At 28.2% G+C, this 144,179-nt stretch overlaps 6 protein-coding genes and 1 long non-coding RNA gene across 7 annotated transcripts; all 7 read left to right on the top strand.

The window, feature by feature from the left end:
- The first annotated feature begins 24,236 nt into the window (after window positions 1-24,236).
- On the top strand, window positions 24,237-25,972 carry LOC105845682 (potassium voltage-gated channel subfamily A member 6). The gene has a single exon (XM_065804794.1). The coding sequence runs from the start codon at window positions 24,433-24,435 to the stop codon at window positions 25,759-25,761; it is 1,329 nt and encodes a 442-aa protein (XP_065660866.1). The 5' UTR covers window positions 24,237-24,432; the 3' UTR covers window positions 25,762-25,972.
- A 13,054-nt stretch (window positions 25,973-39,026) lies between these two features.
- LOC136084582 (uncharacterized) lies at window positions 39,027-42,616 on the top strand. The gene is made up of 5 exons (XR_010640654.1): window positions 39,027-39,456; window positions 39,666-40,613; window positions 40,844-41,043; window positions 41,761-41,947; window positions 42,068-42,616. It is a non-coding gene; the product is annotated as an uncharacterized LOC136084582 (long non-coding RNA).
- Window positions 42,617-56,189: 13,573 nt separating this feature from the next.
- Window positions 56,190-56,753, top strand: LOC136085288 (uncharacterized). The gene has a single exon (XM_065806579.1). The coding sequence runs from the start codon at window positions 56,190-56,192 to the stop codon at window positions 56,751-56,753; it is 564 nt and encodes a 187-aa protein (XP_065662651.1).
- Window positions 56,754-75,422: 18,669 nt separating this feature from the next.
- On the top strand, window positions 75,423-105,484 carry LOC124811203 (high affinity cationic amino acid transporter 1). Its single transcript, XM_065804793.1, has 6 exons — window positions 75,423-75,517; window positions 83,337-84,168; window positions 84,278-84,381; window positions 88,182-88,383; window positions 100,567-101,208; window positions 104,850-105,484. The coding sequence occupies exons 2-6, from the start codon at window positions 83,352-83,354 to the stop codon at window positions 104,948-104,950; spliced, it is 1,866 nt and encodes a 621-aa protein (XP_065660865.1). The 5' UTR covers window positions 75,423-75,517; window positions 83,337-83,351; the 3' UTR covers window positions 104,951-105,484.
- Window positions 105,485-106,637: 1,153 nt separating this feature from the next.
- Window positions 106,638-118,788, top strand: LOC100209171 (metalloendopeptidase OMA1, mitochondrial). The gene is made up of 2 exons (XM_065804792.1): window positions 106,638-106,821; window positions 117,473-118,788. Exon 2 carries the CDS (start codon window positions 117,507-117,509, stop codon window positions 118,647-118,649), a length of 1,143 nt encoding a protein of 380 aa, XP_065660864.1. The 5' UTR covers window positions 106,638-106,821; window positions 117,473-117,506; the 3' UTR covers window positions 118,650-118,788.
- Window positions 118,789-134,089: 15,301 nt separating this feature from the next.
- Window positions 134,090-134,728, top strand: LOC136085287 (uncharacterized). The gene has a single exon (XM_065806578.1). It carries the CDS (start codon window positions 134,090-134,092, stop codon window positions 134,726-134,728), a length of 639 nt encoding a protein of 212 aa, XP_065662650.1.
- Window positions 134,729-137,489: 2,761 nt separating this feature from the next.
- On the top strand, window positions 137,490-138,098 carry LOC136085286 (uncharacterized). The gene has a single exon (XM_065806577.1). The coding sequence runs from the start codon at window positions 137,490-137,492 to the stop codon at window positions 138,096-138,098; it is 609 nt and encodes a 202-aa protein (XP_065662649.1).
- The last annotated feature ends 6,081 nt before the right edge of the window (window positions 138,099-144,179 follow it).

Genomic DNA, 144,179 nt, shown 5'->3' with positions numbered 1-144,179 from the left:
GTTAGATTTTGCATAAAAATTGTGTAAATCCAAACTATTGAAATTATTTTGATTTTTGAGGGCATCTGTTACCTTGAAATGAGATTTTTATCTTAGCTAAGTATTTTCAGCAGACAAATTATAGTTTCAGAATACTTTTCGTTCCGTATTTCCATTATTTGTTGTACCTAAACCGCTGCTTTTTGGTACATCTACAATTAAACCTAAGTGATCTTTCATCTTTTGTTAAACATTAATCTTTTTTTATATAACAATATCTTTAGCATTCTCTCCCCTAATTTCCCAATTTCCTAGTTAAATTCTATAACTTTTATGAAGGCAGCATTCATAGCACCTAATCCATGCATGTAATGTGCTCGATCCAAACTCAATGGGAATTGCAGATTTTTATGGTGATTTTATAGATGTATTAGAAACTTTTGAAAAAAAAACATTTAGACTGTTCATATTTGAACGGGTCAAATATAAGCAATCTAAAATAAGGGGTCCACAATGACCACTTATTTTTGATTGTTCCCTTTATTTTATTTCCCCTTATATTTGTGGAAGCCTTAGTTTAGATTCAAATATGAACAATCTAAAATCAGTGGTCCACAAATACAACATATTTAAAAAGAGTTTTTTTAAGTCGAAACTATACTAGCTACTTTTCCATCAATCATTGTGCATTCTAACTTATGTTTGATAAAAAAGGAATTAATGATTGTTCGTTTCAAGTTACTGTTCTTGAAGGAAATTTTTGTGAAATAACCTCAGCACTCTTTTTTCATATTGAAATCGTAGTCGACGGTAAATAAAGTGTAGAGGATGGCTTTTCATTTGTCTATGTGATTCGCCAGGTTCTTCAAACAATGCAAGATAGAAATAAGGAGTATTCCTCTACATAACTGATACCTATCTCGTTTTTTGTACTTTATTTGCATAATGATTTCTGGTTGAACCATCAAATCCTACTTTGTGTATAAAGACAAAAATCAATTTCTCAGGAGCCTTTATAGAGTCATTTTATAAGTATTTTTAAGAACATGTATGTAGTATAGTCAATAAGGCTCTGTAAATCAATTAAGGCTGAATAACCCGTAGTTTGTATTCCACAAAAAGATAAATCTTTTTCTTACCTTACTTCATTATAAGATGGATAAAATTTGTTTCCTTTAAAAACTGCTCAAATGCAAATTGTTTAAAAATTGGCTTTACTAAGTCAGCAGCCCAAAAACAAAGCTAATGCTTCCTCTCCAGTATACATTGTTGTTAAATTAGCTGCACTATATTTCTCTGATTGTGATATTTGTTTCACAACCTTAAGTGTAAAAATGTAAATTTGAAAAGTGAGATGAGTACAATCCACTAAGAAAATTTATAAGCCGTTGTATTTTGGAGATCTATATGTTTTAAAAATAAATTAGATAAATTGAAAATGACTATAGTATGATATTAATATACCTTAGCATCGCTGATCTTTTTTGTCTCTTTTCGTTTTCCCAGGACTCCTAAAACAAAAATGAAAATAATTAAACGACAGATTTTTTTATTGTGGAGTATTTACTTTTAAAATTAAAAAAAAAAAGTTTTCATAAAGACTCATTCTCTGGCCTTCTGTGTGAGGGAAACAAATTGCTAGGAGCATTAATATATTCAATATATTATTGCTCCTAGCGATTTGTTTCCCAGATAACATTTAATCATTCGTGCTAAAAGCACTCGTTTTCAAACTCGCTAAGCCATTATCAATCATATTTAAAATTTCATTCTGGAGTATTTTCGTTTCATTGAAGGTTCATGTGAACTAGTACCCACAGCATGGCTAAACGCTAGCGCAACACCGATATTTAAAAAAAGAAGCCCAACAAATCTGGAAATTATAGACCGACGTCATACTAAGAGCTAGACGTCGGTCTCATGCAAAATTATGGAAAAATAGTATGGAATGAACTAATCAACTACTTCACAAAAAACAACCTTTTTTTAGCGAACAACATGGTTTTGTTCCAAATAAATCATGTAAAACAAACCTTCTAGAAACTACGGACCAAAACCATGGCGACGAAAACACCACTAGATATCGGATTTCTCAACTTTTCGCATGCGTTTAATTTAGTACAACATGCAAGTCTTATTTTTAAAAAATAAGCAAATATGGGATAACAGGTCATCTAGTTGCTTGGATTCTCTCATTTTTAACAAGTCAACGAGAGCGAGTTGTTCTAGGCGACATATTATAAGTGTCTCTAGTGGTGTTATCCAAGGATCTGTGATAGAATTAACTCTATTTGTCCTCTTCATAAAATATTAAAATAATAATAAAAAGTCATTAAAATCATATTTACAATGTGATTGTATAAATGAAATTTAGAGTTTGAAGCATTAAATTTAGATTTGCTCCAAAGCCCCGAGCCAGTTTGGAGCGGCCCTCTTTTATGTATTTATGAAAATCATAAGCATTGAGTACACAAAGGAAAAAATAAATTAATGAAACAGATAATTAAAAGTTTAATTAGGTATAAAAATGTTTACATGCTTTGAATTAGATCAAACTTTAAGAGAGTGAACAAAAAAGTAGGCAATAGATGTAATAGTACACGCTATTGTTATTAAATAAACAAACAAAAATTAAAGTCTGAAAAGTTAGTTTGCATGAAAAGATATAAGAATTTTAAGATTTATACTTGACTAAACTGACTTTTAGTCCATTGGTAGAAAGTCCATAGTCGATTAAATCGACTTTTCGTTTTTTCAAAGTCGACTGATTCCGACTTTCAGCTAGTCGACTTTTCGTCGATTTAGTCGAAGTCAATAGCAACACTAGTACAAACCCCAGACAACACAACAAAGAACATTTCGTGAAAATTTCAAATCAAAATCTTAATTAGAAGTTGAGAAAACGCGTTTTATGCGTCGCAAAGTATTAAAAAATTAAACACAAGAAAAATGCTCTTAAAGATTTTAGTAATTAAAAAATAATAAATTTGTTATCATTCTAAAAATCACCAGCAGACTACGATGTTCCTTCTTCATTTTTTTTATTTATGAATCCTTATTTTATAGCTCTCTGCAACTTTCTTCTGCTGATATCTGCTGTTGAAGTCTTTTTGTCATATAACCTATTCGAGTTGAGTTATCTTTTATAGTCCCTATGTCCATAAATCGACCAGTTTTATCTGCAGTTTTTGAAAAACTTCATATATCTCACAAGTTCCATTATTAAACTCAAAAATTAAACAGATGATACAGCTATTTCAAGAATATTTTGACTTACATAAACATCTTAAGAATAAATTTTTCCAAATAAAATTGTCAATTGCTTCATTATTATTTTGTGTCTGTCTAAGCAAACATTTCGATAATAACTCATCTCTGCTCAATTCTTGAAAGATAGGTTTTAAAATTTTAATTTTTGCTAATGGAAGATTTAATTTTTCTTTTTAATTTGATTTACCTGTTAGTTTATTTGACTGCCACATGTACCATCTATTTATATTTCAAGGACAAAATTTATATCGTTCTGTTTCATCAAGGTTATTTGAATTACAGAAAAGTGTTGCCCAAATACTCTTTTTCATTTTATAAATGCTGTTAAGATTTGCCTAATGGCAGTACCATAGTATTTCTGCAAAGTATTTATAGCTTTATCAGTTTATTGTCCTTTACCCATAAATTTTCCCCATCAAACAATATATTTAGTTTCATTAGCGTAAGTTTGGCAGTTGTGTTCCCATACGCTTTTGAACATGTCCAAGACATTCTTTTTTATTAATAGTAACATTAGGTTCATATGGTTGAGACTTTTTAACATCATTGTATTAGGGTGTATCTCATTCTCCTATATAAGATGTATAACTTAGTTTACGCTTTTCCACAGATCGCCGAAACAGCACCCACAGATTCCATTGATTCTGAGGATTTTTTACGGTTAATGAGACAAATGCATTTATTATAACCATTTTCATTCTTTCTTTTTTTTTTCAATATTCACAGCCTTTGCATTGTTTTGATAAAACAAAATGGTCAACACATTTTTGATTATTTGTAGATATCAAAGTTACAACACTATTTATGGATGTGTGACCTCTTTTTTGCCATGTACCCTCAACAGAAACATGGCAATAAAAAATACTTGTATTATTACTGTTCACATCCATCAAAATAATAACTTAATATTTCGTTGCCATATTAATTATGCTAATACTGCATGAGGTGGAGTAAATAAAACTATACTAGAACTTCTTCATCGTCAACAGAAGCATATTGCACGTCTTATAAACTTTAAATACCGTTTTACTCATGCCAGGTCACTTTTACTTAAAATGAATATTCTTAATGTATATCAACTTAATATATATAATATTCTTTGCTTTATGTATAAATGTAAAACTAATTATGTATAGTGTATATATCCCTTTATCCTTTTTTAGAATTTATACTCGCATTAAAAAAAATAAGAAATACTATCTTCGAAATGAAAACTTTATCCAACAACCTTTTTCGCATACAAATTTCGGTAGATCCTGTATCTCTTATCGAAGAGCTTTTTTATGGAACATAATAGTTTTGAAATATTTTGATTTTACTCAAGAGTGGAATTACAACACACTCAAAAGAAAGCTAAGACAGATATTTTATCAATCGATAACATACTCTCACATTTTTAATTTTTATAAAGTAAAATTTTTAAAATTCAATTCTTAGTATTTACATATATGAATGTTATATATCTTTTATGTTTAATTATTTTTACTTTCAACACGAATATATATATTTAACACAATAAATGTAACGATGTAGTTGAAAAACTAAGCGGTTCTTGACGACAAGACCTCAAGGTCTTTTACGAGATCCCGCAATCTTCCTCTTACAAACTTTACTAATCTTGTAATCATTCTGTTATATTATTGAAATTATTACAACAATTTCAATAATATAATAGAATAAATACAATGACTAATATTGTAAAACATTTTAAGAAAGAACAAAAAAATTTAAAAAAATTCGTATAAACTTTTATTTACGTTTTCTAATTGTACTGCGAGCCATTTTTTGTTTAAATAATGCAAAACAATTGTAGTAAAAGTGCCTTTTAGAAGCATTCAATTGTAGGCAAAGTTGTGATTCTAATTTTTAATGTTCAATCTGTGGAGTTTATCCTAAAGTTGTTTTGAGCACCAGTAAAAACATTAGGCAAACAAGATTCTTTTAAGATTAAAGTTTGCTAAACCGGTTGCTATGGTGGGAACTAGGGAGGCCTGAAAAACTATGGTCCGCTAAAATATAATTATTTAAAAAACTAAATTGAAATATAAAAAATTGTTATTATATTAATAATCTCCGTTAGATTTTGCATAAAAATTGTGTAAATCCAAACTATTGAAATTATTTTGATTTTTGAGGGCATCTGTTACCTTGAAATGAGATTTTTATCTTAGCTAAGTATTTTCAGCAGACAAATTATAGTTTCAGAATACTTTTCGTTCCGTATTTCCATTATTTGTTGTACCTAAACCGCTGCTTTTTGGTACATCTACAATTAAACCTAAGTGATCTTTCATCTTTTGTTAAACATTAATCTTTTTTTATATAACAATATCTTTAGCATTCTCTCCCCTAATTTCCCAATTTCCTAGTTAAATTCTATAACTTTTATGAAGGCAGCATTCATAGCACCTAATCCATGCATGTAATGTGCTCGATCCAAACTCAATGGGAATTGCAGATTTTTATGGTGATTTTATAGATGTATTAGAAACTTTTGAAAAAAAAACATTTAGACTGTTCATATTTGAACGGGTCAAATATAAGCAATCTAAAATAAGGGGTCCACAATGACCACTTATTTTTGATTGTTCCCTTTATTTTATTTCCCCTTATATTTGTGGAAGCCTTAGTTTAGATTCAAATATGAACAATCTAAAATCAGTGGTCCACAAATACAACATATTTAAAAAGAGTTTTTTTAAGTCGAAACTATACTAGCTACTTTTCCATCAATCATTGTGCATTCTAACTTATGTTTGATAAAAAAGGAATTAATGATTGTTCGTTTCAAGTTACTGTTCTTGAAGGAAATTTTTGTGAAATAACCTCAGCACTCTTTTTTCATATTGAAATCGTAGTCGACGGTAAATAAAGTGTAGAGGATGGCTTTTCATTTGTCTATGTGATTCGCCAGGTTCTTCAAACAATGCAAGATAGAAATAAGGAGTATTCCTCTACATAACTGATACCTATCTCGTTTTTTGTACTTTATTTGCATAATGATTTCTGGTTGAACCATCAAATCCTACTTTGTGTATAAAGACAAAAATCAATTTCTCAGGAGCCTTTATAGAGTCATTTTATAAGTATTTTTAAGAACATGTATGTAGTATAGTCAATAAGGCTCTGTAAATCAATTAAGGCTGAATAACCCGTAGTTTGTATTCCACAAAAAGATAAATCTTTTTCTTACCTTACTTCATTATAAGATGGATAAAATTTGTTTCCTTTAAAAACTGCTCAAATGCAAATTGTTTAAAAATTGGCTTTACTAAGTCAGCAGCCCAAAAACAAAGCTAATGCTTCCTCTCCAGTATACATTGTTGTTAAATTAGCTGCACTATATTTCTCTGATTGTGATATTTGTTTCACAACCTTAAGTGTAAAAATGTAAATTTGAAAAGTGAGATGAGTACAATCCACTAAGAAAATTTATAAGCCGTTGTATTTTGGAGATCTATATGTTTTAAAAATAAATTAGATAAATTGAAAATGACTATAGTATGATATTAATATACCTTAGCATCGCTGATCTTTTTTGTCTCTTTTCGTTTTCCCAGGACTCCTAAAACAAAAATGAAAATAATTAAACGACAGATTTTTTTATTGTGGAGTATTTACTTTTAAAATTAAAAAAAAAAAGTTTTCATAAAGACTCATTCTCTGGCCTTCTGTGTGAGGGAAACAAATTGCTAGGAGCATTAATATATTCAATATATTATTGCTCCTAGCGATTTGTTTCCCAGATAACATTCAATCATTCGTGCTAAAAGCACTCGTTTTCAAACTCGCTAAGCCATTATCAATCATATTTAAAATTTCATTCTGGAGTATTTTCGTTTCATTGAAGGTTCATGTGAACTAGTACCCACAGCATGGCTAAACGCTAGCGCAACACCGATATTTAAAAAAAGAAGCCCAACAAATCTGGAAATTATAGACCGACGTCATACTAAGAGCTAGACGTCGGTCTCATGCAAAATTATGGAAAAATAGTATGGAATGAACTAATCAACTACTTCACAAAAAACAACCTTTTTTTAGCGAACAACATGGTTTTGTTCCAAATAAATCATGTAAAACAAACCTTCTAGAAACTACGGACCAAAACCATGGCGACGAAAACACCACTAGATATCGGATTTCTCAACTTTTCGCATGCGTTTAATTTAGTACAACATGCAAGTCTTATTTTTAAAAAATAAGCAAATATGGGATAACAGGTCATCTAGTTGCTTGGATTCTCTCATTTTTAACAAGTCAACGAGAGCGAGTTGTTCTAGGCGACATATTATAAGTGTCTCTAGTGGTGTTATCCAAGGATCTGTGATAGAATTAACTCTATTTGTCCTCTTTATAAAATATTTCATTGACAGCATTAACTCTTATTGCAAGATATTTGCGGACGATGCTAAACTAATAGCAACAATCGGGCCAAGAAATGAAGAACTTGAAACTTAAAGCTTTCACGACGACCTTGACAAGATAACTGATTAGTGTAACACTTGGCAAATGCAATTAAATTTAGCAAATCAAAAGTGATGCAAGTTGGATGAGAAAACAAATTAGCGACATATACTATTCTGGATCCAGTATCGGGAGCATAACGAGATCTGACAACAACAACAACAACAACATCATCAACAACAACAACAACAACAACAACAACAACAATAACAACAACAACAACAACAACAAAGAAGCAACCTCATTCAAGAACTTAAAGTCATAATAGAAATCAACAAAGTGAAATAATTTGTACTAACACTCACTAGAGAACTAAAACCTGGTCGTAGAAGACAACTTAGTAAAAAATTAGTCCGTAACTGCGCACTGCGAAGTAATTTCTTCTCTAATAGAATCGTGAAATGTTAGAACTTGCTATCTTCTGCTACTGTAGTGTTAAACTCCAATGACTTTTTTTAGTCATAACCGCAGCATCAAAAAATTGAACTAAAAAATGAATCAGAACTTGTATCTGAACTGAGTTCAATTATATAATTTTATTCCATTGATTGCACTCCCTTTGTTATATTTTTCTTTATGTAACTCTCTGCTGCCTTCAAGCATGAAAAAAGTTTTAATTGCAAATGAAGTAGTTAATAATAAAAATATCTTCTAAAATTTTTAGTTGTAAATTTTTATCTTTCTATTAAACTTAATATCCTCTGTCCAAAAAATAAACTTTCTTACTCCAACCAAGTCTTCCAAAACTCAAGCTTTTTTTCTGTTTTTTATGTTTTTCAAATCTGGTATGCTGATCCAGAAGACTACTTTTAAGGTTTTTTCTTTTTCTACCTTCACAGTATCGTCAAAAATTCCAACAGATGTGTATGCCATTATGGCTACGCTGACTCAAACTGAAAAATATCTACCAAATTTAGTCTCTTAGGTCGATGATTTTTTTTTCCTTTTGTTTAGTTTTAGCGACTTAACACAGAAGAAAGGATAAATGACTGGCTTTTACAGTCACTGCAGTACTTGTGTACTTGATTGTTTTTTTTTTTTTGTTTGTTTTTTTTGCCGTATATATTTAACTATAATATGACTTTAAAATAATATAAGTTTATTCAAGTCGTAAACCATAACATGAATACAAATAGCAGGGGCAAGAAGAAGGCATAATTGGTCTTATCACCAAGCCCCTTAGTCTATACCGTAAATATAATACAAAAATTAAAAAACGTAACACTATTTAATATAAAAAATTTTTCTTATGACTTTATAAAATAAAAATCATCGGTCCTACATTAACTTTTTGTTTTTGTTAAGAAAAATTTGAAAAAAAAAGAAAAAAAAAGTAATTAGTACAAAGAAACTATATTACTAAAAACCATGCAAGCAAATACGCATAATGCTGAAGCTTTCCTTTTACACTAGCATATACCTTGAAATATGTGAATAATTCTTATATCTTTTTTTACAAAAAAAAACAAAAAGAAAAAAAAACAATTTAAGTAATATCAAGCGGCACAATCTTTTTCTAAAATCGTCAACCGATTATGACAAACCTATAATTGTTGGGTAAGTTTAACAGTAGAAATCATTAAAACTTCAGAAAATGCTAAGCGCTACGTCGCTCATCAATATTTTTTATTTCAAATTGTTTTTAAACTCATTAAGCGTAGCAATTATTTTAAGTTCATTTTTTAATATTTTATTCCATAATTTTGGCCATCTAGTAGACATTTAAAGTCGCCGCAAAATAACTTATGGGTTGAATATAACTGTTATTTGAAAATCTGGTTAAATATCTATTCTGATTTATTTTGAATAGTATTTTGAATAATAGGGTAAAATATTTTAGGAGATATATTTTTATTAATTTTGTACATAAATATAAGTATTTGATAGACATTTAATTGGTAAAAGTACTCCAAGCAAATTATAATTGAATTTACAAATAATGCTTGGGAGTGTGTATAACGGCCCACATTGAAAATGATTCTGATAGCATGCTTTTGTTTATTAAATAATTTTTTTTTTTTTTTTTTTGTACTACACCAAGCAATGTTTGCGTAATTAAGATGGCAATGAATGAACTAGATATATAAAAGCTTTAAGCAAGTTGGATTTAAAAAAGGCCTTGCTCTGCAAAGGGGCATATGTTCCTTGAGATTGTATTTTCGAGATATTGTATGTGATCTCTCCACGTCATATTTTCTTCAAGAAGCACTCCGAGAAATTTTAAAGTGGTTTCACTTTTTATGTCCTGATTGGCAATACAAAGTTTTGGAAGTTTTAAAGGAATTTTATCTCGGTCATGTAAACAGTGGAAAAAAGTAAATTTGTTTTTGTTACATTTAGAGATAATTTTTTTGCATTAAACTATTCAGTAAGGTTTAATCGCTCTTTGTTTACTGACAGAATATTTATATCATTACGTGCATAAAATAGATTTGTGTCATCAGCAAATAAAATTGTATCACGTTCAGTACAAGCATTGCTTAAATTATTAATAAAAATGAGAAATAGAATTGATCCTAATTTAGATCCCTGAGGAACCCCATATGTTATGTTCATATTGGTTGTTATACGTTCATTATAAGAAATGTTTCACTTTCTGCCTTTTTCCCAAGTAGCTGGAGAATAACAAATTCTTTTTAGCATTTAAATGAAATCTTTAAAAATGTCACGGTTTTAACTATCTTTTCTATTTGCCATCTATTAGTACAGAGTTTAAAAAATCACTTATTGAGTGTTGATATTAAATGTCAGTTGCATATATTTTTGTAGCATATCAGTAGCATATATTTTTGTAGCATATCAGTAGCATATATTTTTGTAGCATATCAGTAGCATATATTTTTGTAGCATATCAGTAGCACATATTAAAAAGCAGTATTAAATTTTAAAACTGCCTTTAGTTAAAAACTTATTTTTTAAGTTGTCGGAAATATCATTTGGCTATAGTCACTTGAATAAAAATCGCTAATTAATGGAGAGTCTTTCTTGCATTCCTTATCATCAATATCAAGTTTTTTTTTTTTTTTTTTTTTTTTATATTTTGCCGCATAATACTATTTACAATGAGAAAAATCGTCTACATATATAATAAATGGCCGGAGCAAGAAGAAGACATACTGCCTTATCACCGAGCCCCGTTAACATTGAAGCCGTCAGTTAATATTACAATTTAAAAACTTTAAAGATAAAAGTATGTATATATATTTATATATTTCTAAAAAGATATTATAAAACTTATAATAAGATATTAACATAGCATAAGTTTTCAATAACAACATATTTAAATGAAAAATAAAAGTCATAAGATCAAAAAAAAATAAGTTATGACTTTTTCACAAAAAAAAAAAAAAAAAAAAAGTAGATGAAAAACCTATTCAGTTTATATATTTTTTTTATTATTTTATAATCAAATTTTAAAATAAATATTTTAGATCGAAATTTTTTCCTAATAAGAAACATTTACATACTATTTTGAATTGTTCAGAAGATATGTTTTGAAGAATGTTATTTTTATTAATTTTTTGAAAAAATTCATTCCATAGAAATGCTCCACGATATTGAATTTGGAATGAACTGAGTTTGAAATAGAATCTTGGAACTACAAAATTATCATTTGAAAAATTTGAGGGGTACTTATGAGAAATTTTAGTAAAGTAAGAGTGAAATATATTAGGCGACAAACCATGTTTAGATTTAAACATGAACAGCATAACTTGATATATATTAAGTTTATAAACATTGAGTACATTAAGTTCCATTAAGAAAGGCTCTCCATGAGCAGTTCTCTTAACACCAAAAATAATTTTGCATGCAATTTTTTGTTTACCATAAATTTTTTTAAGCTCTCCATAGTTGCTACTTCCCCATGCAATATTGCAATAGGATAGATAACTATGGATAAAAGAAAAATATATAATTTTTAAAGACTTGATATTAAGAAATGGTTTAACTCTATATAGAACAGAAATATTTTTGTAAATTTTATTTTCAATAGATTTAATATGAGATTTCCATGATATATTTTCATCTAATATTATTCCCAGGAAGTTTACATTTGATTCTCTTTTAATAACTGAATTATTCATAAAGAGATTGGGTAATTTTAGAGGGAGGTGATCACTCTTACTAGGTTTATGAAACAACAAAAATTTAGTTTTCAGTACATTTAATGAAAGTTTATTACAAATAATCCAATCATTAACTTTTATTAGTTCTTCATTAAATATTTTAAAAAGATCTTTTATATTTTTATTTGAGTAAAAAAGATTAGAGTCTTCAGCAAACAAAATAAGATTTAAAGTCTTTGAAGCTAAATATAAATCGTTAATGTACGACAAGAATAATAGTGGTCCTAGGATGGATCCCTGGGGAACACCACAAGTTATAACTTTGTTTCCTGTTTCATTTTCTTTATACACTATGTATTGTTTCCTGTTTGACAGGTAATTTTTAAACCAGAGTAGGTTATTGTTTAATACTCCATAGAGTTCTAGTTTTTCTATAAGTATGTCATGGTCAACTGTGTGAAATGCTTTTGACAGATCAATAAAAACTCCTAGTGTATAACAATCATTATTGAACCCATCGGATATATAATTTATTAAATCGATTACTGCATGATCCGTTGAATGTTTTTTTTTTAATCCAAATTGTTTATTTTACAGTATTTTGTTTTTGGTTAAATATTTATTAAGCCTATCATACATAATACGTTCTAACAATTTTGAAAAGCATGGTAAGACAGAAATAAGTCTAAATTTAACATAATTGTGTTATCGCCAGTTTTAAAAATAGGTGATATTTTAGCAATTTTTAATTTCTCCGGTACAATACCGGATTGTATTGAAAGGTTAAAAATATGAAACAAAGATGGTTCTACGATATCGAAGATTGCTTTAACTACGTTCACGCTAATTTGATCAATGCCAGCGGATTTATTATTTTTCAGACTATTGTACGCATTACGCACCTCAGTTATATTTAAACTAACTTCTTTCATAGATATATTGGTTGGTTTTATATAGGATTTGAAATTTGTGGTGTTTTTTGGGATTTTACTTGCTAAATTTGGGCCAACTTCAAGGAAATAGTCGTTGAGCTTTTCAACGATGGTTTCTTTATTACTGATCATTTCCCCATCAATTATGAGTGTTTGTGGCAAATTATTGTTAGAACATCTTTTGTTACCAATTATCTGGTTAATCACATTCCAAGTTTTTTGAGTGTTTCCTTGTGTTTTTTTTAGCATCTTAGCATAATAAATTCTTTTAGAGTGTTTCTTTGTTTTTTCAAATAAACTTTTATAATTTTTGTAATTTATTTCATTTGTGAATGATTTATGTTTTAGATATTTTTCATAAAGTTTTTGTTTTCTCTTAGATGATTTAAGTAAACCTTTGGTCATCCAAGGGCTTAAAAGTGATTTTGAATTTATAACTATTTTTTTTAGTGGAAATGCCAAATCGTAATATTTACAAAACTGCGCCAAAAAAAGATCATGCGCCTTATTTGCCTCTTGTGATTGTAATATAAGGTTCGGGATCTTTACTTTGCAATATGTTTAAGATGAAATTTTAATTGTTCTAGTGCTTGAAACTTTAATTGTTCTGTGCTTGAAGCATCAGGTGTGTAAACAGCAGAAAAGAGTGCATACAGGGTTGAAATTTTTTATTACTATTAATCTTTTTGTTTTTGTTGTTCTTTTTTTTTCTCTTTTTGATATTTTCTGGCTTATGATGGTATGAAATATTCTCTAAGTGTTTGAAATAATAATAACTTGTAAAGAATTACACTAACACAGCAGTATTGCTTTTTAAATAAAAACCAAAATTTCGAAGTTTATGGTAACAAAACTTAAATTTTCCAAACTAAAGTTTTAAAAATTTTATTTACATATATATGTAAGTATACTATATATATATTTACATATATATATATACATATATACGCTACAAATAATAGTGGTCATAGCATTGATCCTTGTGGTACTCCACTCACAACCTCTTCCCATTCTGATTTTTCATTTCTTATCATCACCCTTTGAAGTCTATTTTTTTTATAATCTCCGGTACAAGGCTAATAACTTTGATTTTAAAATAAGAGCATTCAATTATAACAACCTTTTGCGATCAACTGCATGAAACACTTCGGCTAATTCTTGATCATTTTATCGCTAATTATTCCTTTCATGATTTGACAAGCTACTTTTGTTAAAGATAACGATAGTGGTTTGGCTAAAGCGGATTCTTTTGCATTTCTTTACCCATTTGCAACTGTAATGGATAAAGTTTAAATAAACTTTATCCATTACAGTTTTCTTATTAATGTCCAACTTGCTTTAGTAGTCCTCTACAATAGAAGCATCAAAATTCGGATTTCTAAAGATTCTTTGTTTTTCTATTTTTATGATTAAAACAGATAAAGCTTGTGGTTTATTGAATACCGATGCAAAATATACAGTGCATTTGCTATTGCTTTTAAATCAGTTTTTGATGCTACCATTTTTAAGTTGGATTGCTTATATATTGTCTTAACTTTAGTTTTGTTATTTATTTATTTATTTAGTAATAGTAATATATTTAAATAAGTCCTCGTAGATAAAATAACAAATAATTAAAAAACAAACAAACAAAACCAACAAATTATACAAAAATTTATGGTTTGTGAAATATAAACTTTAAGTAAAAAAAAGCAATTGTTATTTGTAGCCAGTAAGTTGATATCAAAATTTTATTTTGATTTAAATTTATATGTTTTGCTATTTATACAAAATTAATAACAAAATTACAATGAAACTTTTATATAACGCAACGAGTATATATAAAAACAGACTCAAAGAAGAGGCTCAAACATGAGCTTAGAGACCACATGGCTTAAAATGCTACATTTTTTGTAAAAAGTACTACGTAAAGAATATACATTAAATACTCCGTTGCAATATAAATAATAATATATGCATAAACTTTCTTGGGGTTAAACTTATTGGGGTTAAAATCATATTCAAAATCCCTAATTCTTTGATGTATTTTTTTTTAATCTTGGTCAGCTCTTTGTAGTTCGCAAGTAAATTAATATCTCTGAATTTCTTCCTTCTATCATGAATTTTATTTTTTTTAAATTTCTTCTATTTTTCGTAACATTCGTTTATTTACAAACTTTTGAAGTCATCATCCTAGTTTAGAAGTTTAAAGTAACTAATTAACTCATCAAATTTCCATCAATTGTAATAAAACTTGTCTTATTCAAAGTTAGTTCAATTACATTTTGATGCATGAAGCATTTGTTTAAACATTCTAAAAAAAATTTGGTTGGGTTATAATATAATATAAACATAAATATATATGCTTTTCATCAAAATCATAAAGAAATAAATGGTTTTTAATGATTTTTTAATTTTGATTTCAACATATAAATTTCAAAAATAGCTTCCTTCACATGGTAAATAGGGGAACCTTAATGAATGGGACAATTTTCGTAAAATGCATTTTTTGAGGTTGATAAATTTGTTTAAAAATTGCTTTGAAAATAGTTTGATAACTGCTAACTCTCGTACTATGATAAACAAAAACAAAAAAATTGATTCCGCATATGGGTATTGGTAAAAAGAGAGTTTTATTGGACCATGGCATTTGTCCCATTCATTAAGAACTACTCATTGAATGGGACCAAAAAAATTATTGAATAGGACAAATCTAAAAAATTAATAAAAGAAGAGAGGTCCTAAGTAAGTTTCAAGGCAGTTAAGCAGTAAGGATAGTTTCTACCATTAGGGAACCCGAAAAAGCTATAAATATGGAAGAATGTCTGCATATATTGACAAACCTAAAATAATTTTATTAAAAAATATATGTATATTAAAATTAAATTAAAAATACGAATAATTGTTTTTAATAAAACAAAAAGCGTTGTTTAAATGCTTGGATATAATTCTCAATAATGACACATTTCCAATAGGGAAATCAGTCATTGCCTGCAGCATCCCTATGCTAAATTATAAATAAATAAACAACTTTATACCATATAAAGTATCTAGTTTATATTCAAAAAACTCAATAACAAAGCATCTTATTAGATATTTAAAAAATTCATTATATTTATGTTTAACCAAAATACAAAAATCAACAGATATTGCTTGTTGCAAAGAACATGAAATAAAAACCAATAAATCAAAGAAAGTGTAGAAGATATTAAAAGTCAACTTCACATAGTTCGCATTCATAATAATGCTTCTTGCTGTTATTATTACAATTACCACATATCCACCATTGACATGTAAAACACTAAATCCAAGCAGGCCCAAAGAAATTTTTACAGTTGCATTTGCATATTTTGCAAGTATTTTGTTGTTGTTGGTGTACGGGTGCATTTTTTACAGAAGACACAATTAAAAAGTTTTCTGTTTCTTTCACTCTTTTGAGGTCAATTTTTCTTTTTCGATTTTGTGTGTTAATTTTACCAGTTTCAAAAATTTTCCTCTTTTTTGTCTTTTCTGGAGTTTTAGTTAACATAGTACTTTTACCCTGCTGTCTTCTTTTTCTAGAATCTTTTCTTGGGGGTGCTTTAGCATACGGATGAATGGTTTCTGGACTAACTATTTTAACTGATGATTCTGAAGAATCAACTTGTTTATTTTTTTCATATGATTGTTGATTATCTGGTTGTTTATTTTCTGGTTGCTCGACAAGAAGAGGTCTGTCACTTACACTAGATGATATGAAATCACTTTCCCCAAATATTTGTCTATTAAGTGGATAGATCCCACATTTAGAAAACTCACTGCAAGCTTTTTTTATTGTGAACGACATATTATATGCTGTGCATGCTAGCTGAGGTAAATTATATATGTTAATAATTCTCCCTGGATTGGAGGCTAACCATTCATTCTGAGCCAATCTAAAATAAGATTTAAAAGGACCAAACACCGAAACATCCAAAGGCTGCAATCTATGACTGTTGCGTGGTGGAAATGTTAATAAAATCAAAGAGTTTTCTTTTGCATATGTTATTGTTTCAAATGAAATGTGGCTTTCGTGGTTGTCCATTAATAACAACACTGGATGATCCACAGATGGTTTAGCATGGGAAACAAAGTGCTTCATTGCAACTAAAAAGTTCTCACTTGTCATCCAACCACTTTTGTTACACAGCCCTAAATTTCCTGTTAGGGCTCCACTTATCATAAAATCCTTGTAGTTTACTCTCGGAAATATAAAGACAGGTGGAACTGTATTACCCATAGCATTCACAAAGGCTAACATTGTCACCAATGAACCTCTTTCTGCTGAAACAGCATGTGAAACCCTCTTAGTTCCATGAGTTGAAATAATCTTTGGAGGATCTGTTACTGTTAATAATACTGTCTCATCTGCATTAAAAATACATTCTGGTTTGAATTTATATTTCAATTGAACTCTAACAAGTTATCAAAAAACATTGACACCATATGTTCATTGAAGGCAGTTGCACGAGCAAGACTAACTCTTTCTGGCTTACGTAGTGATAATTTTGGATGTCGTATCAAAAAACTTTTCAACCATTGCTTTCCTGCCATTTTTTTTTGGTGCCATGACTCTGGAATACTGTTAGAATTTAATGCAATTCCGTACTTGTAGGCTAACTGCCTAACTTGTAATTTAGTTAAACCATAGCACATATTTGAAGATGTATGCAAATAATCTGCAATAGCACTTTCCTCTGACGCAAGAAATATTTTTTTATTTCCAATGTTTCTAATGTGTTTATAGTCTGGCAGCTTTTGACATCTTGCCATTTTAACAGCTCTACCTACTGCAGATTATGATAAACTATATATTTCAGCTGCATCTCATATGGACATACCCGTAAGAACACTTTTGACTGCATCTTCAACACCTAAAGAGTTTTTACGTATTAATTTTGTGTTTGGTTTCATTTAAAATAAAATTTGAAACTTCACAAAAAACCAAATACATGCAATATGCAAATATTTAAATACAAACATAAAATATATAATTAAAGTACACGAAGATATACACAAACATATATATGTATGTATATGTATGATACATATACATACATATAGTATATGATATACATACATATATGTGTGTGCGTGTGTGTGTGTGTGTGTGTATGTGTGTGTGTAAGTGTGCGTGTCTAAGTGTGTAAATAGATATACATAAATGTATATAAATACAATAAATAACTACGAAACAAGAATTAAAAGTATATAAAATATATATATATATATATATATATATATATATATATATATATATATATATATATATGTATATATATATATATATATATATATATATATATATATATATATATATATATATATATATATATATATATATATATGGATATATATATATATAAATATATATATATTCGCCATCCTTTTAATACTCTGTTATCAACAACATATCTAATTAAACATATATATATATATATATATATATATATATATATATATATATATATATATATATATATATATATATATATATATATATATATATATATATATATATATTCGCCATCCTTTTAATACCCTGTTATCAACAACATATCTAATTAAACATTTATACATATTTATACATATTATAAATATCATACATCAACATATCTAAGCAAATATTTAAAATTAATTTCATTTAATAAACTATTGATCGACTCAACTTTAAAGAATACTAAAGAAAAGATTTTAATAGAGCTTTAGTTCCCTCTTAAGCTTGGTTTCCAATAGTTGTAGAAATGTTGTGCAACAGTTGTGCGTTTTTGTTGTACAACAATTGTTGCCGAGATTGGTTTGATTCTATTTCCACAACCTTTGTTTTACAACATAAATTTTGTTGTACAACCGACGTTAAGTTGTGCAACTTACGCAAGAAAATGTTTCCATTATAAAACAACAGTCGTACGACATTTCTACAGCTATTAGAAACCAAGTCTTAAACTATGAACACAATATTGAACTTTAGCTAAAGCATTGGTCACACTTGTTTAGAACCACATTATAACATCAAATTAAAACGTAATTAAAGATACAGTTATGTGTGACCATAACTAAGTTGCCGAAATATATTTTTCTGCTTTTTTCACATCAGGCCGTTTGGAAAAGTCCCATTCAATAATCAATGCTTTGTCCCATTCGATAGGCTTTCCACTATATCCACAAATGACAGGACAGGCTAAAAAAAATTATACCTAACCGCAAATGCTTTACAAATTTAGAAAGTAGAGACACTTGGGGGTTTAAAAATGGAGTTTCATTTTCCATAACTGTAGTTTTTTCTCGTAATCAACAAATCAATAAACAGATAAATTAAATCAATAAACGATAATCTTTTCTCCTAAAACTCTCTTATTTACACATTTTTCCTCAATATATATACTCTATGCTTTTGCTAAAATATCCTTCAAAACACCGTCATAAATCACCGCAAAAACATACTTACAATTATTATTGGTAAAAACTATTAAAGTTATTAAATCTCTAACGTCATTAAATGTTCTAGAACTTTCCGGAATTACACTCCTCCTTGATCCTTACGGATCATCCAAATAGCAATCAAAGTATTTCGAAGGTATACGCCGTTCCCGACCACTCCGTCGCAAAAGCATGTCGATTTCTTGGGGTCTATCTTCAGCTTCGACATTTTCCTCGTTCGTCTCTAATACATCTTTAACTTGCTCTCCTTGATTTTTAGCATTCTCTAGACCAGATTCAGTATTCATCTCTATTTCCACATCAGGGATAATGCAGAACTGAGTATCATTTCGAGGTCTAACGTGTTTCACATAACGCGGAATGCCGTTCACTTCTACGATTTGTTTCGACGCATTCCGAGTTATCGTAGCTGGTTGCCACTTTGTATAGCACCTCGCATTTGGTGGTTTCAGCCAGACTTTATCGCCGATTCGAAACCTCTTGTTCGTGACATTTTGCGCAGGAAGATCCTCTTTTCCCAATCCTTTCACACCAATGGTATAACTGTATATTTTGTCCATCGGACTTGCACCATTTTTGTCGGCTGAGACATTGTACCAATATAGTGCTTCCGGTATCGACATTTTCGATCGTTCTGCTATTCTCTTGATAGTACGGTGGTTTCTTTCTACAATTCCATTTCCTTCAGGATAATAAGCGGCTCTAAATCTAATTTGTACTCCCCAACTATCAAGGAAACTCCTTATCTCTTTAGTTTTAAATGTCGACTCATTGTCAGTCAATAGTCAGAAACCTAGTGAAATACTGTCACGGAATCGGTAAAAACAGTCACTTTCTTCAGCTTTCACATCAGAGCCATATTCACTCCACGTATCACAGCGTCTAATTCTGCCATGTTTATATGAATATCAAACGTTTCTTTTCGCAGCCATGTTGCATCCTCGACAGTAGTTTCCCCAACTTGAATAAGAGCACCCATCGCTAAAGAACTGACATCAATTCACACTTTTCCCTCATCACCACACACAGCCCAATCACCACAAGAAGGCTCGCAACGTTCCACCTCAGCAAATACTTCTTTAAGCACCCACTTAACGTTCTCATCACAAATTTCATCGTTCCAACCCTTCGTCAGACTGACAGCTTTCCTCTTCAAGAGACTACAAATCACTCGTAGCCAACCACACACAGGTAAATGTCCTACCAACTGTCCACAGATTGAAAACACAACTCTTCTGGTTAACTTTTGCGAGATAGCATCAACTCGATTCCCTCTGGACCACATCAGTTTGTTACCAACCTTGCGCACACACAATCCTAACACACGAACTCCATCATTACCAATCTGCTCACCTTCTTTACTTTCTAAACCATATTTTAAAAAATGCCTCTTGACATAATCAAGACTTACCACACTTTCGTCTACGAAAATGTCGTCAACATAAGCGGACGTTCCACTCTTCACTAATTCGTCTTGATCAATGACGGCACTCACAACGGATTTCATGATCATTGGCGCAACGTTCAATCCGAAACCAAGTCGTGTCAAACAATACCTTTTATTTCGAAACACCACTGTTTGGAAGGGCCAAAGAGATTTATCAGTTTTTAGTTGAAGATAAGCCTTGCGTAAATCAATAATTGCTGGTTTGTTACCCATTCTTCTCCATTCTCTAAGCTTTTCGACACACACATCTGCATCTGAATGACAGCCATTAAAGGAATCTGCCCTTTGGGCGGCCCCAATTCATTTTCGTCATACTCTAACAGCCACTTCCGATCAATCCAATCCTGTAGTTCGTTTTCATAGTCTGCTCTAGCGTGTTGTGGAATTCCGTACTGTGCCACTTTATTACGCAATCGTCGGAGCTTTTTCCATCTCTCCATTTCCATTTGACTCTCCATTCAACACCATTAAAAACTGCTTCATGATTTTTCTTTTTTATTTCGATTTTCTTAACTTTGTCCTTGTTCAAAGCCGATGCTCCACAGTAACTCAATCCGAACTTCGCTTTTCCCAAAGGAGAAGTGGATACTCCTCCTAGTAATTTAATGGAACTCATTCCGAGCATCATATCAACTCCAAACGGTTGGAAGTCCACTAAAATAACTTCATCACGTGCTTTAATGCCATCAACCTCAAGAATCACGACCGCTGACCCAGTGCACTGATGAACTTTTCCTTCAAACGTTACTACCTTTTGAGAGTTTGAGTACCTACATTGGCTTTTGGGCAGGAATTTTTTATTCAAAATCGTCTTCGAACATCCTGTGTCCACTAAAGCTGTCGCAACCATACCGTTAACTTTTAAACGAATAACAGATAATGCGCTCATTCCACCGTTGTTCAGGAGCGAGGTAGCGCAGATTCCTTGCTCCTGCAATCGTTTCCCTGCAGCTTCCAGCATTTCGATGCAATGTGTCCTTCCTCACCACATTTAAAACATTTAACAGTCTTCGGTGACAAGTTCTTCGCAAGCAAACAATTCTTTGCAATGTGATTCAAACCTTTGCAGTTGTAACACACTAACGCGGTTTTTGTAGCATGGCGTCTAGATACAGCGCCAACAGCGTCACTGTCAATCACATTTCCACAGTTCAAAGCAGCTCTCACTCTAGGTAACATTATATCAATCGGGTCCATTACGGCTCGAAATCTTGATGATAAAACTTCTGGCAAACCCACAACAAACGCCAAACGCACAGACTCCTCTGATAATTTAGCAAGATAGGCTAATCGTCTTAAATCAGCCAAAAACACGTCGGCTTTTTCTCCGTCACATAATTTTCGTTTTGTAAACAGTTCATATGCAGTATAGGCATCTACAGAAAACGCCGCTAATAACACACGCTCGACTTCCACGACATCTTTTTTATCTTCGCGGTTAAAGCATCGTACACTGCATAAGCAGCTTCTCTGAGAAGAAAGTAGTTCAAGCTTTAAGTTCTGAATTTCAGCAATCACTTTCGTTCGTTGAATCCAAACAGCAGCATCCGAAGTGCCATCATACGTTTTAAACATATTAAATAATCTCATACTTGGTTCCATGCCCGGTTAGCTTGTAGTTTTTTCTCGTAATCAACAAATCAATAAACAGATAAATTAAATCAATAAACGATAATCTTTTCTCCTAAAACTCTCTTATTTACAAATTTTTCCTCAATATATATACTCTATGCTTTTCCTAAAATATCCTTCAAAACACCGTCGTAAATCACCGCAAAAACATATTTACAATTATTATTGGTAAAAACTATTAAAGTTATTAAGTCTCTAACGTCATTAAATGTTCTAGAACTTTCCGGAATTACAATAACTTTAGTAATCGCTGCAAAATCAGACACAGAAAATTGTTTTTAAAAATTACTTATTGTTCTTCAAAACACAATAACATCCAATGCCATTATGTTTAGACCATAATAGAAATAAAGATTTGGTCTGTTGAATGGTTGTGTCAAACACTTCTTACCACAGAAGTTTGGATAGCCAACCGTAGATGTTTCTATGCAAACTTGATTTTGTCTTATTCAATAATTGTCTCATTCATTAAGGTTCTCCCCTACTTAATTTACAGAGTTCTTGATGAAAAGCTATCACCTTTTGAATCTCTATTATTTCCAAGCATTTTTATTCTGTATGCCAACGTACTTTTAGGAAGCAAAAATACACCTAATGCTTCTCTTACTTGCATTGTTTTATCAAAACATTTTTTATTGTTATTTTTAAATTTTCTTTGTTCATAAATATCTCTTACGTTTCTTTTTACATTTTCGCGCCATTTTTTAATTAAGTTTAATTTTATTTGTCGATAAGTTTGTTATGAAGCGCGAGATACTTCCTAACGTGCCCCTTAAAAAATCCCAAAGCTGCTGCAACCTCAATCTCAGAATATGTTCCACAAAATTTTTTGATAATTTTATGTTTAATTATTTGATTTTTTTCATTAAAAATGTAATAAAAAAATTGCTCAGTGGAGTTATTTTCTCTGTAAACTCTTACGTTAAAGAATTAAAAAAAAATAGAAAAACGATTGAAAGTTATAAAATGTTTGTAGAAAAGCTACCTAATTGCTTTTGTGAAAAAAGACCATGAGTAAAATTATTTTCAATCGACTAATATACTTAACTTGGTTGATGAGTTTGTATTTTTTTAATATTTTCAATTGTCAAACTACACCTTCCCTAAACTGACTCATTTCATTTTTATTTTTTTTCCACGCTAAAACGATCCTCTATTTGAAACAGACCATAAAATTGCCAATTGTTAAGGTCCACTTTAAATAAACTTTGTCTAATTGCCAATACGCGTAGTAACACCATAAATAATTATTTATTGTAGGGCATCACACTTTTTATTATCTTATATAATCGTATGTTGTCGAGTATTTGTCGTGTGTACTGTATGTACACCGAGATTTAAAATTGTCAATGAAAATATGTTCAAAAAGTAGTTTTGAGTCGCTTTAGTTTGTAAAAAAACCAGCAACAAATTTTCATGTGTTTCAGAAGCAGATGCTAATTAGATAAATTAAACACGCATTTTTAAAAAGGTGGCACCAACATAAAATATGATAAAAGATCAGGAAACATTTATTTATAAAAAGGTAAAAAACAACTTGAAAAGAATTTTATTGGAACGCATGATTAAGCCGAGTTTTATACAAATCATTTATATAAATTTGCCTTTTCCAATAATAACAAAAAAAATTTTATCTGTACGCAAAACTATTAGCTCCCATAAAAAAAAAATTACCTTATACCCCCGGAAAATATTTCGATGCTCAAATAGCAAAATGTTCAGTATAACAAAAAAGAAGGAGGTTCACCAAATATATGCTATTTTTTTGAGACGAACAGTTTGTGAATAACATTTTTTAATAAATAACATTTATTTCTTAACTCCTTTAAAAGAATTATAAAAAATCAAAATTGAATTTCTTTTTGTTGTCTTTTCTTTTTTTTTATTATTTTTCTATTTTGTTCTACATCGATGATTTAATAGATTATCTCTGATTGAGAAAACACAAAGCTTGCGGTCATTAATTATTAAATTACAAGAAATTAATCAAAATGAAAATGATCAAGTTCTAAATTCTTTTGTAAATAGTTAATAACATGCAATTGGAAAGACAAGAGAAATACGACGTACCCTATCAAGGTCGAAAAATAGTATTATCAAAAAGAATTTTAACCTTAAGAGTTAAAAAGTTGATCGAGTGAACAAAAGCCATTTTTTTGCTCATTATTTTCCTTATTTAAAAAATAAAACAAAAGGTATTATGCTCGTACGGTGTGCGTCTGTAGCAGGTATGACATTAACGCCGCCTGTAAATCCAAACACGAAACATCCTTTGGGACCAAACCATTCGAAATTAAAACAACTTAATAGTATAGATCTATACGAGTGTAACACAGCCCTACATTTCCATGCACTTCAGTTAGGAAGCTTGGTACTAAATGAAAGAAGGATAAAAATATCGGTACGTGGAACAATATTTGAAACATTTGAAAGAACGTTAGAGACTTACCCTAATACCTTGCTTGGCAATATTTACAAAAGAGATCAATTTTTTGATAAAGGTCTTGGCATATACGTTCTTGATAGATGTGTGTATTCTTTTGATTCTGTTTTATTTTACTACCAATCAAAAGGGACGCTCGCAAAACCTCCTATAGTTCCCAGAGAGCAGTTTTATGAAGAGCTAAACTTTTATGAAATTGAGGGGTTTATAGATGAAAGACATATTGAAGATTTACAGTTTTTAAAACAAAACAATAAAAAAATAGGAGATTTACCAAACGGAAATTACCGTTCAAATATATGGAAGTTTGTAAACTATTTTAATGACTCCTTTTTTCAAATTATCTATACAAATATAAACTTAGCAGTTACAATATTATCAATTATAGCTTACTGCTTGGAAACTGTTCCGTCTTTAAAAAATAATAAAACTTGGATTCAAATAGAAATTATAACAGGAATACTTTTTAGTTTTGAGTTTATAATCACGGCATATTCTTCGCCGAACTTAAAGGAATTACGCTGCTCATTAAACATTATTTTGGATTTTATGTCTATTATTTTTTGCGTGCTGCACGTCACCTTTTATTTTTCAGCATTTAAAAACAAATTTGCTGTAGCAATACAGTTTGTTCGGGTTATTCGAATTTTCAAACTAACAAAATTTAGTGTGGCGTTGAGATTGTTTATTTACACTCTCTATAAATGCAGCCAAAGTTTGCAAGTATTTTTTATTGCTGTTGGAACGTTTTGCTTTGTGAATGCAGCGCTAATGTTTTTAATAGAAAATGAGTTCAACCCTGATCTTGAGAAAAACCAGTTTCAAAGTATCTTAGATTCAATGTGGTATAGCATTATTACTGCAACAGCCGTTGGATATGGAGACGTTGTACCTACTACATCGCTAGGAAAATTATTCGGATCATTTGTAGCTGTCACTGGAATAATTATATTTTGTATTCAACAGCCTGTACTTGTGAACCACTTTATATCAATTTACTATCTTCCAGAAGTAATGTCAAAAGTTGATACTTTAAGAAAAAGAGCAATAATTCAAATGAGGCAGACTCTTCTTGGAACGGTTTAAAAGCTTTAAAGCACCTATAGAAACTTCATACAATTTAGTGCTCCCTTTTTGACCAAACTTCATACAATTTAGTACTCCCTTTTTTTACCAAACCTTATTGAAAATGTGGACACGATTATTATCTTTTGTTACACATAATTAAAAAAAATCATGTTTTTAAATATAGTTTTTTAACAATCGAACTATTATTATCAATTCCAATTTGTATAAGAGTTGATTAGCGGTATTAACTTGAATAATTAGGATTAAATCAAGTTGCTTCTTTATATTTGAATAATTTTAATGATAAGTTTTATCAATGCAGTTTTATCAATGCCAGCGCGATGTCTTTTATAATATAAATACATTGATAAAACTTTTTTATTTTTGTGCTCACAAAAATAGAGATATTTGTCAGATTAATAAATATCTCAATTATTATTTAAAATATCTTTTTCGGGTTTTTATACAAACTTTTCATCTCTTTTTGGCGAGTTTTCATTTATTTATTTTTCTACGGAAATGGGAAAAATACAATCATGCAAAAAAAAAACGCATTGTTTTGCTTCAGTAAAAAATAAAATAAAAAACATGTTATTAATTAAGGTGTTTCAAAACTTACTGCTTTTTTTTTTAATAATGTTTTTCATTACATTTTAAACAGCATTCGATTATAAAGCATAAATTATAGAAGGTAAAATATAAAATATAATAAAAATTATAAATAAAGATCGTAAATAAGAAATAATAGAACGCGGAGAATCGTTGGACCCCGAACCTTAAAGTTCTTGACTTGTCCTTGAATACTATTTAAATAAACTTGATGAAAGTAAAAGTAGTGAAGATAAACAAGATATTTTTTTTTCATACACTGAAGAATCCGTTATAAATATAAAGATCTGTCGCATTGCAAATAAACGTCATATAATTGCTCTTGATAAAGATATAAATTTTTAAAATCTTTGATAAGTAAAAGGTAAAAAGGAGAGCTTACTTAGAATTATTAAAAGTATATTAAAAATTACATATTTGAAAAAAAAAATTTTAAGTATTCGTTTAAATAAGTTGTCGTTATTAAATATAATTTAAAAAAAAACTTTTTAAAATTATATTGTTCAATAAAAGTGGTCCGCAATATGCAATGAAGTTTATTTGAAAAAATGGCTGCTGCATAAAACTATCATTGCATAAAATGTAGTTGATTTTAAGGATTGTCCATAAATTACCTCGCAGGTTGGGGTGATGGAAAGAATATGTTTTTGGGACGCAACAATATTTTTGTTTTATTTTAATTTAAGTAGTTTTAAGCGGAACTACAAAAGGAGTACAAAAAAGTTAATTAAGTTATAAAAATTAAATGTATTAAAGTTAAATAAATAATTAATGTAAACATAAGCTAAAGAATGTTATAAGATCATTTTTCACGTTCATAAAATGTATGTCTATTTTTTATAAAGTTTACTACAAGTGATGTTTTACAAAAAATGTATGATACAAAAAACAAAACCTACCGTCACCATTGCTTATTTACAAACAAAGTATAACCCGTAAAAAGAAACCTTAAAATAAAATTTAAGTGTCTTTTTCTAGCTATTTTTCCAGTTATATATCTAGTAATTAGTTGCAACCTGCATTTCATTATTCGACGTCAATCACATTGTTTAGATAACATTGTCTGCAACTTTACATTGTGTCAACTTTACGTTCGAAGTTATAAATAAAATTACTTTCTAAAATTTCAACACTTAGACTGTAAAGTGTTTGCAATGTTTACAATAGATTTCCAAGTACTGCAACTCTGTAAAAGATTGGCGCTTAAAATATCACACATTAAAATGCAAGTCACATTCCATATATAATTTTCTCAATGTTGTATAAACTTTATTATCGCAATCTTTAAAAATCAAATAGAAATCACTTTTTATCTTTTTTAAGTTTTTCTTATTAACAAATCTTTATAAAATAGATTGAGGAATTTTTGATGTAATTAAACGAAGGCTACGTCAAAGCTTAAGGTCATAAGTCAAATCTAAACTACCAAAAGAAATAAATATCATAAGCAATGAAATATGAAATGATAAAAAATTTCATGAAAAAGTTAAAAAATTGCTAAATACACATTTAACTTAAAATCAAAGTTAAAGGCGGGTTGTTTAACAAATGTTCATCTGTTGCAAAATAAACTCCTCAGTCTCTCAAAGCAAGAAAAGCCAGTGTTGAGCTTTCCAAATCTAGTAGCTATGCGTTTTAACGCCGGGAGAAAGAAAGAAGGACTCTTTATCTCCAAATGACTAGTGGACGTCGACAAATCGAAGAATATCAACCGAGTTTGCTAAAAGCTATTAGTTCTATTTCTCTTTAAGGATTGGAAGCTCATTAAAAAAAGAGATGCTTTAGTTAGAAATACAAAAAAGTTAAGAGAGTTGACCAAAAAATTGAAAAAGGTAATTGAAAAAATCCATTTTTAATTTATATAACTTTTTGTTGTCAAGTTTTAAAATTTCATTTGGTTAAACTATTGATGCACAAGTACGAGTTTTAATTCAATCAAGTTTTAATCTAATGAAGTCTTAATTTAATCAAGAAAAGTTGAGACATTTTTTTATTATTTTGCAGTTTGGTTATCAAATTAGTAAAAGAGGGATTTATTATCAATGTATCAAAGAAATGCTGGCAAGAAAAAGGCATATAAAAACTGCACCAGTTAGATTAGATCAAGAACCTATGGTTTAGTTTTTTTATTTCCCGTAAGTTTTGCATCTTGAGATTTCTGATATGTCGTTTTCACTATTGTGGTATTACCGAATCACGGCATTATTTTTATTTAATTTTATCTAAAATTTATATATAATAACAAATAAATAGTCCTGACGCAGAAAAAGCTCTTTCCAAAAAAGCCCTTTCCAATCTTTCGGATCTTCTTTTCAATCAATGTCGGCTTGATGACCATTAATGCGGAGCATATGTTGTCAAAACAGTTATTACGCTTTCCAGTTGTCTTAAAAAAATCAGTTTCTTCTACAGTCCGCGCCAAACAAATAGCACACACTATAAATATAATACATTTTATTAATTTTATACTGTTTTAAACATTAAAATATCTAAAAATAGTCATAATCAAAGAAGTATCGTTTTTGACGCCAAATATTTTCCCGCGTCAAAATATGGCAGATCATATTATATTTTCTGGTGACAAACGGATAGCAGACGTCAGTCATTTAGCATTTGACTGCAACAGACGAATTGCTAACGGTAGGTAAGTGACACATATATTAACGTAGACCAAATGTCCATCATATCCGAACTAATCATATGTGTTGCAGAGGACTACCATGGGACGTGGAACTAAGTTAAATGCTGAAGAAGTTCCTTTGATTAAGCCATTCAAGGCTGTCAATGTATTAACGTCTGAGATATTGAAACATATACAGCAAAGTCGGAAGGTGATTGAGAAGATTTTGAAGGATTCTGATACATATTCAAAAAGAAAATCGAAGAAAAATGCTTTGAAAAATATACAAGCGTCACAAAAGTAACATACTCGAAGTAGCTTCAAATACCGGCTGTCGTTCCCGATAGATACACGCCCAGCTGGATATTGATGTGTCATCACGTAAGATACGAAGAACGTTACATGAAGACATCTGAAGGAATAGAAGCGTATGTTAACGCCGGCGATACAGAAACATATCATGGAAAAACGTATGGCGTATGCGAACAAACATTTGTCTTGCCCACCTGATTGGGGCTCAATTCTTTGGTCTTATGAGAAGAAATTAATCTTGATGATCCAGAGAGATACCATTATTATTGATTATTGGCATGACTTACAAAAAGAGTCCTAGACTTTCTTGTCCAGACAAAATGGTGGTGGTGGCGTCATAATTTGGAGTGCATTTTCCAAGACTGGATTACCTGAATTGAAATTCTTGGAAGTGAAACAAACAGCTGAAGCCTATATTATTACACTCTGATTACTTAATGCCATATGGGCATGCGTCATCTTGCATAAACACACAAAAAATACGTCGGATCCAGTTGTTTGATCATCCAGCGCTGTCACCTGACTTGAATCCAATTGAAAACATTTGGGGTTACTTGTGTCGTCACGTGTATATAAATGGAAAACAATACAATAACATCACGAAACTGCAAATGGCCATCCAGATGGAATGGAACAAAATCCCCCAATCTTTGCTTCAAACGCTCATCTCCTCCATGCCTAAACGTTGCAATCAGATTATTATGGAGAAAGGTAAGAAGATTGACTATTAGATTCGTTTTTACATCTTAGTAATCTCTAAAACCTGCTAAAATGGTGCGTGTGCTATTGGTTTGGCACGTAATGTATTTTTAATTTATTCATTTTTTGATTAATACATATTTTATACAAAAACAAAGATATTGCCCTTTATTTATATTTTATTTCTTGTATTAAATTGTGTTAAATTTGTATTAATTATTGTGTTAAATTTAATACGTTCATACATCTATTTTTATTACTAAATTATAGCATGTGCTATTCGTTAGGCGCGGACTGTATGAGATTTTTTAAAATTATAGAGTTTAATTATTTTTAAATTTCAAAGGTTTTCAATACCTCCTTTCTACTCGTTTGATGTTGCAAATAGTAGCATCCAACTTTTCTTCATGAGTCAAACTATATTTATAATAACGTAGCAGAAACTGGTTGAGGTATTGAAGAAGTTCTGCTTTCATTAGGATAACACTTGTTGAATACTCGATAACTTGCTTAATTATTATAAAAATATTTAATATATACCCGGTTATATATAACCGGCTATAAACATTTTTCGCTACTGCTTTTAATAAATGTTTGGAAGACTAATTTTGTATTGATCAATGTGACTCGTCGTTATGCCCATTCTTATTAAATGTAATTTTATCATCATAATAATTACAATCACTAAAAGTGTCCTCAGAACCAACTGTGAATCATGTTCATGTGAATAACCTGTGAAGCAACTGTGAATCATAGCAACCTGTGAATAACCTGTAAAGCAACTGTGAGTCATATTCATAACATTTTTCCCTTTAAGAGTTAGTTATATAAATTTAATGGGCATAACACAGTTGATGTTCAATACCACAATTTTTTCATTTTGCTTAATCAGTGGTACTAGCTATGATGTGTCTTTTCGTTGATAATTTGAAGTTTGATAGTTTCTTTTTTTTTTTACATTTTGTTTTATTTTATTTCTTACGGTCTTATTTAAAATTTTATTTTATTCCTTACGATCTTACAGAGCACCACTGAAGATCATTTGAAAAGAAGTTCATGTCTCTTTCTTTACTGATTTTATAAAACTTGTCTAGAGGTGAAGTTAAACCAGGGATCTCTAGCTTTTTATAAAACTTGTCTAGAGGTGAAGTTAAACCAGGGATCTCTAGCTTTTTAGGTTAGAGCGCTAACCACTCCACTTTGGCTGCTCTTTTCTACTAGATTCACAATTTTCTTTTTGTTATGATATTAATGGAGAAGCCGTCTACCATTGCTAGCTTTAACACAATTTCCTCAATAGCCTGCTGCTATAAATAGACCTAATAATAAATGGTTGCATAAGGCATTGTTATAAAGCAAAGTCATTTACGCTATTAAATGTTATAAATAATAATAGCGAAACAATAGGTAACAGCTGCGTCATGTGGGAATACTTTTATTTGGTTATACGTCAAAATGACGACTGTCTCAAATATCCAGTCAAAAGAAAAATTTTATTATGTAAAATATCGTAATTAATATATTATACTAGATTGTATAGAAGTATTCTGTATATTCAAAAGCCTTTAATTTTTCAGTTATTTGAAATTATAAAAACTAAACAAAACATACGGCTTTTGTAGTAAAAATCAAATAAAGTTTTATTTGATTTTATTTTACATTAAAAAGAAAAAAAGAAGGCATTGCGTTTTACCAAATTTTTAAAAAAATATTACTTATTTAAAAAAATCGTGTTATTTAAGATATATCGCGGGAAAATGGTATCTCTGGATTCCGTTTGAGAAAGTATTATGGGCGTTATATGGACGCATTATGAACGTACTTTCATCAATCAGAGACGCTTCTAATAACTGAAATCCTGAGCGTTTTTTTTGGTAGGATAACACGGCGATCTTTCGCATATATGTTTTCCTAATATCCATGGATCTCCAACTTACCGAATAGTGAAAAAAATCAATGTAACCTATTTAAGGGGTATACCTCCCATTTTTAAATATTGACAATAAATAACTTTTGACATAAAATGATTAATCATAGCATAAATGTAGAAACTTAAAATAAATTAAAAATATTGGTCAACGGTTGCTGTAGTAACCGTAAAAAACCCCAAAATATAAACCGTAAAATATAACCCCAAAATATAAACCGTAAAAAACCCCAAAAATAAGCAAAAAATAAGATTTGCGCTGGCCAAGTTTTAGCAAAAACTAATAAAAAAAGGTTGAATGAAACTTTGGAAACACAATTAGAATAAGTTTATGAGTGTTTTAAACAGAACAGATTTATTAAAAAAAGGTTCTGGGCCTGAAGACTTGTGCTCTAAAGTTGACAATAAAAAAAAGTACACTTTTTGAAAAATTAAATTAGCCACACTGTTTTATTCATAAGTATTTAAAAATTCTGTTCCGTTTAAAACACAGATTTTATAAAAAGGAAAACTTGTTGAAAATTTCAGATAAAACGCTCAAGCGGTTCTCTGGGAAGTTTGGCCGGTGACGCGAAATAGATTAACTCCCCTAAAAGTTAACTCCCGGTTAAAACATTTTAACTCCCCGGTTAATCTATTTCGAAATAAATTAACCCCAGGAGTTACATTACTTTAAAATAAAGCGAAATGGATTAACCAAGGGCTTGAGTATTTCTAACACCCACTGAAATAAATTAACTCCCTTTAATATGCGTGTTAAATAGTTTAACTTAAAATTATATCTACAAAATTGTGGAAGTATTCTATTCTAAAATTTTTTTAAAATATATTAAGTATTACATATATTTAAATATATAATATATAAATATTTACTAAGCGTTGAATAAAATTACTTTATAACTGTTTATTTTTGACAAGCCTTTACATTATATATAAAAAGGATATCAAAACAATAGTAATAGTATGGCACGAACTTCAGTTCGTGCAATACTATTACTATTGTTTTAATCTACTATTACTATTACTATTGTTTTGATACTTCAGAACCATTCTCTTTTACTAATAATTATGTCTAAGGTTATAGAGTTTATATTTATACTCCCTCTCTCTCTCTCTCTCTCTCTCTCTCTATATATATATATATATATATATATATATATATATATATATATATATATATATATATATATATATATATATATATATATATATATATATATATATATGTAGGGTTGCCAGATGTCCCGATTTTACGAAGGAGAACTAAGTAAAAAAAGTATTTTTACATATTTGGCGCAGAATTCTCCTTCGTAAAATCGGGACATCTGGCAACCCTAATATATGTATATATATATATATATATATATATATATATATATATATATATATATATATATATATATGTATATGTATATATATATATATATATATATATATATATATATATATATAAATATCTGTGTGTGTATATAATAATACAAAGATTATATATATATATATATATATATATATATATATATATATATATATATATATATATATATATATATATATATATATATATATACTATATACTATATATTATATATATATATGTATATATATGTATATAAAATATATATACATATTGTATATATATGATATATTTATATATATATATATATATTTATATTACATATTATATATATATATATGTATATAAAATATATATACATATTGTATATATATATATAAATATATATATATATATATTTATATATATATATATATATATATATATTTATATATATATATTTATATATATATATATATATATATATATATATATATATATATATATATATATATATATATATATATTTATATAGATAGATAGATAGATAGATATAGATATATAGATACATATTGTATATTTATATATTGTTATTATATTTTTTCTTTGATAGAGAAAAAATCATTATTTTGTGCATACAGTTACCTAATATGGTTAGAAAATACAAACGTCTAACTAATCGACAATCCTGAGAAGAAAATTCAATGAAAGCAGCTATTGAATCAGTAATGAAGAAGGAAATGCTAGAGGGAACTTCTGGACCTAGAGCAATGGGAGCAACTATTCGAACAAAGTTCATATTTGGCTGCGTACACATTATCCTAGAGTTGTGACCGAATATCAGATTCCAGAACTATTTGGAATAGCTTATATGAAATCTGCAAACATGTTGACAGCTGTAAATATTTTTAGAAAGACTAGAATAAGTCCACTTAATCCTGAAGTTTTTGATGATTGGATGTTTAAGCCTTCAGAAACAACCAACAGGTCATTTCCTGAGATGGATTCAGCAACACCAAATCTAACTACCAAGTCTCAAGCACAAACTATTTCACTGCAAGAATTATTCCTGACATCTTACTCTGAATCAGAAACTTTGTCTTCGACATCTATGGCTTCTTTTACAATTGCTTCACCTGCAGAAATTGTAACTATTTCGAATGAGAAAACACAGCAAACGATGCCAAAAGGGCAAAACTGCTTTAATTACCAGTTCACCATATAAAGCGGAACTGGCAAAAAAGATGGTTATAAAAACTAAAAAAAGAAAAAGCGCTGAAACAGTTGACAAGACTGTAGAAACAAAAAATGATACACCTGCAGAAATTGTACCACGAAAGTGTACCCCCACCGATTTTTGTGATTTTTGTTTAATAACATTATCAAAAACTGTTGCATTTTTTTCTAAATTGCTAAAATTAAAAGCTTTTTGTTGTTGTTGTTGGTTGTTGAAATACACTGATAAAAAAACACAGATCGTTTTTATTTTCATATTTCATTAATCTAAGCCTTACGGGGGCTGTTATGACCTTACTTCCCTAAATATATATGTATATATATATATATATATATATATATATATATATATATATATATATATATATATATATATATATATATATATATATATATATATATATATAAGGGTGCGGTTGTGCCTCTCCATAGGAGTACAACCGTTTTTTTCACTAAGTCTAATTTTTGTGTTATAACATTTTCAAAAACCGTTTTATTTTTTTCTTAATAGCAACAATTTAAAGCTTAATGGTGTGTTTATCGAAATACACTGTTAAAAAAACGCATGCCGTTTTTATTTTCATACTCCATTAATGTAAACGTTACGGGAACTGTTATGCCCCCACTTCCCCTATATATATATATATATATATATATATATATATATATATATATATATATATATATATATATATATATATATATATATATATATATATAATATATATATATATATATATATATATATATATATATATATATATATATATATATATATATATATATATATATATATATATATATTGCCACTATTAATATAAGGTATAATAATAGTAAAAGTATAATTTATATATCAATAACTAATTAACAGATTTAAAAACAACACATTTGGAAAACATCAAGATAAAACACTTTTTTATAATTCGTATAAGTTGTTCCAAGGGAGTTAAAATATTATGGGGAGTTAATTTGTTTCGCCGACAGGGGTTAATTTATTTCAAGGGGAGTTAATCTATTTCGAAATAGATTAACTCCCCGAGTAATTTTTTACGCAACGGGAGTTAATTTATCATGGGGGTTAATTTATTTCATGACACCGGCATATTGAAAAACCTCAAACTGAGAAAACGCATAAAAACTGAAAATAAAAGAATAAAGATCTACAAATATACGCAACATTATATACTGGACTATACTTGATATTAAAAACCTCCTGCTTCATATGTTTTGCTTTCTTTTTTAGAAGTTTTGTCACTTTTCTTTAGTTGTTTAGCCCGTAACTTTTGACGATGCAACTTGTTATCAGGTTTTAGGTTATAGATCGACCATTTAATGCGTGTCAATCTACCATGACCGCCCAGTCCCCTAACTTTTTTTTTCAATATCCGGAGTTTGGTTCCAACACGCTTCTGATAGTGTCTAACACATTCTAATTTATTTACTTTAATATTAAGATAAACATCCTTGACACTATTGTAACTTCTGCTATCTCCATCACCTAAAAAATTAATGTACTGCAACTTATGTTTTTTAATTGATCGCTGGAAAATACGACTGACTCCTTCACACTTCATTCCACCTGCAGAACCAACAAAATTCATTTTACAAATGTGGGAATTTCTCCACTCAGCATAAGTAGTAGGATCTTTTTTAGAAAGATTTTGATTTAAGGAGCACCCTCTGCATATTCGACTCATCACCTCAACATCTTAAATGATGAAAATCTCCTGCGCTGCCATGTGCCATCACATAATACACCAACATCAAGAATCTCATTAATGTCTTGACACTGTAGTCTTATATCAGATACAGACATTGTTTCCTGTGCAAATTTCTCAGTAATATTAGTAATTTTTAAAACAAGTTTGTCATAGTTTTTTTGGCATCAGTGGTTTTGGCATGTTCATGAGGGTTGTAGACCGTTCAATTCCGGAATGTTCTAATCCAAGAGTCCTCACTGTATATACTGTTCGATTGTTTATATCAAAGTTTCCTCTTTTATTAATTAACTTAGAAGTGTAAAAGTCATTTTGATATTTACACTTTAAACAAATAATAGAAAGTTCACATGCAAATCCTTGCTTTTTGCTTTTGTTTTCAATGATTGCTAAAGTCGTTTGGAAACAAGTTGGACAGCTCAAAACGCTAATAACATCAGACAAAATCGAACAATCAATACTTTTATATCCTGTCAGAACTTTGTTTTTAGTATTGGTATATTTTTTTGATGTTGAGCTAATGACTGCCTCAACTTTGCGAAAAGAAGAGCTTGGCGTATCGAAGATGTCAGTTTGACTATTTACAGGTAACTCGATATTTACACTTAATGATGGAAAATTTACTTTACTTACACTCACACTGCTACGTAAAACTTTTCTATTAAAAATCTTCTTTCTTTTGCCTGCTCGCTTAGTTCTTATTTTAATTCGATCAGCTTTAACCATGTTTGAAAACTAAAAAGTATACAATTTCTGGCAAGAAAATGCGACAAAAAATGAGCTACAAATCAACAAAAACGAACTTAGTCTTGATATACCAAAAATAAACTGTTAACAAGTCTAACAAGAAGTCAAAAATGCTTTCAACTTGTGAAATCAATATGTTGTTTTGGTCTACAAGTGATTTTTTTAAGGGTTCCAAATTTTCTCTTTTTTTTCTAATTTTAGTAAAGATATAAATATTTATAAAACCAAGTCGTTTTTGATACTAGGATGTATCAAACCATCACCACCACACCCACCTCTATTGGTAACATACACCTCATATTTTGGTGGTTTACTATAAATTTAAAACAACTTTTTTGTATATTTATATTGCTTATGTCTTTTAAAAAAACTTTTTTTCTGAAAAAAGTGTTCATTTTCATACAGGCAAGGTGGTGGTTTGGTGCCCTTTCTGTTCATCCAATATGCCTGGTGGTTAGAGTTTAACATAAAGTTGTAGCCCACTCTTACACCTATCTTTTGACACCAAGATATTTGTATTTCGATAAGAATTGAAGTTATGACAATTTAAGTGAAGAATAACATTATTTTGACCACAGTTTCTTCAACAAATCCATATATAGTAAAATCGGTACTTAAGCCGTCACAACTTTTGAATCAATTGTTTGATTTTGATAATTTTTTCACCTTTAAAGTACTGTAATAATCCTCTTTCTAATGATATACAACATTATAGTATTCAAACAATTTGAAATATTATTGTATCTGTTCCAGGAGTTTCTCTCCTTGCAGTATGTAATAATAATAATACTAATAATAATTATAAAAACTGATTAAGTTGTTTTATTTTTTTGTGATAAAAGGTCTTTGGCAAATTGAGGATTAATAGCTTTATTTGTTTATAATTTTCTTGTGACAATCACAATAGCACGCATGAAAGTTTGAAGTTAACATTAACGTATGTCATCATGAATATGTGTGTCTGCTGATCAAGGGGCCCCATCTTTTAGAATAGGTGGGGCCCAGGATGCAATCGCACCCCAGCACCCAGGACCAGTGCACCACTGGGTATACATATGCTTAATGTATACATGGGTATACATATGCTTAATGTATATGTATATATATATTACATACATGTACATTAAGTATATATGTATGTGTATATATTATATATATATATATATATGTATATATATGTATATATACATATATATATATATATATATATATATATGTATATATATATATATATATATATATATATATATATATATATATATATATATATATATATATATAATATAAAAAATATACAATGATATATATATATATATTTACATATATATATAAATAATATTTATATATATAAATATATTTATATATATATTTATATATATATATAAATATATTTGTATATATATATATATATATATATATATATATATATATATATATATATAGTACTAATTGTTTAGATGAAAAAGTTATTATGGGATGGTGTAATAAATATTGGAGTAGCAGTTGAATAATTTTATTCAGGATCTTTTAAATACAATAAAGGCTATAGTGCACGCCGTATCATTATAACTGAATGTAATCAATTTGATTGTTATCGTAATGTTTTAGAATCTGGAAATGATCAACCAATATTTGAATGTATTTTAAAAAATGGCGAAGAAAAGATAGGAATGTCTTGCTCAATGACCCAACAACTGCAGCAAAAAAGATATTGAAAATAGCTAATGTGAATGTTTCAATCAAAAGTGGCAATACTTTCTTTGGGTTTGATAGAAAAGAAGTAGTTAATTTGATGAATGCTACTATTTTATATAATAATACTATATAATAATATAATAATATATGCTATATAATAATACTGCAAGTGAAACAGTTAACAAAAACGATAAAGTAGTAAATAAAGAATATTCTTTAAGCTCTAGTTTTCCTTCGAGAAACTTAAAATGGCATGGGATTGTTGATTATGGTATAGCTGTTGACAACATTAACTTTCACTGCAAACTTGGTAGTGGTTCATTTAATCTGCATTGTGGCTACGAATCAATACGAATTGCAAAAACTATCAATTTTGATGAAATTGAAATACACTGTAGAGTAGTATGTGAAAATCAAATTCCAATATTTAAAGTATTTACAATAGAATTACCATTAGCAAGCTTTTCAAATGTAAAAGCAACTGTTTTTGTCAATCAAATGTTAAACTTCTTAGGGATTGAGAGTAATAAAAAGTGGTCTGGCTACAAGTTTTTTGGTTTTATGAAACCAGAAGTTTTAAAAATAATATCTGCTAATCATATGAATGTTGAGGCATCTTCAAAACAAACAAAAATTTCAGTTAAAAACGTTTTCAAAAAAGTAGAATTTGAAGACCACATTTCTTTAAGATGTGCCTTAACTATTTGAAGTCGAAATGCAGGAGAGACTAGTAGTTTATTTAACTCTAAATCAGTTAATGCACGAAATGAAGCTATACACGAACTGGTTGAATATATATCAGTTGGTGATGTAAAAAGTAAGACTTTAAAATTTATAGATTTTGACTTTTAGCATTCTTTTTAAATAACTTAATATACTTTATTTTTATATGGATTAAGTATATATATATAAATATATTTATACATATATATATATATATATATATATATATATATATATATATATATATATATATATATATATATATATATATATATATATATATATATACATGGCATTTTATAGATTATATTCAGCATTTGTACAAGAAAAATCCTTCCATAACCACTGAGACAATCAATAAAATTGAAAAACGTGTTGAGCTAAATTGTTCCCAAACAGCTGAACTGTTACTTGGAAAATGTAATTTATCACAACGTGGTTATAAAAGTCTAAGAGCTATTATGTCAAAAAATTTAATCGACTTGCCAACTTACACGAATGCACGAGAATACTGTTTAACTGCAGAAGTAGGTAAAATATTAAAAATTCACAATGATAGTGAAAGTATTTGTAAGTGTATGGGAGCTAGGACAAATCTTGCAGAAACTCTACAATGTATTATTTCATGTAAAAAGTGACTGCATGAAATGGAATTTCTTAGTATCGAAAAACAAGCAGATTTGTTTACATATTTAAAGCAAATTGATTCAAAATTCTATTAATTCAACAAAATGCACTCTCTTTATAAAAGACACTGGTGATAATTTCCGGGCTGCATCTAGATTTCCAACAGAACAGACATCGTTTTCATTCCTAAATTTAAAAAAATTGATTAATTCTTCAAATGGACAGTTTATAACAACACTGTGGAGAGGTAGTGAATCCAAAGGTATGCTTGATACTCATGTCAAGTGTCATGAAGAACTTACTGACCTTATCATACATGGTATTAATTTAGTAACTCCAGAAAATAATTCAGTTGAGCACTTTAACGTACTTTGTTTTTTTGTGGCCGATTTAGGTTTCTTGAAGAACATAATTGGTTTATGTTCATGTACATCAACTTATGGATGCTATCATTGCGTACTAAAGAAAGGCAAATGGTCTTTAAAAATTAAGCAATCTGGAGAAAAGCGTAGTGTAGCTGTAATGACAGAGTTAGGTGAAAAAGTGGAGTCTGTCTTGGGTGAAACACCTGACCACAATTCTGCATTGTTTTAAAAAAATCAGCTTGAAAATTATGGCCAATGGGTAAAAATAGTAATTAACATAATATAAAATTATAGAAAAAAGTTATATAAAAATGTAATACGAAATAATAAAATTTTTTAAAAAAAGATATAATTTTTTTAAACTAGTATTTAAGTCAACAAATTGATAATTACTAAAATAATAAATTAGGGAATCAATATTGTTTCCTGAAAATTTTAGGTGTATGTGTATATACAATTATTAAATTCCTAATTATTTTAACTTTTTAGACCACAATGTTGTTCAAGGGTTTTGTTATTGACTTAATGCCACCATGTGGTTATCATCTTATATTGGCGCATCACAGATATATGTACAAGTTTATGTATAATGTCATAATTAAAAGGAACATGGATAACAGAATTGGCAAGGCATTTCGAAATATTGGTTGTACTTATTTGGCTTATCAAATCGAGCAATATTTTAAAAGGTAATTAAAATCTACAAATAATAATATGAAATATATGCCATTGTGTTGTAATTATTTCATATCTATTAATCAAATTCATATGGAATCGTCTGTTTTTTGTAACAAAAACAACAAATTGAGATTGCACAACTAGGTTGTTTTATCAAATTTTAGTCATACTGCCAATTAAAAATGTTAATATATCTGTGTCAGGTTTGTCTAATTCATACATACAATTTGTATGATACGAACTCACACAACGTATGCACATACATAATATTTATTATATATGTCAAACCATAAAATCTCATCATTTCACAGTTGCTGTTCCACTTTGATAAAAAAGCTTTTATTTACCTAGTTTTTTCGTTTGTTTTGGAACTCTTTCTTTTCCTTCTATTTTTCTAATTTATATTTGTTATTGCTACAGTTTTTATGTAGGAAAAAAATCATGTAATAATGACATGATTTAATTATCTTAGTATTATTTCTTTAATGTTGTATGTACAGTGTTGTAGCTGGGGGGGGGGGATCAGAGACCTAAAAGCCTGTCATTAGAATCCCAAAATTTTAAAAACCTTTGATTATTAGGTATTATTCAAATAAACAAAAAACTCTAATATGGGCCATTTAGAATTTGAAAAAGGGCCCTCTTAATTGGGGTAGCCTAGCCACGCCCCTGTGTATGTAAGACCAATATAGAATTTCAAAGTTAATTTTTATGCCATTTATTTATAGCAAAAAGAAGAGCTATGATGACTTCTGAAACTTTAAAAATCATTGGAAATGATTGTAAGTTGTTGGAATCAAACATTGATACTTTTTTAAATAGTTTTCTTGCAGACGGAGAAAATTGGCATGATCAAAGTGCCTTGAAATTGCGACAAATACTCGACCTCTACAAAAGATTTGCCAGTCTTGCAAAGTATTTCTTTATGTTTTAAACTTTTCTAATTCAATGTTTGAAATTGTCATTGTCTTATAATAGTCATTGCCTTTAAGGGTATAATATTATTAAATGTATAGCTAAATGTTACTATTTTAGCGATGTTAGATCAACAGCTCCTGACTTTTCAGGTACTTTTAATGAAAGGTGAAGAGTATTTTCAAAAATTTATTACCTATGCTGGATCTGATTGTACTGAAGGAATGCCATTGTAAGAAGTCATGTTGGAAAGCTTATGGTATTCTACGCTAGATTTGGATGGGGTTATGGAATGTTTAACTGTAACGCAAGTGAGCATTTAAATAAACAAATCAAGTTTTCAGAGATTAACGAGACGAATTTAGACAGAGCAAGGTTCCTAACCATAATGAGGTTAATGCGTTTACAACAATTTATACTTACAAATTCAGTTATGCCAAAGACAAAAGAGAATTTGTTCTGTGTGCAAAATACCTGGCCACAATAAGAAAAATAAAAGCTGTCCTCTACACCCTAGTCACCCACCAATACAATTTGAAGAATCAGACGAAGAAGTTTAGCAAAAAAAAATTATATGAGAAGAACTGTGATGTTCAGACTTTTACTTTCACTTCTATGAAGTAAAAAAAAGTTAATTGTTTTTAAGAATTAAACACTAAGTTAATGAAACATCAAGTTAATTTCTTCGGTTTTATTCTTCGCAGTCGATTTATGCACATTACCGAGTGTGTATAAGTATATACATTATACGGAATAGAATGTATTTACATGTATACACTATACTATGGAGTGTATATACATTTAGTGTGTGTACATGTACATTTGATGTATACGCACTCCGCAGAGTGTGCATACATCAAATGTAGTGGATACATCAAATGTGAGTTTACATGTAGGAGCACTCGATCTGTGTACACTCGATTTATAGATCAAGTTATAAATGTATGTAAATCGATTTATTTACGGTCTTTTTATGTACACTCTGCAGCACCTATGGCGCAGAGGAGTGCATAGGCATAATTTGACTTAAATAGGGATAGGCGCAGTGGAGTTTAAATACATAGCTTGACCTAAATTTAGATACGCCCAGTGCACGGTTCATACATAGACTTACTAAAAGTGTGATACGCGAAAAAGAAGTGGACATAAATTAGCTCGGTTTAACTTGTTTTCAGAAGGCACTTTTATTTTTAAATATTTAAAAAGGTTTAAAATAAAAAAAAACATTAAAACCTTGAAGTTTAAGTTATTTTTCTACATTCAGAACTTTGGACGATATTTTGTCTGACTGTTTTGCGCAAAGTTATGGAAGTCAGATGAGAGAACTTTGGTTAGAAAATCATGCAGAAAAATATTTATTCAACATTTTTAATGAAGGGGGTACTTAATTGCTTTTCCATTAAATAAAATGTACGAATATTAAATAAAAACGTTCGAATAAAAATAGATTTAACTTCATTTCTACTCCATCTTTAATCATAATGCAACTGTGAAAACTTAATTTGAACTAAATCTAGACTTTTTAGAACGGCTAAAAAATAAATAAAAATCCCTAAAACTAGACACGTCAAAGAAAATCGCAGGAACATATTTGTTACGGTAGGGAACAAAATGCTCATTAGCGCATAAACATTTTTCTCGCTTTCCAAAACTTCACAAGTGAAGAAATCAAGAAAAAGTTTTTTATAACTTACGAAAATTAATTTGATAAATTACGAATATCCTCAGAGTTATTGGTCCATCTGGTCTTACTAATATCACCAGCCGTTTTTAAAGTTTATGGTTTAACACAATGTTTAAAATAATTGAACTTTTAAAAAATCAATTTCACAAAAACTATATTTTTAATAAGCATTACAAATCCAAAAAAAAGTTTCAAAATACTATCAAAATCTGATCAGAACGTATCTTTAATTTTGTATGATCAGCGTTTTTATAAAACTTTTATATGGCGAATTAAAAAGTCTATTTTTATCTATTTGTTTGTAAACTTTAAGGATATCATATTGCATGAAAAAGGACAAACTTATCTAAGTACCGAATATTTGAAAATATTTTACTCAGTACCAACAGGGGCGATCGGGACAATTTTCAAGTTCTCAGTGCTCAAGAGGCGCCAGAAAAAATAAGGACCAAAAAAAAGTTTATCTACAGCAAAATTTATCCTCATGAAATGCGGCATGAAGGCTCTAAGCGCCCCTGAGTACCAAAGAACTCAAAACTATTCAGTAATTTAGATGCAACTTATTGTAAAAGCACTTAATTCAGTGCATAAAATAATAAAAAAAAACATTACATTTCAAAAAACATTTCTTTTTAAAGATTTAAAAAATAAAAGAAAAGACAAAGTACAACACTTATTTTCTTCATTTTGTTTTATTTTCATAAACAATTATTAAATATTACTAGATTGACCTATGGCTGGAACATAACAAATAAAAGTTGCAGGCCCGAACCGTGAAATTTTTTAGGGGTGTCGTTTTTGAAAAAGAGACAGTTTATAGTAGCAAATAAATATATTGCTTATTTTTATAACAAAATTTATGAAAAGCAGAAGGCAATTGGTAGCAAAATCCTTTTTTTAACGCGTTGAATGAATAAATAAATAAATATATATATAAATATAAATATATATATATATATGTATATATATATATATATATATATATATATATATATATATATATATATATATATATATATATATATATATATATATATATATATATATATATATATATATATATATATATATATATATATATATATATATATATATATATATATATATATATATATATATATATATATATGTATATATATATATATATTTATATATATATTATATACATAAATTCATCGATTCCCTAGATTCATCGCTCTCTATGGACAAGCACATATACAACATTATTAAATCCTGCAATTACCATATTCGTGCACTTCGCCACATTCGTCCATGCCTGACTAAAGAAGCTGCAAATACAATCGCAAGTGGCATTGTTAACACTCAGCTTGACTTTAGTAACAGTCTTTTATCTGGTACTTATCAAAAAAAGATTAAAAAACTCCAACGAATTCAAAATAGCTTATCTCGAATCGTTTTCCATTCTCCTATTCATTTAAATTCAGAAATATTGCTGAATCTCTTCATTGGTTACCAATAAATCAAATAATAATCTATAAGATATCAGTTATCACATATAAAATTTTATTATCTAAATCTCCTGCATATTTATTTGAACTCCTAGAAGTCCGAACTTCAAAAACAAATACTAGATCATTAGACAGTTGTCAACTTACACGTCGTCAACAAAAAACTTCTCTGGGCTCAAATTCTTTTTGTATGACTGCACCTCGAATTTAAATTGGTTTATCTATGAACACGCGAAACTCAACCTCTTTAGAAATATTTAAAAAATGACTAAAATATGAACTTTTTATAAACGCTTTTTCAAACTCATAGCCAACTTGTTTTAGTGCTTCTGAATTACTTCATCACTATTGTGATTGTTGTAAATAATGGCACTTTAATCTCTAATTATTATTATTATTACATACATACATACATACATACATACATACATACATACATACATACATACATACATACATACATACATACATACATACATACATACATACATACATACATACATACATACATACATACATACATACATACATACATACATACATACATACATACATACATACATACATACATACATACATACATACATACATACATACATACATACATATATATATATAAATATATATATATATATATATATATATATATATATATATATATATATATATATATATATATATATATATATATATATATATATATATATATATATATATATATATATATATATATATATATATATATATATATATATATATAGATATATAGATATATAGATATATATATATATATATATATATATATATATATATATATATATATATATATATATATATATATATATATATATATATATATATATATACAGCTATGCTCAAATGTATGGAGCACCTATTTGTTTAAATATATTTGTGTTTAAAAAATGAGATATACATGATGAATTTTTTTTTAAATGGTATTTTATTTGTTTTTTACGTTTAAGCATTAGTAAATCATTTAATGCATGTTGAATTTGCTTGTCTGGGCATGATTAGACTTGTCTTAACTTGTCTACATACTCACTTAGTATAAATTCTGTCGAATTAAGATATTCATTTCATTCTTATCTTAAACGTAACTATTGTCAGCCGCTCATTATCTATTGTTTAAAAGTAGTGATTTTTTTTATCGTTCTTTATTTATTTTCATTATGAGTAAAACACGCGAACTTTCTATGAGTGAAAGAAGCCAAATTGTGATACTCCATAAACAAGGACATTCCCAAGTGGAAATTTCAAAAATTATGAAATGCTCAAGGAAAGCAGTGCAAAATGCTGTAAATAGATTTAGTGAAACTGGTTCATACGAAAATAGACCAAAAACGGGAAGAAAACGTATACTTTCTCCTAGAAACCATCGTTTCCTCAACAGGATTTCACTTCGAAATCGGACCAAATCTTCTAAAGACTTGGTTAGCGATCTGTGGGAGCACAGAAAAATTCAAATTTCTGCTCCAAGTGTTAGAAGATACTTAAAAGAAGGTAATTTACATGGAAGAAGGGCTCGCCGAAAACCATTGCTGACTGAGCACCATAAGAAACTTCGTTTAGAATGGGCTAAACAGCACCAAAATTGGTCATCAGAAGATTGGGCCAAAATTATTTGGTCAGACGAATCAAATATAGAGGTAAGGCATCATTATGACTTACGGTGTAACCAAAAAATAAAAAAAAAATATCATTTCGAAATTATTCCTTTAAGTACCTGAAATTTTACATGTTGAAATTTATAATATCAAATTTGTATTCCTTTACTTTTTTGACCTAGATTTTCGGGCAACCTGGAGGCACCTTTTAAGACGACGACCAGGCGAAGCATTTGAGCCGGAATGTATCATCCCTACAGTCAAATTTGGCGGTGGTGGCACAATGATCTGGGGTTGCATGGCCTCCAGTGGCGTAGGTGAAATATTTTTATGTGAGGGTAGGATGAATGCAGAGCGCTACATTACCATGCTAAATGAAGTTTTGGAGCCATCAATATTGAAATTATTTGACGAAGATGTCCCTCAATATTATTTTCAACAAGATAACGCTCCTTGCCACAAGGCAAAAAAAAGTTTGGACTGGTTTTCAACAAATGAAGTTCCCCTCATTACGTGGCCCCCCCAGTCTCCAGATTTGTCACCCATAGAAAATTTGTGGTCTATTTTGAAGAGGAAGTTGTCAATTTACAGATGTAAATCCAAAGAAGAATTTAAAGCGAAAATTCTGGATGAATGGGAAAAAATACCAGCGAATGTATGTAAGGATCTTGTGGACAGCATGCCCAAAAGACTACGTGCGGTGATCAAGGCAAAGGGAGGTGCTACAAAATATTAATTATATTAAATAATATTGTTGAATTGAAATAATTTGTATCAAATAAACACATTCACATTTACTATTTGTTCATTACTTTTGAATTTTAAATAAAATATAGGGGTGCTCCATACATTTAAGCATAGCTGTATATATATATAGATATATATATATATATATATATATATATATATATATATATATATATATATATATATATATATATATATATATATATATATATATATATAGATATATATATAAGTGCACTTGTCATTTGATTTGTAATATACCATGGCGTGATAATAGTTGTATCATTACCGTCATGACATCGTAACAAAAACTCTTTACCAAATAAAGCCGCTGCACGTTCAATACTAAAAACTTCAAATAGTGGTGTGGAGTTTTGTGAGAGCTGTACTTTTTTATTTTTTGCTGCTGTGATGAGATTTCCATAAACCCCAGCAAAAACGAGCTTTTGAACATTCGTAATAAATATTTCCCTGTGGTGGGGGTTCGTAGAGCTCAATCTTAATATGTTCGCTTAACTTACGCTTAACAGTTTTTTTTATACAAGCACCTTTATACATGGATTGCAATTGATCAAGTGATGGATAAAAAATTGATATCAATGCCGTCAGTCATCTATTTTTCTTCTTATTTCAAGAAGAAATTACGGAATGAAAAATGTTATAAAAGTTAGACCGAATGATAAAACATAGACATCTCAAAAAATTTACTTAGTAAGTCAAAAGAAAGATCGCCGTGTAATCTACATATTGACGGAATATTCTACACAGATATCATTAGTAGCGCAGTGGTTAATCGGTTACAATTAGAAACTAGTTAGCTTTAACAAAAGTTGTTTTGAATGATTTTTGTATTTTATTTATCTTGACTATAAATAATAGGCGTATGGTCAACATGATCACTCTGCTGCTAGTGTGCAAGCTGTTCTATGTCCTGCTGCCAAGTAAGCTTTTACTAAACAAAAACTAGAAGAAGTGTACCTCCTGACATCAATATGTATTTTTGTGTTCTGCCTGAACCTCTGGTGCGGTGTTCATTCACCGCACCAGAGGTTCGGTAACTATTTTATTCCATAAGAATGGTCCGCGATAATCAATACAAAATTTAAAAAGATTTTTTTGAAAAATGGGCTGCTTAATAAAATTATCATTCCGCAAAATGTATTTATTTTTATCTTTCGATGAATACAAATTATGGAAAGAAATAGGAGATGAATTGGTTTTACATTTAAACATAAAACAAAGAATATTAAAAATGTTAAGCTCATATATATTAAAAACTTTCATTTCAAATAATAGAGGCTTGACATGAGTATAACGGTCTTTAAAATATATAAGACGTGCTACATGCTTCTGCTGACAATAAAGAGGTTTAAGTTTAATTTTCTTTGCACTACCCCAAGCAATGTTTGCATAGTTTATGTGACAATGAATAAATGAGTGATATAATTGTACTAAAGTACGTTTATTTAAAACATTTCTTGCTTTGTACAATATTCCTATACTTTTTGAAATTTTACTTGATAAGTTTTTAATGTGACTTTTCCATGTAAGATTTTCATCTATACAAACACCTAGAAAGTTGGTTATTGGTACTTGTTTAATTTGTATATTGTCAATAACAAGATGAGGTATGTTAATTGGCAGTTTATGTTTTTTGATAAGAGGATGGAAAAGAACCAATTTAGTTTTATCAATGTTAAGAGATAATTTGTAAGTCTTAAACCAGTCAGATATTTTGATTAACTCGATGTTCAAGCAACTAAATAAAGTAGGAATGCTTTTGTGTGACATGAATAAATTGGTGTCATCAGCAAACATAATTGTTATTAAATCCGAGGCTTTGTATAAATCATTAATATGAATAAGGAAAAGAAGAGGTCCTAATATGGATCCTTGAGGAACTCCACATGTAATATTTAACAAATTTGATGATAATGTTTCATCGGCGTAAACAAATTGTTTGCGATTAGTTAAATAACTTTTTAACAATTTTAAAACATTGCCTGTTATACCACAACATTTTAATTTTTTAGCAAGAATTTTATGATTAATGGTATCAAACGCTTTCGCTAAATCAATAAATACTCCCAATGTGAATTTAGAATTATTAAATGAGTCTGATATACTTCTTGTAAGCTGAATAATTGCATGCTCTGTTGAATTATTTTTTTTAAATCCATATTGCATGTTATATAATAATTTGTTTTATAAAAAGTGATTGTATATTCTGTTGTACAAAATTCTTTCTAAAATTTTAGAAAAAACAGAGAGGATAGAAATTGGACGATAGTGTTTAACATTAGTTTTTTCTCCTTCTTTAAATATAGGAATAATTTTTCTATTTTTAAATCATCAGGAAAAACTCCCTGATTAATAGAGCATTTAAAAATTTGGAAAAGTATGTCTTTTAAAACGTCAAAACAGTTTATAATAACGTTCCCATTGACATCATCTGGACCAACTGCTTTATTTGGCTTTAACAATTTATAAGCACTTTCAAACTCTTCAAATCAAAAAAGTTTAGATTTTTTAGGGTTTGGAATTATTTCGGCTAGGTTTTGTCCTACAGATACAAAATGTTTATTAAATTCGGAAGCAATTGTTTTTTGATCAAGAATAAAATTACCATCTACTTTAATAACTGAGGGCAAAGATTGCGATGTTTTTATAGTGTTACCCGTAATTTCGTTTATTAGTTGCCAAGTGCGTTTAGAGTTTAATTTGTATTTTTCAAGTAAATTAGTGTAATATATTAATTTTGAATTTTTCCTTAGGCGTTCAAATAGTATTACGTAATTTTTATAATTGGTCTTACTCTCAGTTGTTTTCAATTTTAAATATTTAATATAAAGTTTTTGTTTAATTTTAGATGATTTTAGAATACCTTTAGTAATCCATGGCGATTTAATTTTCTTATGTTTGTAATTTATTTCTACTTTGGGAAAATTGATGTCATAAATTTCATTAAAAATTAAAAAAAAATTTGTATATTAAATTAATGTCTTCAGAAAAGTTAATAATGTCCCAATTAACTAAAGAAAGTTGATATTTAAAAGATTCTAGGTTTTTATTATGAAAAAGTCGTTTTTTAAATGATTTTTTTTCATTATATAAAATTTTCGCATAAATATCTATTGAAAAGAAAATAGGGAAATGATCAGATATGTCACTTTTAATAATGCCTTTTTTAAGCGAATTATTAAAAATATCATTGGTTATAATGTTATCAATTAAGGAAGTTGTTGTTTGAGTAATTCTTGTTGTTTTGTTTATTAGAGGAACTGCTCCATTTTCAAATAGGCCATTATAAAACCCATTAATGTCTTTTTTGACGCGATACTCAAAGCAATTTAAATTCAGATCACCTAATATGTAAAGTAATTTCTTTTCGTGGTTGATTTTATTTACAATATCGTCATGTAAAAAATGAACTAAATGTATAAATTTCGCCAGTAGGTGGGCGATAACAACAGCTAATTACAATATTTTTAGTTTTATTGCTTAATATTTCAATCGTTAAAACCTCTATATTGACGTCAGAAATACTCATGTCATGCCTAACAAAATACCGTAGGTTTTCTTTTACATAAATAATTAAACCACTGCCGCGTTTGTTTGTTTTCCGCCCTAATGAAATTAAATTATAGCCCGGTACTTTGAAATTATTATCGAAATTTGAGTCAGCAGAACTACACCAGGTTTCAGTTAGGCAAATTACACTAAAAATAGTTAGATTTTCCTTAAAACTATTGCAAAGATTTTAAAAAATTTTTTTTAAACTTCTTATATTTATATGAATTGCATTAAATTTATCACGCTCAAGAAATTCTTTCATTTCAAAAGTATAAAAACAGCTGCAGTTGCTTTGTAAAGCATCTGTTTCACTAAAATAACTTTGATCCGGAGCGGACTCTTTGTCAAAATTTTTAGAGCGACTTGAATCCATTTTTGTATTTAAAAACAATAAAAATTAAAAATAAATAAATAATAAAGATAAAATCAATAACTCTAAAATAAAAGAATTTTTTAAAAGTCGCGCGTTACAAGTTTATTATATACAACTTTAGCATATTTACCTTTGGCTCTCAAATCTTTTGCTTCTTTAAATAACTGTTTTCGCAATTCTAAAGTTTTTTCACTGTAGTCTTCATTTACGTAAAATCGATCGTTCCACAATTTTAACTGAACATAGTTATCCAACGCAGTTTTTTTGTCTTTGTAGTTTAAAAATTTAACTATTATGGTTCTGTTGTACTTTTTTCCATCGCTACTTTTTTTCCCTGTCCTGTGTGCCCGTTCAATTTCAACATTACTTTTAAATCCAAGTTTTGTCTTTAAAACATTTTGAATCTTTTCCTCACTCAATTGCCACGTTTCGTTTTCATCTTCTTCAATTCCCGTAAACCTTAGGTTATTTCTTCTGCTCCTGTCTTCCAACTCAGCTAGTTTGTCTTTGACAACAACGTTTGTAATATCATTTTGGTTTGATGTTAAGTTTGGCTTTTTTTTCATTTCAGAAAGTTCTTGAACAATTGCTTCATATTTCTCGCTAAGAAACTCCGACGATTTCTTTAGTTCATTAGTTTCTTTTTTTAGTTTTGTATTTTCTTCTTGAAGATTTAATAGCTTAATTTCCATTTTATCAAACTTCTTGTTAATTATTTTTAATAAAGTATTCTCATGAATATCTAACAGATCTTTAATTTGAGAAACGGTAAATTTAGCCATTTTTAATTTAGTTTACAAAAGCACGTCCGTTCACGTCAAAAGTTTTTGCGTAATTCAATGAAAAATCTGTAAAACAGGGTGAGCTCAGTTACCAAAAAGTGACCCCAACTAAAAAACTCTCTAGATCTCAGAGAGGCCGATTCTATCAAAAGCTGTAAAATATTAGAGTATTACCAGTACCATACTCTGTTAGTGTATATTTTTGAGGCCACATAATCTGCTCTAAGTTAGGACTTTGGATTATTAAGCAAAACTGAGACAGCTGCATAGTCCTTATTTGTTAGGATTTTTACCATTTATGTAAAATTTGATAAATTAACTATTCCTCGGCATTTGAAAGTAGCTATCTAATTCGTTAAAAAAACTTCAAAACTATTGAGTTATAGAACTGCAAATTTTGCTTATGTGGTTGGTTGAAGTTGTTTTTTGCATAATCAAAATATAATAGAGTTATTTTTAACAAAACCTACTTTTGTTAATCTATGATAGATAAAAAGCACTTAAAAAGATTTTTTTAAATACTAGTGTTTTCTTTTATTTCAAGTTTTTTTTAACGTCTTTAAGCATGATTTTAACACAAAATAAAATTTCTGCAAAAATTAAACCAATGAAGTGTGTATAGATTAATCCTTATGTAATCTAGACATACTTACGAGAGCTTGTTTGCGTAACTATTTTAAACATTGTTGACATGTTTTGACTTTTTGTAAACAAACTTTTTTTGGCCATTGAGGTTTTTAATGTAAGTACAAAAAAACAATACTAACACAGGGACGGACGCAGGTTTTTAATTAACCCCGTCAAAAAAAAAGGCCTTACGCCATGTTATAAGTGACGCAACTACGCCCATAAGGCAAATAGATGTAAAAAAAGGCATATAGGGCTAAGAGCAAGGGCGGATCCGGACCAAGTAGTAAAGGAGGAAAGGGGCAATTTTCGATTCGGGCGATCCGGACCATCTATTAAAGTAAGGTTTACAGGTTTAATAATTTTTAAAAAAGGCATATAAAGCAGGAAGCCCAAAAAATAGAACTTGCACTTCACAAAAGAATAGAATTTGAAAAAATAAATCACTACACAAAAAATAGAATTTCAATTTTTATGCCATTTTGAAACAGCATCCCAAATTTACTTACGTTTTTAAACAATGTGCTCAATATTTCAAAGAACATCTAAAGGGCGAGGGGAAGGCAATCACCCCAATTGCGTCCCCCCTATGTATCCATTCAAATCCTCCTGCCCTAGGGTGTGAGCATCTAAAAAGGATTTTCTTTCTATTGCAGTGAGAAGCTCATATCTTTTACTTAAAAACTTTTTTTAACCAAATATGTTTCTTATTAAAAGAGCTGTAGATGCTTTTCTACCATTTTGGCTCAACACATTACGATAATAAATATATAAAACAACAAATGGTTGTTTCGCACAATATCACAGCTCATCAGCATGTCTAGGAACATATTTTTTTCCAGACATGGACAATCGGAAAAATAAAAATTAAGAACAGAAAGAGAAAGACACAAATACAAACAGATTTATATACAAGGTCAAATAAAAGGTTATATATTTTTTTATATTACAAGATTTTATGAAAAAAGTTAAACCAAGTTAAACTTTTATAACAAGCAAGATCATTTTTAATCAAATGAAAAGAAAGGTATCGGTTTTTGACAACTATTACAGTAAAATAACTGGTTTATATGGCACAAAAACTTACGAATGTTACGTTGATTGAGAGAAAATTTAAAATTATTTTTATTTTTTATTTTGTAGCTAAATAAGAAAATGATAGAAAAAGATTGTCAATGTCAGAAAGAGATGATCAATGTTGGCCCAAAGTATGACCACTAATCATATAGCTAATCCCAAACAAAAGTATGGGGTTACATATAACTATTTGTTAGCTGTTATATGAAGAGCGGTGATAATGGACAAGATTTTATTAATATAAAGTAGTTGGTGTATGTTAGAATAAGCAGCATAAACAGTAATCATTGAAATCAAGTTGTCTATTTTTTATAGAAAATCTATTAACAACATTATCAATACAAGGAACAATTTCATTACATTAATGCCGAACCGTTAAGTCGATCTTCTGACATTGTTGTTCTTGTATAGTTTTTTAACTGAAGCATAACAGAAGTATAAGTGTCCCTAGTATCCTTAAAGCTATCTTAATATTTTCAAATCCAGGAAATGATAGTCTTAAGAGTTAAAGATATATTGTCACGAATTATCCCAGAGAAACTTTCCCAATATTTTTCCCAAAAAACTTCCAACACATGGCCTACTTTATTTATACGGCCGGATATTTTGCATTTTGAAGTTTTTAAAATCGTAACGTTTCAAAAACTTAATCCGTTTTAAACATTTTCAAAATTATTTTACTTTCTAAATTTAAAAAGTCCACTAAAGTTGTATATTCATAATTTTAGATATTAAACGAACATTTCTTAAGAAATAAATAAATAAAAAGAGTCTTTATTTTAAAATTTAGAATTAGTAAAAACACTGTAAGAAACAAGAACAGTTATAAAAAATATTAAAATATTTTTCTTTTTTCATTAAAAAATAAAATAATTATATTATAAATAATTTATTAAACATTCTCAAATTTTTTCTTTTTAAAATATTTTACATGATCAACAGCTACTTCGCTGGTAGAGATAATTCTTTTATTATTAAGAAAAATGTTGATAACAATTCTTCCAGCAAGTTTTATCCCAATTTTCTCATGCATAGGTCAAGAAAAAGTCTGAAAAGAGTCATAAAAGTGGTTTAAAAAATATTCTAAAGCTTGTCGTGCATGTAAATTAAATGTCTTTATTTTGTTATAAGAGTAGTCAATCATAGCAAAGGATGTGCAAACATAATCCAAAAGTGATGGTGAAGGAATAGTGAGACCACCCCTAGAAATAATTGTTAAATAAGTATGATCAGAATTGCTTTCATCAATATTGACACAACATAAAAATTTTTTACAACCTGTACCAAAACGTTTTTTAAGTTTCTTTGCTATATATCCAGCAATATGAGCACCTACTTCCCTACTTTCTGGTGCAAGTGTCATGATTTCTGGAGTACACTCAGCTTTATCAATATCAAGAAGAAAGTTTTTCAAATCTGTTAAATTATTTTCTGACTCAAGAGACATTTTTAAACTACCATCAAAGTTAATACTTTCTTTAACTATACTTTTGATTTTCAATATTTTTTCAGAAATAGTGACATCTTTTAAACCCACCAAAAATCTTCCACCGCTCATTTGTCTATATTGTCCAAATCTCCTTTCAAATGGGTCACTTTGAAATCTCGCAGTTAAAACAAAGTGATATCCATCATTAAGTAAGTCCTCGATCAATAAAGCATGACTAAACGGGTGATGCGGAATTTATCGGACAAATCCAAATTTCATTATTTGAGCATAATAATTAGTCTTTGTAGCTTATCTTTGATTTTATCACAAAATCTAATTATTATTTGAGCATAATAATCAGTTTTTGTGGTAAAATGAGGTTAAATGCAGCTGAACGAGAATCTTTTCGAAAGCGACTAAAAATGTTTTTTGTAAATAACACACAAAAAAAAAAATCGTAAATCGTTTTGAAAAGGATAGATTTGCTCGAAGTACAATATATGATAACCTAAAAAGACCTGAAACTGTTCAATCGTTTTCTAATAGAAAGCACCCTGGTCGTCCGACATCCTGGACTAGAGAAAAGAAAGCCGAATTAACGAGACTTGTCAACAATCGAAAAGGGGTCAGTCAGAGAATAATAGGTATTAAATTCGGTGTAAATCAATCGACAATTGGTCGTCAGTTAAAAAAAATGAATATTAAATATAGAAAACGTGAAAAAACTCCAAAATACACTATAGAACAACAAATAAAGGCAAAGAAAAGAAGCAGGAAACTAGTTAACCAACTCTATAACACAAAATCGCTTCTAGTCATCGATGACGACAAATAATTTTGTTTTGCAGGGGACAACATGCCTGGAAATTCTGAATACTACACAAACAACAAAAAGACATGCCCAGAAAGTGTTCGTTTTATAGGAAAAGAGAAATTTCCAAAAAAATTATTAATGTGGATAGCCATATCTGACCGTGGTATGTCCGAGCCATTGTTTCGCACTTCCAAGGCTGTAGCGATCAATTCATCAATCTATATTAATGAATGTGTAGAAAAACGACTTCTTCCATTTATTCACAAGTATCATGGAGACTTTAACTATTTATTTTGGCCAGATTTAGCAAGTTCTTATTATTCTAAAAATTCTCTAAATTGGATGGACCAATATGTCTATTACGTTGATAAAGAATCCAATCCTCCAAATGTGCCTCAAGCACGACCAATTGAAAATTTTGGGGGACATTTGGCACAGAAGGTTTACGAAGGAGATTGGCAAGCTTCAACAGAGCAAGTTTTGATTGATCGCATTAAACTAAAACTACAAGAAATTGATTTAAACTTTTTACAGTCGCATATGAAAGGCGTCAGAGCAAAATTGAGATCAATTGCAGATGGTGGTGTTTTTTCATATAAAAAATAATATATTTTTATTGAAACATACATGCTTTATTTAAAAAAAATATAACAGTAGTTTGTTTTTTTATTAATAAATAAGTTATTGACGTTTTTATTTTGTCCGATAACTTCCGCATCACCCGTTATTAAGTGTTCTTATTAGTGCTGCAGCTGTCTGAACACTTAAAGTAAACTTCTCATAGTTTGGTATCTTTTGTGATTGCCAAGCTTCAATCCAATGTGCCATTTCCCTAAGAAATTCAGGTTTTTTATCACCAGAAACGACTGCATTATCTAAAATATTACATGTTGAATATTGACATTTAGAATTTGATAAAACCCACCACTTGTTAAATAATGTAAGAAAAGCTGCACTACTTTTAAGATCAGGAAAATATGAGTGAATCGCTGCAGATGTAGTTTCATCAAAAATTGCAAGTGCTAAAGAAACATTTTGTTTACAATTGCCAGGATGTAATACTTTCATTGTTATTTTGGGTGCTTTACGCAAGCCAGCATCAAGAGCGAGGTCTTTTTCATAAATATTATGGAAGATGCTCCATTTAATTTCTCCCCCACATACAGTTATAGGATCTTTAAATCTATTAAAGTTAAAATCTGGAAATAAAAATCTTTTGCAATTTAACAAATTATTTCTGATGTTTTTAATAAGATGTACAACATCAAAACAAAGGTAAATTTTTTTTAGATTGTAAATAAAAAACAAATCTTTGGCTTGTTAATTCGAGGCACAAAGAATTTTTTTAAAACCAGAAACATTAGAGGAATGGTTGTCACACACAATAACTCTAACATTAAATTCACATTCAGCTAAAATAGGAAACGTTTCAGGAGACGTTTTAATCATATATGGAATGTTTTGTTTCAGGTCAACTATCATAAAACAAACTATTCCCTTATACATTTCTTCAGACTCATCACTACCAATCATCTCTCCAGCAAAATACTCTTCACATTTTTGCAAGTACATTTCATCAAAAGTCAAGCAAATGTCTTGAGATATCTTACCTTCTAATTTTAAACGTTTTGCACAACTTAGAGCATCAATATTTCAACTAGTTATTTTTTTAAGTAATGATAATGATGGTAAAGGTAATTCTTCGCACAAAAGTTGGTATGACTGCATAGAAGTATATCGTAATATCAGTGAATATTTTATATTATTGGCTGAATAAATAGTTTTTTTCATATATTTTCATATCAATACAAATGAAAATTGTTCGGCTTGTGATTTAATGTAGGTAGGAAAATTATGAAGCATACTTTTACAAGATAAACGACAATCTCTTCCTTGACTGAGATAATGGCAGAGGTAAACCTTTGTAAAATAATTTAACATGCATCTCATTGTTTACACGAATGCACTCTGTAACTTCTGGAATAGATAAAGCTCTATGACTCAATTTATAAAAAATTACATGATCATGATACTTCAAGAATGAAAAACCATCTGGAGCAAGACTTTCAGTAATATCGTCAAAGCTACTAATCAAATCATTCAATAAAAACTGTTCATATTGATCTGGCTGAAATATTCTTTTAGTTGGTGATTTTCTTAACGAATTAGAAGATTTTACAAGTTGTGATGAACCTTCTTCAGTCAAATTTGTGCAATCAAAATTAGTTGGAATAGGCTTTAGTTTTTTTATTAATCTAAAACGTTGATTCGTGTTACCTTTCTGAAAATATTTTTTTCAAAGTGTTTGATGCATATAACAGAAGAATTAGTAGGTGTCTAATCTTTTCTATTTACAAATTTAATCCAATTTTTTTTTAACTCTTCATTTTTTGGAAACGAAAACACTACTGTAGATACTTCACCATAATTATGATAATTTGAACAACAATTTACAACGCAACATTTGTTAACCATCTTTTTAAACTTTCAAAGCTGCTTCTTTAAAAACACTTTTCGAGAAAACTGGCCTTCTATTTTTTTCTTCAAAATGCAAAATATCCGGCCGTATAAATAAAGTAGGCCATGCTCCAACAAAATTGGGTTTTGGGTCTTTTAAGAAAAGAAATCATGATAAACAGAATAATTGCTAACCCTTTATATGCAGCTACAGTTTCTGGTTTAAATCTTGTAGATATAGATATAGATACATGATCTATAAGAGGGATAGTAACAGCTCTTTTGAAGTATTCTAAAACAGACTCTGATGGAACATTAGATGATTTTTTTGAATAGAACAGGTTCTTGGTTTCGAAACCAAAATGTCAGCTTTACTTGAAAGCAAACATGATACTTCGTAGCAGCTATTTTGAAAAACATCTATATCATTTCTGATGGAGACAAATGTATTTTTAAGAGCTGTAATAAGGTGCAAACCGTCTAAGACATCAATAGTTTTTGATTGCAGCAACCGAGTAACAGGTAAAGTAAAATCATAGACATGTGTTGTCTCAACTAAAGTAAAGACGAATTGAAAAGTGCTAATGGAATTTAAAATAGTAGGAGATTTTTTTGTGCGTGTCTTAGTTAAAAGAACACTCAGGGGAAACCATGGTACATAAAACATGGAAAATAGATAAATAATGTTCAAGAAAAGTGTTTAAACCATCTATACGCTCAATCCGTCGAGTTCTACAGACATCCTTTAATTTTTTTTAATGTGTCTGAGGTTCAAGCTCTAAAATGCTAGCTTCTAAAAGCCTTTGTCTATTTTCTGAATAATTAAAAAAATAAGAAAGTTCATAAGCTTTATGAAAAACCTCTGAGACTTATTGGACATTGCACGATTCACAAACAGATAAGTTTAGTCGATGGCTATGACAATGTGTATACAGAGCCTTTGAATTTATATTTAGAACCTGAGCAGAAAGACCATTTATATACCCAGAAACAGAACCAGCTCCATCATATCCTTGACCCCTACAGTTTTTTATATCTAGATTCAAGTTGCTTACACAATTTAAAAGAACAATAAACAAATCTTTTCCATTAGTCCCTTCACTACAATGAATAAATTGAATAAATTCTTCTCTGATATTAAAATCACTATCAACAAATCGTAAAACTAATGACATTTGCTTTTTAGCAGATAAGTCACAAGCTTCATCTGCAATTATTGAAAAAAAAAACATTTTTGCAAACTTCAGATAAAATAGATTCACTAATTTCTTCACCACAGAATTTAATAACTTCATTTTGTGAAGTCTTCGAAATATAGAAGGCATTCTTTGAAAAACTATTAAGATGAGAGCCCAAAACATCATTTCCATTGCACACCGCAAAAAATTATAGCATCAACAATAGGACGAAGTATTTGGTGATTTTTTACAACTTTTTCTTTAACATTAGCATCAATAATGACATTTATTGGTTGACTTATGCCTAAGGAATGACTCAAAAAAATGACTTAAAAACAGGCAAAGTAAACCATTTTTACATATTAAAAACAGGCATGTAAATCATTTTTCGTTGGCTCATGCTTTGAAAATGATCTAATAGCATCAGACCATTTATTGAAAGGCTTTAAATACAAATGTGTTAACTTGCGTGATCTTAATTTGAATTTATTGCCAAATAATACACAAGCTAAACAAAAAGCCCTATTAGTACTTTTAGAATACCTCAGCCAAGAAAACTCTTTTAACCAAAGAAATCAAAACTGACAACCAGAATCTTTTGAAAAAATATAATCTTTATCAGGTATATACATATTTTTAGTTAATAAAAAAATTTCATTGTCAAATTCAACCTTTTGTCTAAAGAAAGCAACATCATTTTGCTCAAAAGATTGCACAGAATTTGTTACTTTTATAGGTGGTAAAATAACGTTTGGAGGGCATACAATATTATCATTAATAAAATTAGGTACTTTCTCGATGCTCGAAGATTCTGGGAAAAAAAAAAGATTTTGATAGAATACTGTCCTTAGATGTTCTTGAGTGAGAAGAAAATCTTTTTTTGATGTTAATGATTGAGAAGAAGAATTTGCTGATTGAGAAGAAAAACTATTTGATTTTAGAATACAAGATGTATTTTGAAAGACTACACTAGCAGTTTTTTAAGTCTGGATCTGTTTTATGAAAGAATCTAAGGATATAATAAGGCTTTTTATTTGGATTTTTAGCTTCCGCACTGGGTACAATTGTAGCAACTTGATCAATGATGGTCTGTTTTGTATCAAGAAATTTATTAGGTGACAAGACTGGCAAAAAAAATTTTGAAACTGTTGTTTTTGATTTATTGGAAAGTTTACGCTTTTTAAGAACAAATATCAGTTTAAGAACAAACATAGTGATTATGCTGAAATGTACTAGACTGAAAATTCCCATCATAACAAAACAAAATGTAAAAAAATGAAAACAATTAAATGGTAATACGCGGTGAGATCTCTTGATTAAAAAATATTTTGTATTTTTTAACACCAAAATCTGGGTAACAGGAAACAATATTACATGAAAGAACCGATGATAAACCTAGCAAACATAAAAAACTAGCCCATTATTCTGTGCTCTCACAGTTTGCAATTGCTTCAGCTTTAATAATGTTACTAGTTTCAAAGCCAGAATCTAATGCAGAATGAGATACTGACATGCACAATAAACTTTTGAGATTAATAGAGTGAGAACTATTATTAGAAAATATTTTAGAAAATAAAGGATGCTTACAGTGAAAGTCAGCATGTATATAAATTTCAAGGGATGTTAAAACTCTCAACACATCTATCAGTGTTCTGTCAGCAACAAAAAAGAATGACGCAGAGCATTGTATGTACAACTTCCAGATGCTTCAGAGTCTTAAGGTCTGAAGCATCTGGAAGTTGTACATACAACTTCCAGATGCTTCAGACCTTAAGACAAAAAAGTATATTTTTTTCACGTTTTTAATAACTAAACCTCTTTTATCAATAAAGGTATACTCCATTCTATCAACAAAGTATTTCTTTTAAATTGTTATTTAAATATGTAATGCCTACATGTCAATATCATTTGTTGTTAATTAGTCAATAAGTCAAATTTTTTTTATATCAATACGATATTAACATTAAATATTTTTACCAAAAAAGTATTAAAAAAAAAAGTGACTTACCTTAGAGCAATACAATGCTTTTTATTGTTTTTTAAGTAAGATGGTAAGGCAAAAGAGGGCATTAAGACCACTCTTTTCATATACTTTTAGATTTTTCTATTGTTAAAAATGAATATTGTGAAGTTCACGAATATTTTTTTTCCTAGTGACAGACAACATATTTGTATACGAGGCATAGCATTTTATACGGAGAAAAAAAAGTTTTGTATAGTGCCAAGACTGGTAAGAAGTTATAAAAAAAAATCGCAAAAATTAAAAAAGGGGGGAAATAAGACCAAGTATATTGAATGTATATATTTTTACCAAGACTTAGCGCAATTGTTAAAATTTTATTTGATAACTTAAATATTTTTTTTTTTTTTTTTTGTTATTTCACCTCCCCAAGGCCCAGAAGGCCACTACAGATAAGGAGGCTACTTTATTGTGGTTATAACCCTTTCTCAACTCTATAACTCCGAAACACGAACCTTGACGAACAAGGCCTCTGCGCGGAAAAACAAGTTGAATGCGGTTCTACCAGGGACGTGGTGGGGATCGAACTCGGAACCTCTCGCTTATGAAGCGAGCGCTCTACCACTACACCACTACCGCATATATTGTCCCTTTTTGTAATTAAAGTGCCTTCAACATTATATAAAATGTCAAATATGTCTTAACACACCTATTTATCACTTCTATCTCCACTTATTCCAAAACCTTTCATACGGTATACAGTAAAATACGGTACAGTAGAATTTCGACCAGGAATAAGATACTATATATACAGTTAAAACTTTGTTCAAGTAAACAAAATGTACGATATTTCACAAAAATAAAAGCCCCAAATATTGTAGCTCCGAAAGGTGAACTTTTGGGTCTATATAAAAGGGGCAATTTAATTGTTTGGGGAGAAAAAATATTTTTCAAAAAAAAATATTTACTGTTGGAATAATTTAACTAATTCTAATTTATATTCGTATTAGAAATGTGGTCTAAAAATGAGTATTCAAGAAGTTATTATTAAATATGCCAATCAAAAAATTATAAGTAATACAGGTATACATTATAATTTGACTATTAAAGTAATCCTTTACAAACGATATAATTTATACCAAGTTAAATCTATTGTCTATAGCTATTCATTATATAAATAAAATAAATTTCAAATCCAATTAGTGGTGTGTGGTGACTAACCCGGATATATGCCAAGGGTGGATCCATAGTAAGGGGGAGGCAATCGCTCCCTCAGACATTTGCAATTTTTTTTTTGTAAACTTTTAAATTAACACAGCAATTTGTTTAAATTACGTGAGTAAATTAAAGAGGCTATTTAAAATCAGCAAAAAAAATTATGAACTTGCCTGCTTAAAAATCATCAAAACTGAAAATTAACCCCCCCCCCCTTCCTCCTTCATAGGTGGTCAGGATCCACCAAATTAAAAAAACATGCCTTCCCCCCCCCCCCCCATTACTACAAAGTCTTGACCCCCCACCTTCCACTTGATATGTGCTCTTCATTAGTGATCCAGTAGCGAAAAATTCTGACTCGTTAGTGACTTTATTTTCTTAATAATAACAAAAACATTACTTTTATAAAATCTTTAGTAAAAACTAATAATAATAACAAAAACATTACTTTATAAAATCTTTAGTAAAAACTATTTGAAACATTATGGTTAACTTTTGAGTCAAAAACGAATGAAATAAACTTAATTATTTTTTATTTCATATATCGCCGAAATATGCAAACTTATAGAGACCATTATCCTATATCTTGTCTTTTCTGTAAAATAATTACACAATCATTTCTTTTTTTAATTTATTTTTAATTTATCTTAAGTTTCTATTCTTAACGTGTAATATTGTGGTAATTTGAGGCTGGGAACTGAAATATCTCAAAATTTTGACACTATTACCCGAAATGTGGGCATTGAGCTAATAATTTTTTTTTTATTATCTTATAAAACATTTAAATTTATCAGCAGGTTTTTTAATTTGATCAAATAACCTTATGTTTAAAAGTTACAATCATGTAAGACTTCACCTTCCCTAAAATGAGGGGGTTGTATACTTTACTTGATCATATTTTTAGAATATTAAATAAGATTAAAAACCTGTTGACGAACTTAAAAATATCATAAAACTGTGTGAAAACAAATATTTAAAAAGGAGTCAATTAAAAAATAATAATTTTTAAGATTATATTTTTACAAAAGCTTAGAACAATTACTACACTTCCACTCCACGACTTTAACACCATCTAATTCAGTTATCATAGTACATTTACATGATACCAAATGTCACAAACATCGCAGCACACCCACTGATCACCTTTATCTCCACAGCCACCACATTTAGGACATACAATATTGCCGTTGTTATCATTATCATTTTTATTTATTTATTTTTTTTTTCTTCAATTTTTTTTTGTTTTTGGTTTTTTTGAAGCTTCTCTTGTTCGTTTTAAACATGCTTCTGATGTTAAACTTTTATCATAGCAAAACCTTTTAACCTGTGCAGATCTTCCATGAAGAGAGGTTTTTGCACATTTAGACTGTAATTGCTTAAGAAAAAAATTTTTGATAGAGGAAGTTGATGTAGAAACTGGTAATGATGAAGCAGATGATATTGATGTTAAAATGGGAGCATCGTTAACACAAATGCTTTGAAGATTAGGCATTGAACATGATCTTGTGAGATGATTAGTGGAGAATGTAGGTTTCTTTTTCTGGTGACTGAAAACACTGATTAAATAAACGTGTGTCAATAGCATCTTTGTTAAGAGGGAAAATGCCAGTTCTCTTAAAACCACTTTTGACTTGTTCCATAGTAAAGTAACTCTGAAAAAGGGTACGTAGTAGCCTTGGAAAATGTTTCTTGGATACTGGTCCATTATATGTTCTTGTATATTTTATAAGCAAACTTTGCCATTTACTTTTTACTGGTCGAAAAACTGATGTGTCTAAAGGTTGAAGAAGATGGGTGAGATGAGCAGGAATGCGTAGGAGAATAACATTTATTTTTTTTTGCCAAATCAATAAGTGGGGAGCTAATATGAGAAATATGACCATCAAATATAAGAACACGTAGGCAGTTTGCAAGATGCTTTGTATACATTAGAAATATGCTTTGAAACCATTCTAAAAAATGAGGGCACTCCATCCAGCCCTTACTACTAGTAGTATAAACAGCTCCATCAGGGTCACCTTTAACCCAGTTCATATACAAATTCTTTCCTTTGTAGATAATATATGGTGGTAATATATGCCCACTAGCAGAACATGCACAATTGACAGTAATTTGCTCCCGGCCTGATCCACCAATGCTTTACGACGCTCGAGAAGCACCTCGTTTTGCTAATACAATTTGCTCCTTTGGGTCAGTGATGAACCCTGATTCATCAGAATTGAATATTTGACTAGGAAGGTTATTAACTCCTGCATTTTTTAATGTTTTTTCGACTAGATCAAACCAAATTTTGATGGTCTCAAGATTTTCAGCATGGTTTCTTGAATTGCTTAAATGTTCAGTTTTTCTTGGCGTAATTTTGGGATTTCTTTGCAAGAAAGCATGCAACCAGCCTTTACTTGGTCGAGAATCTATAAATGGTGTATCAATACTGTTTGTTTTAAGAAAATCTTGTATCAGATCTTTTACTTCACCTCTAGTAAAACCCCATCCCCAATCAGCCATTAAAATAAGACATTCTGACAGCTCTTTTTCTTGCTGTGAGGTCAAAACTGTTTTTCGTCTTGGATGAGAGTCGACTGATAGTTCACCGTTAACTCTTTTCAAAAGAGCTCTCCTGTCACACCTAAAATGTTTGGATGCCTGGTTTATTGACATTTCTTTATTCAAAACAGAACTGCAGGCATCTATCATTTCCTGGCTATTTGAGTAGGATTTCCTTCCTCCTTGCTTTAACTTTTTGTATGTTCGAACCATTCTAAAAAAATAAAAAAAAACTTTTATTTTCAAAAATACATTCTCAATGACTCAATGATTTTTACTAAAATAAATATGACATTTAAATTATTATTTTTATGTCTAAATATTACTTAAGTAGAATGTGTAACTTTAATAAAAGACTTACTAAACAAAGGTAGTACTTTACTTTCAAGAAAAATAAAAGCAAAAAACTTGTTATAGACTTTTTAATTAAAAACGGTATGCTAGACAAGAATAAAATGAGGATAGAAAACTAGGAAAGAATAATTCCAGAATAGAATGTTTTATGAGAGAAATAAAGAAACCTTACTAGAAAAGAATTTTTACAAAAGAATATTTTTTGGCAGAAATTTTGAAAAGAAACTTGAAATGCTCTCTAAGAAAGAATATTTTTTAATAAACGTAAACAACTTGCTTGGAAAGAATTTTATTTAATAAATGCGAAAAACTTGCTAAGAAAGAATTTTATTTAATAAATCTAAAAAACTTGCTACGACAGAATTTTGTTTCATTAATCCAAAAAAAATCATAACTGTAATTACCAAATTGCGCGTAAATTCTTTCTTAAAATTTCTTTGCTAGTACGTTTTTCCAATTTTCTTTGCTAGAAATAAAATGACTTTTACTTGTGCGATTTCTATCCTAAAAAAGTCTTTGCTAGCAAGTTTTTCATTTTTCTTTGCCAGAAAGGATATATGTATTTCTTTCTTCTTTTCTATCCTTCAATTATTCTATCCTAAAAAGTAATCTTTTTTTTTTCTATCATAGCAAGAATTTTCATGTTTCTTTCCTAGAAAGGCTTTCTTGAATTCTTGTCTAGAAACGGCCACCTTAAAAACTGAGAGGCGCCGATAATGGAAAAGTTCATAAACTTTGAACAAAATTAAAAACTGCCGTAAAAAACGTCGATATTGAAAACCAAATTAATCATGGTAAAAAATTAGTTGTTAGTCCAAGAAATGATTTAAACTACTCGCTTACGTAGTAAGTAAATATATATCATGAAAAACTTAGTAAATTATTATTTACACAATAGCATAAAGGAACTTAGTATTAGCTCTGCTCAAAAAGATCTTATTGCCCCTCTGATCTTATAACCCGCTTTACCCTATACAAAATTCTGCACATATATTTCTTCTTAATGTGTCATCAACAAAATGACTTAAAGATCTTCATTAGTAACCATTTTGTTATTGTTATTAATGAATTTATCCAATAAGGTTTTATAAAACATATTTAAACTTACAAGATCGTCAGTTTTTGTTCTTTTTAAAACATCCTCAATTAAGTTATAACCATGCTTAAACATTAAAATTAAAAAACCCCTCAGTTACGACTTAAAGGAAATACATTATTGATGGAGTATATTTGCAACCAATCAAATAACTGCTGCAAATGCTGCAAAGTATAGTTTACACTTCAATTTTTTAAAAAGTTTTATTTTTAAACGAATCAGATTACTCTTTTTAATAGCGTGAACCAATTAGCTTATCCAATTTTCTCATATCCTGCAAAGTATAGTTTACATTGACAATTTTTATAAAGCAACTTTTGCAACCTCTGCAAAGCATAGTTTTCACTGTAAACTTTTTTCTTATTATATTTCTAACAAAATATAACAAAAATATAAAGATCAGCAGCTAGTACTAAGTGGGTGTTAGACGTCATAATATCAATATTTATATTTATTTTTTTACTCCGTCACTTGCAGCACTTGACGGGGTTTAAATCCGCCCCTGCTAACACTCCTATTATTTAATTAACTCATATTTTTGAGATGGACAGAAGTATCTAAAATTGTATGTATTAAATGTTAATTTATGCACTCATCTTTAATTTATGCATTCATCGTTAATTTATGTATTCGTTAATTTCTTGTTTTCTTAAGAGCCGTTTTTTCTAAGAATCAGGCAAATTCCTGAAACTGTGGAAGTGACCTCCTCCAAATTGCTTGAATTTTTTATATATTGATCAGAATATAGAGAAAACCTGTTGGGGAAAAAAAAAATTTTCAAAAATGTTTCGTTCACTCGGAATCTGGGCTTAAATTTTTGAGATTTTTTTAAAAATTTTTAGAAATTTAGTTTTTGCCACCTTTGAACCCATTTTTTTGGCAAGGCAAAAAGTTGCACATAGCTTTTGTAGTTAATATCAGACGTAACCCAAAAGCTCTCTCCAAAAAATATAAAAAAATTGCGTGACACTGTGCGGTTGGCTAATTATCATAGTTCAAAAGTACAAAATCAATCAGTTTTGTCAACTTTTAATCGGAGTTAATTCTAGCGGCGAAGTGTTGCACACAATTTTTCTTTTAGGATTTGAAATTATCAAAGGTATTGAGTCTAAAAATGCAAAGAAAGTTATGTGATACCTAAGGCCTATTAATATATTAAGGCTTGAAATTGGAAAAAAATGTTTTAGTATACTTACAAAATGAACCATTACGGCAGAGGCGCTTAGTTTTGTAAAAATGTAAACATATCCAACTGTCAATACAAAAAGGTCCTAACATAATAATAAAAAAAATTCGTGTGATTTTGTCACACGCATGATACAACATGAATTAAAAACTGAACAAAAATCTAACATCAAGATAACTATATTGCTAATTAAATAAAACATAATTCAAACATTTAAATGTTTTTCCATTTAAAAATTAGTTTTTCATTTGTTAAAAGAGTCATTTACACACATTATCCACCACATCACACATAATTTCTACTCTGCTGCAGTAAGTTTCTCTAAGAATAATGATATGACTGTATTATAGTCTTCTTCGGATAATGAATAATCGCCACAACCACTGATTAGAAAAGGAGCATTTACTAAACAGATAATTTTATCAGTTTGGTTATTTATCTCCTCGGTAGTAACTGGCCAGCGAAAAGTATTCTTCTCTTTCCCGTTAATCATACAATTAACTCTGATCCCAGTTATAGATACCTAAAAGTATTAGCGCAACATTTAAAATAATATAATAAAGAGTTTATGATTTGTTTAATTTTGCTTACATTCAATAAAACTTGTAAAGTCTTATATAATGTCATTCTGAAATTATTTTTACATTTTATTTATATTCCTTTTATTTTAGAGCACTGTTTTGTAAAACAAAATAAAAACTTGAAACTAATATATACTTTGAATAATATTACCTCCACAATATATCCAATATTCCATTGTTTTTCATATGCAACAGCAACCCAATCATTCACTTTCCATACAAGACAAATTTCTTTTGCAAGATTGGCGATGTCTTCCTCATATTTATTATCATCTTCATTGTCTCCTGCCAGATTAAAGTCATCATTTTTGCCATAAACTTCTTTGTTATCGTTAACCTGACTATTTTCATTATTTTCTGTTGTCGGTTCTACCAGCTTACCTTTTCTTTTCAGGTTACTAAACCTATAACAATATCAATTGTACATATTTTTAAACATATGTAAACAAACACACAAAATTATAACTTTCACCTAAATTTTAATTTCATATTTGTAAAAGAACTATTTAACAGTCAGAAACATAATCTAATTTGCAAAAGTTTTGATAGCAACAATGCCTACCTTGAAAATAAAGATCTTATCTGTTGGCTAGTTACATATTGATCAGGCGGAAGTTCTCTCCTCAGCTGCATGTGAACCTGCTCAGGGCTCATTTTATTACCTGATTCTTCTCCACGAATAAAGTATTTATACAACAGTTCTTTCTGCTGATTTGAAAATCTAAAAGAACTTCGAACTGGTAATGCCCAACCTTGCAATAGAAAAATGTTCATGCAATGTGGTTTGTCTTTTACGGAAGCACTGTTAGAGGATGAAGAAATTGGCATATTTAGTTGTGAAGTAATTTTCATCTTATGAACAAACGAGTTGCGAACTTTATCCAATGATGTTAATGATTTTGGAAATGTATGAAGACCGGATAGCATGTGTTCTTCTAACTCAGCATCGCTTTCAAATGATAAAGTACAATTTATTTCAGTGCAAAACCTTAATGAATATAATTGCCTGTCACTTCTTTTCTGTTTTTCCTTAAGTGACTTGTTACGCTTAATTGAATTATCTGTTTTGCTATATGGCAACAACAACTTAATCGAGGGTTGAATTTTAAGATTTCCATACTCTTGTTCAATTCCCTCACCGATATTGAAATAACGCCACATCTTCATACTTTTCTCACCAAACTCAAATGAGTGATAGTTGCTAATGTTCTTAATCTTTGGTCCAGTAACTACAGTTTTATCATTGCTAATTTGAGCAACTGCTACTTTTGCATCTTTAGCGCCAAAACTATAATGCATAGCCTTGTGTATATCTTCAGCAGTCAAAAGATTATTACCAGAGACAACGTAACTCCTTAAAATTGTCTTTACAACTGCACTCTCCCTGTCACATTGATCTTTTCCACAACAGGGTTCATTATAATCATATCTCAGCAACTTTATATCTCTCTCTTTGCATACATTGTAGATTGCTTCAGCTGAAAGATTTCCCTGATAGCAGCCGGCATTATCAGATTTGGTAAACATTTTCTTGATATGCGGTTGATCAATTCTGAATTGGTCTAAAACTGCAGTGGCTAACGAAACAACATCACCTATTCCCTGATCACACCTATACATTGAAGTAAAGTAAACACGTTTGAATAACTTTCCTGCTATTTTTATGAAGAATATATCCACATGTAAACTCATTCCTTTCTTGCCAAAATACTCTCTTTGGCCCTCTCTGTATCGAACCGGAAGAATTTTTTGACAAAAATCTTTAAGCCAGAAAGCAGTTTCATCGTTTAATTGCTTAAAAGCTTCGATTTTTGCCTTTTTCTGTTGAGAATCTCTCACCAGGTGTTTTATGTAGTTGAATACATCCTTTACAGCAATTTCCAAATCATTAATAGAATCAGCATCGTCAGAATTTTGAATTGTTAGTTCTTTGATCATCTCGATAGCTTTGCACAAATCATAGCAATCGGCACATACCACTTCTGATATCTCTGTGTTGGATTGAAGATTTTTTTCAGATGGATCTGATAAGGCATGTTTTGAGCTATGAGAAGAAATGTTTGAGTCATTGACACTACAATTGGTTTGATAACTTGTTTTCAAATACCTTTTTCCTTTTTCAAGGGCAGCCTCGAGAGATTTCATGCAAAATACCGCTTGTAAATATAAAGTCTAAGAAATGTTCACACTTTGTTTGATCAAGACTAGATCGGACGAATACTTTCTTCTCTGGAAATGCCAACCCTATATGAGATGCATGCCATTTTCTTGCTGTTTCTATACGATGTTTGGTACACTCAAATGTGTTCATTATAAACTTTTTGGTATACTTGGTATGGTCTAATAATGAGAGGATAACTAACTTTCCCATGGAATCACTTTGCTTATATACTTTCTGAGCACGAATAATTTCAATTGGGAGAGGGCTATTTATTTCATCAACATTTTTACTGTTAAGAAAATCTATAAGTATTTCCTCTTGTCCAGGAGCAACAGCTTCCGCAAATTTTTTCTTTAATAAGTTTTCTAGGCGAACATACTTGCGTTTTAACTTATCTTTAGTAGTATCTTCCAGATATTCGAACTTCCTTTTTAATCTAAATTTTATTGGACTTGCATTAAGAACCTCAGTTACACTCTCACGGCTTCTTAGAGATTCGTCCAAAATCTCCTGTGAAACATTAATTTCACCGGGATCAAATTCTTCATCTGGAGTAGCAGGTGTCATATATGCTTGTTCTTGTTGTGTTTGTGTTTCTGTACATAAATTGGTGTTTTCGTTGACTCTAGATAAAGCAGTTTCTTGCTTTAAATGGGTAAAACACAGCATTGCACCAACTGAAAATACTTCATTGTATCGCTTTGACATTGATATGACGACATGTATTGGTGACGCCCTTAAAGCGGGAGATTTTTTTCCTTTTATATTTAGATGGTGAGGATGAAAGCATGTTTTTGGAGGACTCCATGCAATACCAAACGTGTACCGGTGAAAAGCACATATTTGTTCATCCTTTTCAAGATTTCTTTTAAGTCTATTTGCAATAAGTCCATTTTCTTCCCAAATATTATTATCGTTTAATCGCATGACCTAAAAACAATTTTTTAAACAATTATTAAGTGTGTCATTTAAAGCATTGTTTATAATCTGACTCTTCACGAAAAATGTTTACAAGTTTGAAATACATTGTTGTTATTATTAAAATACAATATTGCAAGAGTGTGATTAATTTAGTGATTATTTATTAAAAGAGTGAGGAATTAATTAAAAGAGCTAATTTTTTTTGTTTCAAGAACTTTGTCTCAAAATCTTATTGCAGAGAAGTTATAAAGTATGTAATTATAAAAATTATATTACAGTCTGCGTAAATTTAAAATACATAATTACCTTTAAGTTGATGAGGTGTTTCTTAACATCAACATCTCCCAGCTGATGAATGTAGAACATTTTGTTTATAATTTTATGTTTTTTGAATGATCCACAATTTCCTTTTGAAAAGCAACAACAGTTTTCATAAAAATATTTGTTTTGTTTCATACTCAACTAAAAACAAGTTCTATTTATGCAGTACCTATTTCTCAATAGCAATGATAAAATATCTCTTCGTACTTAATCATTTTTAACAATTTGTACCTTTATTTTTAACTTAATATCTAAAGATCACACGAATTTTTTTTATTATTATGTTAGGACCTTTTTGTATTGACAGTTGGATATGTTTACATTTTTACAAAACTAAGCGCCTCTGCCGTAATGGTTCATTTTGTAAGTATACTAAAACATTTTTTTCCAATTTCAAGCCTTAATATATTAATAGGCCTTAGGTATCACATAACTTTCTTTGCATTTTTAGACTCAATACCTTTGATAATTTCAAATCCTAAAAGAAAAATTGTGTGCAACACTTCGCCGCTAGAATTAACTCCGATTAAAAATTGACAAAAGTGATTGATTTTGTACTTTTGAACTATGATAATTAGCCAACCGCACAGTGTCACGCAACTTTTTTATATTTTTTGGAGAGAGCTTTTGGGTTACGTCTGATATATCAGACGTCTGATATATCAAAAATTTAGTTTTTGCCACCTTTGAACCCATTTTTTTGGCATGGCAAAAAGTTGCACATAGCTTTTGTAGTTAATATCGATATTAACTACAAAAGCTATGTGCAACTTTTTGCCTTGCCAAAAAAATGGGTTCAAAGGTGGCAAAAACTAAATTTCTAAAAATTTTTAAAAAAATCTCAAAAATTTAAGCCCAGATTCCGAGTGAACGAAACATTTTTGAAAATTTTTTTTTTCCCCAACAGGTTTTTTCTATATTCTGATCAATATATAAAAAATTCAAGCAATTTGGAGGAGGTCACTTCCATTGACTGCCTGATTCTTACAAAAAATGACTCTTAACATAAACTTAATCACAACTAAAGCAGTTTTAAACGCAAACTAAAGTAACTATAAAAACACTAAAAAATGTTTTCTATGTTTTATTATCATTTATCTTTTAACCAACATATTTCTACATCTACTATGATTGTATTTCGCTCAAGATTTTATACTTTGCTTGGTGTCGATGGTAACCTTCAGCTTGATTTTTGTTTAACAAAATTATTGTGATTCAATTAATTTTGTTTCTAATGGAAAAACGTTAAAGTTGGGAACTTTTAATTCTGACTAGTTTAAAAAAGTTTTGCTTTAGACCACTACTTCGAGTCATTTTTTTTATTATTCCTTTCACTCAGATTTTTAGTAAAAAAATTTAATTTCTTCATAAATAGTATAATACTTGTAAATTTGTGGTGTTTTGATTTGACCTTTGACAAAAAATTCTTTCATATTTGCATCACATATTTTTTTCCTCAATCAATTTCAACATCAATAAGTTTTCAATTAAAGTTTGTTTTTATTAAATCTTGAAATAGCAATATTAAAATATAATTTTCAATAGCAATGATATTAATATCTTACACAATAACTATTTTCCATGAGTTTGTTTTACCACCATCAGAGGAGCAAAGTTTAGACGAGTATTTTGATCAAAATGATATCGATTTTCTCAGAGAAAAAGTTGAATTTTTATCTAACTTTTTTTATTCAATAAAGTTATTTTATTGATTAAAAATATGCCAATTTCTAAAAAAAGGTTACTTGTTTCAAAAGATTCTCGTTGTCTCCTTAATTATCTTTGGGTAAAAAGTTGCTCTTGGCTCGACTAAAAGTGCTACCAGTCTGTTAACTGTGTATATTGTTTAGAAGTTATGTCAAACTTAAGTAAGAGAAAACGACAAAATTATTTTTGGAACCTTTTAATAAATGATCTGATACCATCCCTTCCCACACACGAGGCAACAAAAATGGATTTACCACGCCAGCTTTTGATATTTTTTAAGTGACGTGTCCTCCTATCAATTTAATCATTAAAAATAGTGAAAAAATAGTAAATAATAATTATTTAATACTTAATCCTAATGTTGAGACTGTAATCGTTTGCAGTCACCGCATTGAAAAGACACCAAATTGAAAGGGAGAAACGTACGTTTCTCCCAATGTATATATATATACTTATTGCTAAGATTTGCTGACTTGCTTGATTTAACATTAGTGAGATCTTTATTTAATTTATTTATTAAAGTAAAAGGGTTTTGGTAAATATTTATATAATGTTTATTGTAGTATCTAAATAACTTAAACTTAAATTAAGTAGATAGTTGGGTTTAGGAATATTATGGGCACATGGACACACGTCCGGACTCTGTACACATTATTATCATTTCTTATTATACAACTATATTCTAAATATAAGTTCAAAAGCACTGTACAAATTCTAAAAAAAAATTGTTCTTATGTTTCAGCGGAATCTGTGACTGACTATTTTAAAAGAGCAGTTACCATCCCTCTTAGTATAACAACGGAAAAGAATTTGTTGGAGACAACACTTTGAATCTTTTTGAAATTTTTATATAGATAATTTTCCAAATATTATTTTTTTTTAGACAAAGAGCTTTTTTTTTCAGGAAAATTATTAGCAAAGTTTCTTTGAGATTATTCCTGAAAGTATTTTTTTTAACGCTTAAATCAATCTCATTTCCTGGTTTCGAAAATATTTAGATATCACTAAGTATACTAGGAGCACTTTATGTAACTTCATGTAAACATGTGAGAAGGTTTTCTGTTATGCGTATGTTAAAGGCTATACAAAAAGAACAGTGTCGGGAAATTAACCTATTGGTTTAACTTTAATGTCTTCTTCGCAGTTTCTAAAGTTGAAAATATAATTAACTGATGTTGCAGATGTACGCTTTAAGTTCTGATGCGGAAGTTATTCTTATGTTAGTTAATATCATTCAAAGCGTAATATTACTTCAAAGCGTAATATTATATATATTCTGATTTATGTTGAAAAACGATTTTTGTATACCAAGGAAATCAACCCAGCTGGCATTTGGTTCTAAAACGACGTTTTTCGAACGTTCAAAAGTGTTTTTAAATGTTTAAAAGTGTTTAAAAAACGTTTAGAACGCCTTTTGAACAATTAAAGGACGTCTTTTTAGGACCAAATGACGACTGGGAATTGTTTAATCATTGCGTTTTTAAAGATGACCTTTCTTTTTAAAGTCAAGGCGTAACGACCAACAAAACATTACGTTGTTGTGTTGACGTCTAATTATCACATGATTTTAATTATATTTAAAATTCCTTGTAAATTTTATTTCAATACTTTCTTTTATAAAGCGTGACTTGGATTTATATTTGTTAATAATTTGTTTCGCTATAAAAATAGCTTCAAGTAGCCACTAAGGTTTATTAGTTTTTTTTATTTTATTCAATATCCAATGATGAATAAAGCATCGGTTTAGTATATGCTTTATTTCAACAATTGAATATAAAATGGATATTTAATATTATATTAAATATGTTATTATATAATATTTTTATTACGGTATTTTTGGTGTTGATAAATTAAATAGTAAATTTTTATGGTTGACCCAACCGTTTTTGTTATTACACTTTTGCTACAATTTTGCTTTTTTAATTTTATACTAATAATAATAATATGTGAAAAAAAAAAAAAATAACGCAGCATGACATTAGTAAAATATTCGATATTGGGTATTATATGTAACATATAATACCCAATATCGAATATTTTACTAATGTCATGATAACGGATATGTTACTAATATATTTATTAACATATTATGTTAATAAATATATTAGTAACATATCCGTTATCATATAATACCCAATATTGATATTATACAGATATCATTATATAGATATAGATATTATAATATATATATATATATATATATATATATATATATATATATATATATATATATATATATATATATATATATATATATATATCATATAATACCCAATATTGATATTATACAGATATCATTATATAGATATAGATATTATAATATATATATATATATATATTTATATATATATATATTTATATATATATATATTTATATATATATATATATATATATATATATATATATATATATATGTATAAATATATATATATATATATATATATATATATATATATATATATATATATATATATATATATATATATATATATATTATATATATATATGATATTGGAGATTAATCCGATTGTTTTTAAGTAAGTTGTTATATTTATCTATTGCAACTAGATTGTATTCTGCTATATCATTTAAAGTTTTCATAAAGTTTGCTGTTAATTTAACAAGTTTGCATTCTTCATCTTTTACCCATAGGTTGACATCCTTGAATGGAAATTTTGTGAAAGGTTCAGTTAAGTTAAAAAATCTGGAGGTATTGGATGATACAAAATTATCAGATTCTTTTATCTGTAGATCTTCTTGCTTTAGTGTTATCTGCTTCAATGAATACTCTTTGCCTGGTTTTTCCAAAACACTAACCATCTAATTTTACATCAATATATATATATATATATATATATATATATATATATATATATATATATATATATATATATATATATATATATATATATATATATATATATATATATATATATATATATATATATACAGTGATGGGCATAGTTAACTAATTTTTTAGTTAACTTTAAGTTAAACTACTTTTTTTTAGTTAAATGCATTAGTTAAACTAAATTTTTTTATTTAAGTTAAACTTTTAGTTTAACTAACTTTTTTCCTAGTTTAGTTGAAAAAGTTTAACTAAATTTTTATTAACTAAATTTTTTATATATCGCCAAATAAATCGTTCTATTTCTATGCACCACTCACCTGACCAAGGACTCCAAGGATTCTGTTATTACTATTTTTATGTATTTATTTATTTAGTGCATGAACTGGACTTTTCAACATCATTTCCGCTTGGTCTGTATCAATAAAACGGTTAGCGGAAACATAAATTCATCAAAAAATTTTCTTGAGTTGAAAAAAAAAAAAGTTAAAAAGTTGAATTTTAGTTAACTATTTCTAATTAGTTTAAGTTAACTACTTTTTATAAAAAGTTTGTAACTAAAAGTTTAACTACTTTTTTTTAGTTTTATTTAGTAGTTTAGTTAAACTATAATAAAAAAGTTTGTTCCCCACTCTGTATATATATATATATATATATATATATATATATATATATATATATATATATATATATATATATATATATATATATATATATATATATATATATATATATATATATATATATATATATGTATGTATATATATATATATATATATATATATATATATATATATATATATATATATATATATATATATATAAATCATAAAAACTAATTCCAATAAATTCTTAAACAAGTACCACTAATGCCCAAGAAATTTTTTCATTGCTGTTTATCAAAAGTCAGTATTTACAGATTTATATAAAGTGATAATAGCTCTTTTTAGCAGCAACCAGGGTAATATTTTTTGGAAAAAAAGACTTGCAACTTTAAAACAATAGAGAAAAAGCTTAAGCTTAGCAGGTAGACCAATTTTAACATTATTTACATTATTTACAATGCTTTTTTGGACCTTTTTTAAAAAAAGTAAGCCTCATTAGAAGAATTCAGCCTTTATATGACAATAGTCTTCCAAGTACATCATACAAGACGAGGTTTATAAATAAGAGATTTATAGGTAGAGAACAAAATCAGGAGTAAGAAAATAGAAGAATAAAGAAGGCTAAAAACCTTAACAGATACTATATATTTAAGAATATAAATATTATTGCAATAATTAATAGCAGAAAACTGAGCTTACTGCTAATTAGTTGTTATAATTCACTATGATAATATATATAATAGTTCACCAGCCATAGCAACACCAAAGTTGTCACATTAGAGAGATCAAATTTAAGTTTGATCAAAAAATAATGACTTTTTATCAATTTTGTTAATATAGATAGACACTCAACCAAGAATGGATATTTGTGGTACACTAGAAGTTACTAAAATTGAAGGAGATTGTTGTCCATCAAGTATAACTGTAATACTGCGGTTATAAAAAGTCATTTAATAATTTTTAAAACTATTCCAGATACACCATATGAAGTGAGTTTATGGAGAAGACTTGTATGCCAGACATTGTTGAAAGCCATAGATATGTCAAGAACTATAGCCTTTGCCACATATCTTTCATCTAATGCATGGTCAAGTTTTTCTGTTATAACGGTTAACAATTCAGAGTAATGAAGAAAGTTGTGCAGAATACACTTGTAAGACTACGGCAGGAATGTTTTCTGAACCACTAACAGTAGGAAATATTAAGAGTGAAGTAACTTTGTTTCCTCTAATTAATTAAAGAAAAAGTTATTTTAAAATAGTTCTGCTTTATCCTTGGTATCAAACAATATTTATTTGCATTGGATTTTTTACAATAATAAAAAGACATTTGTTCTCTAGAGTTCTTCTTGCATAAGAAATGTTAATTTTATTATGTTAAGAATTAAAATGAAGCAAGTTAGAGAAAACCATGGGGTAGAGTGAGGGTTTCATGCCTGCCTGAATCCAAGAGAATATAAAGGAGATGCAGGTTTTAATAAAGAAAAAAAAAACATCAGCCCAAGGCAATCATAAGCCCATCATAAAGAAAGTCTTGAAAATCTTAGTAAATCTTTAAAACTGGGATTTTCATGATTTCATTTTATGATCAGTCATAGTCATTTCAATTGATCATGACTGATCAAATTTGGAATCACCTCTAATGGTGATTTAAATTTTGATCAATAGTTTCTAACTTGGATTTCAAATCCCAGTTAGCCAGTCATAATCATTTTATGATCATGACTGGCTAACTGGGATTTTCATGATTTTCTTTTTGAAATGGAAATGGTTCTTGGTCCATGATGGAAATAGGTGTCCCTAATCATTAAGAAATGTCTAAAGGGGACAATCAGTAGTTGTTCAGTTTAGCAATCTAGAAAATGGTTTGAGGGCTCGTTGTCCAGCATCTTATTTGACCTCTAAGTATATGTTTATGCCAAGCATGTGATTATTTGAGTTTTTATGAATCAAAGGATTATAGCCATTGACACATTGATAAAATCCAAAAATGAAGCACCTGAATATCAATCTTACAAAGTGCAAGTAGGTAAGATGATTTTTACAAGAGTTAAGATTCAATGAATGAGAAACTACTTTAAAGACCTTCAGGTTGTATCAAAGCACAAACATTTTGTATAGTTTTTTGATAACCCATCTATCTACAGGTTTATGAAATCTTTATGCACATTATTCTCTAGTTTATGATGGAAGCTTTGAATAGGCAAGAAGTGTACCATATTCCAACTAAAATTGGAAAATGGTACACAATTTCTTTATCTTGCATCTATATCTTGCATGTTAGATTCAAGACTTTCTGAAATTTTTTTAAAATCTTGATTCTGTCTGTTTTTACTAAATACCAGTTGATCAAGGTGTTAGCCAGCCCAATGACACCATGTACACTACCGAATTCCCAATAAGTTTAAAATTCCTGAAATTTAAAAATCTTTTTCTTTTAAGTAACAGGACAATGAAAATTTCAATAAAAGTTCTCAGTATTTTGTAGAACAATAATAATAAATATTCCCAATATCGCAAAAACATGGTAAAAAAATTGCTGGTTAGCGCTGATATAAATTAAAATAACGCTGATAAAAATTGCTGGCTAATGTTGATATAAAAATTTGATAGATTAAAACTAAAAGATTGATTTGCTAGAATCAATACAAATGCAGCTTTTCACTCAGTTTATCACTTAGTTTATGAGTTCATCTATTTTATAATTTTTTTTTACAATCTTCTGTTTTTCTCAAATTTTCTTCTTTTTAAATTAATACTTTTTGCTTTTTTGGCACAAAAAAATAAATTAAAAAAAAAAATATTTTTTATTAATCTTCTTTTTTTTTTTCTTAAACTAGTTTATTTCTGAGATTTTAATTTAGTTTTACACTGTAATATTTTGTATCATATCATAAATGCATCAGAAAAACAATTGTCAGCAACAGTTGTTTTTCTGATATTTATTCAAGCATCTTAAAGTTTTCTAGAAAAATTGTTAAAAGCAACCAAATTTGTTAAACTCTACTTTAATAGAGTTTGAAAATCTATTAGAAAGTATTAAATTGCTTTTTTATTGATATGATTTATTATTGTATAAATATCATTTTGTGTTGTGTTTCTTTTTATTTTCATATTTAAAAAGTTCCATCCTTACTCTTTTAAAAATATTTTTTCCTAATTTGAAAAGTTTAAAAATCACACTGAAATAACTCCAAGCGAGAAAGCAAGTTTTAAAAAAAGATTTTGTAATTAAGACTTAAATGAATGAGTTCGATACTTTTTTTATTTTTTTTATTTTTTTTTTAATGTTATTTATCTCTCAAAAGGCCACTACAGATGAGGAGGCCACTACAGATGTAGAGGTTATAACCCTCTCTCAACTCTATAACTCAGAAACACGAACCTTGATGAACAAGGCCGCTGCGCGGAGAAACAAGTTGTACTACCAGGAACATGGTGGGGATCGAACTCAGAACCTTTCGCTTATAAAGCGAGCACTTAACCACTACCGCATGTAAAACTTTTATAATTATTTTTGTTTTTAGTCAAATTTAAATGAACAAATTTTTAATACTGTTTATTAAAAAAGATTTAATATAAGATTTAAATAAGCGTGTATCTATTATTTTTATTTAAATCAAGTCATATTTTAAATTCTAATTTAATAACACAACTTTAAAAATATTGTTTATTAAAAAGTTTTTTAATAAATAATCTTTATTTTTTTAAGGTTTTAAATTAAAGATATAAAATTTAAATAGCTTTTTTGAAAACTACTAAAGCTCTTTATTTTGTTAACATCTAATGAAATTCTTACATCTTTTGAACTTATAGTGTTTATTTAAAATAATGTCAAAACATTAAGAAAAAATCTTTTACTCCAAACTTTTTTACCTTAGCGACACTTACAAATACCTAACAATGAATAAGTGTATTTTTGCCTTTTTTTAATCATTGCGTAATTATGTAAAACTTATTCAAGCAATATTTTATTTTAAATGCGCAGAAAATATATTTTTTACTATTTTTGTTTATGAAAGTAAAATACAACTCAACCCCAAAAACATTAAATTTTGCTGTTTAAAAAAAATTGTGTTTTTGCATAAGCTTTATTACACCTGTGTAAACTGACTTGCACCAGTGTGGAGTCAGGCATGGGTAATTGTCCATCATTTCTGCTGAGGCCTGTGTGTGTGTGTATATATATATATATATATATATATATATATATATATATATATATATATATATATATATATATATACATATATATATATATATATATATATATATATATATATATGTATATATTTATATATATACACACACACATACACACACACACATACACACACACACACATAAACCTTCTCAGGCAATGCATGTGGTTGCACGCCTTTTATGATGCGGTAGTGACATAGTGGTAGAGCGCTCGCTTCATAAGCAAAAAGTTCCAAGTTTGATCCCCACCGCATCCCTGGTAGTACCGCGCTAAACTTGTTTCTCTGCGCAGCAACCTTGTTCGTCAAGGTTCGTGTTTCGGAGTTATAGAGTTGAGAGAGAATTGCAACCATAATTAAAGTAGCCTCCTTGACTGTAGTAATCTTCTTGGCCTGGGGGAGGTGAATTCAAACATAAAAAAATTTTGGCCATGATTTTTTGCATATATTGATAATTTGCGTGTTTTAAAAAATGGGCTGAAAAAACCAAACTAGCTTGAAGAGAAAATTAAAAATAAGCCATAAACTGAAAAGAGAAACAAATTTAACAAATGATAAAATAAATAAAAGATAAACCAGAGAAAATCTAAGCAAAAAACTAATATATTTTTTCAATTTAAAAGTGTCTCAATAGTTCAAACTTAATTAATTTAATTTAAAAGCAATTCAATTAATAGTTTGAAGCTAATTATTTTTCTATATTGCTACTTTTATTTAGCGCTTAGGTTGATTAATTGTGTCATTTATGAGGCGCTGCTGCTATATCGGCATTAGATAAGGGTTCAAATTTTACTAAGAAATATTTTTTTTTAATGTTTTATTTGCTTTGTAGACATTAGAAAATATCAAAGTTTCAAATTTTTAAATCTTAAAGTTTCAAAGTAATTAATCTCGGATTAATTAACTTTGAAACTTTGATTTTTTTAAAACTCTTTTTAGTGAAACACTTTTAAATTAGAATAAAAACATTAATTTTATGCTTTTATTTTTCTGTTTTTTTTATTTCATTTATTTTATCATTTGTTAAGACTTTTATATTTTTAGTTTAAACGCTTATATATATATATATATATATATATATATATATATATATATATATATATATATATATGTATGTATGTATGTATGTATGTATGTATGTATGTATGTATGTATGTATGTATATATATATATATATATATATATATATAGAGAGAGAGAGAGAGAGAGAGAGAGAGAGAGAGAGAGAGAGAGAGAGAGAGAGAGAGAGAGAGAGAGAACCCTTATATGTTGTCGGAAAGTTTTTTCCATATTTTGTTGACAAAAAGTAAAAATTAAAATGCAAGACCGGAATTTTTTTTTTTTATTAATTGATAGACTGCCTGCCCCAACCAAACCCTCAGTCGATGTAGCAGCACTCCCTTGCGGGTCAGGCTAAAAGATAGTAGGTGTAGCAGCACTCCCTTGCGGGTCAGGCTATTTGTCAGTCGATGTAGCACCACTCCCTTGCGAGTCAGGCTATTTGTCAGTTGATGTAGCAGCACTCCCTTGCCAGTCAGGCTATAAGATAGTCGATGTAGCAACACTCCGCGCATGATTTACAGTAAAAAAAATAAGAATATTTTATCAAAAAAATTAAAAATAAAAACATTTTATTAAAAAAGATAAAAATAAAAATATTGTTTATATTGTTAAAAACATTCAGAATGTTTTTAAAAACATTCTGGTCAATTAAATTTGCGTTTTTGTGGTTTTTTTAAAAAACGTTTTATTTGTAATTAAATTAATGGTTTTTACTTTCGTCCAACACGCAAAGGTTGGACTAAAGTCAAAAGTTTGTGTGTGTGTGTCTATTTGTATTATGGTTGTTTTAGGGCAGTTGAATTAAAATGGTAAAGGTCAGGAATCGCATTAAAAAAATACACGAGTCACTTTTTAGAACTAAAGAACTTTCAAAAGATAAAACTGGAATATTAGATACTAAATTGAGACGATGTTTGACAACATTTGATATATCATTAATTGGAATTAGTTCAACACTTGGTTCTGGTGTTTATATTTTAACAGGAGAAGTTTCTGAAAACATAACTGGTCCTGCTATTATTATCTCTATTACTTTAGCAGCTATTGCTTCCATTCTATCTGGGTTATGCTACACTGAATTTGCTGCTCGTGTACCAAAAGCTGGTTCTGCTTATGTGTATAGTTATGTTGTAATTGGTGAGTTTTTTGCTTTTGTTGTTGGGTGGAACTTGGTTTTAGAGTATGGGATTGGTGCTGCTGCAGTTGTTAAAGGCTTCACCAAATATACAGATGCTTTGTTCAATAATCAAATAGAAAATTATACTGCAAGTGCCATTGGACATTTTCATGTTTTTGGTCAAGATACTTATCCAGACATTTTCTCATTAATTGTTTGCATATTGATAACTGTTCTTGTTGCATTTAGTGTTAAGATATCAGCACACTTTAACAGCTTATGTACTGTAGCAACAATCTTGGTGATTGTTATGGTTGTTGCTATGGGTTCATTTTATGCCAAAGTAGACAATATAAAAAATTTTTTCCCATACGGTGTGAAAGGCATGATAGCAGGAGCATCATCTTGTTATTATGCATTTATTGGTTTTGATGCGGTTTGCATGGTGTCTGAAGAAGCAAAACGACCCAATAAATCTGTACCTGCTAGTGTTATAATAACTATATGTAAGTTTAAATATTAGCATTTTAATTATTCCTTAAAGTTATTGTATAAATATGCATAATAAATAATTTGCTTTATGCTATATTTTTATTAGTTTAACTTTTTCCATAGTGACGTGTTATGTTGGTTTTGTTGCAACGTCACTTGTTTTAAATATGATGATTCCATATCATGAAATGCAAGGAAGCGCATCTCTAGCCACTGCATTTGAAAAGGTAGGTTATACTTTTTCAAGGTATCAATATATTTGTAATATTTTGTGAACCTATTTATGATAGTAGTTTCCTATTTTATATACTTTAAATGTGTGTATGTGTCTATATATATATATATATATATATATATATATATATATATATATATATATATATATATATATATATATATATATATATATATATATATATATATATATATATATATATATATATATATATCAGGCCTTATTTTAAATAAAAAATGCTTAATGAATTAGCTTAACACAATATTTGATGTCATAAAATTCTCTTAATTTTTCTTTATTTTTTAAAAACATTAACTTTTTTAAATTAATCCAATAATATTAATTACTGCAAAATGAGTTAAATGTTATTTAACAGCTTTCTTATTATTACTATAAGGGAATGTTTATTTTTTATTTTATTTTTATTATTAAATAATTAAATTTAATATTGCATGTTTAAAAATGTTTGATATTAACAAATTTCTTTCTTTTCTCAACCTGATAGATGACCCTAATTCCAAGGGCTGTATATATGTAATTAAATATATTAGAGATGTATTAAAACCAGTTGATGCAGAGTCTCCGATTCTGGGTACTCAGAAGAAAGTACTGGGTCCAAGTCTGGGTACCAAGAACTGGATTCATTTTAAATAGTTGGAATAAAAGCTTGTGAAATCTTTAGTGCTGAATTGTTTCCACAAAATAATGTTGATTAATTTGCGCTAATTAAGTTTGCTTAAATATATCAAGTTTCTTTTTAATAAACAACTATATTTGAGCGAGTTATTTCCTAAACGCCACAACAATTAATAAGTTTTCTTCTGATTTACATTTATTTTACTATTTGTTAACAGGCTTGGTCAGGAAGCGGGTGCGATCGCACCTTCCACGCAATTTTATTTAGTTGCGCTAACTTGGCCACTGCTTTTTAATAACTGCGTTTTCAATAAAATTTAAAAAATAGTAATCATCAAAGTTAGTAAAATTAATAATCAAATAAACATGCAGGGACTTACAGGCGACTAAACATAAACATTCATATATACAAAGTGAATTTTAAGTGGATGAACACTGTGCCAGTAATTTGACCAAAACACTAACATACTTTTGTATAAATAACTGTTGCGGTGCTGGTTCACCCGTGACTTATGGGTGAACCAGCATTGCATTCCATACAGAACAAAAATATACAAATATATTAAAAAGCCTACTCACTAAATACACCAGCAGTTTTGTGAAGCAATTCTGCCTCCTCTTCATAAATATATTTAACTTTTTAGTTTAACCATTAAAGTTTGCTTTATTATAATTTGATGCAATAAAAACATGTTTCTAGTTTGCAAAAGACCAAATAAAATCATTAATTTTCTTAGAATGTTATATGCTTTTTATATATTTGTTTTTAATATATATTATAGTAAAATAAACCAATAGACTTAAGTAAAATGTAAAGTTATTAAATGTATACATAATGTGCAGTTTGGAAACCTGTCATTATAGACTGCTGTTTCAGGAGTCTGGCACATTGCGAAATTTTTTTAAAACATTAAGACGATGCTAAAAGAAAAGATTGTTATAATATTTTTATAGTAACGCAACAATTTGATAATTTCTTTTGTTTATCCTACTTAAGATAAACAAAAAAGAATTGTTTTAAACATTTTGAACTATTATATATTACAAACTATTATATATTACAAACTATTATATATTACAAACTACGCAAAGCATTAAATAGTTATAACAATATATTTACTTTTTATTTATTATATAGTTCAACTACTGTTAGTTTTATTAGAATCTTGTTGAAATAAAACATAAATGCTTAAATAAATAATTATACTATAAGCTTTGATAAATTGAAGAATGTTGGTTTCTTTTCTAAACCATCATTAATAGTAAGTTGTTACTTTTTGTAAAAGTGTTGTTGAATTTTATAAAAAAAGTTATAAAAGAGAGAAGTTTAGAAATAATTTATTCTAAACATAATTTATTTTGTTTTAGTTGAGTTTTTTTCTTCTTTAAGAATTTCATTTTTTTTTTTAGTTAATTTTTTTAGAAGTTGTCTCCTGTCAAGTAAAGATTTTTTTTGCGCTTTTTGAAATATTCTTAAAGCATCTAATAAGCCATGGCCATGTTGTTGCAAATAAACAATATATGCATGGTCAGATGTAGATTGCGATTGTACCTGCTTCCCGACCAAGCCTGTGTTAAGGTTGAGTGCATGCTTACTCAATCATTAACATGTTGAAAAATAATAAGTAATTGTTATTTTCATGAAATATATTGGAGATTTATGCAGTTAAAATTTGAAATTGGTCTCTTTACTACAAGTTAGAAAATCTATAATTTATTAAAAAAGCACAAGTTTAGGAATAAAAAAAACTTTTGAAAAAAGAAAAATGCGCATAAGTCATAGTGGGATGGCAAGCCATTTCATAAGCCATTTTTACCTAATTTTGATGAAAATAATTTTTCCATTTTTCTTTCAACAAAGTTTTTTGAGCAGTAACTGATGAATAGTTTTTGGGTTCCATCTAGAGTATATACAATTTTATAATCCAGTTCATCTATCCATTCCATCTAGAGTATATACAATTTTTAAATCTAGCTCATCCATCTATTTCATCTGGAGTATATGCAATATTTTATTCCAGTTCATCCATTCATTTTGTCTAGAGTATATGCAACTTTTTAATCCGTCATTTTATTAACCTGAAAAATGTTAAAATATTTACTTTTTATTTTTAATGTCTATTTTCATTGCACAAAGAACAAATATAAATTTGCCTAATTTCACACACCGTTTTTCAGTAATTACTCCAAATATGTAAATTATAAAAAATTTGTATTCAAAATGACAGAAAACTTTTTGTTAATTAATAATTATCCAGTTTTTAGAAATAAGGTTTTTTAATTAAAAAAATCCTCAAACTGCAATTTTTGATAAATTAGCTGATAAAAAAGTTGAAGTTAACAATAAAAACACCATTTAGTATAAAGCATAACTTAAAATTAGTCTTATATAATCTTTGTTATTTGCTTTTGCTATTTTGTTTTTGTTTAGGTCTTCATTTGCAAGTTGTTGCATTTTCTAATACTTTGTTATATTTGTTTTGCTAATATTTATCACAATTCTGTTGATATTCCAATCTTGCTGAATAGCAACACCCTTACTGTGTTGTTTACTTTCTGCCTGCTTCTGATAAAGTTACTTTCTGCATCTGATAAAGTTACTTTATTGTGTTTGCTATTTTCTTACTCTTAAATCCATTCTCTTCATCTATAAATATTTTATTTATCCTTGTATGGAATACATTTGTAATATTTGATAATAGTTGTCACTCCACTGGATCATATTTGTCATAGTTGTCACACCACTCCTAATTTAATTTAACTTATAGCTTGACAACTTTACTTTGGTTACATTACCCCTGCACCAATTTAAATTATATATTTTTTAACATTACATATCATGTGTTTAATGTTTTGTTATTGTGTCTATTGTTTGTTACCAATTTTATACTTATTGGTTGATAGTAACCAGTTTCATACAATTCCATTAAGGTAAATTTTAGTAGATAGTTTTTAATTGATTGAATTTAATATTTTTTAAAGGTTGTAGTAAAATATTTATCAGTTTTAATTATCATTTTTATTAGGTTGTTTGACTTTAAAATCATAGGAATGCACACACAATAAAGACATTTTGTATTACCTTATATGTTTATTTTCAGATGCTTTTTTTATAAACAAGTATTTACATATGTTTTTATAATAATTTTTATTTAGGTTAATCTTCCTGCAGCTAAATACATTATTGGTATTGGAGCCATCTTTGGTCTTCTAGGTAATGCTATTTCTTCCATGATGATGATGCCTCGATTCCTTTATTCAATGGCTCAGGATGGATTAATATTTCCAGTATTCAGCAGAGTCAATGAAAAGACAAATATACCACTATATGCAACCTTTTTAGGAGGACTTTTAACAGGTAACTTTTGATATATATTTACTTAAAAAGTAATGTTTAGCATCTTTATATGCAAATTCTTATTAAGGAATGATTAGCATTTTTAGACCAAAAATAGGGTGAATAGAAAGTCTAGATATAATAACACAACTTGTTTCTTTAAATGCCTTGGTAATCCAGGTGTGTGTTTCTTGTATTGTAGTGACCTTTACTATCAGAAAGGCAACTTAAAAAACAAAAAAATTTAAACCATTAGGTAGTATTAAAGTAAAGTTAAAATTTTTATCCTACATAGTTAAAGGTAATTTTTTAGAGGATAAGTTGATTTTTTAGAGGATAAGTTGATTTTTTAGAATGTCAATGTCACAGCGTTGTCAATGCCACACATAAATATTAGCAAATTTAGGTTGAAATGCTGCATTTCAACATAAGTTTGGAGACTTTTTAAGTATTAAAATGGCTTTAAAAAAATTTAAATTGTGTGCTAATTTTTAAATTAATTTAAATGATACTATTCAAGCCTTTCTAGGAGATGCCTGCTGTTTTTTATCTTGTTCATGCATACAGGGTGTTAACCAGGAATAAATTTGATACAGGATTATGACAAAAATGTGAATTTAGCAAAATATTTCTCGATCCCTCCTCACCCTCCCTCGTCCCTGAGATTGAAATGTGTTCCGGGACTGCCTGGGTCCCTTCCTTATATTCTCTCTTCTTCTACATCACTTCAGCAATCATACATTGATTATTGGGCAGCTACAAAAATAAAATAAATTACTGTCTGTAACATTTATTGAAGATGAATATGAAACCTACACAAAGTTAAACATAATTTCACAACGGCACGGCAAATTAAACTCTGATTTCCAAAGATATGTTAAGAATGATATATTTTTATATTATTTTAATCAGTGTATATTTATGATTATTAAGAGTTATATACTTGATTTATTTTTAATCTTAACATATCATTGCCGCTTTCATTTTAAGAGAACTTTTGAATATATATTTATTTTTCACTAGTGGGCGTTAAAAGGTGATTTTTAAAGTAGTATTGTATGTTCAATGAAAATCTACTTCTAATTATTGTTTAAATTCTGCTTGGCGCTTTTTATTGATGAACTCTTACACCATCATGAAATAAATTATGTTATCAAAAGAAATGTTTTAAAAATAGAAAAATAGAAAAGGTTTTAAAAATAGTAAACACAAGATCGTAAATTTCTTATTTCACATTTATTGCGAATTTTATAATTAATATTAGTTTTCTTTATACATAATAGCTTAATAAAGTTACAATTACAAAGTCTCAGCAAAAACAGAAACAAATGTTGTTTAATTACAAAATAATATTGATCGCAAGTGATTGCATGATATCGTTGCAATGAAGAATACCAATAATTATTTTCTCATTCATGGTCATAAAATGTTATTATGACTAAATTTTTTAAAAACACTTAAATTTGCTTTTATTTTTGTTTTGAATTCAAGCAAGTTTTCTTGTTTTCTAAATTTTTAGTTCCAATATGTTGTATGAAAAAAAAAAACATTTTTGCTTAATTGAACCCTTGAAGGGTTCAATTAAGCGGTCGTGAAATGAAAAATCCGGAAAAATATCTGGTCTTCAAAATTTTAGTTTATCTAAAGCCGTGTTCTTTGTTTTCAAGGGGCAAATCAATTTAAATTTGTTAGAAAAAGTTATAAAAATAAAATAAAAACTTACGACTAAAAAAGTAATAACACTCTAGTAACAAACTGCATTATAAAAGTAATAACACTATAATAGTGTTATTACTTCTATAAAATTTATAGCTTTTAACTTTTGCACTTATAACTTTTATAATTCATTCTTAGTTGTTTAAGTGTATTTGTAAAAGTTTCTGAAATTTTTAATAATATTTGAATATCCATTTTAGTTTTTCAGATGTTTTTTTACTTTGAATAAAGTTTGAAATTACTAATGTTGTTTGAACAAAAAATGAACCTTGAAAGTTATAAGTGCTTTATAAAAGTAATAACACTGTTATAGTTTTATTACTTTTATGGTGCAGTTAGTTACTAGAGTGTTATTACCTTTGTAATCATTAAAAGTTTATTGTTTTGTTTTATTTTTTATAACTTTTTTGCTAACAAACTTAAAATAATTTGCTCTTTGAAAACAAAGTACACGGCTTTGGATAAACTAAAATTTTGAAGACCAGATATTTTTCCAGATTTTGCATATTGCGATCGCTTAATTCAACTGTTGAACTTATATTTCAGAGGTGGTTTTTTAGAAAAAGTTAGTTAAAAAATGATAGTAGATAAGTAAAAAAAGATTATACTTGATGCGATCATGTAATTCAGTTGATATAAAATACCAAACAAAAAAAAAGAAGAACAGTAACTAAAAGACTTACCGTAATATCCGCATTAATTAGAATTTTGAAAGTGTCTAATGTAAATGGCTTCTCGATATTTTGATTAAACTTTGTTAACAAAGCACATGTACAACTTGAAGTAGAGTTTTATTTAAATTTTCAGCCAAAACAGGCAAAAATTTTAAAGAATTAGCATTTGCAGGTGTTAAACCAAACAAATTTATTATTTTTTAAAATAATATTTGCTGTAGTTGGAAGGCATTGCAAAGAATTATTTGCAAGTATTGAGAAAGAAATTTTATAACCATGAGCGAGACTAGGTTTTTTTAAACCGAGACGAGAAGTTAGTACTTCTCGTGAGACCGAGAACGAGATGAGAAATTTAACAATTTTTGAAAACAAATTTATGAAAATGCAAGTAAAAAAAAAAAAATGTAAACATGGTTTTGACAAATAAACACAAATGACATTTGTCAAATGTAAACAATTTTTTAAAATATTAATTCAGAATTTTTTTGCCAAACTTTTCCAACAAGACAATGTTTTCTCTGATTAAGATGATTTGTTCTACTTTTTCTGGGTGTAAGTTGTGTCTGGATGATCGGACGACATTTCCACTTGAGCTAAAAACTCTCTCTGATTTAGTTGAACTTGCTGGAATAGTCTAGCTAATGAAGAGAGTTCTGGCAATGTATTTCAATACAGTTTCCATCAATCAAGAATTGGAAAGTCTTTTTTGGCATCAGGGAGATAATCATACTGGCACATTTTGCTCAAAATAGGATTCAGTTCAGATGTTGGCTCTTGTGTTTTAAGTCTGACGTTTAACTTGCGCTTCAGTTTTGAATTAGAGGACAAATCTGCTGAAAGGACTCTGGCAACAGGTTGGCACTCAACATTATCCTTAACCTGTGAGGCTAACCATTCTTTTGTTGTTTGAAATTTTTTGAAGAGCGTCAAGTGAAGTCCCTTTAAAGCAGGATTTAAGTAGTTTGCTGCAGCACTCAATAAGTTTCCAGTGAGACAAAGAGGAAATCTTTTCTCAATGCAGCTTTTCAAGTTTTTTGCATACAAGACACCATAGCCATTTTTTCCATCCGTCTCAATAAATTGATCAATTTTGTCATGGATTAAATAAAGAGAATCGGCGACAGTGTTAATTGTTGGAATAGACTCAGCCCACCACGTTTCTGTAGCTTCTTTAAGTGGTGCCAAAATTTCTACTGCTCCTTCAATTGATTTCCACTGTGATGCACTGATGGTCTTTGAAGAAAAAATATCTTTATCTGCACATAAGCTGATAATTGCACTCTTTATTTGTAGGACAGAAGCCATGCAATCCAGTTCACTATTCCATCTTGTGTCAACAGATTGGCGTAACTGTCTAAAATTGATTCCTTGAGCGTCTGATTCTGATTCAAGCAACTCAGCTGTGTGTCTGCCTGGGAATTGTTGGGCATGGGGTGTCCAGTGATGTAGTCTCTAATTTTCGTCAATAGCATGAAAAGTCCAAGAGATGTAGCTGTCCTGAGCTCCAAAGTCCAAAGGTCAGAAGTAAATGCAGCACTTTTTAGATTTGGCGTAATCTCCGTTATTATGCTCTTCATTCCAGCTTGAACTTCTCTTGACTGAATTGAAAGCTTTCTTAAATATGTTGTTCTGTGATGAAGGCTCAGTTTAGGGTTTGCAATGTCAAACAATTTCTTGAAACCTCTTCCTTCGACTGCTGAAAAGGATACCAGATCAGTGCAAAAGTAATCCAGCATTGCAGAGTCAAACTGTTTTTGAATGGAATTGTCTTTGTCATATTTGGACTTTGTTTCAAGCATTTCGACCATGGTTCGTTGTTTCTTCTTAGGAGGAGGAAGAAGAGAGTCGTCAGTTTTTTCAGAATACTCAACGTAATCTTAGCTGTGTTTTTTTTCGAGGTGACGATGAAGTCCGCTTGTGTTTCCATCTTTTGTTTTCAAAGACTTTTTGCACGCCTTGCATTCAGCACCGTCACTTGTTTTTTGAAAATATCTCCAGATTTTGTTTTTTCTTGGTGACATTTTTGATCATTGAAATGAGGCAAGAATATTTCTTTTCAATATGAACAATATGTGTCAAGTTGAATTCCACTGGTAAACTAATGAAATTAAGTCGAAAGTGCACCATTTTATACAAAAAGTTTTTGTATTTAAAATCTAATTAAAAATATTTAAAATCTAATTAAAATTTTGTAATTAGGTTTTTTTTTTAAATTTGATTAAAAAATCTAATTAAAAATTTAACCTTTTTTTGTCAAAAACAAATTAAATTTTTAATTAGATTTATTAAAATCACTGAGTCAAAATATTAATTAGTTGAAAAAACAAATTATTAAGCATTTTGTAAGTTATAATAATTTTTAATTTGTAAAATAATATAATATTTAAGTCCCATTTCTCACGAGAAACAAGAATGAGACGAGATCTCACTCATGGTTAGAATTTTATAAGCAAGTTACCAAGAAAATCCCTAAAACCGCTGGGAAAATCCTAATTTTCAAGAAGTCTTTTCCAAGAGACATTTTCGCAGTTATGCAATTGCACAGTTATACCAATAACAGTGATTTTAATTCAAGTATTACACAGTTATTAAATTAGAATTTCTTATGTTATTTTTCTATTAGTATTTAATAATAATTAATTTTCAATAATATTTAGAATTATTATTAAGCCTCAATTTGGCAAACTTTATTTAGAGAATGGAATTCTTTTACATTTAAATTGGAAATTTTAATTTTATGAGCATTTGGGAATACCGCGTTTGACGGGACCCCACAGGACTAGTTTACACCCTGGCATAAGTTTTTTATATAGACAACTTGGTTGCGAAAGTTTTATTATATTAGGCATTTTAATACTATGCTGAAAAAACTAAGTTTTAAAAACAAATGAAGCAAAACTAAGAAAAAAGGAAATTTAAATGAACTTAAATAGAAAAAAAAATTAATAATTTAAATAATTTGTGTACGGTTTTTATTTTCATTTCTAAAGGGTGGTTGTTATTTTCAGCAATGAAATTGGATAACGCAAAATAAAAATAAAAAAACTGTTTTTAGTTGACATTAAAAAGACTGATTTTTCTAGATTTTGTTTTTTTTTTTTTTAAATAGGAAAGCAAAAATATAAATTCCTATCGTTTGCAAAATATATTTGTAAAATTTTAATGTGACATGTATATATTGTCCCTATATGAATACATCTATGTAATACATGTGTATATACTTATATACACTCATATGTTGGTTTGTTCATGTTGCGTATAAACATATCTACCATATAGGCTTTATTTTCTATATAACTTTTTTAATTATATAATTGTACTTGTTTAATCAATACATGCACATTTAGCTTATTTGGATAAGTCGTTTACTTAATACACAGAATATCTGTGTTTTGAATCCCACCTCTCTAATTCTTCATTGTTTTTTCTTTTAAATCTTGCTGCTCATATATTTGCTTTGTACCCATCTTTTCTTTTTTTTATATAAAAAATCTTTCTGTGTTATGTTTTTGAATGATACACATATGTTCACATTCAGATTTCTTATACCATTTAAGCCTCTCAGTTTTTTTTAAGTAAAGTGCAAACACATAAATGCATAGTTTTTAGGCTGCAATTATGCCATGTCCTCTACACATTTTTCAACCTTTATTGTTTCAAATTACTTTTCTATTCTTGTATGATTTTTATCCCAACCTTTTAGCGCTTTTTTAATTTTGGATACCTGTTTTTAAATTCGGCTATGTGCCGATGTTCAAAACCTTCACTTAGTTCTACGGCTTCATTTAGTTCTGCCACTTCATTAAGTTTTACCGCTTTACTTACTTCTACCTGCCCTTTCCTTTTTGGACTACTATGTTATTGGTGAAGTATACGTAAACAATTATTATGCTTTTATACTAGACATGTGTCGAACACCTTTTAATAGTTTTTAACTAACTATTACTCTAATATAATCTTTTCTTCCTTGAGGCTCCTACATCTGTATGTGTTTCACTAAAGTAACTTTTTTCGAATATATTTGCAAATGTTAAATGTTAATGTAAGGGACCATCTATATATTATGTACACAAAAATCTCCAGGTTTAGACCCCCTCCCTCCCTGTTGCACCTTCTACATTTTTATATCCCCTTCCCTCCCCCATGCATGAGTATGCTTGGTGGTCTTATACAACCCACCCCCACCCCCTCCCTGCATTGACCCTAAAAAAAACAAAAGGAAAAACAGTACACAATTTGTTTAAATTATTAATTTTTTTCTATATAAATTTATTTTAATTTTTTATTATGTTAGTTTTGCTTTTTTTGATTTAGAAATTTAGTTTTTTTTTGCAAAGAATTAAAGCGCTTAATCAAGTCTTTCTAGGAAGCACATGCGGTCGCACGTCTTGTTCATCCATATTTAAAGTAATTTTTTTACACAACTTGACAGCGTTTTTATATAGTAAACGTTTTAAGAATTTACGGCAAAATAAAGCTCTACAGAGAATAAAACAGCAAAGAAAATAAAAAATACTAAATAAAATAAACTAAAAGTAAATTAAAATAAAATTTGATCAAAAAAATGTACCTAAATAGTTTTTTTTTTATTATTAATTTTTTTTTTTAACGAGCTTGTTATTTTCCATTATCAAAGTTGATAGAAGTTGAGGAAAAAAACAGATAAGAATATGACAAAAATAAAAACATTTTTTAATATAAAATTATTCACGACTTTTGTCAATCGGTATTAAGCAGGGTGGCCACGCCTCCTGATAAATTCTAAAATATCCTAATATATAAAAAATTCCCTAAAAAGGTCTAAGTTCTCTTAATATATACTTAAATTTCAAAAATAGTTTAAACTTGTTTTTTGAAGTTTTCTTTCGAACATCTTCAAATTTCAATTTCAAACAACTCAAACTTTCAAATTTTTTATTAAAATTTTTAAAATATTTAAATTTCGTAAAAAAAAAAAATTTCAATCGTCCTAAATAATCCTAATTTTTTTAATCGTTTTTCCAAGTTTACTGGTAAAATCTCCTAAAAAATCCTTAAAAACTCCTAAAATCTCCTTAATTCTTTTAATTTTATAACTCAAAAAAAGTGTAGCCACTCTGTTTAGGAAATACTTTATTATTTGTGCTAGAAGTATGGAAAAATTTTTAATTTTTTATTTTACAAATAAATATCAATTAATTTTCTTTTATATAAGTATTGTGAAAAAAGGTCAAATATAGCAAAAACATTTTTAAAAGGGAAAAGGTGTGAAAACGAATAAATGTTAGAAAAAAATTAATAAAATTTCTCATAGTTCTAGCATACATAGCGAATTAGTTTCTTAATTATACAGACTGATAAAAATCGTGATAAATTGCATATCAATTGTTGTTAAATTGTTATAAAATATAGAATTTTTTTTCCTGGCTTGTATTAAATTTTGTAGCTAAAAGTAACAACCAAAAAAAAAGAATACAAAAGTTGTATAAAAATTTTATAAAAAAAATTTAAAATTTTCTTTTTTTCATTATTAAATTTTTCTAGTTTATTTAATTAATATTTTGTTACAATTTTGTTTCCTTTTTTTATCTCGGTAGATAAGTTTAGCTTTTTACTGCGAATCATTGAAACTCTTTAAAAGTTAAAAGATGCCAACTACCATGGACAGTGTCTAAAAAAATTCCTTAAAACTTGAACAAACAAGGTGTGTGACCGCACATGCTTCCTTGCAAGACTTGCTTAATATGATAAAACTTGCTGTGGCCAAGTTGTCTAAATAAAAATCTTTTTCGTGGACAATCGAGAGGAAAAACAGCATGCACTTCCTAGGGAATGCTTGTTATTGTATCTTAGTTGCATTATTATAAAATAAATATAAGTAATAACTATTGTGAATATAAACAAAAGAATGCGCAGCAAGAATATACAGTATACCAATATTTAACCTCAATATGGCCAAAGTTGTAGATACATGCTATTATGGTTTACCTAAAAATAACTAGAAAGTCAATATTAACAGCATAGCAATTATTATATATATTTAAAACCTTATTTTTATAAGAATAAGGTTTTAACTATATTTTTAAAAAAGTTTTACACATTAATATTATTAAGTTTTTATCATTGTTATTGTATATTATTAACTTAACATAACATAAAATTGTATATTATTAACATAACATTCCAAGCTTTCCAGTAATAAATCCATTATACCTTTCAAATTCTCTTTCATTTGAAAGCATGAAAGTTCTATTTAAAAGCTCTGGGCTAGGGATAGACAGATCCATAATCCGGAACCGAATACCTGGGTACCCGTACCATTTTTTTGAGATCCAGATCCGGATCTATTTAGTTTGGATATTTGGTTCCTGTTTTTTTTTTTTTACATAAAATTACTTTTTATAATGTTGATGTTGGGTACCAATATAGCCTACCTATAGTTTTAAACTGTTACACTTTAAAGCGTTAGAGTATTTTAAAGCAATTAAGAAAAATTTTAAAATAACTTTCCAAGAATATAAAGCAATCCTCCTGTTTGGGAGCATTTCTTGAAGTGCAAAGTAAAAAAAACTGCTCAATGCAACCTTGTAACGTCATTGTAACAATTAAATGAGACTGATCAAGTGTTATGCAAAAACATCTAAAGGTTAAACATAAAATAGAATTGCCATTATTACATCCTACAAAAGCAGTTCAATGTTCATCCCAAAAAGATATCAGAAATTTTTTACAAGCTAAAGATACTATTATCAATAAACTAACAGATCTCATTGCAATTGATGGACTTTCATTTAACAATGTTGCTAAAAGTAAGAGTTTACAAGAATAAGCCAAAAGACAAATGAAAGCCTATATAATCTTGGACTTGTTTGTGTCGTCGAGAGTATGCCGTTTGAAAAAGCTGTTAAGATAGTAATATTGTTAGTAACATTACAGATAGTGCATCTATTATGGTTAAATTTGGCTGTTGAATCAACTCAATACATCACATCTGCTATGCTCATGCAATCCATTTAGTAGTAGGGGATGTACTTAATGTGAAACCAACTAAAGTTTTAGAGCAAAGCAATAGTTTTGAAATTAATGTGATAGTGAGGTGAAGAGCTGTACTATATTGAATTTGAAAATAGTTCAGTAGTGGCTGTTGTTATAAAAGATTATTTTTCAATTTTAAAAATAGTTCGCACAATAATAATTTTGTTTTAAAAAATCACCTGTTGAAATTGACAATATATTGCAGAAGCATGTAAAACAAGAATTTGGACACAAATTTAAACCTATTTTAGACTGCAAGACAGGTTGAAACTTATTATTTGATATGGTTGAATGCTTTGTCAAGTTAAGCAAGTGTATTAAAATGGTACTTATCCAAGTTCAGTCTCCAATAACAATATCAGATTCAGAGTTAAGACTTAATACCCAGTAAGAGTTAGACTTAATAGCCTGTAAAAGATCCAAAGCACTTTGCCGTCAAGACAGAGAAATTTGCTAACACCAAAAAAAGTTTTTTGTTTTGTTTTAAGTCAACTACAATCATATGAATCTGACATAAGCAAAAATTTATACCAAGCTTTAAAAAAAAAGAATTTTATGCAAAAGAAATCTTTTCAAAGTTAACTGTGGTTATATACATTTTAAAAATTAACAAAAATTTCTTGTGTAAAATAGTTTATTTAATTGTTTTTTTGTTGTGTAAAATAGTTAAAATTGGATCCGAATTTGGATCCGGATCCAAATCTTGAAAATCCGGGTAGGATTCAGATCCTAAATATTTTACCAGATCCGTTATACCCTACTCTGGGCATGATTTGTATATGATTACATTATTAGCATTCTGGAACCGTACAAAAAGGGTCAATACAATAAAAGGTAATAAATTTATTTATAAATAATACCAATAAAAGTTTTCCTTCTGGTTTAGGTTCAAGTATTAAAAAAAAAATTAAAATTTTAAATTTTTATCTGATCAAAATTAGAGAATTGGCCTATAATACCAGCATCTAATACTATGGCTGAGTACTGTGTTGGATAATTTGTGTTAATGTCCACAATTCAGCTTTACTTGGATTGTCTTTACTTAAATTGTCTTGACTTTTTTTATATATATAATTGTTGTAAGTAAGATTATACCATTTACTTTTATATGCAGTTTGTTAGTTAATATTGTAATATGCCATCTAAAAATGAACTGATTTTGAAAAACTATAGCCTTTTTTTAGTTTTAGCGGTTATTTTTCAAAAGTATATGGTAAAGTATGCTTGCAGGGCTTGTGATGAAGAAAATCGTCAAGCGTGTTAAATCGTGCTCGTAAAATTAGAAAATGTTTTCATCGAGCGTGATTATGTGCGCTCGAAATAATGTCGGCGAGCGCGATCATGAAAATTGCTGAAGGCGATGCTCATAAAAAGCTTTTTATTTTTTTATATCTTTTTTTATTTGTTACATAATTCTTTCGTCAAAAAATGTTTGAATTAGTATCACACTCATGAAACTACTTCAACGATGTAGATTTTTATACTTCCAAACTTCTTGTATATTGTCAGATCGCGATTTTATTTTTAACTATTTATATTAATAAAAAAATAATATCAAACAAAAACGCAACTTCTTATTGATTTAGTATTGAAGTATAATTTAGTGTTTTGATTCGTTGATTTGATATATGCATTTTAAAATGTTACGCGGTAAACTTAATTAACGGTTAATGGTTTTTATATTTTTTGATATTTTTTATTCAAATTAATTATTTAATTTTTTTCTAAAATTTCTTTTTTAAATTACGTTTTTTTAGCCTTAAAAAAATAACACAAGAATAATTTGAAATAATAATAAATTAGAATAATAACTTTCCATTTAATAAATGTTGACGTTATTACTTTGTTTCCTTTTCGAATGCGATTGTGAACATTCTAAACAACAGAATCGTTTTAAATTTGAGTTAAAATAAATAATAGTTAATAAAAAAACCTATACTATAAACAAAAACTAATTTTAAAAATTACTCTATTATTAATATTTATTTTTATTATAAACGATGTGTGGAATATTACAAACAATAAATCAAATAAATCTTACTTGATATTTTCACAAGAATAAAAATACTCTAAATAGATTAAAAATAAAGTTTTAATTTTCTTATAGTGGTTTTCTAATTTTCTATTCTTATTTTATTTGCGCATTTTTGTATTCACATTGTGTTTCCACGTGCACATTCCATAATAGAAATTAGTGACTATTAACGACTTCAAACTGCTCATTTATTACGTTAGTGCAAAAGAGAACGACGTAGTGCTTTTTATATTTGATATTAGTGCTTTGATAATAGTATATCTTTAATAAAAAATCTTTTTTAAATATTTTATGAAAATAAAAAAATAATCCCGAACTATTGGACGAGCGTTATTTTATACGCTCGTTATAAGCTGAACAAGCGTTGTTTATTGCGCCTAGAACGTTTGAAAATACCGTTTACGAGCGCGATCGCTTCATCACAAGCCCTGTGCTTGTGAATAATTGCAAAAAATATATACTTTATATTATACTTGACATTTTCTTTTTGACCCTTTTTTTTTGGGTAACTGGAAGACTTTTTTTTTTCTTTTGAATTTTATGATTCTAAACAAAAAGGCAACTTTTTATTACTGTTACATATCAAGATTACTATTAGATATTAAGAAACTTATGTTTTTTTAGTACACCCTAATATTTTTACATATGAATTATATGCATTTATTTGAATGTACATGATAAAGATTTATATTAATTTGTTATATAAATAAATATATATGTTCGAGGTCATTGGAAATCTTATGTTATGCTAGATTTTACTTTTAGGAATCATGGCGTTGTTTTTTACTCTAACTGAGCTTGTAGACATGGTTTCAATTGGTACTATCATGGCATATACTATTGTAACAGTTTCAGTATTAACTTTACGATATCAAGAGGCTTCTTTGGGGATGGCAGATGAATCTTATGAAGAATGCAATGTTTATCCAAATGCGGTCATTAATACTGATCCATTATTAAGTAAATCTTTAGTGGCAGAAAATGAAAATGAAAAAGATCCACTAATAAAAAAAGAAAAAACCAGCCGGTGGAAAACATTTATAATAAAAAACAATGATTTTTTAAATTACGGTAGTTCAGAACCAAGTACGGTGACAGAAACCAGAGCAAAAATATGTGTTTTTCTTTTAGTTATTGAAATATTTATATTTTCACAGCTGCTTCATTTTTTAATTAGTAAAGCGTTTCAGCATGAAACTGTTGCTATTTTATTTTTTACAATTTTTGGAATACTGATTGCAGCCACAACCACTGCGCTGTCAACATTTCCAGAGAATTCACAAAAGTTATTTTTCAAAGTTCCACTTTTACCTTGGATTCCAGTATTAGGACTTTTTTTAAATGTATATTTGTTGTTGGGATTAAATAGTGCAACATGGATTCGATTTGGCATATGGATGGCAGTGGGTAAGTGAAATTTCTTTATAAGTTTTTATTAAAGTCTAAATAAAACTTAAAAAAAATAAATAATTGTACATTAGTAAAATTATACATTTTGTTTAAGTTGTAAACAAAACAATTAAAGTATAAATGGAAAAACAAGGGTTTTTATTAATTTTAAATAAAATAATTAAAACAAAATCAACAAAACTAATTTATTTTTAATTTCTAATAAAGTTTTACAATGCTGTGTTTGTTTTTCAAATTTTCATTATTGTTTTGCTGAGGTTGCTCAGCATTTTTATGCTCAGGTATTTGAGTATATGGCATCACTGCTATTTATGATATACAAAGCCAAAAAAAACTTTCACTTTGAGTATATGGCATCACTGCCATTTATGGATATACAAAGCCAAAAAAAACTTTCATCCTGATTGGGCATGAGGTGGTCCAGTTAGCACCAAAAATTCAATTTTAAAATCAGGCAAAAACAGTATCCAGATGGTATTGAAGCAATTTTTTCAAGCCAGAAATCAATCACATGTTAAGAAATTGAAGCATTGCAACATGTCAAAACTTGATGGAAAATGTATTACCAAAGAAAATGTGATTGAGTTCCTAAACAGAAAGTTGAAGAAAAGGTTACAAAGGAAGCTGTAAAAGTTAACACAACTTAACACAAAGCGTAACACAAACGTAACTAAACTTAACACAAAGCGTAGACACTTTCAAACCACATCAGAAATTTTTAACAATATAATAATTTTTTTTGTTGGTAATAAATTTAAATGCATGTCTTGTCCATTTTTGACACAATACCGTTGTTTTGGCTTTATCACCCAAAATATATTGCTTGGCAACGCATTCAGAATAACGATCAATTATTTCTGACGCACAAGAAGTGGCTCTGTTAGATGTTAAGTTCTCTGTTTTTCCTGTTGAAATTTTTTCTGACTACCTCTTCATAAAGACATAAAAACAGTATTTGCCAGCTTGCCATTTTTAAATAAGTACAATTGATCTCTGCATTTAAGATAGCCAGTTACAAATTCAAGGAGTTCATTTCGAGTTAAACCATAATCCCAGTCACCTAGTGATTGGAGCGCATCATTCTTTCTGTTTATTTGAGAGTACCATTGCTGTACCTGAGCCATGAAAACCTTTGTTGTTGTTATTTTTGCAATCTTTGAGTGTTGGGGCTAGAACGGCATATTTAAACGTAGCTTTTTTCAGTGACATATTGTTTTTTATTTATCTCAATTAATGTGGCTAATATATCATCTTCCTTGTACGCTTTTGTTTTTTTAATTGACATTTTGAAGTGAGTGAGTTGAGTAGAATTAAGTGAGTGATGATTATAATTAAACTGCAATTAACACTATGTTAATTAGATAAAGTCACTTAGTCACATGCAAAAAACTAAACTAAAACTAAAAAAGTAATTAATTGTGTGGTTCTATTAGAAAAGTGAGTGTTTTTTTTTTTTACTTTTTTGATTTTCTATTCAACTTCTTGTTCTAGCTGCATAAAAATTATGCTGTCAGAATGGAAATTAAATTAGATTAAAATTATGTTAAACTTGCATAAAAAAAGAAAAAATGGAGTTGAATTAGCATATAATTTTATCAATTCAAATAGAGTAGATAATTATGTATTCGAATCTATTTTTATTTTTTTAAAGCTGCATCTGTTCAGTTTTTATTTGATAACTTCAATCAGTGTGCAAAATGATATGGTGTGCAATTGAAATGATATGGTGTGCAATTGAAATGATATCGAATGATTATTAAATGATATATAATGATTTGACCCGGTTCAATCAGTGTGCGAAATAATATCGTGTGCAATTTGACCCTGTTTTACTCTACTTATTTGCTGCAGCAAATCAAGATGTCTGTAGCTGTTTGTTTTTCTTCATATTTAAATTTTAAAAATAATTTTAAAACCGTTAATTATGTCAACAATTTTTTGGCAATTTTCACCTCCTCCCCTCCCCCTTGTCAACAACTTGTCAAACTTCCTTACATCAACATTATAACACTAACATTCTATCAGCATTTGATTACTCCTCCCTTCCTCCCTAAAAATCAAATTAAAATTGAAGAAAGCAATTTTAAATATACTAGTTTACAATTAAAACAAAAAAGTGATTTAAGTTAAATGTTTAGAAAAAAAAAATTAATTGAAATTGTAACTTATGAATATATTTAATTTTAAAATTATAAATGCTTGCTCTGAACAAAAAGTGAACTAAGGTAAAGGCTATAGAATAAAAAGGTATAGAGTAAGGTAAGGTAGACTAAAGTAAAAGGCATAGAAAAAAAGTTAATAAACTTTTAATTATGAACATATTTCCAGTTTGTAACTACAAAGGCTTATTCTGAGCAAAAAATTTAAAGGGTTCACAAAAATGTGTACACCTTACACGTTTAGATTATGTACATATTTCAAATTAATACACTTCAATGTGCCAATCCTCCTCACTTTAACTTTAGGCCTAATCAAATTTCACAGTGAAAGCCAATTATTTCTAATAGAATCTAATATAACAAAAAATGCACTTAAGATATTGTATAAATCAGGGGTCGCCAACCATTTGAGACAGAAGATATAAAGTTGCAATTTACAAAGTTTTTTCAGTTTTTATAGAGCTACCAACATTTCCATTTCAATATTATAATAATATTTGTGCATGGAGCTAAAGAGCCACATCTTGACATAGAAAGAACCACATTAGGCTTTCAAGCTGCAGGTTGCAGAACCCTGGTATAAACATTTAGATAATATATTGTAGACCATATACTTACATAAATCATTTTTGTTTGCGCTAAATAAGCACACAGTGAGTGTTACTAGTAAACATCTTATGTGTGCTTATTTAGTTATTGCGTGGGATCTTTTTAAAGCACAACACCGTTTTTTACAGAAATATAAATAGCTTTATTAAAATACTGAAGGTTGAGCAAGTGTGTAACAAAGGACCGCAAACGCTGCCTAGATTTTCTTTTTCTTTTTTAGTTAATTAAATTTATTAAAAAAGTAACATTGTTGGCATCAACTTGTCTTTTCAATGAAATTTCAATCCTAATCACATATTGTTATTTTTTAATAAATTTAAGACTCAAAAGTAGGATAAAAAATTAGCTTTTTAACAAACAAAAGAATGCAAATCAAGGTTAGATCAAAATCTCACAGTTTAAATGGTTTTATCAATAATTAATTGTAACAATGTTTTATGAAACAAAAATGACATATGCATATGTAAATTACAATTTGCATATGTAAAATGTGTGCAGTGTGACATGCTAATGCTAAACTGTTGGCTTCAGCGCATATACTGACTGAGGGTTTGGGCGAGGTAATTCAATATCTATGATTGAAGGACATAAAGATAATTTTAATTAAAAAATTAAAATTAGCAAAGTTATATTATGGTAATAAGAGTAGTATCTAGTGTGTGTGTTTGTGTGTGTGTGTGTGTGTGTGTGTGTGTGTGTGTGTGTGTGTGTTTATACACACTCACACGCACAAATTATGTTAGTGTATTCTACAAAATGAGTGCTCAATGTTCTTAAAAAACAGAGCAGACTACATATAATATGTGTGTGTTATCCATTTAATTCTTTGTCTTAATTTTTTAGTTTGTAATTTTGTTATTTCATTATTAGGGCTAACTGTATACTTTACATATGGTTTTTGGAATAGTAAACTACGTCAACCAAATTTGGTAGTACAATCGATAGATAATGAAAATCTGCAGTCAGAATAATGAATATCTAAGTTATATATTTTTAACATATCTCACTGTCGAATTAATATTTGAAATATCTTTGAGTTATTATTATATTGCATGCAGTAAATATTTTTTATGATGGAAAAAATTTTTAAATCTTTTGGTATAAATTTACTATTTAAATTTTTAAATGTATTATGCAATAAAATGCATTCATGAGATTTAAATAATGATTGTTGCATATTAGTGATGTATTATGAAGATTTTTGTATTTTTTTAAAGTTTATATAAATTAGGAGCTTATTTGTATGAGAATCAGTGTTTTAAATAATAATGAGTTGCATAAAATTTTATGAATTACATTAATTTAATATTTGTTTTAATTTTTTGTCATTTTTGTACTGATTTTTTTAAATTATATAGTTTAAGTTATTTGAGTTATTTTCAATTAATAAATTTGTGATAAGTTTAAAGTTCAGTATTTATTGAATAATTCATGCGTATAATAATTATCACAAAAATATAAAGTAAAATAGTTTTGAATAAAGAATAAATATTAGAATTTTTTAACGTTTATTCCTTGCTTGTAAACCCATCCCATCGTTTTTACTCTGATGAGATGTTTACTACTTAATCACTACACAAATTATATTTACACATTGGCATTAATTTTTTTTTTTTTTTCCATTCTTTCATTATTGTTTGCATACTTTTTATTTTTTAATGTATTTTTTGTTTTATTTATTTTTTGTTTGGTGATATATTTTTGTTTATCTTAGTTCATATTAGTATTTATATAACAATTTATTTTTTATTATTATTGTTAGTACTGTTTAGGTGCATTGTCTGTCTTATTTTAAATATTCCTCTATTAATCTTTATTTTTGTCTTGACAACTGTCAAAATATGCTTTGTTTGAAAAATAATTCTCCTTTATTCTAATGTACTTTATTTCTTCCCTCAGGCATTCACATTTCGTGTGTGACCATTCGGCGAATTTTATATATGTCAGAATTATATATATGCCAAAGTTTATAAATAATATTAGAATTTTTTAACGTTTATTCCTTGCTTGTAAACCCATCCCATAGTTTTATCAAATATATATATATATATATATATATATATATATATATATATATATATATATGATCGTCTTTAGATCGTCATCACTTAAATGTTCAATTTCAAAATTTAACAACTTTAACCAATAACATTGTTTTTCGTATGTCAAGTTTCTATCATAGACATCAGATTTGAACACATTCAACAATAGTTTAATTGTTATGATCATTCTGCTGACTTTTTTGTAATTTCTATTTCAATTTCAGTGGTTTTTGGGTCGTGATAAAGTATTTTTTACAGAAAAACGTTAGTTCAAACCCTTTGAACAAAAAATAGAAACAAGTTTTTGCATTTACTAAAAAAATTTTATCATTTTCATAATATACATAATTTATAATTTTCTTTTTTTATTGTATTAATTTATATTATTTTATATTTGCAGTTTGTATCTTTTAGGAAATTTTTTCAGAGTGTTCTCCGTCCCAGAATCATAATGAACTTGCATCATAAATATTTATCAATCAGTTTAATACAAATACAATTAACTTTTTTTTTTTTTTAACATTTTATAGCATTTTATTCTTACTAATGCTTAATTTATGCTGATTAATGCCTAATTTAGTGAAATTACTCTGTTTTATTGAACTGTTAAGGTGTAATAATAAAAATTTTTTGTCAATTTTTAGAAAAATATACAAATCTAACTTTTGGTTAACAATGGCTCACTATAAAAAATGTTAAACTGTTTGATAAAATGATTAAATCTCACTAACTCAATGTATTTTGCTGAAGAACCTATCTGGGAAGTCTGAAGGATAAGTCTTGAAAGCATTTTACTAGAGGTAAAAATAGAAAGTATTTTACTAAAGGAAAAATTTTGGAAGTATTTTACTAAAAAAACATATCTGGGACTCATTTAAAACTTCGCAAAATTGAAATATCAGGTATAAAGAATGTTTTAAATTTAAAACCAGTTTTTTTTAGTTATATTAATCTCTAGCAGTAAAATTAAATTTGTAATTTTATATGCAATTTTTTTTTTAATCCTATATAGTCAACTTAAGCCTTTTTCTTAATCTTTTTTATTTTATGAATAATGATTGCAATACTGAAATCATTTGATGCGTGTCTTTTTTAGGATGACATAGCATTTTATGCAGACATGCATTAAATTTTTTTCGTTCCAAATGCATTGTAAAATAATAACATATGAGTTAAGTATATACATATAACATTGGAATTAAGTATATACACATTATTATGACTGCATAAAGTCATCAATATCTGCATTAAATTCTGCACTAGTCTGGATTAAAATAAAAATTAATAAATTATTAAACATTAAAAATAAAATAGTTATGCCCATATCTTGGGCAGTCGTTATATTCTTTTAAATTAAAAAACATGTAATCATTGCGCTTTCAGTTCTTTTTCTTTTTTTTATTCTTTTAAATTAGAAATATATATTCTTTATATATATATTATTACTGTTATATTTTTTTAAATTAAAAAACATCTAGTCATTTTGCTTTCATATTTCTTTTTACTTTTTTTTACTTTTATCAAAAAAAGTAAGAATTCTGAGACTGAAAAGCCTAAATTTTAAGAAACATGATTTTAACTAATTTTATGATAACTATATATAATTTTAAGTAATTTATGCTATTTGAAATATTTTGATTGTGTCAGAAACTCAGTTTAAAATAAAAATAAAGTTTTTTTTCTTGTATTTTGCTTGTTTTTCTTTGTTTTGTTGTCTCATTTATAGATCAGAAACTTAAAATAAAGAAGTTTCATTTTAAAATGATATTATATGATAGCTCTATTTTAGTAAATAAAAAATATTTTCATTTTATTTAAAAAACAATTTTTGACAAATGTTTTTTGTTGTTGTTGTTTTTTTTCCGCAATTTTTTCCTAATTTACAATACTTTTACTTACTGCAACTGGTACTAAGTTACAAACTCTAATACTTTTTACAAAAAGGGTAATAAGATCAGAATAGCGATTTTAGCATAGGCGCAATAGGATCAATGTTAGCAGAGCGCAAATTTAACAATTTTATGTTATTGAATTTATTATATAATTATTATATATATACAATTTATTATATATATTTTATATAATTAAATTTATTAATTTTACATCATAGAGATATATTAATTAAGGGAATATTATAAAACATAGGTTTACTACTAATTTTTATCCATTAATAGTTTTATTTTAAAATTAAGTGTTTTAGGCGGTAATTTTTAGTTTCTTCTAAAGTTTATAAAAAACTTTGCCAAAGCCTTAGTTTTAAATTAAAAGATCATTACAAAGTTGCTTATTTTTTCCTGAAAGGAATTTTTCTCGAAAATAATGGAGCATTTAAAGTTAGTCAGTACTTTACAGTACTCGCTAAGCTTAAATACTCAATAAGTTGTCAACAATCTACTTATATAATATTTGAACATGAAAACAATATTTAGAAGTCATGCTTATTTAAGTAAAATATTCTGAGCTGTTGAATAAAAGTTCAATTTGTTTAAATCATTATTTATTATAATCAATAATTATCCAAAGAGTAAAATTTATATAACAAAGCTACAACTAAATTATTTTATTTACCAGTTTAATTAGAATAAAAAACAATTAAAAAAAAAGTTTATATAGTTTTATAATATAAAATATTATTTATATTATAATTATAAAACTCGTTTAAAAGTAAATTTAATATGCCTGACTAATAAAAAATGGTTAAACTCTCTAAAATAATTTAATCAGCTTTAATATTTATACTTTAAACTTAGAATAGGTGGTAACTTTGCATGTTCATAACTAAAAAGACTGCTACATGAAATTAAAAATCTTTAGATAAATTTAAGTTTAGTATAAGACTATAAATATATATATATATATATATATATATATATATATATATATATATATATATATATATATATATATATATTATTCATTACCCTCAGGGTCTGGGGTAAAACATTTTACAATATTTAGTTCCCAGTCTAGAATTGTGATTTTTTGCAAAACATTCTTATTTAAAATAAATGAATATACTTAAGTTTGGAGTTGGTACAATTACATCATGGCAATATTTTGTCCAATATTTTTCAATCATCTTTAATCAAATTTTAAAGTTGTTTAATTTTTATTGTTGTCAGCTATTCGTTGGCACTTTTGTTCTTATTCATTTGATAATTGTATTTTTATTATACCCTAAATTTTCTGTTTTATGACTTTAAAAGTATTACCCGTGGGCACGGGACCTAAAAAAGACATCTTTTGAACCTTCAAAAGACATCCAAAAGATGTCTTTTTACTTCCTGTGCCCACTGGGTTCTTTATTTCTTGATAGCGATAAAATATATTTTTATGTAACGTGTAGTTACCCTTACGAAAATGTATTTAGTTATTTTTTTTTTACCTGAGTTCAAACCTGCCTAATTTTTATTTGGCAATTTTACAAATTGAACCAATAAAACAAAATTTATTATTAAAAATTTTAAAAGGTTTAAAAATTGTTTTAACAAATTTATATAAATCTTTACAACATCTGTTATATTGTTCAGTTATTTTATAACAGGAGATGTTAATTAAAGCATAATGTGTTTAAAACAGATTATATTTGTAATAATGATTTTCAAATATCGACCCCCGGTTTTTTTTTAAATTTTGCGTGTTGAGCCATGGTTTAATCTGAACATACTTTTTCCGTGCACATTTTTAGAATAAGAGTGCAAATATGATTATTAGAAAAATGCATCCTTGGATAGCAATTGTTGATATATATATATATATATATATATATATATATATATATATATATATATATATATATATATATATATATATATATATATATATACAGGGTGGCTCATAATTAGTGTCCCATCTTAAAAAAGCAATTCCTTGAAAACTAGGGATGGAAAACTATTAATTTTGCTTTGGTTTTTGATATTATTATATATTTTGATCTATTTACTGCTGCCTTCACTCACTTTACTTGTTTTTTTAGCAATGACAAGACCATCACCATATCGGCAAAGTATTATTGATTTTCATGAGAAAGGAGTTTCAGCACGCGACATCCAGACTAGACTCAAAGTGCCGCGAAAGCTTGTTTATAGAACAATTCAACGCTTCAAAGCATTGAGAACAATGTCAGATCGTCCACGCAAAGGAAGAAAGCGCTCCGTGGTGACTGATGCAAAAATCAAGCAAGTTCGTGAACGGGTGCGCCGCAACCCAGAACGCAGTATGCGACAAATGGCCAAACAGCTCCAAATTTCTCGAAGTTCTCTTGGAAGAATTACCAAGGATTATCTAAATTTTACAGCTTACAAGAAAAATCCTGCACAGCTTTTGTCTCAGGCATCAAAGCAGAAGCGCAAGGATCGCTGCAAGGATCTCCTCGCCCGTTTCGCCAACAACGCTCATCTCAACATCGTTTTCACAGACGAGAAGATTTTTACAGTTCAACAACATCACAATGTGCAGAATGATCGTGTCTACGCTTCCTCAAAGCCTAATATCACAATACAAAAGGCAGCACATCCTCTTTTAGTAATGGTGTTCGCGGGTATCAGTGCCACCAAGAAGACACCATTGATTTTTGTTCAACAAGGCGTTAAAGTAAAAGCCCAAAACTATCTGAATGACGTTTTGATCAAAGAAATACTTCCATGGAGTCAAAAGGAGTTTCGTAGACATTGTTGGACATTCATGCAGGATAGTGCTCCAGCCCACAAAGCCAAAATTGTGCAAGATTGGCTCGGCCGAAACACCCCCGATTTCATCAAGCACAATGAGTGGCCTCCAAGTAGTCCCGACTGCAATCCAATGGATTACTCAGTGTGGAGTGTTCTGGAAGCTGAAGCGTGCAAAAAACCGCATAAAACGATTGATTCTCTGAAGAAAGCGCTTCAAAAAGCATGGGATTCGCTTTCACCCGCCTACTTGCGTGCCACCGTAGATGACTTTCCAAAGCGTCTTGAAGCTTGTGTGAAAGCCGATGGTCGACATTTCGAAAAAAATCTTTAAATTTTATTTGATATTGTTAATAAATTGTTTATCAAAAAGTTTTATGTGTTTTCCATTCCTAGTTTTGAAGGAATTGAGTCTTTAAGATGGGACACTAATTATGGACCACCCTGTATATTAGGGTGTGTCGATTTTTTTTTTTTCAAATATTAAAAAAGAGTAGTAAAAAAATGTAAGTTTACGATTAGTTAACTACAGGGAAACTTTCAAAACCAAATTCTAATAAGTGCTAGCTCCGTAAATTTTGATTTCAATATTTTACATTTTTGGTCGTTTTAGACGTTAGTCATTATATTTAAATTTGTTTATGAAATTGCGCTGATAACTTTTTTTATCAATTCGCATGGTGTACGACGTACACCATGCATAGGCGTAGGAAAAAAGTAAAAGAATGAAAAAGTATCTATAACAATAAAGGTCGAAGTTTTTAGCTATTTAAACATTTTTGAAAGTCTTTATCCACTTCCCTACAGTTTTTACAAGGGTTGCCATATCTTTTTTGCTTCTATTTCATGACATTAAATGTCTACCTACAAGCTGACCACGTATATATGATTCTCTTTGCTCATGTGTGTAAACATGGCTTGCAGCTTCAGTTACCAATTTGACACATCTTTCAACTGACTGCGTATGAGAATTCCAGTGAGGAACTTCCATAGGATAGTTTAAAAACTCTTTGATTGTGGCAGATGTAAGAGGGCAGGTAAGTGGAGGCTCAGTGACACTTAAATTCCATGTTATAAGGTCTGATAGCTGTTTAGCATTAGGATTTATTTCTGGTGTTCTTCTTACTCTGAGACTACCATCTCCAACTTGAGTTACCTCATCTCCTATTCCTCGTATAGTAAGAATTCTGTTTACAGCTTCTTTTCTTTCTTCTGCATTTTTGCTGCAAAGCATGGATTGTAAAATTGCTTCAGAATGTGCATACCACATTGATCGTCTAATTGTTGGCATAACGATATCTAAAAAATTGTTACTCTGAGTTCTAAGTAACTCTAGTTGATACAAGACATGTCTAGGTCCCTCAACCCAACTTGAATAAACTTTAATATTAAACCAGTTAGGTATATAAACACTAACAATAAAGTTCACAATTATTTTTAAATTATCTAGGTTTGTACCAGTAAGGTCATGATTAGACACCCAAATTCTGCAAAATCGAATTGCTGTTGTTAGCCATCTACTGTAACAGACTGGTCCAATTTCCAGCATTGCTAACTTGATAGGCAGATCTCCAGTCTTTATTGCTTGACAAATTTGATAAGCATAACTTTGGTCAGTGCTTAAATCTTTAACAATCTTCTGACTGAGATAAATCAAAGGAGGGCCTAAATTTATTTTAACAAAGTTGATATTGATTTCAATCCCAGTTGCTGTGTCAAGCATTTTCCCAAGTGGTTCTGACTATTTATTATGAAAAAGCATTGGACCATCTAAATGTTTAATTAATAGTCTTAACCCTAGTTCACCAGTATGTAGATCACAAACAATCCAAACTAATCTTCTATTTAATGTTTTTTTTACCCATTGCATGACTCCGCCTGCCCAACCAGTATTGACATTTGTGCTATCTCCTCCAATAGCCATGAAATTTTGATTTTGATTTTTCCTGTTTAACCAGTCAACTATGTGATCTGCAATAACTTCAGCTTTCTTTTTATTATTGGTCATATCTGGAACAAAATGAAAAAGATAGTCACCACCAGGGTCTTTTACAACAGAGTAATGTTCTTCTTTAATCAGACTAGGAAAACTTCTTTCATTTACCTCTATAAATATTTTTGTGGCATCTACTCTCCCGTCAAAAAAAAGACATGACACATAGTTTTTTTCTAGGTATACCTCAAACTGATTATTTAATTCTTTTGCCAATTTTTCCTGAGCCCTTTTTACCTTGTTATGATCTATAATAAGATGGCAATCACTCGTGCTTATAATCTTTGCATCTATCAAAGTTGCTGTGGCTATTTCAGCAGTTTCTCTTAAACTTGTTTGGTGTCTCATACTGTCCAGAGCAATATTTTCAATACTCATGGTATTATAAACTGAACATGTTTGATTCAGAGAAAATTTACATTGAGTTTGATTATCACTTTGGATTGTTTTCTGACCACTGCCATCTTTAAATGATGAAGAGCAGCTGTTTATATAAATTGCTTGAACATTTTCACTATACTCATAATCCTGTAAAATTAAATAAATTGTTTATATTTTTAATCTGTATTTAAACTAATATTGTATACAACTAATAGTTTTAAACTTACTTGCTCAATATGTGGCAATAAAAGAAATTAGGATTCATTCTTGTGCATGCAATCGATTTGTTCTATTTGATTGAATGTTTCATCTGGCTTTAAAATAAGTAATATATATATATATATATATATATATATATATATATATATATATATATATATATATATATATATATATATATGTATATATATAATATAATATATATATACACATACATATGTTTGAGTATGTGATGTAGATGTTCAAGCTTTCTACTTAAGTAGTTACCTTTTCTTCTTTATTTGTTTTCATTGTTCTTTGTTTTTGTTGTTTTATTTTAATTCTTTTGGATTCTTTCCTATCTGCACCACCAATATGGAAAGTTCTAAAACTGCCAATTTTAGTCCTCTGATAGTGGATGAACTGAAGCTCTAAAATCGGTATTTTTTCATCTCTCTTACATTTACACTTTATATGAATTTTTTTCATACATTCTGAATCACATTTGTACTCTTTACAAAGGATTAGTTTACATTTGCAAAATAAGATGTCCACAAGATTGTCTAACTTTAAACTAAATCTTTCTTTTTCAGCTTTTTTACTACGTTTAATACTAAAATCAACAGCTGATTTCCATAAACACTTAAGTTTTTTGAAAATTGTTTTTTCATGAATAATAATAGGATATGTAAAAAGTGCATTTGCTTTCAACCATTGGCCAAGTAAAGCGGATAACATATCAGTAACTAGATGATCTAAAGTATAGTTCCTAACATTTTTATCATTAATTTATCTTAAAAATATACCATATCTTAGCATATCTCTAGCTGTTGGAAGCTCAGATGTATAAAGTTCTTTTCCACTTCCTACAAGATTGCTCATTTTAATAGATAATTCATTCCTTGTTCTTTTTGACATTTTTATGTCAAAATGTTTCCGGTGCTTTCCTTTTGGTCCGTTTTTATGACGCATTAATTACTTTTCAAAGAAAAAAATGAAAACTTGCAAATTATTGGTAATAACCAAAATAAGTGAATTAAGAATCAAAATTTACCAAGCAATAAAATGATTTCATTTTTGAAAATATCACTTTTCTTAAAAAATGGCGAAGATATATTTTTTCACTACTCTTTTTTCGAAATTATAAAAAGTTCATTTTACCTTAAAAATCGACTTACCCTAACATATATATATATATATATATATATATATATATATATATATATATATATATATATATATATATATATATATATATATATATATATATATATATATATATATATATATATATATATATATATATATATATATATATATATATATATATATATATATATATATATATATATATATATATATATATATATATATATATATATATATAAGGGTAATATAATATATAATATATATATATATATATATATATATATATATATATATATATATATATATTATATATATATATATATATATTATATATATATGTATATGTATATATATATATATATATATATATATATATATATATTATATATATATATATATATATATTAGTAAAAAACACTTATCTAACTTTTATCTTCTACTTTAAGTTTCACCATTGCTGGATCATCAGGAAGAGTTACTAAATCTCAAAAAAAAATTCCATTATAAATAATTGTTTTGCTAAACACTAGTATTATTTTGTCCACAACTGTGTATATTTATGTATTATGTTATTAATTTTTTTAAACTTTACTAAAATGATATAAAAAATTATATAAAAGTATCTTTCAAGAAAAGGTAATAAAAATCCTGGGATCAATCCTGGGCTTAGGTAAATATAATCTAAGATTTTTCCATCTTTCTAAAAATATTTCGTTAAAGCTGCAAAGCGTAGCAGGCTAATATGACTATGCAGAAAATACTGCATGCAAAACAAATTAAATAAATTAATTTTTTAAATTCTTTTTTTTTAGCAGTTTTGATATTTTGACAGATGTGATATTTTTAACAATTGAAATTGTTTTTAGGTTTTATTATTTATGATTTATTTGATTTTAATAAAATCAACAGACTTTTATATCAAAGTTTTATTTTTTAAAGTACTCTTCCTAGCAGTATATTTCCATCACCATTATCTCATAACAATAGCAAATATTACCCTTCCTCGGCGTCGTCGGCCCTGATCTATCTATCTTTTAGATATATAAAAGGTCAATATAGCTTATCAACCTGAGTTTCAAAAAAAAAAAAACATAAGATTTTGCTTTTTATGAAATTCAAGTTTTTAAGCTTTTAAAGAAGAAGTGTTTTTTATTTAAGACTTGAATTTAAGATCATCATAGAGTATATATCATACATGCATAGGAAATGTTTATAAAAAACTTATTTTTTATAAGGTTTTTATGATTATCGTTACTAATGTTTTTTTTTTTTTACACAACTAATTTTTGCTTTTTTGTAAACTTTGGTTTATAAAGAAAAACTCTAATACACTAGAATACGATCGGATCAACACAATTACTTGTTTTTTAGAATGAAGATATATGAAGATATATAAATTTAAATACCTCTACTTCTGCATTAAATGGCTAGAGGCACTGTAATTTTTAAAGAAAAGGAAAAGAAACTTAAATATATATTGGCGTGGATAGCATTGAGTTTAGCAACAGTTAAATTCATTAAATGCTTCTTATGGATTAATAATTACTACTTACTTAATAATTCGTAGCGTCATAAACCTAGTATTTATGAATATTTATTGACAGGTTTTTAATGAGAGGGATATATATATATATATATATATATATATATATATATAATATATATATATATATATATATATATATATAATAGTGTGATATGTAAAGTAATATATTTTATTGTATATTAGATATAGACTAATGGTAATGGTATCAGGTAATAGAAAAATACAAATTTTGAAGGAGGAAAAAAAACAAAAAATTTCAAAATTGAGAAAAAAACGAGGTAAAACTCTTTCCATGATGATATTGCAATTAATTATAAATGTGGTTACCACGCTATGTCAGTAGTGAAAGATAATCTGAGAAAGCGTGAAGTTGAGAACTCAGTAAAAGTGCAGCCATTCATCAATATAAAAATATCAACAATATTGAAATAATTTCTCGTTTAATAGCTGAGTTTTGTTTGGGTTAACATTTACCAGCTTCTTTAAGCTCCAAGCTATCACAGCAGAGAGATCAGGTTCAAGATCGTACGCATTGTAGATCTAAGGTAATTTTATATCAGTTATCGTTTTGAAAAATTTCTCTCACAACTAGCCACACTAACAGCAATTGTAAAAAACACTCGCAGCAATGTAACTATAATAGGAACTGAATTTTCAAGACTGCATGGGGTCATATTTTGCCAACAAATGAACTAGTTCTAAAAAATTTCATCTATTTCCAGTAGTTTCTTCTTGATCTTTATTGCCAGAATCTTCTCGATGATCTCTTAGAAACAAGTGTTCTTACAAAAAAAATCTTAGAGACTAAAGACATGCTAAGTCGTTGTAGATAAAAATATAAATTTATTTTTAAAAAAGCATCAATTAATGTGTTATGGTATTCTAGTAGGGATCGAAACAGATAAGTTTTTAGGTTCCACCCTTGCTACGCCACTGTAATCGCTTAATGTTGAATTAAAATAAAAATATGTTGCAGGCAACCTTAACTAAAAAGAAATAAATATTAAGTTTGGAGGCGTCCATAAAGTACGTACGCAGTAAAACCACTGATTTAGGACCCTTGCTTCCCCCATGTATTCATCTGAATGCTATAAATGATCCCTCCTCCCTGCGTACGTACGCATTATTTATTACAAAAATAACCTCTCTTTCCCAAAGGCATAAATTTTTCATAACATTAAAAATAAAAAATCCTTTTGTTAAACCTTTTGCTGGTTTAAAACAAATTAATGTTTAAAATTAAAGTCAGTAATCGAATTTTGAAAAAAATCATGGTCACATTTTCATTGTCAGTGATATTAAGGCCGTAGGCTGGCGGTAAAAGCCATATTATATTGAATACTATACCTTCTTTTGGTTTAGTATTTAATATATTATGGTTTTTTACATTAATATAAAATGAAAGTATTACTAAATTTCCAATTTTTTAAATGTTTAATTTTTTTGGTATATAACTTTTTGATTAAAATGATTTTGATTAACATTGTCATGTTTCTTTTTTTTTTTTCGTTAAATAGTTATTTACTAATAAAACGATAACATTATGCGAAGATGAGTCGCTGCTTGAAAATTCGTTTATTTGGAACGATTTTATGTAATCAATTATCTAAACCACGTTTTGGAAAGAATTTAATTCTTCAACCACACAGTTTAAAATGTCTACACACAACTAATTGCAATAAAGCACTACCTAGTTTTAGTTTTGTTTTGGTAAAGCTGACCTCGTCTTTATATCGCGTTATACTTAGTCCTATTTTGACAAAGCTTATCTCGTCTTCATATCGTGTTGGATTTTTCTTAGGTGGGAGATTACTACGTAAGTCTTGGGTAAATTTAAACAAGAATCGTGGTTTTATTTTTTTGACTTCTGTTGTTGCAGTAGTTATACCCAGTGCATTTTATGTGACTCATCTTGAGGAGACACCTGTAACTGGTCGTCGTAGATTTGTCGTATTGAGCGATGATCAAATGCAAAAAATTGCAGATTCGCATAGTGAAGACCTTATTCTTGCATTTTCAGACCTTCGTCTACCGGTGAGTCATACATTGCATGACAAAGTGTCTCGTGTTGCAAATAAAATTCTAGAGTGTAACGTTAGTCCTGAAACAAATGCGCTTAAATGGAAAATAAATGTCATCAATAATGATGAAGTGAATGCGTTTGTGTTGGCTAACGGCCACATTTTTGTATTTACCGGAATGCTAGCTGCTATACAAAATGAACACGAACTTGCTGGTATACTAGCTCATGAGATGGCGCATGCAATATTAAAGCATTCATCGGAATCCGTAAGCCATTCTGGTTTTTTTAATTTTTTGTCGTTAATTATTCTCGGTGGCTTATCTGCTGTTATACCAACCAGTGGTTTAGCTTTAGTTGCTTCTTGGTTTGAATATACTATAAAAGACATTCTACTGAGTTTGCCTTATTCGCGTCAACTTGAGCGTGAAGCTGATGAAATTGGCATGCATATAGCAGCTCGAGCATGTTTTGATGTTAGGTATTTGCCAAAGTTTTGGGAAAGAATGCATAAGACTGATACAAAACAAACACCTGATTGGCTATCTACACATCCATCAAGTGAAAACCGACTCATTTGGTTAAACAATATTCTTCCAATTGCTCTAAATATAAGAGAACAACAAAAATGTCCACAACTAAATAAGTTTTTTGAAGCTGTTCAAAACAAATAGTAATGTACATAATTATTTTATAGATAGGTAATATTTATTTTTATCAATTTCGCATACTTTTTAACAATTTAAAATTTTTTTATATACATTGTTGACAAAACATTTAATATTTAAATAAAAGAATATATTCAAAACAAAATTTGTTGTTTTTTGGCAGACGATTTTTAAGGCCTGTAAACACATTTTATACTAGGAAAATAATATTATCCATTTTTATTTCAAAGCTTAGTCTAAATGTTGAAATGAGAAAGCTTAATTTAAAATGATTATATTGATTTTTATTTTAACAAAAAAAAATTGTACCCATTGTTCCTGTTTTAGTTGTATTATATTTTTGATTGGTTCTTGACTCTCTTGATCCTCTGCATCTTTTTTAAGTTTTTTTTTTTTTAACATATCGTCACGATCACAATCATCTAAGTCATTTAGGGGGTTTTTGAGTTAATATTTGATTGTCTAGTTTCACAGTCTTCTATTATATGACAAATTATCTTTGTTTTAAACCAATCAAAAAATAGTTTTTTTTATTATTATTTGTTTTATTGTGATTTAAGAGAAAAAATAGTGTTTTTTTTTAATTTTCTCAAAACATAGAAAAATGACTAAGGCGGTTGTGAAATGATTGTGACGATAGAATAACATAATTTCATTAATTAACTTGAATGACGCTTGTGTTATTAAAATGTTTCTCATTTCATTTTTTCATTTAAAATCTTTCTCATTGTTTTATTTTCGTTATGTTTCAAAAATAAAACAATACGAGCATTTATGTTGAAATTTACATTTGCATGTTTTTTATTCAACGATCATCAACATTATTATTAAAAGTGTTACATGAACAGAAATCAACTTCCCTCTCACCTGTTTTATAAACAATTTTAAATTAAATAGACAATTAAAAGTTTTCATTGCGTTCCCCTACGGAAGTAATGGGACTTGATTGACAAGATTGCATTTTTGGACATTTCATTATTTTCACCTTTCATTAACTTAAAATTCATTATAAAGTTATTAAGATATATTTAAACTACTTGAATATTTGTTGCTAACGAATTTTGTTTTCTTTTTTAAATCTGTTCTACATCTTTTCAAGATGTAATTGAGAACTTGAAAGTTGTAATTAAGAAACGTAAGATGTAATTGAGAAGATAAAAGTTGTAATTAAGAAACGTAAGATGTAATTTAGAACATGAAAGATGTAATTAAGAAACGTAAGATGTAATTAAGAACATGGAAGTCGTAATTGAGAAATGTAAGATGTAATTTAGAACATGAAAGTTGTAATTTAGAAGATAAAAGTTGTAATTAAGAAACGTAAGATGTAATTTAGGACATGAAAGATGTAATTTAGAACATGAAAGTTTTAATTGAGAAAAGTATAAAGAATACAAAGTTCTTTGAATTTTGCAGTCCTATTATACTTTATAATTTAAGGCTGGAAATAATAATATAATACCAATAAAATATAAAAAGTCATGAAAAAGGCGTTTGAGGTTCAGGCAACTGGAAAAATCCTAAAAGGTGTCAATTAAAACTTTCTTTTATTTTGTTTGCGAAAAATTTAATTGAGATTTCTGATGAATAATAAATAAAACACAAATAATTTATTTACATAGGGAGTTTAGGCAATATTTATAGCGAATGTAAATATTTTTTATATTAAATGCATTATATTTCTTATTATATTTCATTTTCAAAATGGTTTCAACCACCTCTGTAGCTTATTTAGTTCCAAAGATATACGTGTTTTAATATTTTCAATTCATAGATATTTTATGAAATATTTTCTTAAAGTATCTCGTTAAATTTTTGGCACCCAAAAAAAAACGTTTTTATCTTTTTTTTTCTTGCATAAAAAGTTGCGTAAACTAACTTATAATAAAATTTTATTAGAAATTAAATTGTAAATCCAAATTACTTGAACAATTCATAAGTAGAATTTTTTGGAGGGTTGACGCAGACGTACCATGAAATATTCAATTAACAGTATAATATGTTTGAATATGTTTTAAATTTTTTTGTACAAAATAAATTTTCAAATGTTTTAATTTATAATACGTTAAGCGTAACAAAACTTTGATGATAAATATTAACTTAAATTATTTTTATTAAAATAAATTAATTTTATTTTTCTTTAATAAATTATCAATTGAACAACGTGGACCCAAATAAAACAGGCCGAAAATGTCAAAATACGTACAAAATAAACATAAATCTAAAATTTATTTTTACACAAACAAAAGAGATTTTAGTCAGCGACTTGTTAATAATTTCAGTATTATTATAAATTCAAAAAGAGATTTAACCGCTTATAGTCTACTGTTTTGACTAATTTATTGTTTTCAGCACCTACGATAATATTTTATCGATAAATTTATCGTAGATAATAGATCTACGATAAATTTCTATTTTTTAATGGGGTTAGGGCTTTTAACTTTTATGAAAATTTTGAAAACAATGAATGAAAAACTCGTTGAATTGTTCTATTTTATTGTGTTTGGCTTTATTTGATTGTGTACTCTCGAGTCCATAATTGAAGGAGGGGGGGTGCGTTTATTAATTTTTGAGAAACTTTGCCACCCACCCTAAGCTTATTAAGACCCCCCTCCCGTTTATTAATTTTTACTTGTTATTAACAAAAAAATGATATCTAAAACTAAAAAAAAAAAAAATCAGTGAAAATCAGCTTTAAAAATTAAAAAATATATACAAGTTACTGATAAGTAATAAAACTTTCAGTGTAAGTTCTGACCCCCCCCCCCCCGGTTTTTTAAATCTTGATTAAACTCCCCACCCCCACCCACACTTTTATTACCCCCTCCCTCTTGTATTAGGAAATTGAGAGTACATAGATTAACAGATATGGAATTAACATAGATTAACAGTCATGGAAATAAACAGTCATAATAACATAGATTAACAGTCATGGAAATACTTATACGGATTATCTTATCTATCTATTTGTCTTAAATTTTTTAAAGATGTCTTAAATCGTTTTTTCTTCTAAATAAATTATTGCACTATTAATGTACCCAAGTTTGACTATATTCTGCAAATTATTTGAACAAAGAAATTTCAATTTTCAAAATTCATTCAAAACTTTGCAGGCATCATATCTGTAAATTTATGCAATTTTATACATAATTTGCCTTGGCTATTCCGTTCATAAATTAGACAAAATTGTCTAACTTACTTAACAAAGTGCACCAACGAGAAGGTAAGCCATAGGACTTTGCACTCCATCAGTGAGCTGTCATGTTGCCTAAGGTTAGTCCTCCATTTCTGGATTCTTTCCTTTATTTGATAGGCAGTTCATGCAAAAGTAATAGTAAATTAGCCTAAGGTTAGCCCTCCATTTCTGGATTCTTTACTTTACTTGATAGGCAGTTCATGTAAAAGTAATAGTATTTTTGCATGAGCTTTTTTTTTTTTTTTTTATAATAATAATGTGCAGTTAAGCTGCAAATAAACAACAACAAATAAACAAAATTGATACAGATAAACATATCAGATATGATTCATACTATTTATAAAGATAAAAACCACTGAACTTTTAAGAGCTTCTTTTCTTTCATCATATTTGCTTTTCATTAATGTTACTTTAGTTCTTGAATATTCAAGTAATTGTTTTCTTTCTTTATTTGTTTTACCATTGAGCAATTCTAATGTTTGGTTCTGAGACCATATTGTCAAAGCCTGGATAGTTTGAACATTTGCATTGGGTTTTGTGCGAACCATTAAATCCAAAATAGCAAAGTCACTTTCTGATGCTTTATTAGTGACAGGGACGTTAGAAGCAGCTCCAGAAACTGAGTTAGATGGATTCCAATATTTACCACCTGGTAACTGATCAGCACACTGACGTTCCAAAATAACAAGAATCGCATGGAAAATAATTTCAAGTGATTGCACAGTTAAAGAATCAAACTCATCATTTTGATTGCATTCAAACAGTTTGGTGTAAACCACATCTTGATGAAGAAGATTAGTATCCTCAAAAATTTTTCCATTAGCAAATAATAAAGAAGATGCATCCATACAAAGTGATGAAAGTCTAATTTTTAAGCGAAGTAGGTAGGGGTTTAAAAATAAAATACTATCAAGTAATTCTATAGTTCGCCACATTGGACCAGTAAGTAGTTTGTCAACAATACCTAATGCACGAACTTCAGCAATGAATACAAGATTTGTGATGTCTTCTTTAATTGCTTTTAATAAATTATTAGGGTTAGACCAAGCATTAAGAAATTCTGTTATAGCATCCTTATGACAGTATAGGGCAGCTGCATTGTGATATAAAATATTAAAACGATTTCCAATAAATGGAACAAAAAAAGATTTATCATTACGAGAAGAAAGAAAAGATGGGGTAGTGAGGAAGGTTTTTATCATTACGAGAAGAAATTTCTTCTTGTAATGATAAAAAAGATTTATCAATACGAGAAGAAAGAAAAGAAGAGGTAGTGAGGAAGCTGGTGTTGAATCATTGATAAACAATTATGCAACACCAGCTTCCTCACTACCCCTTGAATGAAATGCCTTACATGTGGTACGAACTAACCTTGCAGCACCACATTCTTTACCACTAAAAGCAAAAACAGTTTCAAAATCATTTTGAAGCAGAATTTTTTCAAAAGAATTCAAAACCTTATCAGTTTCAGATGCAAAATTAGCAAGCAAATGAAGTTTACAGAAAAAATTGGTTGTAGTAATTTGAAAATTTTGATAATGCTTATGGTATTTCTGAGTACCATCACCATGCAAACAGTTGCCTATATTAGAGTTTTTATTTGTCAAATTATTTTCAAGCATTACTTCAGCAACTTGAAATTGACCTAAAATTGAAGCTTCCTGCATTAACCTACATTTTATAGCCCCTTTTTTGCTAGTTTGTTTAATACTACTTTTATGACTCCGTTGACACTATTCATACTCACGTTCATTGAAAGAAGTTTCATGATAGTTTCTCGAATGTCATCGCTGTATCTGCCATCTTCAAATGTTATTATTTCCTCGTCATCTAACAAAAAAACCAATTTTTGAAGTTCTTGATTCTCCTCGTTTAAAATGTTTGTCTTATTACATAATGAAACAACTTCATCCTCTAAACTTATAACATCTTTCATATTGTAGTCATTAATATAGTTGGTTTTATTTTGCAAAATAATTTTTAAATGACTCACTTTTTTTTGCAGCTTTATTTTCTTGTTTCTTAATTCAGAAATGTTTATATCAGAATTTTCAAGAACTGAAGTAATATCTTCTATTTTTTTTTTTAATTGCGATATTTTATATTTTGTTTCATTTTTTAATGAATTTATTTCATTTTTTTTAATTTCCAGATGAGTATTACGATATTTTATTTTTTATTCAAATTTCTAACATTAAATGATTTATTTTTGGACTTTAATAGTTCTAATTTATTTTCAATAATATTGAGCTTTTCTTCTTTTTCACAATAAAGTTTTTTAACATTGTTTAGTTCACTTTCAATTAAAGAGTTTTTTGAAATAAGTATTTGCAGATTGCTTGACATATCCTTTAGATGCTTAAAATAATCCAATTCTAAATCCATCATCGATTCAAGTTTCCTTTTTAAATTTTTATTTTCTTTTTTGAGCATTTTGTTTTCACTGATAAGGATTGTTTCTTTACAAACTTCTGAACTAATAGATGTATTATTAGGAATATTTGTCACAGGTGGAATAAAGGCTTCACTTAATAACAAATCCAACTTTTTATTTTTGCGTTGTTTCTTTTATTTTCTGATATTATCAACTAATCTATTTATCTTTGTAGCTAATTGTTTTTCAATAGCAGAGGAGCTGAACATTAAAATCACTGCAAAATTTACAATATAATTCATTGTTAGAGGTATCTTTTAACGTTAAATACCAAATATAAATTTCTTCATTAAACATTTTATCTAAACTATTTTTTCATTAATCAAGTCAAGAAAATAAATAAATTTAAATCAATCTAAACATCATACCTAAATTGATATCCAAAAATTTAATGAACTATAAGGTTATTTATTTATCAAAACAATCATTTTTTTGATAAATAAATAACCTTATAGTTAATTAAATTTATTGATATCAATTTAGGTATGATGTTAAGATTCACTGTTACAATGAAAGTAAGTTTTAAATAATATATACAATGCTATATATAAAACTTACAGGTTAGTTAAAATAATAAAAAAATTAATGATAAATATACAGATGATTTAATTAACAACACTTTAAAACTTTTTATCTACTTATCAGTAAATAAATAGTTTTATTTGTTTACTGACTACAAACTTTTACCTAAATATAAAATTAGAAACAAATTACTTCACTGAAGTAATTTGTTTCTAATTTTATATTAAGTTTATATTTACTGAAGTCTTCAGTAAATGATTTAATAAATCTTGTTTTGAAAGTTAATAATAAATACTTATCAAAAAAGTTCAACTAGTTATATCAACCAAAATCATACTATATCAATATCATCATTAATGCACAAAAATGTATGTATAATAATGTTCAATAAAAATAACAGATCTTTTTTTCCATATGGAAGATTAAATGGTAGAGTAACTAAGAAATCCGCAGAAAGTTATCACTTAGTTAAGCGCAGTGCGCCTAATAAAACTATTACTTGTAATTCTAAACTAGTATTTCTAAAAATCACTTTAAAGAAAACAAAAAACCCACCCTATATAAATTTTTTTTTTTAAATCAAAAAGTTATGTACATAACAAATAAATAGCTGCAGAACCTATTTTCACGTGATTCCATCTTAATTTACTGGTATTTACACAAAATTGAATCATTTAAAAGAGAATAACTTTTTCAGCTTAAGAGAAAACTGTCGGCATCACATAAATAAATGTTCTACGTTCTTTTCTGAAAAATAATACATCAATATATATATGTATATAATTAATTTTCATGGGTGGGTTTTTATTCTTCGACACCTACATAAAATCATTTCCTTCGTATTTTGGACGAAGTTTTTCAATATCAAACCGAAAGTTTTTTTTCGGTGATAAAAAATCACGTGACTAAACTCCCTAATTTACATTAAAATATGAATTTAAACAACGTCATTAAAAATCATTGCAATATTCAGCTAAGCACCAACTTGGACGTCTTCCATATTTAAAATCGTTGCGTAATGCGTTGTCGTATGTTGTACAGCGCGTGTACAATCACCTGCCATTATTTTATTTTTTGCCGCAGTAACAATTCTTTCTAAATACTGCATTCGTTGTTCCCAGCACCGAATACAGGTGAAATGCAAATAAAATTTTTAACGTTTATTTTCATTTTGGACCAGATAGCTTCGACTGGGTTTAACATTGGGCTGTAGGGTCCTAATCATAACAACTAAGCCGGAGAATTTTCAAACACCCTTTCCAAACAAGCGTGACATGAAACATTGTCTGTTACGACGACCAAATCCTCTAAACGATTCCCGGATGTAACCCACTGGCTAAACAAAGCCAACATCCACTCGTTACAAGAATCTGCTTTAAATGATCCTCTGCGAGTTTCCATCATGACGACATTTGTTGTTGATATAGCTGCAATTAAATGTATGTTTGCACCTTTTGAAGAAGGTATTTTCATTATCGCTCTTTTCCCCTGTTTGGCCCGTCCTTGCGTTTATTACAAAAAAGATTAAAATTTATTTCATCCAACCAAACTGTCTGATCACCGTTTGTGATGTGTTTGTTAATGTTCCTAACATATTTAACTATTTTTGTTTGCTTTTCATTACTATTCATTGTAGTAGGCTCCTTGTGCACTTACTTAAATGAAAATAGTCTGCCTTCGAGGTAATTGGCAATTGTGGTTGTGTTGACGCTAATATTAAATTGTCTTAATATCTTTGTTTTAATGGCCACCAATGTCAGCTGACAGTCACTTTCAATCTATGTTAGTGTTTCAATCCATGTTAGTGATTTGATCATCGGTTAAGTTTTTTGGTTAAAAACCACCAAAATTCTTCCAACAAAATTTAGATTTTCACTGCGGACTCAATTATATGCTGTCTTATATTTGACGCCTAAAGTTTGCGCCAGTCACCCACTCGTCATTTCGATCAACACATTCGATTACTCTTCTTCTATCATTCGATGAAGATAAAACATAATGTTTTCTTTCAACTTATTCAACTGCATGTATTTCATGTCTACAAATTGGACAAGGTGGTTCTGGTTGTTCCAGAAGTGGTTGTAAACAAATTTGGTGAAATAAATGCTTGCACGGATTCAATTTAACAACAGACTTTCTACTCATAGGGTATTGACAAATAACACAACGATCTTTCAATACCATTACTGTATTACTATATTGCTGGTGCATACAAATGCTAAATTTGATATTATTAACTTATTAAAATGCATGTCCAAGATCTTTTATACTGACCTTTAAGCTTACATTGAATTCGCAATTACAAATAATGTATTCTCATTTACATATTACAATTTCTTAATTACAACTTTCAAGTTCTCAATTACAATCTTGAAAAAGTGTAGATGCACTTTGGTTTCTTTTAAACCCTCCCATTTACATATTTAACATAAAAACCAGAAAAATAAAAAAACTTTTAACACATCGTTATTAGTTTTACCGTTAAAAAAAAACAAGAAATGGATTTATCTCTTTGTTTTTTAGTAAAACCGTAGACGAGAAAAATAGATAGCTATAAGCGCATTTTCTGTGTTAAGAATATTATTATATTGTCACTGTTTTTTGGATACGAAACTATATAAAAAAAAAAAAAAAGAATAAATTCGAATTTTTTCGTTTTTTGCAATTAAATAATAAAATGAGTATAATAAAAGAATTATAAATAAAGAGTATAATGAAGTAAAAATTGCAAAAATTTTTATTTAAATAAAATAATACATATCGCGAACACTAGAAGAATTTTTTTTTTCTACTAAGAGTTAATTAAAGTAGTGTAATAAGTATTGCTATGATAAGGAAGAACACAATTGATAAGGAAGAACACAATTGATAAGGAAGAACACAATTGATAAGGAAGAACACAATTGATAAGGAAGAACACAATTGATAAGGAAGAACACAATTGATAAGGAAGAACACAATTGATAAGGAAGAACACAATTGATAAGGAAGAACACAATAGCTTAATTTTCAAGTAATTAATTTGTTGGTTATTACTATTCATTTTTATTTTTTTTATGTTTTTATAAGTGTTTTCGATCTATTAGTTTAACAATAGGGGTGAACCTTAATGAATGGGACAATTATTGAATTGGACAAAATCAAATTTGCATAGAAGCATCAAAGGTTGGATATCCAAACTCCTGTGGTAATAAGTGTTAGATACAACTATTCAACAGAACGAGTCATTATTCTCATTATGGTCTAAATATAATAGCATTGGATGCTAATGTGTTTTGAAGAGAAAAAAGTAATTCTAAAAAAAACTTTGTTTTTCCGATTTTGCACCGATTTCGGAAGTTACGGAAAATAAAACTCCATTTTTTAATACCCAGTTGCCTCTAGTTTTAATATTTTAAACCCATTCACGTTTAGGAAATGCTGTTTTTAGTTTGGCTCACCATTTGTGGATAAAGTGTAAAGCTTATTGAATGGGACAAGATAATGATTATTGAATGGGACTTGTCCAAAAAAACGACAGTTTGTGTAGTGAAAAAAGATATTTTGGCAGTTTAGTTGTGGTCACTCGTATATATTAATTTATTTAACGCTTATTTTAGTAACAATGCTGTTGTTTTAAACAAATGTGACCAATGCTTTTTAAAAAATTATATTAAAATTCAATCATAGTGAAAATTTAAAAAAAGATTTCAAGTAAAATATGTTCTTTCATATTCTTTAAACTCGAGTTCATGAATTTAAGAAATCTTTATTGAAAAAGATTTATTTTAAATATTTCCATGAATTTAAGAAATCTTTATTTAAGAAAATCTATTTTAAATAATAAATTGGATATAAAGAAAAATAATAAAAACTTTCTTTTAAAAGTTTTGACAAACGTGAAAGATTTTGTGGATTTTTTAATGGTTCGTTAAAATGTAAAAATTGTTAAACGAACTGTTGTGACACTACATATATATTGACAACACATATTTAGTGCGTAAACACACAATACTAGTTTATATATATATATATATATATATATATATATATATATATATATATATATATATATATATATATATATATATATATATATATATATATATATATATATATATATATATATATATATATATATATATATATATATATATATATATATATATATATATATATAGAACAGAGCAATTATATATTTTTATATATATATACAGTGATGGGCACAAACTTTTTTATTATAGTTTAACTAAACTACTAACTAAAACTAAAAAAAAGTAGTTAAACTTTTAGTCACAAACTTTTTATAAAAAGTAGTTAACTTAAACTAATTAGAAATAGTTAACTAAAATTCAACTTTTTTGCGCATAAAATTCAAATTTTTTTCATCAGGTTTATCACTTTTTAGTTTAACATCTTTGTAGCACATGTTCACAAGTAAGCTGTTCATGTTATCAATAACAATAACAGATTATTAGATTAACAGTTTGAATTTATGATATTAGCAGACCAAGCGGAAATGATGTTGAAAAGTCCAGTTCATGCACTAAATAAATAAATAAATACATAAAAATAGTAATAACAGAATCCTTGGAGTCCTTGGTCATGTGAGTGGTGCATAGAAATAGAACGATTTATTTGGCGATATATAAAAAATTTAGTTAATAAAAATTTAGTTAAACTTTTTCAACTAAACTAGGAAAAAAGTTAGTTAAACTTAAAGTTTAACTTAAATAAAAAAATTTAGTTTAACTATTGCATTTAACTAAAAAAAAGTAGTTTAACTAAAAGTTAACTAAAAAATTAGTTAACTATGCCCATCACTGTATATATATATATATATATATATATATATATATATATATATATATATATATATATATATATATATATATATATATATATATATATATATATATATATATATATAATTAATTAGTAAAAAACACTTATCTAACTTTTATCTTCGACTTGATGTTTCACCATTGCTGGATCATCAGGAAGAGTTCTCTTCCTGATGATCCAGCAATGGTGAAACATCAAGTCGAAGATAAAAGTTAGATAAGTGTTTTTTACTAATTAATTATTGCTCTGTTCTTTAAGAACATTGAGCACTCTATTTGTAAAATACACTAACATAATTTACATATATATATATATATATATATATATATATATATATATATATATATATATATATATATATATATATATATATATATATATATATATTTGAATATAAAGCATAAAATAACAGCTGCGTACAAACTAAATTTATTCTTCGTATTATTTCGATCTGCTTTTGCACAGATCGTCATCAGACGTAAAATATAATACAAAATAAAAAAAAAAACGTTACGAATATTACATAAAAACGTCAAAGAAGACATTAAAAAGAAGCCATAAATGATTGCATAATAACGTAAATATAAAATTAGCAAATATTATTTGATTCCTTTTTTCGGATAATTTTTTTAAACAGAGGTCTCCAACTGTTTGTAGAAATTTTAATGCCATTGTCACGGTTGAGAAGTATTGGAGCATGTTTTATTTCTTGGTATGTTGAGGCGTAATTAATTTCAAGTGATTCTCTAACTTTACGTTCATCGTACTCTGATTTTATTGCTAGAGTTTTCGGATTTGACCAATCTAACATACCATTACATTCTCTACCATGTTCGGTTGCACCAGATGCATCCCATTTACCTTTTAAATAGTTTTTTTGATGTTCAATGCATCTCGCTACAACTTTCTTTTTTGTTTCACCAATGTATATACTGCCACAAGAGCATGTGAGTTTATAGACACCGGGATTGCTATTTGGAATTAACTTAGACTTGTTGTTGCATAAGATGTTTTTTAACGTAGGTGGTGTAGTAAATATTATTCTGACGTTGTAAGGTTTAAGTTATTTTCTTAGTTTTGGACCTATTCTTGGGAGCCATGGAAGTTTAACTGTATATTTAAATGTTTCTGTTTTATTATAATTTATTTTAGAAAGGTTGATTCTTTTCTGAATATAGTTCTTAGCAGTTGTTTCAAGCTTTAATCTATCGTGTCCATTTTCTGCAAACATGTTCACTAAAAACATTAAGATATTTTTTGAAACAAATTTTAACGGCACGAGATACAAAACCTTTAAAAGCACCCATAACTATTTTTGGATTAACGTTTGATGTAGGTTTTATTTGTATCTTAATGATAGCCGATTCTTTTTTTAAGATTATCAATATCGTTGTTTAAAATATCGATAACCACAGGAATTGCTCTGTCAATTGGAATTGAGGGATATAACGCCACCACATCAAAAGAGACTTGAATTTGCTTAGGATCAATTAACCAAGATTTCGCTTCGTTGACAAACGAGGAGGATTTTAATAATCTTGTTTTATTTTTGTTTAAGGTTGGTTGTATAATTTTTACAAGATGCTCTGATGATCGATTTAGTGGGATACCTATAGTAGAAACGACTGGCCGCATTGGATAGTTCTTTTCTGGCTTGTGAGCTTTTATGACTCCATATAAACGTGGAGGTACGCAGTCAGAAGGGTACATTTGAAAATAAGTCTTGTTATCTAACTTTTTTGTTTTCGTAACCTGCACAATAGTTTCTGGAATTTAGTCATAAGGGTTTGAGTCGGGTCATAGTTGATAGTTACTGAGTGTTTAATTTCCTCTTCTAATTTATAAAATGCGTCCTCTTCGTTTATAAGTAAATATATATATATATATTATATATATATATATATATATATATATATATATATATATATATATATATATATATATATATATATATATATATATATATATATATACATATATATATACATATGTATATATATATATATATATATATATATATATATATATATATATATATATATATATATATATATGTATATATATATATATATATATATATATATATATATATATATATATATATATATATATATATATATATATATATATATATATATATATATACAGGGCCGGTTTAACCACTAGGCGAGTTAGGCGGCAAGTTTTCTAGGGCGGCACTAAAACTAGCTGCATAAAAAATAAATATATTAAAAACATTGCCAAAATCTTTTTTAAGTCTCTGTTAGATTAAATTTAGGAGATTTGAAAAAGTAAAACAAAATCGTCAAATAAAACAAAAGTTAAATCGAGTCAAATAAAACCATAGAATAAACTTGATACTTGTGTTTTATTTGACGTGATTTTTTTTAAATACTTTTTATGCAGAATGAAATTTTGTAGTATTTTTTTGTAGTAAATTTTGTAGTAATTAATACAATGCAAAGTTTTCCTTACTAATTTATAGAAAATTTTAGCACGTTTAACTTTATTGTGAAAATTGTTTTTACTGGCGTGTTAATTCAGAAGTAGTAAAATATTTTAATGAAATATTCTATCAGGGTTATTATCTGTCAAATATGTCTGAGATATATTTTCTGCTAACATAAAATATGTCCCAAATATTTTCTATCGACATATTTTGACATAATTTTATGTCTGAATTATTTTCTGCTGACATAAAACATGTCCCACATATATTTTATCTGAAAAACATCTAGAGAATTTTCAGTCATTGAAAAAGTTCGAGCTGCGACTGCGTTCAATGAAACAGTTGATGCCGAACATTTGCGCCTTGTTAAAAAAGAAGAACAGTATTGGCAGCAAACTTGAAGCGGCGGATAGCTTTAATTAAAGTTCTTGGTATAAAATCTTGCTTTTTGCGGAACACATGAGAAACTTAACACTGCTGATAACGGAAACTTTCTGAAAGTTGTGGAATTTTTAGCTTTATTTGACCAACTCGGACCCACGAATGACTGAAACTATGATTAAGCAGTTTATTGCAAACGCTATTTCTAGTTTTAAGTTAGTAGAAAAATTCAAAATTAATTTTTACTTTGCTATTTTTGATACAGCAATACAATTGGTTGAAGAAAGATTTACTCTTATGTAAACAATAAGTTTGCTGTTTGATTTTCTATATGATGTTCACAGTTTACAGAGTGTAACTAGCAAAGATATTATGGAACATTGCTTGAATCTTGAGAAAGCTTTGAAATATGGAGAAAAAAATTAGCTAACACAATTTGTTAGATTATTTTTTAAGATAAAATTTAGTAAATATTTGCTATATTTACTAAATTTTATATTAAAATAATCCAAGAGATTGTGTCCCCAACACTGTTAAAGCTTTATAAATCCTCTTGACACTTCCAGTTTCCGCGGTTAGCGGTGAGCGAAGCTTCTCAAAACCCAAACTGATAAAAAATTTTTTGAGAACGCCTATACAGCAAGAAAGACTTGCTGGATTAGCTACTTTGTCAAGTGAACATGATATTCTAGAAACATTGAACTGACGGAACTTGTTTCTACATTTGCAAAAACAAAAGCGCAAAAAGTGAAGTTTTGAAATTATTTATTAATATATTATAAAGTTACACAAATATACGTTTATTTATGATTATACATATATTCATCTGAATGTAAATACAAATGTGAAAGTAAGTTAAAGGAGGGGGGTGGAGAGCGCAGTGTGTCAGATTCTCCTAGGGCGCGATATACTCGCCGGCCCTGTATATGTATAAATATATATATATATATATATATATATATATATATATATATATATATATATATATATATATATATATATATATATATATATATATATTTATATATGTATATATATATATGTATATATATATATACATATATAAATATATATATATATATATATATATATATATATATATATATATATATATATATATATATATATATATATATATATATATATATAATTTTGTTTTTTAATTCAAGTATATATTTCCAAATCTCATATTATATTATATGAGATTTGCATACATTTGATCTTTGTAAAGCTGTAAATTTTATTTTAGATAAAACCAAACACAAAATTAATACGAAAAAATTCTTTAGATGTTGAAGATGCCGTCAAAGGTGTACTTAATGGTATGTCTATTCAAGATGCAGCTAACAAATATAGTTTATCAAAATCTGCAGTAGGTAGAGCTGTTAAAGTGGCAAGATGTCAAAATCTGCCTGAAAACTATAAACACGTCACAAACATTGGAAAAAAAAAAAAACACAAAGAAAATTTTTTCATGCTTCTGATGAAAGTGCTATTGTAGATTATTTGCATATGTCTTCAAACATGTGCTACGGTTTAACTAAATTACAAACTAGGCAGTTAGCTTACAAGTATGGTGTTGCATTGAATTCCAAAAATAGTCCTGAGTCATGGCACCTAAATAAAATGGCAGGAAAGCAATGGTTGAAAAGTTTTTTGATACAGCATCTAAAATTATCACTAATTGTCTTGTTCGTGCAACTGCCTTTAATCAACATACAGTGTCCATGTTTTTTGATAACTTGTTAGAAGTTCAATTAAAATATAAATTCAAACCTGAATGTATTTTTAATGCAGATAAGACAGGGTTGTTAACAGTAACAGATCCTCCAAAGATTATTTCAACTCGTGGAACTAAGAGAGTTTGTCAAGCTGTTTCAGCAGAAAGAGGGTCATTGGTGACAATGTTGGCTTTTGTGAATGCTATTGGTAATACAGTTCCACCTGTATTTATATTTTCAAGAGTAAACTACAAAGATTTTATGATAAATGGAGCACCAACTGGAAGCTTAGGGTTGTGTAACAAAAATGGTTGGATGACAAGAGAAAACTTTTTAGTTGCAATGAAGCATTTTGTTTTCCATGCTAAGCCATCTGTGGAGCATCCAGTGCTGTTGTTATCGGACAACCATGAAAGCCACATTTCATTTGAAACAATAAGATTTGCAAAAGAAAACTCTTTGATTTTGTTAACATTTCCACCACACTGTAGTCATAGATTGCAGCCATTGGATGTTTTAGTGTTTGGGCCTTTTAAATCTTATTTTAGAATAGCTTAGAATGAATAGTTGGCTTATAATCCAGGGAGGATTATGAACATATATAATTTACCTCAGTTAGCATGTGCAGCATATACTCTGTCGTTCACAATAAAAAATATTTGCAGTGGGTTTGATAAATGTGGGATTTATCCACTCAATAGACAAATATTTGGGGAAAGTGATTTTATATCTTCTTGTGTTAGTGACAGAACTCTTTCAGAAATTCAAAAAATAAATAATCAACATTTGTTTGAAAAAAAAAGCAAGTTTCTTCCCAATCATCTGTTAAAATAGTTAGCTCAGAAACTATACAGCTCTACCCTAAAGCACCTACAAGAACAGATACTAGAAAAAGAAGACAGCAGGGTAAAAGTACTATATTAACTAAAACTCCAGAGAGGATAATAATTAAGAGGAAAAGTTTTGAAGCTGGTAGAAGTAACACAAAAAAAAAAAAAGCAAAATTGACCTCAAAGAAATGAAAGAAACAGAAGACTATGATGCAGATTTTTTAATTGATTCATCTGTAAAAAATGTGCTTATCAACCAAGAACAGCAAAATACTTGCAAAGTATGCAAATACAACTGGAAACGTTATTACGAATGCAAATTATGTGAAGTTAATATCTTTTACACTTTCGTTGATATATTAAAATTTTATTGCATGTTCTTTGCAATACAATTGCTCAACAAGCAATAACTGTTTTTTCTACTTTGTTTAAACATGAATGAAATGAATTTTTTTAAATATCTAATAAGTTGCTTTTTATTGAGTTTTTTATTAAGTAAATTAAATACATAATACGGTAGATAATTAAGTCAGCAGAGGGATGCTGCTTTACCTTGTTTTACTAAAAAAAAATTATCAATCTATTTTTTTAAAAGAAATTTATTGTGAGTAATTTTAATTTTTTAAATAGAAATATTTTAGGTTTGTCAATATGAGGACATGAGTATGTCACCTTACAATGAAAATTTCTTCTGACATACATTTCTACGATATATATAGCTTTTTCGACTTCCCTAATGACAAAAACTTCCTATACTGCTCCACTGGCTTCCTATACTGGCTCCACTTCCTATACTGCACCACTGGCTTGAAACTTACTCGTGTCCTCTCTTCTTTTATTCATTTTTTAGATTCGTACCATTCAGTAATTTTTTTGTTCAATTCAATAAGTAGTTCTTAATGAATGGGACAAATGTCTTGGTCCAATAAAACTCCCTTTTTTACCAATAGGCCTTTGCGGAACCGATTTTATGTTTATATATGATAGTGCAATAGTTAATTGTGATCAAACTATTTTTAATGTATAAATTAAACAACTTTATCAACTTATAAAATTTATTTTACAAAAACTGTCCCATTCATTAAGGTTCTCCCCTATCTGCAGGAATGTTTATAAGAATGTTAACTATATTTACTGAGCAAAATGAGTATTTTGCAGATACTTTGTTCATATCACGGCAGAGTAATAGTGACCGGGATCCGTGGCGTCGTTATTTCAGTAAGGAAAATAAATGAATTTGGAAAATGAATTATCGAAATAATAAAAAAAAACAAGTTTTGTGACGAGAAAGAGCTTTTCAAGAGGAACAAAAAACATTTATCCGTATTAGATAATTATATCCATTTCTCTCAAAAAAAACAACCTCTTTGTTTGTTTTTAGTTCTATGAGGTAGGGGAGATGGGGGCGCATTGATCGCCGGGGCAGTATGATCTTTTGGCTTTTACTCGTTCATTTTTGCCTTACTAGAAGTGAGGTTACAATTTAATTAACCATTATGCTTCCCTAATTGATTATTCGTAATATTTTTTCATAAGGTTATCAGCGTCAAAAAAAATAAAGAAAATATTGTTTTTCGTCATAAAAAGTGATTTTTTTAAATCGTAATATAATTCAAATATATTTTTATTTAGATGTCTGTATGGGTTAACAACAATTTCATTTTAAATTTGTAAGTGTTAGGTGTATAATATAATATATAATTTTTATTTGGCTGCAATTTATACAGTAGATATTGCTATCAATATGTTACCTATACCTATTGGGGTACATTGATCTTTGACTATGCGGGGCCCATTGATCGGAGGATCAAAGTGCCCCATAGAAGACGAAGTGCCCCATGTTTTTGTTTATAAGTAACGAATGGAATTGTATTTATAATTTAAAAAAAAACTATATATAAACAAACAATAGCTTTTAGCATTTCATTTTTTAAATCTACTTATGTTATAAGCTAGTAATAATAATACTATTATTTTATAATATCAAAAGAATAATATTTAACATAATAATTAAAAAATATTTAACATAATATTATTATGTTAAATATTAGCATTTATTAAAAACATATGTTTTTATTGATATATTTTTTTACAGATCTTAAAATGGTTAGAAATAGAATTAAAAAAACAAATAAAGTTGCTATACCAAGTGAAACAATGAAAGTAGCTGTTAATAAAGTTTTAGAAGGAACACAACTGAATGTTGTAGCACGTCAGTTTAACATAGATAGAATGACTTTAAAAAGATATTGTCGTAAAAAGAGGCTTAATCCAAATGAAGCTTTCAAGCCTAACTACAACAATAGACAAGTTTTTACAGCAGAAGATGAAAAAAGTTTATCAAGTTATTTACTAATTGCATCAAAAATGAACTTTCAACTAGGTCAACGCGATTATTGGCATATGAATTTGCTTTAAAAAACAATAAGATATGCCCATCATCATGGATCAAAAATAAAATTGCAGGCATTGATTGGTTGCAAGGTTTTATGAAAAGACAACCAGAGTTGTCTCTACGAACACCTGAAGCAACGAGCTTCGCTCGATCAACAGCTTTTAACAAACACACTGTAAGAGAGTTTTTTCAAAATCTTAAAACGGTAAGAAATCGATATAAATATAATCCTAACTGTATATATAATGTTGATGAAACTGGTTTTATAACCGTTCAAAAGCAGGTAAAGGTTTTAGCTGGTAGAGGAAGCAAACAAGTTGGAAGAATCGCATCTGCAGAACGAGGAACATTGGTAACTGCATGTTGTGCCTCTAATGCTATTGGAAATTCCATTCCTCCATTATTTATTTTTCCTAGGGTAAAGTTTCATGATTACATGATTAAAGAAGGACCTCCTGGATGTGTGGGATTTGCAAATCCTTCTGGTTGGATGAACTCAGAAATTTTCATAGAATGGATTAAACATTTTGTTAAATATTCAAACTGTTCTCAGGAATCTCCAGTTTTGTTACTTCTCGACAGTCATGAAAGTCATATTTCTGTTAAAGGCTTGGAGCTTGCAATTCAACACGGAATTACAATGATAAGTTTTCCTCCCCATTGCAGCCATAAATTGCAGCCATTAGATAGAACTGTTTTTTGACCATTGAAAAGGTTTTACAATTCTGCATGTGATAATTGGATGGTTTCAAACCCAAGACCAATGACCATTTATGATATTGTTTCAATAGTTCGAGAACCGTATACAAAAGCTTTCTCACCATCTAATATACAGACAGGATTTAGAGTAGCTGGCATTGAGCCATTCAATTCTGAAATTTTCAAAGATGACGAATATTTACCATCATCAGTTACAGATAGAGCTGCTCCAGATACAGTTACTATCATTCCTGTCAACAACATGGAATCTGAAATGATACCAGCACATGTTAATCACATAGAGTCTGAAATAACTATAGTAAATATTGAAACAAGTATTTTAAACAAAGTGTCAACAAGTGTTGCTTCTATAATCTCACCTGAGGTTTTAAAACCTTACCCAAAAGCATCTGCCAGAAAAAAAAATGTTAAAAGTAGGCAGTTAAAAACAAGGATCTTGACTGATACTCCTGTCAGAAATGAAATTCGTTTGTCAAAAGAAAAGAAAATTTTGAAGCAAACCAAAAATCAACAAAAGTTATAGAAGTGTTAAACGTTTAGATAATATTACGCATATAAGATCAATGTGCCCCAAGTCGGAGATCATAGTACCCATAGTTTGGGGTACATTGATCTTTTGAGAGGGTTGTTTAAAAGTTAAAATTATTCATGTTTATCATTTTTTTAAATCAAAATATTTCTATATTCCAAAAGCCAGATAGTTCTACATGTGTTTCGTAGTTAATAAGTTTTTACATCTCTTTCAGGTTCTGCGCAATTTTTAAAACACTGCTACGGCAATCAATGCGCCCCCATCTCCCCTATGTTTAACTTTTTGGAACACATTTTAACTTCTTATTTAAAGACTTGGATATTATGACATTATCATTTTATATAGTCATCAATAAAGAAAGGCTTATATTTCGTTTCTCTCTCCCCCCCCCCCTTCTTCCCCAAACATGTAAACGTTATTTATTAGGTCTTAGGTATAGAAAGAAAATTATTTTTACAAAAATTTACAGAATATTAAAAAAAGTGCAAACTGTTTTTCTAACACTTGCATTTTGTTGTCCTACAATCACAACTACACTCATATACACTCAACTCAATCAAACCCAATCTTTGATACTGATGTTGCATTTATCATATTCTTTTCTAGCTCACAAGTAAATGAAATACATCTTTCAACATCAATGGCATGGAACACAAGAAGAGTGTCCGTGATCATGGCGTAGCAACTTAATATTAATACTGAAGATATTTGTAACTGTTTTAATTTATATGTAATCGAAAAATCTATTTCTTTATATTTAGCGTTGTACGACTTTGTTTCTATATTTAAAAAAATTTCTTTAATGACGTAATACTAAAATTAATAAAGTAATAACTCCTTTGTCGGAAATCTACTTCTTTATACTGATTTCAGATGTTAATTCTTGAATTAAGAGACTGGCTGATATTGCGATTGACTTCTAGAAAATATAAAAAAAATTTTAAGAAAATGTTAAACATTTTAAAAAAATTTATGAAGCAAATTTTTAAAAAACTTAAAGCATTTCTTTAGTTTAATTACTTAATTACTCCATGAAACTTTGGAATTTATAAAGATTATTTATAACAAGAACTATAAAAATAAAAAAAAGACGACAGTAGTTAAATACTTTTAAGCAATGATTTTTTAGCCTAATATCATACTTTGAAGTTTGAAATAGAAGTTTTATATCTATAAATTATAGTGAATCAGTGGCGGATCCAAGATTTTGAAGGAGGGGGTGGCTACATTATAAAAAAATACTTGATTTTAACTTATAAAATTTTATGATTTTTTCCATGTTTTAGAAATAATTATTTGTCATCCAAAGCACATTATCTATTCATTGAATCATAATATACAAACATAAACTACTAAACAGTAGTAAAAAAGAGATTGTGCTTGCATCCTACGTGGATGTAGTGCAATGAAGTTATTTACAATTTTTTCTGTTGAAACACAGTCCTGTAAATTGTTATAATGCAAATTGTTATAATGCATCCCAATCACACACAAATCTGACAATCTATCAGTTGTCATCGTTGTTCGTAAATATGAATGATTGCGGCGTACACAAGAGAATGAACGCTCCGCCTCACAACTGCCAATTGGCAAAGTTGCCAGAATCAGAAATAACTCACGAATATTGGGAAAGAATGTGGAGTCAACATGTTGCTGAAGTAGTTGCGTGATTGTCATTCCACAAAAATTGTTCTCAAAACATAAATGTTTCCATCGCTGCAACTCATTATTCAGACCATATGGATTTGGAAGAATTCCATACTATTTATCCGCTTGTTGCTTTGACAATGTTTCCAACTCTTCATTGTCTTTGGTGATAATAACTTCTGGAATCAAAGAACATATTTCATGATGTGCTCTCTTATTTTCTGTAAAGCGTGCTGCCAAATCAGATGAAACCTTGTAGAGGAATGGAATGGCTACATTACGCTTGTAGTACTCAAAAGGTGAGATAGCAGGTATATTTGAGCGGTGGATTTGACGACTACAAAGCCTTGGAGTTTCTTCAGTAAAATAAGACACTGCTGTTTAAGACGTTTGCTAGGTGGACCACTGAAAAGATTTTTAAGTAGGAACTATTATTTCTTTGTTAAAATTATATTATTACATTATAAAAATGTAAATATTAAATTAGGTACGTAGAATTACGCGTTTTACGGAACCGATATTTGTGCTAAAATTCTGTGTCACGTTTTTTGAAGATTGCTTTTCGCTATCGAGGGAGAAACGTATTTTGAGGATTTTTATTTAGAGTTATATATTAGTATAGATATTTTTTAAAAACTAGAGTAATTAAACTTTATAAATTTGTACCTTTTGATTACAATAAAAACTTTTTAAAGTAGATTTTTAAATGACAAAAACTTAGTTATACTTTGTGCATTCAGTAAATGTTGAAGAAATGCTTGTTTTTTTTTGCAATATTATTCTCGATTTTAAGTTCACACAATTTCTTTGCACCTGCCAAATTTCATTGATTTATTTCATGCAGCACATACTCTATTTTGTGAAGCACTTTTGGTACTTAAATTTTTATTTTCCGCTTTTATTTTGAGACATAGGGAGGGGGAGGGGCGGATGAAGAGGAACTTCAATCTGCTTTTAAAATTATAATAATTAGTTCAGATTTAACTAAAAAGAAAAACGAATAAAAACAAAAAAATAAAAATTTTTGTGTTAATTAAACGTTCTCCTCAATAATCCTCTTATGGCAATCAAAGTAGTGGTAAAATCGTTTTAATAAATAATATTACCACTACTTTTTGTTGAATCATTCTAAATTCCAAATCATTTATTTGAATCATACTTAATATGATTCAAATAAATTACCATTCAATGAATGGTAAATTATTTGAATCATATTAAGTATGATTCAAATAAATGATTTAGCTAGTTTCAGTTAATAAGATTAAAATTCGTTTTATATTATAAATTCAGTAATACATGTTTTTTGCTCAGTCCAATCATATTACATTTTTAAAAAGCTTTATATCATATAATAATATAATATACTGCTTTTTTATGTATTTAGAATATATCATATATTAGTAATATACTAATATTTGTCTAAAAATATATAGACATATAAAATATATTTATAGTATATTAAATTTAATATACTATTTATAGTATATTATATTTATAATATATTATATATTTAATATATACTATAGTATATACTATATTATAGTATATATTAAATATATACTATAATATAATATATAATTAAAACATACTATATCAATAATAATTATGAATGATATGATTCCGATACAGCAATGACAGTCTTGCACAATAGCAGAGTAGAAAAACTTAAAAAAAACAAAGAAAGGCTATTACTATTTTTTACTGGACTAGAAAAGATAATGATTCTGAAGCTTTTGATTATTATATGAAAAAGTTCCAGCTAGTTGCTGACATTGTATGCTGTGAGCTGATGTTTTCCTAATGTGAATATTTAAATGTAATTAAAATAATAAACTTTAATATAAAAACATCTTTTACCAAAACTCAAAATACATCACATAATGCTTAGTTTAGTTATAGATGGTTCCCCCTCTGACGTGAAAAAAAGTTTTAAAAACAAAAAATGTTTTATAATATTATTTTAATTAGTTTACATCTTGGCTTTTAGTTATTGATTAAGATATTAAATTCCATTAATGAAACTATATATTAATCATTGTTAACAATAGACACGACGTGAATGTTGCCAATTATTTTTTGATAATTGGACATGCATTTTATTATCTTACTACATGATTTTACTATTTTTTGAATATATATATATATATATATATATATATATATATATATATATATATATATATATATATATATATATATATATATATATATATATATATATAATGTGCAGCAAGTAGTGGAACTTGCAAAAAAAATTACAGAGAGTAGTGGAACTTGAAAAAAAAATGTACAGCGAGTAGTGGAACTTGCAAAAAAAATGTACAGCAAGTAGTGGAACTTGCAAAAAAAATTTACAGCGAGTTGTGGAACTTGCAAAAAATATGTACAGCGAGTAGTGGAACTTGCAAAAAAAATTTACATCGAGTTGTGGAACTTGCAAAAAGTATGTACAGCGAGTAGTGGAACTTGCAAAAAAAATGTACAGCGAGTAGTGGAACTTGCAAAAAAATTTACAGCGAGTTGTGGAACTTGCAAAAAATATGTACAGCGAGTAGTGGAACTTGCAAAAAAAATTTACAGCGAGTTGTGGAACTTGCAAAAAATATGTACAGCGAGTAGTGGAACTTGCAAAAAAAATTTACATATTTATTATTAATATCTTAATCATTAACTAAAAGCCAAGATGTAAACTAATTAAAATAATATTATAAAACATTTTTTGTTTTTAAAATTTTTTTTCAGGTCAGAGGGGGAACCATCTATAACTAAAACTAAGCATTATGTGATGTATTTTGAATTTTGGTAAAAGATGTGTTTATATTAAAGTTTATTATTTTAATTACATTTAAATATTTTTTCGAATCTCATTAAAAATTTTTTTTTTTTTAGGTTGTAAAAGAGGAGGGTGGGGGGGGGGTGATGACATGCCCCCTTTCCCATCTATACCACTTGAAACAAAAGGTACGCTGCTAGTGATGTTGTAAAGTAGTAAAATATAATTTTTGATTTGATACTAGATTTCTTTTTAATTATAAAGATAAATATTTATACAAAAAAAAGAGTCATTTTTGATAATAGGGTGTTTGAAACCATCACCCTTACATCCACCCAAAGACAATCATGAAACTTCTATATTTGACTGTGGTCTGATAGCTAATTACAAAACATCTTGTATATAAAAATTTACATTTTCATTAAAAAAACACTTTTATATATATAATATAGTTAGTCTTTATTGCCGGTATGAATGGTGGTTTTGTGCCCCCTCTTGCTCCCGGATGGGTCTGTAATCTAGAGACCTTTATAAATTTGTAGAAAACTCTTGTATCTATCTTTTGATACCAAGATATAAACTTTTGGATAAGAATTGATTAAGTTATAATAGTTTTAGTTTATAAAAACTTTATTTTGACCACAGTTTCTTCAACAAATCCTAATATCAAAAAATCGGTACTTAAAACGTCATAACTTTTTGTAGGGTGGTTCAATTTTGAAAGTTTTTTCACTTTTGGAAAATTGAAATGAAGCTCTTTTTAATGATATATAACAACCCAGAATTTGATGAATTTAAAAATTTCATGTAACATACCTAATTAAATAAAAAGTAAAATCAAATATACACAGATAATCGTTTTTACATTTTATTATCTAAAAAAATGTCAGCTCAAAAACATGCTGCAAAATGAAAACTAATTTAAAATTATTCTACAATTTAATGCTTAAAATTGCATAGAAAAATAGCTAAAAACCGTTATATAGTAACATATATTTAAGAAATCATATTTGTAGCTTTCTCCAGGTCCAAATATTTCTTTCAACATTTTACGACTTCAATTTCAATAGAATATGCTCAATAAAGCGTTACGAAAAAAAATGAAGTCATTA

The sequence above is a fragment of the Hydra vulgaris genome, chromosome 09 (assembly GCF_038396675.1).
Source record: "Hydra vulgaris chromosome 09, alternate assembly HydraT2T_AEP".
Classification (NCBI taxonomy): Eukaryota; Metazoa; Cnidaria; class Hydrozoa; order Anthoathecata; family Hydridae; genus Hydra; species Hydra vulgaris.
This window is presented reverse-complemented; position numbering and strand designations above follow the sequence as displayed.

Bases quoted from the DNA above. Each gene is read 5' to 3' on its own strand.
- LOC124811203 (XM_065804793.1), top strand. From the start codon at position 83,352: ATGGTAAAGGTCAGGAATCGCATTAAAAAAATACACGAGTCACTTTTT. The intron at 84,169-84,277 runs GTAAGTTTAAAT...CTTTTTCCATAG, and splicing joins TAGTGTTATAATAACTATAT to TGACGTGTTATGTTGGTTTT. The intron at 101,209-104,849 runs GTAAGTGAAATT...TTTCATTATTAG, and splicing joins TGGCATATGGATGGCAGTGG to GGCTAACTGTATACTTTACA.
- LOC136085286 (XM_065806577.1), top strand. From the start codon at position 137,490: ATGAAAAGACAACCAGAGTTGTCTCTACGAACACCTGAAGCAACGAGC.
- LOC136085287 (XM_065806578.1), top strand. From the start codon at position 134,090: ATGGTTGAAAAGTTTTTTGATACAGCATCTAAAATTATCACTAATTGT.
- LOC100209171 (XM_065804792.1), top strand. From the start codon at position 117,507: ATGAGTCGCTGCTTGAAAATTCGTTTATTTGGAACGATTTTATGTAAT.
- LOC136085288 (XM_065806579.1), top strand. From the start codon at position 56,190: ATGCCTGGAAATTCTGAATACTACACAAACAACAAAAAGACATGCCCA.
- LOC105845682 (XM_065804794.1), top strand. From the start codon at position 24,433: ATGCTCGTACGGTGTGCGTCTGTAGCAGGTATGACATTAACGCCGCCT.